The 135,283-nt window shown below is 35.7% G+C and overlaps 15 protein-coding genes, 2 long non-coding RNA genes and 3 pseudogenes across 24 annotated transcripts; 9 read left to right on the forward strand and 11 right to left on the reverse strand.

Annotated features, from left to right (window-relative positions):
* Window positions 1-281: 281 nt before the first annotated feature.
* On the reverse strand, window positions 282-2,687 carry LOC147474286 (actin-like; annotated as a pseudogene). The gene is made up of 5 exons (XR_015210044.1): window positions 2,550-2,687; window positions 2,172-2,241; window positions 1,538-1,931; window positions 650-1,263; window positions 282-574 (listed from the first exon to the last, which is right to left on the reverse strand). The product of XR_015210044.1 is annotated as an actin-like (transcript).
* Window positions 2,688-7,171: 4,484 nt separating this feature from the next.
* On the forward strand, window positions 7,172-11,989 carry LOC147474287 (uncharacterized). 2 transcript variants are annotated; one of them, XM_086586469.1, is made up of 7 exons: window positions 7,218-7,434; window positions 8,119-8,148; window positions 9,401-9,493; window positions 10,071-10,200; window positions 10,748-11,042; window positions 11,201-11,255; window positions 11,518-11,989. In XM_086586469.1, exons 1-7 carry the CDS (start codon window positions 7,300-7,302, stop codon window positions 11,584-11,586), a joined length of 807 nt encoding a protein of 268 aa, XP_086442595.1. In that variant the 5' UTR covers window positions 7,218-7,299; the 3' UTR covers window positions 11,587-11,989. The 2 variants fall into 2 exon arrangements, with proteins under 2 accessions (XP_086442596.1, XP_086442595.1); XM_086586470.1 differs by lacking the exon at window positions 8,119-8,148 and having other exon boundaries at window positions 7,172-7,434.
* Window positions 11,990-12,267: 278 nt separating this feature from the next.
* On the reverse strand, window positions 12,268-14,112 carry LOC147474288 (Rhodanese/Cell cycle control phosphatase superfamily protein). Of its 2 annotated transcripts, none has more exons than XM_086586472.1 (6): window positions 13,953-14,112; window positions 13,422-13,654; window positions 13,193-13,343; window positions 12,895-12,980; window positions 12,689-12,793; window positions 12,268-12,597 (listed from the first exon to the last, which is right to left on the reverse strand). In XM_086586472.1, exons 1-6 carry the CDS (start codon window positions 13,991-13,993, stop codon window positions 12,527-12,529), a joined length of 687 nt encoding a protein of 228 aa, XP_086442598.1. In that variant the 5' UTR covers window positions 13,994-14,112; the 3' UTR covers window positions 12,268-12,526. The 2 variants fall into 2 exon arrangements, with proteins under 2 accessions (XP_086442598.1, XP_086442597.1); XM_086586471.1 differs by having other exon boundaries at window positions 12,689-12,796.
* Window positions 14,113-14,175: 63 nt separating this feature from the next.
* On the forward strand, window positions 14,176-17,106 carry UPM1 (urophorphyrin methylase 1). The gene is made up of 5 exons (XM_086586468.1): window positions 14,176-15,185; window positions 15,708-15,785; window positions 15,892-15,961; window positions 16,072-16,349; window positions 16,486-17,106. Exons 1-5 carry the CDS (start codon window positions 14,634-14,636, stop codon window positions 16,651-16,653), a joined length of 1,146 nt encoding a protein of 381 aa, XP_086442594.1. The 5' UTR covers window positions 14,176-14,633; the 3' UTR covers window positions 16,654-17,106.
* An 83-nt stretch (window positions 17,107-17,189) lies between these two features.
* LOC147474290 (pentatricopeptide repeat-containing protein At5g66520-like) lies at window positions 17,190-35,071 on the reverse strand. Its single transcript, XM_086586467.1, has 3 exons — window positions 34,231-35,071; window positions 31,686-34,146; window positions 17,190-17,257 (listed from the first exon to the last, which is right to left on the reverse strand). The coding sequence occupies exons 1-2, from the start codon at window positions 34,939-34,941 to the stop codon at window positions 32,947-32,949; spliced, it is 1,911 nt and encodes a 636-aa protein (XP_086442593.1). The 5' UTR covers window positions 34,942-35,071; the 3' UTR covers window positions 17,190-17,257; window positions 31,686-32,946.
* Window positions 35,072-38,658: 3,587 nt separating this feature from the next.
* On the forward strand, window positions 38,659-41,730 carry LOC147474291 (uncharacterized). Of its 2 annotated transcripts, XR_015210038.1 has the most exons (3): window positions 38,659-39,835; window positions 39,966-40,013; window positions 41,270-41,730. It is a non-coding gene; the product is annotated as an uncharacterized LOC147474291 (long non-coding RNA). The 2 variants fall into 2 exon arrangements; XR_015210037.1 differs by having other exon boundaries at window positions 39,966-41,730.
* Window positions 41,731-42,438: 708 nt separating this feature from the next.
* On the forward strand, window positions 42,439-43,226 carry LOC147474292 (uncharacterized). Its single transcript, XR_015210050.1, has 2 exons — window positions 42,439-42,529; window positions 42,629-43,226. It is a non-coding gene; the product is annotated as an uncharacterized LOC147474292 (long non-coding RNA).
* A 790-nt stretch (window positions 43,227-44,016) lies between these two features.
* On the reverse strand, window positions 44,017-45,219 carry OEP16-3 (Mitochondrial import inner membrane translocase subunit Tim17/Tim22/Tim23 family protein). The gene is given in 3 exon segments (XM_086586437.1): window positions 44,017-44,338; window positions 44,881-45,151; window positions 45,153-45,219. Coding segments are annotated over 3 exon segments (480 nt in total). The 5' UTR covers window positions 45,213-45,219; the 3' UTR covers window positions 44,017-44,189.
* Window positions 45,220-46,707: 1,488 nt separating this feature from the next.
* Window positions 46,708-48,476, forward strand: LOC147474294 (UDP-glycosyltransferase 92A1 pseudogene; annotated as a pseudogene). The gene has a single exon (XR_015210034.1). The product of XR_015210034.1 is annotated as a UDP-glycosyltransferase 92A1 pseudogene (transcript).
* A 38-nt stretch (window positions 48,477-48,514) lies between these two features.
* Window positions 48,515-54,827, reverse strand: ACDO1 (Protein kinase superfamily protein). The gene is made up of 14 exons (XM_086586398.1): window positions 54,358-54,827; window positions 54,052-54,258; window positions 53,673-53,762; window positions 53,376-53,522; window positions 52,931-53,095; window positions 52,558-52,698; window positions 52,155-52,334; window positions 51,343-51,538; window positions 50,816-50,943; window positions 50,331-50,402; window positions 49,405-49,517; window positions 49,166-49,313; window positions 48,977-49,046; window positions 48,515-48,868 (listed from the first exon to the last, which is right to left on the reverse strand). The coding sequence occupies exons 1-14, from the start codon at window positions 54,646-54,648 to the stop codon at window positions 48,804-48,806; spliced, it is 2,013 nt and encodes a 670-aa protein (XP_086442524.1). The 5' UTR covers window positions 54,649-54,827; the 3' UTR covers window positions 48,515-48,803.
* Window positions 54,828-55,949: 1,122 nt separating this feature from the next.
* ZIGA4 (ARF GAP-like zinc finger-containing protein ZIGA4) lies at window positions 55,950-63,489 on the reverse strand. The gene is made up of 11 exons (XM_086586436.1): window positions 63,287-63,489; window positions 63,147-63,208; window positions 62,611-62,698; window positions 62,463-62,524; window positions 62,271-62,367; window positions 61,712-62,143; window positions 58,543-59,153; window positions 58,268-58,430; window positions 57,250-57,379; window positions 57,115-57,160; window positions 55,950-56,252 (listed from the first exon to the last, which is right to left on the reverse strand). Exons 1-11 carry the CDS (start codon window positions 63,380-63,382, stop codon window positions 56,198-56,200), a joined length of 1,842 nt encoding a protein of 613 aa, XP_086442562.1. The 5' UTR covers window positions 63,383-63,489; the 3' UTR covers window positions 55,950-56,197.
* A 2,173-nt stretch (window positions 63,490-65,662) lies between these two features.
* On the reverse strand, window positions 65,663-66,814 carry LOC147474297 (large ribosomal subunit protein eL30-like; annotated as a pseudogene). Its single transcript, XR_015210040.1, has 4 exons — window positions 66,701-66,814; window positions 66,421-66,629; window positions 66,059-66,127; window positions 65,663-65,966 (listed from the first exon to the last, which is right to left on the reverse strand). The product of XR_015210040.1 is annotated as a large ribosomal subunit protein eL30-like (transcript).
* A 981-nt stretch (window positions 66,815-67,795) lies between these two features.
* LOC147474298 (uncharacterized) lies at window positions 67,796-69,627 on the forward strand. Its single transcript, XM_086586430.1, has 3 exons — window positions 67,796-68,097; window positions 68,210-68,537; window positions 69,166-69,627. The coding sequence occupies exons 1-3, from the start codon at window positions 67,950-67,952 to the stop codon at window positions 69,380-69,382; spliced, it is 693 nt and encodes a 230-aa protein (XP_086442556.1). The 5' UTR covers window positions 67,796-67,949; the 3' UTR covers window positions 69,383-69,627.
* A 346-nt stretch (window positions 69,628-69,973) lies between these two features.
* On the reverse strand, window positions 69,974-71,479 carry LOC147474299 (DUF309 domain protein). 2 transcript variants are annotated; one of them, XM_086586429.1, is made up of 3 exons: window positions 70,813-71,479; window positions 70,112-70,359; window positions 69,974-70,080 (listed from the first exon to the last, which is right to left on the reverse strand). In XM_086586429.1, the coding sequence occupies exons 1-2, from the start codon at window positions 71,345-71,347 to the stop codon at window positions 70,127-70,129; spliced, it is 768 nt and encodes a 255-aa protein (XP_086442555.1). In that variant the 5' UTR covers window positions 71,348-71,479; the 3' UTR covers window positions 69,974-70,080; window positions 70,112-70,126. The 2 variants fall into 2 exon arrangements, with proteins under 2 accessions (XP_086442555.1, XP_086442554.1); XM_086586428.1 differs by having other exon boundaries at window positions 69,974-70,359; window positions 70,813-71,477.
* Window positions 71,480-73,031: 1,552 nt separating this feature from the next.
* Window positions 73,032-80,128, reverse strand: LOC147474300 (bZIP transcription factor (DUF630 and DUF632)). Its single transcript, XM_086586383.1, is given in 8 exon segments — window positions 73,032-74,072; window positions 75,140-75,363; window positions 76,382-76,596; window positions 77,536-77,607; window positions 77,917-78,146; window positions 78,148-79,044; window positions 79,437-79,542; window positions 79,981-80,128. Coding segments are annotated over 6 exon segments (2,253 nt in total). The 5' UTR covers window positions 78,990-79,044; window positions 79,437-79,542; window positions 79,981-80,128; the 3' UTR covers window positions 73,032-73,402.
* A 1,760-nt stretch (window positions 80,129-81,888) lies between these two features.
* Window positions 81,889-84,937, forward strand: LOC147474301 (uncharacterized). The gene is given in 3 exon segments (XM_086586395.1): window positions 81,889-82,031; window positions 82,699-84,013; window positions 84,015-84,937. Coding segments are annotated over 2 exon segments (1,971 nt in total). The 5' UTR covers window positions 81,889-82,031; window positions 82,699-82,816; the 3' UTR covers window positions 84,789-84,937.
* Window positions 84,938-86,763: 1,826 nt separating this feature from the next.
* Window positions 86,764-88,604, reverse strand: HIT3 (HIS triad family protein 3). The gene is made up of 5 exons (XM_086586481.1): window positions 88,431-88,604; window positions 88,256-88,313; window positions 87,687-87,776; window positions 87,209-87,326; window positions 86,764-87,097 (listed from the first exon to the last, which is right to left on the reverse strand). Exons 1-5 carry the CDS (start codon window positions 88,583-88,585, stop codon window positions 87,030-87,032), a joined length of 489 nt encoding a protein of 162 aa, XP_086442607.1. The 5' UTR covers window positions 88,586-88,604; the 3' UTR covers window positions 86,764-87,029.
* Window positions 88,605-89,695: 1,091 nt separating this feature from the next.
* Window positions 89,696-94,842, reverse strand: LOC147474303 (uncharacterized). Its single transcript, XM_086586480.1, has 13 exons — window positions 94,489-94,842; window positions 94,331-94,404; window positions 94,161-94,244; window positions 93,912-93,992; window positions 93,242-93,322; window positions 92,904-92,996; window positions 92,335-92,514; window positions 92,135-92,202; window positions 91,912-91,963; window positions 91,539-91,592; window positions 91,362-91,451; window positions 90,588-90,654; window positions 89,696-90,139 (listed from the first exon to the last, which is right to left on the reverse strand). Exons 1-13 carry the CDS (start codon window positions 94,625-94,627, stop codon window positions 90,048-90,050), a joined length of 1,155 nt encoding a protein of 384 aa, XP_086442606.1. The 5' UTR covers window positions 94,628-94,842; the 3' UTR covers window positions 89,696-90,047.
* Window positions 94,843-98,208: 3,366 nt separating this feature from the next.
* Window positions 98,209-106,454, forward strand: SE (C2H2 zinc-finger protein SERRATE (SE)). Its single transcript, XM_086586382.1, is given in 14 exon segments — window positions 98,209-98,452; window positions 98,455-98,870; window positions 100,027-100,154; window positions 100,521-100,578; window positions 103,181-103,255; window positions 103,365-103,439; window positions 103,532-103,579; window positions 103,669-103,737; window positions 103,817-104,620; window positions 104,718-104,766; window positions 105,235-105,506; window positions 105,593-105,775; window positions 105,981-105,999; window positions 106,001-106,454. Coding segments are annotated over 14 exon segments (2,343 nt in total). The 5' UTR covers window positions 98,209-98,347; the 3' UTR covers window positions 106,043-106,454.
* Window positions 106,455-107,691: 1,237 nt separating this feature from the next.
* Window positions 107,692-108,443, forward strand: LOC147474305 (uncharacterized). Its single transcript, XM_086586413.1, has one exon. The coding sequence runs from the start codon at window positions 107,713-107,715 to the stop codon at window positions 108,298-108,300; it is 588 nt and encodes a 195-aa protein (XP_086442539.1). The 5' UTR covers window positions 107,692-107,712; the 3' UTR covers window positions 108,301-108,443.
* Window positions 108,444-135,283: the final 26,840 nt, after the last annotated feature.

The raw sequence follows: 135,283 nt of genomic DNA on the forward strand, positions 1-135,283 counted from the left end.
GCCTGTGTTTCCAGCTAAGCTGCACATCCATCAGCGCAACTCAAATTGCCTGATGACATATTCTGTATTCTGTACTTAAATAGTTAAATGTGTACAAAGACAATTTGGAAAGCTGTCATGATCATGGTTCGTAGTCTCGTAGGCCTGACAACAATTTTGTCACAACAACTACGCAAGACTGAGTATCATACCTGTCCATTTGTGTTATCATCCTTTCCTTCCACATTGTGTTTCTCGTAAAAATATCATATGGTTTGACATACAAGTTCCAAACTGTTATCTGGTGAAAGAAAAATGTGAATGAAATGATGGTTTAAACCAAACCAATTTGCGTACATGAGCTTCTGCAGAGAAATAATAATAGAAGAATTTGATTCCTGGGACCATAACCGTGTTTAAGAGGAAAAGGTAGAAAAAGAAAAAGGAAACTAAAACAAAAACAAACAAACAATTTTCCAGGACTAAGGAAGTTAAGTTGTCCTTCATCCATTTGCTACCGGTGCATCATTAGAAGCACTTCCTATGAACAATTGATGGCCCAGATTCATCATACTCGGCTTTTTGCAATCCACATCTGCAAGAAATTCAACATTTACTTGTAAAACACCGTCCACCAGTAGCTGTGATGTAAAAATGAAAGAGACAGTACCTGCTGGAAAGTGCTGAGAGATGCCAAAATAGAACCTCCAATCCACACGCTGTACTTCCTCTCAGGAGGAGCCACAACCTTGATCTTCATGCTGCTTGGAGCAAGGGCAGTAATCTCCTTGCTCATTCTGTCAGCAATGCCAGGGAACATAGTGGAGCCACCACTCAGGACAATATTACCATACAGATCCTTCCTGATATCAACATCACACTTCATGATAGAGTTGTAAGTAGTCTCGTGTATCCCAGAAGATTCCATACCGATCATAGATGGCTGGAAAAGAACCTCAGGGCACCGGAAACGCTCAGCTCCAATTGTAATCACCTGTCCATCAGGCAGCTCATAGCTCTTCTCCACAGATGAGCTAGTCTTGGAGGTTTCTAGCTCCTGCTCATAATCAAGAGCTATGTAGGATAGCTTCTCCTTCATGTCCCTCACAATTTCACGCTCAGCCGTAGTAGTAAAAGAATAACCACGCTCAGTCAGAATTTTCATCAGGGCATCTGTAAGATCACGACCTGCCAAGTCGAGACGCAAGATGGCATGTGGAAGAGCATAACCTTCATAAATGGGCACTGTGTGGCTCACACCATCCCCAGAGTCGAGAACAATACCTACAAGAGAAATAAATCATCCATATATACACACATACACGTTACAGTTCTCATTTATAAAGAAAGAATATGCAAACACAAATTTAACTAAATGGATCATCGCTGGTAAGGCAACGCCAATTCAAGCACACTCGAGCTTTTCCTGTTGGACCATGAGTAACTCTTACTTCAATCGTTTCCTTCTGAACTTCAGATCGATAACTAAGACATCACACTGCTAAACCAAAGACATAACATAGAGAGAACGGCACAAGCAATCGATTTAGTTGCTTACCAGTTGTCCGACCACTGGCATAAAGAGAAAGAACAGCCTGGATAGCAACATACATGGCAGGAGCATTGAAAGTTTCAAACATGATTTGGGTCATCTTTTCACGGTTAGCCTTGGGGTTAAGGGGTGCTTCAGTGAGAAGAACAGGATGCTCTTCAGGTGCCACACGAAGCTCGTTATAAAAGGTGTGATGCCAGATTTTCTCCATGTCGTCCCAGTTGCTTACAATCCCATGTTCAATAGGATATTTTAGTGTCAAAATACCACGCTTGGATTGAGCCTCGTCCCCGACATAAGCATCTTTCTGGCCCATACCAACCATCACACCAGTGTGGCGAGGGCGTCCAACGATGCTAGGAAAAACAGCCCTTGGAGCATCATCCCCAGCAAATCCAGCCTAAATCAAAGGTTCCAGCGAAACCGGTGTAAGATAAAATATTCAATGAAAAAATATCAAAAGAAAGACGTCCAGAAACCTTCCCAATCAAGAATAGGCCGAAACACATGTAGGTACAAATATTTGCAAAAAGCTAGCGAAAATAGGGGACTCCAATACCTCAGCTCTCCCCAAGAAAAATAATATAACAAACGATGTTCAGGAATGAGGACTATCTAATAAGCAACAATAGTCTTTTACCTTGACCATTCCTGTTCCATTGTCACAAACAAGAGGCTGAATGTCCTCGGCGTCTGCCATTTTCTATTGTCTGAAGAAAACAGGAAAACCAACTTCAGATATGAGAATCAGCAAATACTAAGGGACAAAGATACCACTTTGAGTTCACACAAACAAACAACCAGATACCACTTAGATAAGCCTGAGCAAAATAAGCATGACAATCCATAACCACATTAAAAGATGTCATATAGAATGATGGTAAATTCATTATCAAGATTAAAAAAGATCTATAATAATGAAATTCATACAGTATCACTGCAATAGCACATTAGCACCACATGAAACAATGCCAAATCAGATACATAAAAATTAATAATCTTAGCACAACCCCCACACCTGAAATCAAAAGATCTCCAAGAAAAACTAATGCCACAGACGAAGAAATGCAAATGTAGATAAATTTGTAACGAAATTCAATCTAAAGAGACATGAATTCATCCTGATCACCAAAGAGAATGCACAAACAAAACAAAAAATGAACGTTTTTCTTATAGAAATGTGTAGTGATCATAACATGCCTTTTATCAACAAAATGAGAAGAAAAAATAAACAAAAATTTACCTATGGAATGATATCAAAATATTGTGTGTACGTGAGTATCTAAGAAGAAGAAAATAAGAGAGAAGGAAATTGAAAAAACCGTTTTTCTTTCACTTTCTATTGTATTGTGAGTTTGAGAGGTATGCTCGGCCTTGTTTCTTAAAAAAAGGAATGAACAAAACTGAACCTCAAAACGAATTTCCTGGACTTGTCAAATTAAACCACAAACTCCACTCCAACAAATCTTGGCTGTCCAATCTCCAATCTTAATCTTAATATAGGATATGTTCATGTGTCAGAAATGTTATTAGTTAACAAAAAGCACACTTTTGTTTAGCTGACTTGCCATGCATTTCCAATTAGTACGTAGTGTACATTCATGATTCATTCATTGTGGAACTACATATATAAGTATAGAACAACAACTTCTAGAATTTGTACTGGTTCTGCATATTATCCACGCATAATCATTTGATCGTTGGTTATAGTTGTATGATAACTAAAAGTAAAACATACATCAGCAAAGTTTTCACAAGTCTCTCTTATTATTAATCCAAAAGGATTTGAGAATCTTTCTTAAACAAATCCTATCATATAGACACATGCTTTATTCTGTTTGAGAATCTAAATGTCCCTGGGATAAAATCCACAGATTTAAAACAATTAAGGCTGGTGTATAGCAAATGGCTATATGGCCTTGGGATGTCCATCTTGCCCGAAACCCGCCCAAAACCCAAACAAAATACCCACAGTGAACCCGACAAAACCCGAACCCAAACCCAAACCGAAATATATAGGATAGGGTTTGGTCACACTCTCTAAACCCAGACCGACCCGAGCTCGACCCGATAATTTAGCTCTAAACCCGTTAAAAGGGTTAAAAAATCCGAAACCGAACCCGGACTGAAATCGAACCCCAACTCCGGTTTCAATTGCATACTACTAATATCATATAAAAGAATGAGTTAGATAAATATTTGGATTATGATCTCATTCATATTTACAATGATGAGTTATTTAATATATTAGATTATGAAAAAATTTATGTCGGGATTTTCAATTTTTTCAATAATTGCACGATTCATATATCTATAGTTCATTCCGAGTTCATCTATTTTTAAATCATATCAAATAATTATGTCCGAGTATATGTGATAATTACTTCCAAATTCATTAGAAGTAGATAGCCGAAGAAGAAATAAAATATAGATATATATTTCAAATAAAGTTTTTTATTGTCTTATTTCTTCATTTATACTGGACTTTATCTTACCCGAAATCCGAACCCTAGCCCGAGAACCCAAAAGTCTTGTTTGGGCCGGGTCGGGAACCCATTTGGACATCCCTACCCCTTACGTGTGCATGAAAGTTGAACGATAAAAGACATTTCTAGCGGGCCTAGATTAACAACTGGCCCGGAACATTTGTTCATTATTAGAGGCCCGACCTCATTTTTCTTTAGACTATTTCCTCTTCTTCTGCTGCTCTGTTTCTTTTCTATGAAACAAACATGGCTACCTGTTTTATTAAAACAGCTATGCAACAAACATTGATGACTGCAGCGATGTGCATGCTTGCAAATGATTCATTTATTGACAACCAGACAGATTTGTTAGACCGTTCTTGGCATTCAATTCGAAATCTATTTTTCCTATTCATCATTTTGAGATTGCCTCCGAAGATAAACCGAAGTCATACTTCATTTTTAAAGCAATACAAGACAAGTATCACTTCAAGCAATTTATCTCCACACATAATCTCCAATTATCTTTAAGTACATGAAAAACCAACTTTTCTTTTTACTTCTTTTTTTGCCCTTACAAAATTATCTTTATATTTATTTTAGTCCAAAACCATTTAAGAGAGACAAATATGTTTTGAATGTTTAATGGATTAATGAGTTCAAATATCCAAACCCCAACCGCAATTAAAAACCCGTATATTTCTTTCACTCTCATTCAAACAAACGCGTCAACCTCAACCCGACTAAAACAAAAACAAAAACAAAAACAAAATCAAAAACTTGTGGTGCGATCTTTTGTAGTTTTCTCTACATAATAGTAGAATTATATAAACTTATAACATTATAGGATGTTAACAATTTGTTAAATTGTCGTAGACTTGTGGACTAGATGAAAAACAAAAAACAAAACATAACAAAATATGAAAGCTATAGACTAGAGTGTAGAGAATTTCCATAAGAAATTGTTTCTCATTGTCCCTGGGAAAGATAGGGCTAACTTGAGATATAGTTCATCTAAAAACAAAACAAAAAACAAAAAACAAAATCATAAAGGACTTGTGGTGCAGCTTGTTGCACGCTCTTTTAAAGATGCAGATCAAGTTATTTTCCATCAAAAACGTGTATGTTACATTTGGACCGTAGCGATTTGCCTTTCGGTGTTTACAAAAGACCCATCCTTGATCCTTTCCTGGGTCAGCCCATAACAAATCACGAACAAGACCCTGTTTTGGTACTTCTGTTGGTCTCTTCACGCACGCAATGTCATCTAAATTTGACAAATCTTTCGAGAGCCCACCATGAACACAGAAATATTGTCCCTGGATTACGGCAGCTAGCGGCAGTGTATCAAAGCTGGATTACGGCAGCTAGCGGTTTCTTGATGGGTCTCTTTATTCCATCAATGTCATCCAGATTGAGCAAATTCTTAGAAATCCCCCCGTGCACACATAATATCTTCCCATTGATGACTGCAGCGATGTGCATGCTTGCAAATGATTCATTTACTGACAACCAGATAGATTTGTTAGACCGTTCTTGGCATTCAATTCAAAACCATTTTTCCTATTCATCCTTTTGATTTCGTGATTGCCTCTGATTAGATAAACTGAGTCTGGATACTTCAGTTTAAAGCAATACAGTACAAGTACCACTTCAAGCGATTTATCTCCACAGTCTACATAATCTCCAATTATCTTTAAGTAGTGAAGTAGGTCGTCATATAAGCCAATTTTTCTTTACTTCTCTTTTTGCCCTTACAAAATTATCATTTATCATTTATTTTTAGTCCAAAACCATTAAAGAGGGACAAATATGTCTTTGAATATTTGATGGATTAATGAGAGTAAAACTCAGAGCTCAACCCAGAAAAACAAATAAAACAAAAAACAAAAAACAAAAAACAAAATCAGAAAGGACTTGTGGTGTAGCTTGTTGCACTCTCTTTTGTAGTTTTCTCTACATGATAGTAGAATTATATAAACTTATAATATTATAGGACGTTAACAATTTGTTAAATTGTCGTAGACTTGTGGACTAGATTATTTCAATTAATGGTTTAAGTTCTTAAGTAGTTAACTTCATCAGTCCATATTAAATTCTTAGAAGTCAACGCATTCTAGTTTTGTGAATTGAAATAAATGCATAATTTTTTTGTTATTTATTGTTTAGACCTGACAAAAAATATATATATAAAAAATTGTATACTTTTGTTTTTTGGGGGTGGAGTGGGGTGTGCATATAATCTCGCACCACGCTTAGAATCCTAGCTTCGTCTTTGGTCCTCCTTCGCCATGCAAGCTAACCTGTTACATCAAACATTCAATATTTTAACAAAATTTGTTAAAAGTATGAAGAAGTAGTAACCAAGAAGATGAAGAAGAAGTAGTATCCAAGATTTTTTTTTTTTTTTTTTTTTTTTTTTATTTTACAACAAAAGTAATTCAGAGAGGAGCACACTTAATTTGGATGGCTTCAAAGGTATGATGGCTATACCGAGTGTGCCGGTGATGAAGTTAATTGGCTTCAAAGAGAAGTTGTGAAAATGTTAAAACAGTTTATCATATCAACCGTCATTAAAATGAGCTGCAAGAGAAAATAAAAAAGAATTTTAAATGCACGTAGTTACTACATTTCAAGTTGAAACTTGAAATGAAGAACTAGACAAGTCAATAATTTATCTAATCCGCACTAGATTCTTTGTACAAGTGTCCACAATTGTTTTCCTTGAGTTATGAAGTGTTGTTTCTCCACCTTGCTAACGGCTAGTAACAAATTCAAAAAACCGTCACATTCAAACAACCAACAACTAGTTTCACTACTAGAATCATGCAAAACCATGACTCAAATCAATCAAATCCATGCCCAATTCTTCATTTATAGAAGTGGATAGTCGAAGAAGGAATAAAATGTAGATATATATTTCAAATAAAGTTTTTTATTGTCTTATTTCTTTATTTATACTGGACTTTATCTTACCCGAAATATAGAATTTGGTCACACTTCTCAACAAAATGCCCGACTCCAAACCCGACCTGCTGAAAACCGGTCCGGGTTCAGATAATCCGATACCCGTTTAAAACCCGAAAAATCTGGTTTGGGCCGGGTCGGGTACCCGTTTGAACATCCATACCCCTTACGTGTGCATGAAAGTTGAACGATAAAAGACATTTCTAGCGGGCCTAGATTAACAACTGGCCCAGAACATTTGTTCATAATTAGAGGCCTGGCCTCATTTCTCTTTAGACTATTTCCTCTTCTTCTTCTTCTGCTGCTGCTGCTCTGTTTCTTTTCTATGCAACAAACATGGCTACCTGTTTGATTAAAACAGCTTCAACGAGCAACAGTAGCCGTTTCGCTTCACACTACTTGTACATGAATGCTGCTCTTTTTCATTCAACTCCTGTTTGGGAACGAAGAAGGGGTACTTATTGGACTTCCGTGAGTTTTCTTCTTCTATCTCTATGTATGTTTTATTTCTACTTTGAATCTGTTTTTTCAATGGTTATTTTGCTCATATTGTATTGAAACACACTTAATTCATGAAAAAGATCGTTTTTTTTTGGTATTCAGTCTAGAAATAAAAACTAACTAGTGAGGCCCCAAATGTAATATAGATTTAGATTCACATTTACTGTTTTCTGACTTTAGGTTGAGTCTACAAAAGTAAATATTAATACTTTTGAGAACTTAGTATAAAGAAATAAAGAAAAAAAAAAAACCTTTGGTTGGTCTAGATAGATTGTTCTGTGAAGGAAAAGTAGTGTCACCTGTTCTGCATATGCATTCATAGGTTTTGAAAGGAATGCATATGTTATGCTTTTAAAAAACTATGAACTACATGTAAAGTTGTCATCTAGAGGGTTAGATATTTGGATATGTCTAAAAAGTCCCATACATGAGATATGCTAGTTTTGTCGGGTATTACTTTAGTACAAACAAGATGGTTGAGAACCCCGCCAGCATCAAAGAGTTACTGATCTCATTTAAAACAGGCTTGCCAATAAAAAAAAAAATGGTTGAGAACACACAATTGTTTAAAGTTGTATCAACAGAGAGTGGATCAGTGGGTACGTGTGTTTTATTAATAACCTTTTGTCATTTCTATTTCATTTGATTATGCAGGGTGGGGGTTCTTATAGAGGTTCATCAAAGGTAAAAAATAAAAATAAAAAATGGCTACAGATTGTTTCCAGTTGTAGCTTGAATTTGTCATAGGGAGTTTATGCTGTTTGTCTTTGAGATGATGACGATTTAGAATTTAGTTGTGCAAATGTACCATAGTGGGCAGGTCTCAGAAATCTTGGTCTGTACTGTTGTAAAGTTGGTAAATCTTTGTTTAACATTAGCACTTTGAGTTTTTAAGTCTCTCTACTGCCATAGTGTTATTTGAGAAGAACTCACTTGTCTAGTCCTGTATTAATTTATCTAGACAACCATGGGTAGACCCGAGGTCTTCTTTGACACTTGACTTATCTGACATGGATATGATTCCCAATTGTAAAACTGCATGGTACATCCTGTGGTTGACCGAATGGTGAAGACATAGTTTTATCTACTGTGTTCCTAAGGTGCAGGACATCACAGTCTCCCACCTTTCATCTTGAACGAAAGACATTTGCAGGAAGGGAAAAAAGACCTTTACATCTTGATTTGTTAGGAGCAAGGAATTGTATTTTTAGCATTTTTAATCTAGTGTTAATGGGATAACCAACTGGCTAAAAAAAAATGTACATTATTGTCCTTGTTCTAGTTATTTATTATTCTTCTTTAGTGATCCCAAAAAAATAAAAAATCATTAAAAAAATATGAGTTTCTTTTTCCCATATTTTTGGTACAGGATGTTAATTTTCCTTCTTTTTTATGTGTTTTGTTTTTCTTTTCCTTTCAAATGCATTGCTTTCTAAAATTAAACTAAGTCACATTGACATGGATACGCGAGTCGGATTCCGACATGGATACAGGGTGTTTGATATGGCCACCTATATGAAGTAGGACATGGGGACACAACTAATTGAAAAGAAAACTACAACTATTCTTTAGCTGCACAACTAATTCTTGGGCTCAAGACCTTACAAAGCGCCTCCTTACAAATAAATAACTGTGATTCTGGCATATCATTGAGTTGTAACTATGTTAATAGATTATTTTCTTAGTCTTTTAGGGTATAGAAGATTTGAAATTGTATGCACAATGTGTATGTGTGTCTATGTGCCCGACACATATTTCTTTAAGAATATGAAGTATCCATGTTGCTTCGAAATTAATTAGGCCTTGGCCAGGCAAGTGTTTCAAAGCTTTGTTTTGATTTCGATCAATTGTTCTTGTTCATTATACTAAATATTTCGCATCTTCTTAATACATCTGTCATTAAGGAATTCATGCTTTGGAGCTGTGTTGTTTTCAGAGAAATTATACTTTCTCAAGAAGGTCGAAAAAGATGCATGGAAAGCATACACTTTTGAGGAATCTCGATGACTTTGCCGAGTGCCTTTTTCAGGTTAGCATCTCTACTTGTTAATATTTCCCTTTTTTCGCCAAACATATTATATACAATTTTACATTTGTATTATATCTTTCTTCTAGTTGTTTCTCTAACTCTTTTTTTTTTTTTTTTCTTTTTTGCAATAGTTTGATCTTTTGTACTCTTAGCTAATAGAAAATTGTAGAATGTTAGGGCATCATTTTTCTGTCCAACTGAAATATGAAGCCTGAATCAAAACATCATCAGCCACAGCAGAACCCCTATCTACTTTGTGACACATTTTGATCGGAATGAGAGGCAAGTGTATATGGTTGAAATCAGGCAAACTATGCTCAATGGGGCAGCAGAAAGTTGGGCAATCAAGAACAAATTTTTATGGACCTTATCTGGTAGAGTTGATTAGTGGTTAGAGTAGGGATTAATATGATAATTTTGTGAGAGTCTTGTAGTTCCAATACGTGATAAACTAAGGAAAGCCTGTCGAGATTATTAAAACACTTGCAACATAGATTGGTAGATGGCCCTAGTTAGATGGAATACATGTTACATGAGGCTTTAACAAAGTTCTATGATCTCTTCCTTGAAACTGCAGAGCTGGGGGGATGATGACCCATTTTCGAGTAAAGGCAGTTCATCGTTCAGAGGACAAGATTGGTACAAGGGCAAGAAAGGCAGCAACTCTGGTTCACAGGGGACTCAATGGGGAAATTATAGGTCCAGAGGTAAATATGTTTTTATTTTAAGTCTGTATCTTTCATTTTTCCAAGAAACATTTCTATTTCTAATTGCCTTTTAAGGTTTTTTGTTATAACCCCATATTGTATGAAGGATTTTATGAAAGAAAAACCCCGAAGTAACAACCATCAGAAATGAACCCCTTCCCCGCCACCCCATTCCATCACAAAAATTTTAACGAAATGTTTGATATTATCAAAATACCAATGTTACCCTACTGTTTCATCTTCTTCTTTGTTCATCACATTTTAAAGAAAACAATTTTCATCTCAAAAAATATAATAAAAATAAAAATAACTGCCTTGCTAGTTTAATTGGTTAATTGGCTGGTTTTTACTGTGGTTAAATTGGTTAGAATTGATTGGTGCCCCTTACCATATGTGCATGAGCCTCCCCATACAAGTCAATTTGTCAATGCCATTCTTTATGGATTACCAGGCCAGACTTTTCTTGATTATGTTTACACTTGGGAGCTATTTTTCTTTATTTGCAATGCATCATATGCTTAGTTCCTTTTTAGTTCTTGCTCAACAGAAGGTTTCCACTTTTGCTATGGGGATGATGAAGATGTAGAGGACATATTTCGATCTGCATTTGTGGGGGATGGATATACCTATCGGTCGTCCTTTACTATTGATGACTCTTCTCACTGGAGTTCAAGCTATTCTACCAATCGTAAGAAGTCTCGGAATCAGAGATCCAGATATGAGGACGAGTATGACACTTATGAGGATTACAATTGCGATTCTGAATCCGACTCCAGTGCTGATAGACTTGCCCTTGGATTGAGTGCTTCTGGTCCTCTAAAACTTGATGATGTAAAAAACGCGTAAGTTTAGCCAAATTACTTTTCTTTGGGTGTTCACTGATTTGTAAACCTTAGTTGTTATGTGCTATAGAGATCCGTATTGTGGTATTGCCATCTAGATGTGCATTTGACACTGATGGAAGCCATTGTTAAATATGAATATGTATTTCTAATTTCAGATATCGAGCCTGTGCTTTGAAATATCATCCAGACCGCCATCAGGGTTCTTCCAAGGTACCTTTATATATGAGCTATTTTCAGGGTCATTTCTTTTCCTGCGGCTATCTCTTAATCTTCTTTTTTGCATATACAATATCACATAATTTGCTACAATGTTATATACATTTTCTTGCTAAGAAAGAAAGTTGTTACTTTACTTTTAGTGAACATAGCCAAAGGTCAATGATGCTCAAATTGTTTGTTCTAGTGTCATGTTCTTAATTAATGAGGGTATGCACATGCAACTGATAAACTAACTTCTTGGGGAAATCAACAGGCTAATGCAGAGGAAAAGTTCAAGCATTGCAGCGCGGCATATCAATCTTTATGTGACAAGCTGGAGTAAGCTTTCCTCAGAGCCAGGCTAGTGTGTGCAGAAGAATCATCTCCTTGATATGTGTCCATTCTGAATGTTTGGAGACAGCTTATGTAGCATTTGCGTGATGTTCACTGAATCAAGTTGCACGCTAATATCCTGTGGCTAAGCTGGAACACCTGGAAGAGGGAACCATGCTTGGAATGAAGATGTTGTTCCCAAGTGACGTGTATAAAATATCCGATTTCTTGGAAGCAAAATTTGATCCTTCGATATTTATTTGTATCATTCAATTTTAAACTTGAGAATGTACTCTGCTAATAACTATTACTTGAGAAACATAGGCCAGTTTAGAACCAGTAATTTATGCCAATAAAGGTATTTTGTAACTTTGTATTGGCAGTTATTTACTTAATATATCTTTCACAGGCAACTGTATCTTTGTAAGTTCTTTGATTCTCTTACTTGACATATACGGATCAATGTTAGTTGCCTTGGCAGGGATTAGTCAATTGTTTGGTTCGGCACAAATATCAGGTTTGCTTCATAGTACCCAATGGTGGTAACTGTAACCAAAGGGAATTGTATTAGAACTGTGTTAACTTTTTTGTATATTGGCCTGCAGGGCTTTCCTTTAATCTTCCAAATGTAAGGAATTTTTTGGAAACTCAACTCCCTGGTCAATGCTCTTCTGTATCTAACAACCATGAGTATTCAAACAGGTGGCTTCGCCTGAAAAGCAATATAATAATAGTTTGGTCTCTCTGATGTGTTCAATACTTCAGTATCAATATTACATATTTCCTTGAGCCTCTGATGTATTTCTCACCAACTATCTCTCAGAAAAGTCTATGGTTTCATACTTCCTGGAATGTTGGGTTGATCTTGTACAACTCGAAAAGCCATTACCACTGCCTTGAAGCAAAAGAAGCAACTGGGTTCATACACGATCTAATTTTGATTTTATGCTCTAGTTTCCAGGTACCATTTGAAGTATCTTCTCTGCTTGATCTGGGAAGAATGTTATGAAAAGATACGCACCTGCATATCGAATTAAGTCAGCAAGAGACCAACTGTCTACAAGATCTGAGCAATAAAGTGTATGCAATATTAGAAAAGGTAAACTACTTACAGATAAGTACAGTCCCAAGTGCAGCAGAAATCTTGCCTTGAACAGTCACAAGACCAGCTTTCCCAGCATTTTGCAGCTCAGTCGAACCAACTGTATCAAATGTTCCTGCTAAAGAACAGAAGGTCATACTTTTAGTTCTCACTATAAATAACGATGCCACAATACTTCACAAAACCAAAGAGGTCTTATATTAGGTGGCATATAACCTGGCTTTACTGATTGAAGTCCTGAGGTTATGCATGAAATATTTTCAAAGCCTGCTTCCTCTAGCTTATTAGCAGCTGCAGCAGATCTAGCTCACCCAAGAAAGAGGGAGGGGATCATTATATGTGAAGACCATCGCAATATTCGAGGAATTAAAAGGCGAGACAACGCTAGAAAGTTAGGTTATTATCACTGAATGAACACATGGATCTCCATTATAATGTAGATGGAGTGTAATTCCAGAAGTTTTTTTTATGGCTTAACAACTAACGTAACAAGGTTATTACATCTGGAACTCACCTTAAACCTTCTTGACAGACAAGTAACAATTTACTGTCTTGTGAAAACTGGGATTTAACCAATTTCAGAAAATCTGCATTTATCTTGGTGAATGGCAAACCAAAAAATAGCCCTGAAAAATTGTTGTGTACAGTTCTCTTTATAATTGTACCTGCACAAATTAATGAACAATCAGAAACTGAATCCAACTGAGATACATTAACACGTCGGTTACGCGTAAAAGTTGTACCTAAGTCATTGTCATTGTTCTCAATAAAGAGGGGAATGTGATGACAAGATTTTATATGTGCTCGTTCGTATTGTGATTTGTCGCGTACATCCAAAACTGCATACCCCTCAACAGCTATGAGTTCTTTTGCATCTTGTGAGTTCACAAAATTAACTTCTGCTCTAATTACCACACCTCTACTCCGAAGTGGTTTGTAGGGCATCCGGGTGCTCTCTAGTACCAACCAAGACGTCCTGCAAAGGCGAAGCTATACTAGTCATACAACTGAATCAGTTAAAAGAATGATCAGAGTTTATCAAATTAAGGCATTCAATCTTCCTTAGAAGTGAATGCTGACAATGTAGACCTTAATCCTGATGCGCTACAAAACCATTTGACATTAAAGATTCAACGTGTGTTACACCACTCTTAGTTAAAACTCGATTGTTTGCAAGAACTCATCGACTACTATTGCAAGAACTTGTACATTTTCCATGGTAGGCAATTAAATTATCATTGAGCAACTAACTTGTAATGAGCTGCAAAAATTACCTTGTACAAGAAATAGGAGTGCAGAAACCCAGTCCTGCCATCAAGTCACACTACTCCAACCAGTCTAAGCTTCAAAGTGTGCAAAATTTCATTATCTTCAAAGTACACACTCCTCTTCTCTTTCTCTTGCCAATCAAAACTGGCCCAGAGATTAAAGGAGTGAATGGTGTGCTGCCATGTGTCTATTTATATATATCTGCAACACAAAGATCAGTTCACTGCAGTAAATCGAGTACCACTCCCTTTTTTTCACTACATGCAACCAAGCTATCCTACAATTTACAAAATTTTGTTTACCAAAAGATTAATATTTTCAAAAATGGCATTTAGAATTGAAACAATCTTTATGGGTCAACTTATTTTTGGCTTGCAAGGAGTCAAAAATGGCTACTGAATTACAGACCAGATACATTGCCCCCTCTCATAATCAGAAAGCCACTTCCAACCATTTCCACCTTCTCATTCTCTCAAAAAGACAGCTTAAAACTAAGTATATAAGACAGGGGCAGCAACTAATGATTAATTGATTTGAGTTTGACACAAAAAGAATGAATCTTTTTTTGAATCAATACCACCCATCTCTCCCAACTCCTTATTCTCTCAAAAAGACAGCTTAAAACTGAGTATATAAGACAGGGGCAACAACTGATGATTAATTGATTTGAGTTTGACACAAAAAGAATGAATCTTTTTTTGAATCAATACCATCCATCTCTCACAACTCCTTATTCTTCTCCACACTGCTCCTCTAAAAAAACACACTTGCTTATTTCCTGCTCCTACTCTAACAAAACTGCTCCTTCTTCTTCACCCTTCACAGAAAAACATTCATTTGAGAGATACCAAAGAGATAGCTGGTTATACAACAACAATAACAGCACAACTACTTCTCAGTGTTTACTTCAAAGTGTTGATGATGATTGTAACACCATTAGAGAAAATGACATTGCTTTACAAGTACCTGAGCTGAAAAAGTTGCTTTCTGTGTTGAAAAGTAAGAGAGAGAATGAACAAGGTGGGAAGAGAGGGAATGGAGAGGTTGGGAATGTTTTTTTGGTTGGAACTGGACCTGGGGATCCAGAGCTATTGACATTGAAAGCTATGAGAGTTATTGAAAGTGCTGATCTTTTGTTGTATGATAGATTGGTGTCTAATGAAGTTTTGAATTTGGTTAGAGGTGATGCAAGGCTTTTGTATGTGGGCAAGACTGCTGGATATCATAGCAGAACTCAGGTTTGATACTAACTGATTCATTTTCTATAGTTTTGATTATTTGTGTGCTGATTATCTGTATTAATTGGAACCTGTGTGATTTTATTCGGTTTTAGAGTATTAGATAGAGAAATCAAAATGTTATGATTGATGAGTGGTGTGAATTAGAAGAACAGAATATTGAGTGAAACCATAATGCCTGAATGGTAATGATACTGGTTACATTTGGAAAATGAGAAACATAGAATGCGATTTGGCAAGAATAGAATCTCAAAACAAGATAAAGTAATAAGTGATTGAGATGACAGATAATGGAGTTTGTTGTGAATTAGCCTTTTGAAATGATAGGAATGATTATTTGCAAGTTGGGTTTGTTATGTTTCCCTTAGTTCTGTATTGTGTCTAGACATCTGTGGTGACCGATTTGACTGATTTCTTGGTTTTCAAAGGCCTCTTTCGAATAAGGGATGTAGTGGTGTGGTTTCGCAATTGAAGTTAGACAATCACTTATCTTTTGAAATTGAAATCACGCTTTTTGTTCAGGAGGAGATTCATGAGCTTCTCTTGAGTTTCGCAGAAGTTGGTGCCAGTGTTGTGAGACTGAAAGGAGGGGATCCACTGGTAAATTTATCCCATATTATTACTTGAGAAGTTGTACAAGTAGTTTGTGTAGACGGTGTATGTTTTTATTGTGAAATTTCTCTGAAAGCACCTTTCCATTTTTTAGGTATTTGGGAGAGGTGGAGAGGAGATGGAGTTCCTGCAACAACAAGGAATTCAAGTGAAAGTCGTACCAGGTATGATAGATTAAGAATGTCTTTCCGTCTCCAAATCTGAATTATTCTGTTCTCAAGCTGAACAGTGTCGAGTTTGTGCAAAAATGTGATCAGTGCGCACTATTATGCAGGCATCACTGCTGCTTCAGGAATAGCAGCGGAACTTGGAATACCATTGACTCATCGTGGTGTTTCAAATAGTGTTAGGTTTCTGACGGGGCATTCAAAGAAAGGAGGAACTGATCCTTTGTTTGTAGCAGAACACGCAGCTGACCCTGATTCAACTTTGGTTGTCTACATGGGCTTGTCTACTCTTCCAGCTCTTGCACTGAAGTTGATGCATAATGGTCTGCCATCTAATATCCCAGCTGCTGCTGTGGAGCGAGGGACAACTCCTCAGCAACGGATGGTAAGCAGATATTAGCAAACTATTTTTTCGAAAACTCGTTTCTGTTATTTTCTCTCATTTCCGTAAATGAAGAAGTTTGTGTATTATAATCATTAAAACTCTGACTCTTAAATGAGTGGTGTTTCATTTACTATAGGTGTTTGCCGAGCTCAAGGATCTAGTGGATGAAGTCACATCCACAGGTTTAATATCACCGACACTGATCATAATTGGGAAAGTTGTAGCACTCTCACCTTTCTGGCCACATTCTTCTAGAGAATCGACTCCAGTGCTTGAGACCAGACAATCCTTTCGAGGCATATAGGTGAAGTATTTATATTGGTCTTCATGGTATTGTTGAGAGTTTGATGGACAATCATTTTTTCATACTAAAAAGCATCTCGCTGGATGAAGTATTACGTAGTTCTGTAAGATCGAGAGGCACAAGTACTGTGGATAGAGTGAAGAAATAAGGTTTTGGATTCTTGTATAATGCTTCATAAGGTGAAAGGTGGACATCTCTCAAGCTCATTGATTTTGTAACTTGCGGATCCTACAGACATTAGACAAATGTAGCCAGAGAAATTATATCATTAAAAGTGGTTCCACATGAAGGGCTCAAAGGTGTTCGTTCCCCTTCAACATGTATACTCGGATCTTGATCTTTCTTTTTGTTTTTCAATATGATCAAAAGTGGTGCCAATAATATCAATTTATATCTTCTAATTTGTCGACGTTATATAAGGTTTATGTTCCTGAAAAATATTTGATACAAAAAGCATTTATATTTTGTTCTCAATAATATGAATAAGGACAGTATAGCAGCATGCCAGCATCTGTTCTCTGGATGTATACATAAAGTTGCACTGTAACTGAAAATGTGAAATGCTTTCCCATATTATTGATCCAACTGCTTGCTGGAAATGCAGCTTATATAAACAAGGGTGCTGTATTGGGCGCCACTGAGATTAGATCGGGCAGCCTCCAGCCCAGCCCAAACAACAAAGTCCAAGCAAGAAAGCCCAGTACACCCCCCACCAAATCGCAAACCGGAAAAACCTGTGTTTTCGGTCATCTCTCTCGGTCATCTCTCTGCCAAAACCCTTCGGCAAATTATCGCCAAACCTAACCAAAAAAAATCAAAATCCAAGCAATCCAATTGAAGCCGTGTTTATCGCCAACAGCAAGAAAGCCGTGTTTATCGCCAACAGCTTCCCCTTCATCAAACTCAAGTTTATCGCCAACAGCTTGCCCTTGATTTGCGTTTCAATCTTCTTCATCCTGATTCAGGTATCTTCTTCTCTGATTTAGCATGATATTAAAGATACAAATCAAATATTGTGTTTTTTTTGTTTTTAAAAGGATCGAATATTGTGTTTTTACTTTTAACGAATGCGCAGTATCGAATATTGTGTTTTAACGAATGTGTTTTTAAAAGATACCATAATCCTCGATAGTAGTTGATCGACTTGCTCTGATGATATCTTTCTTATGGTATAATAACCAAATAACGGAAATAATGGAGTTGTTTCTCACAATTCTGATCAGTAGTCCATGATGTATGAATTCGTAACAATGGTAAACACCCCGATTTTGCTGTCTCTGTGAATCTATTAGCAGCCATGGATGATCTTTGTATACATTTTTATCGTTTATTAGCAGCCATGGATGATCATTTTTATCATTTTTATCGACAGAGCTGTCTCTGTGAATCTAAGTATGTTTCAACTTTCATGGCATTGGTGGAAGATGGATGGAAATCACTTTTCTTTCTCTCATAATTAGAACATGGAAATCACCTAGGCTTTAATCGGTATTGCCTCCTTTCCTTTTCGCTGCCTTGTAGGCTCTGACAAGACCTAGACTCGGTTACTCCTCTATTTGTTAATTTCCGTCCTCAGTGTGAAGTCTTGGGTTGAAAGTGCGTACCCTTTGTTTACATGCGTAGTTTCGAACCAAAGCGTGCGATTGCCTTGGTTTGATTGTGCTATCAGTTTTTTCTTAAGTACTCCTTTCTTCGTGAAGTGGAACTAGATTTGATTTGGTTGTTTCATTATCCTTTCTCCAAGTCTCGCGCTTTGAAGTCGCCCTTTCCCTATGGTCAAGCAGTTTCACACCTTGGACTCTTTATTTCGGTTTGAAGTGTAACGCTCTTCGACGTCGGGCGCATCTCCTTTTCTTCTTTCTTGGTGAACCGTACTAGTCTTATCTTTGATTTGGTTTCGTCCCTGCTCATCTCAACCTGACTGCTGACTGGCTGCCTTTACCTTCTAGCCTGGGTGAGCACCTTTTCTGGCATATTCTACTGAGGTAGCTTGACTATCGACCGATGCCATCTTGCCGTTACGTTCTTTAGGAGAGTTTACTAGCCCTAAACCAACGGCTTGCAGCACCCTTACTAGTCATTGTCTTATAAGGCTTTCTTGCTTCCTGGCTTGACTCTGATCTTAATTGCATTACCCTTGCTTCTATACTAGAAAGTCAACAACAAATCGCTACCTTTCCTCTGCTACACACCTGAAACGTTTGAACTGGAGTTCTCGCTCCTAGGCAAGTACCGTAGGAGAAAGCCTATTACAGAAGTATGAAAGGGCGGGAGATATCTTGAATACTGAAATCGATTAACTGCCTGCCTATTACCTCTGTGCTTATAGGATGCCTTGCTTTCCTATCCCTTCGCTTGCTTCCTTCTAAGGCTCGAACTACAACAAGAGTCCGAGCTCCTGTTCTTGCATATGAGCGCTCGCTAGCATTCCTCTGTGCTATAGTTTCATTCAAGTCGATATTGTACTTTACTTTAAAGAGATCCGTAGGCGAAAGCTAGTCTCCTAAACGAAGCTTCGGGAACTCGCAGTCTTACCTTTATGACTTCCCTTGAACTTCTCCTTAATGCACTTGCAGTTGAGTAAGGTGAGTGCAGCGATGTCCCTCCTTGCTAGAGGGAGGAGCGCAACGTCTTCTTTTCTCTCCCTTAAAGCCCTTTATGGATTTCGAGTCGGGAATAGAGCAGTGGCTTATTCGGCGCTATATCACAATTAATTAATTCTCGGGCATAGCTGTTCACGAAACGTGGCATGGGACATCTGTCGGCGGCGGGAGTCTTACATCCGAGCGAGAGTTCAGACCAATCCCTTCCTAACTCTGCTCTAGCTCTAGGAAAGATCATCGAACTCATTGGATTGGTATCTGGATTTGATGAGGGTTGAAATTGAAGTTGGTTCAAAAAAGCTATAATACCGGACTAGTGAAGGTTGCCATTAGTCGGGAATGAGCGAGAAGAGAGGGCTTCAAGCCTAGAAAAGTCGGCGAATCCGCTTTTAAATAGAGCATGCAAGAAGCAAGAAGCTGTCCAGAGTAGAGTTAGGGGAAAGCGAGCTTAGTCCAGTTACAGGTAAGCTCATGAATGCCTTATTAGAGTGAAGACCTCTTTCAAGTGAGTGAAGTTAGATGAGGGGAATGCTCTAGGTAACCAGTCAGTCGACAGGGGTGTTACCCCCCTAAACCACTAAAAAAAGTCTTCCATTAGCATCACTATCATGTAAGCAAATCCATTGACAAGCGTCATAGGTAGATCAACTCTATGCCTTCTTGCTTTAGGATTAGGAAAGGTAAACTGTAGTTTTATTGAAAGGTAGGCATTAACTCTAGCCTTCCCACTCTATCCGCTTCAACACTAGCACCGGAAATAATCCATCATGTATGGTTTAACCCTCGTGCTTAACAATAGCTAGTCCTACCTCCGGTCCAGTATAGCATATCCGCTTAAACTCTAGGACTTCCCTTCCCACCATAGAGAGAAAAAGTCAATGTTTGCTTTTAGCCCTTCCCTTAAGCGGTTCCGCCCTAGCAGTTGTTATAAGACTTGCATCTAAAGCAAAAGGGATTGGGGCTCTTTTGTCGTTTTAATATGCTTAAGACTCCCATGTTGCTAAACCATGGATTTAACAAACAAAAACAAACTCTTTCCCCTTTACTTTACATTGATAGGGGCAGAGCATATAAAACAATTGAAGCTTCTGAAACTAAGGAGAAATGGGCTAGAGATGCGAACTAAGACTCTATTTTTCTTAGATCCGCAGTTCTGACTCTAACACCGATATGTGACCTGATGAGGGGTTAGCTTCCTTCCTTTGGATTAAGGAAGAGGATAGAAGAAGGGATGGAGTTACGCAAGGAAATACATAGTAGTTTACGAGGTTCGTTCAGAAGCAAGAGATAAAGCCAGTCAGAGTAAGTCTCTAGCTGCTTAATTAGATTTTCAATGGGATGGATAGGGTTACAGAAGTATTACCCATACCCTCATGAAACAACTATAGCCTCTTCAATGGAACCAGAAGTAGTAGAAGAAGGAGCGGCCAGAGAAGCTGCTTGAGTTAGCAAGGTTACGGTGAGCTAACCAACCTATAAATAGATAGAGATAGTTAGCTTCGGTTATTGAGTCAGGACGTGGTTGAACTAGTTGGGGAAACCACAAAAAAATATCAGATCTTCTGAGCTTGAAAAGAAACTTAATCTATGTGAGTCTTCCTTTAGCTCCGATAACTTACATCTTATTGAACTGGTTGCTCTTGTTGTTGCGAATCAACCTTCAAACACTGGTTATTGAATGAAGGATGTAACCGAACAACTCCGATGATCCGATGGGAGCCGACGAGAAGAACAGGACTTCTTACCCGAAGGGTCACATATAGGAGTGTTATTCAGTTGAAGAGGCTACCTCTGTTTTTATATGATATCGCAGATGAGATGGGAGAGGCTTACTGAATAAATATAGGTTTAGATAACACGTAAAGAGCTGCTAACATCGGACTAGTCCTAGTCCGAAGCTAACTTTTCTCTCTTCCCTCCGAGTAAGGGGGCGCGGTGGGCGATCGTAGGGGCGTAGAGAAGAGCACTACCTTTAGAGAACTGCAAGCTAGTTAAGGAAGTTAATGTAAGTCCTAAACTAAAAGAAGGAAATACATTCTATCCTAACCTGTCCTTACTTGGTATAAACCTAGAAAGAGGATAGACGTAGTCTAGCTCTCAAACAAGTCCAGGTTGTTTGAACAATCTGTATTGTGTAGGAATTGATAGGTTTAAGGCTGTTAATGGATAAAGGGAAACTGCTTGCTAATTAAGATCATTATATGTAATTTGTAACATGTTATTATGGATTGAACATTTTGTATTTTATTGATCCAAAAAGAAAGAATGACTATGAGTATTAGTGTTTCTGTACATTCTTAATTAGTGTTTCTGTACATCCAAAAAGAAAGAATGACTATTAGTGTTTCTGTACATTCTTTTACTCACCTTTCATACTGCTTATGTTCTTGAGTCTTGACTAATGAGTAATGACCTTGATCACATGCGAACTTTTACGAAGTACTTGCTTAAGGTCCGGATCTGAGGGAACAAAACCGAAGCGGTAAAGCATTATAGGTGAGAAGCTTTCTTTGGTTTTCAAACTTCTTGAATGTATGTTATCAAGGTGGTTTTTGGGTGGTTTCCCTATGCTTGACGAGGGGCGAGTCAAGTTCATTTTGTTAATGAGAGAGTCCAGGTTATTTTGTTGTAATACTTGATGTACATAAATGACTCGGTTCATACGTAAAACAGCCTTGTATATATATACATTTTGCAATCGCGTGTAAAAGTTAGGTTATATGTACATATGGTTGTTGGAAGGATGTTATTATTGATTTCCGTGTTATGACGGTTTTAAGTATACCTAAATGTTGACCAAACAAAGGAAACTCGCCCAAAATTCTATAGAATTTGGATAGCGTAACACCTCATTCTATTTCTTCATATATACTTGAGTTATCATAGCAAGCTTATAAGTCTATTAGTTTTACGAATCGGATGATCTCTTTTTCTAGTGGTTTTCTTTGTACATTGTTTATTTAAATATGGTTTACTAATACTTGTTTTATTTTTCTTTGTAGCGATGGGTCCTCGATCAAAGAATGTGAAGAATGTAGCGAAAACTACATTAAAGGGTGTTAAGAAATTGTTTGGTGGCGGTTCCTCTAGCGGTGATGCAGTTGGAAGAAAAAAAAACATAGAGGACGGCTTAACCAAGATCGCCGCGTAGGGGACCATTTGGAAAAGGAGGTTCTTGAGGTTCCCGAGGTTGATTAAGTTTAGTGAAGATAGTGTAGATAGTGTAGATAGTGATACTAATGTAGGTTTAGATGTAGGTTTAGATGTAGGTTTAGATGTAGGTTTAGATGTAGGTTTAGACAAAGGGAAGAGAGATAGTAGTAGAGAGAGAGTGAGAGTGAGGAGGAGAGTGAGGAGGAGAGTGAGGAGGAGGATGAAAGGGGATGATGATGTTGAAGAATATATGTGGTAGAAGACGCATTACCACCAGGTGGAAGAAGCACCTCCCAGATTGGATTTCGTAAGAAAATCCAATGATGATTTGGAGTTTCAAAGAGGTGTGTATGGGGAGGCCCGTATGAGTCGAGTTGTTGTATGACTATGCGGTGCATGTCGCCGCGATGTTTGGGAGAGAAGGGTAATATTTTGTTTTTCTTGTGTACTTTGATTTTCTTTTTATAAAATCTTTTGTTTCGCTCATATATATCTAATGCGTGCTCGGTTGTTTTGAGAGGATCGGGCGTTGAAGTGTGTTTCACACTTAGCAAAGTTATCCCAATGGAATTTCAAAATGAATGTGAAAGGTCTCCGAGATTTGCCGCGGCGGTTGAGAAGGATTTGGGTTGTTTGATCTCGTGGAAGGTTATCACGAGCATATGGATCCACCATTGATCTCGGCGTTTGTGGAGAGATGGCATCCCGGAGACCAACACCTTCCATATGCGGTTAGGGGAGATGATCGTGACTTTGGACGATGTTGTCCAAATCACGGAGTCACAAGATTAGAGGAAGAGCGGTCTGAGGGACAATGGTGAAACGTCATGTTAATCGATAAATCTCTTACATCTTGGTGCAGGGCTTCCTATTGATTTGATTAGGGCGAGATGGAAGCTAGCGGGTTCACTTCAAAAGTAAGGCTAGAATTCATCCTAAGCATTTTGCTACAAGATTCATGATAGCCCTATATGTGACGGCTTGAATGTGGTAGAGAAGGCCTCGAAGTTTCCGGGATGTTCAACCCGACCGTTAGAGCTTTTATTCGCTTTTCTTTGGATGTGCCGCTTTTAATTGACAAGTCCGGGACCGGAGTGCCTATATGTTATCCGAGGCCGTTGTTGAAATTCAAATGAGATAGAAGAGTATGCATGGGGTGCGGCAATTTTGGCGTTTTTATATAGAGGTCTCTCGGTCGCCACATGTCGGCGTGGTGAAAGGGAGTTACGGCTATATGACTCTTCTACGTAAAAACTTGAGTATTTTAGAGTTTATTTTTTTTAATGTTAATTTTATTACTCTATCAATATGTTAACTATTTGTGTATATCTAGGCATGGATCTATGAGTATTTTCCCAGTATTCGCGGATGGCCCAAACTTCAACTATATCTCGCCTCCGACCCGCGTGCTCATAGACACATCCCGGTCGCTCCCACACTATTACGACAATAACGTATGCATTGCGGTTTTATCGGCGATAATTGATGATTTGAATGAGTTCAATGTAAGTATTAAATTCAATGACAATTTGGTATTTAAGTTTCTTTATATTTATTTTTAGTAATTGATCATTAGAGTTGTTAATGACACATTTGATTTTGTTTCGGGTTGTTTGGCATCCCTACAAAAATATCGAGATACAAACCCGATCGATGACATTGCATTTTTGAGGGATTGCTATGTTTTTTCAACATTGTCGAGCTTTTACTGTTGTCGCAAGGGTGGCGTCGGTTAGGTCCGGGTCACGTGCAACTTGTACCTAAAGATCCTCCAATGCCAAATTGGAGAACAAGGACTGGGGCGGGGCGTGGGTATGAGGTGAAATTTGACCCATATTGGGCCACTTTATCGAGTCGTGGCGTAATCACGTGATCCAACTCTGCAACCGAGGACCTATTTCATCTTATCCATGGGAGTGTCATCAAAACTACATGACTTGGTATGCGAGAAATTCTCATGTAGTTTTGGTGAACCCCGAAACTTCTTCCGATTCATCCCTCCCCGGAGACACCGCCCTAACCGTTCACCGATTGTAAGTATTGTGATTTTTAATTGAGTTTTCTCTAACCGTGACTTTTGCATTCGATTGGTAACTTATCTTGATTTTTCTTTTTTTCAATGAACCATCGCCATCGATGAAACCAAATCGTTTGCTAGAGAGGTCCGCAATTGGTCGGGAATGATATGCCGAGGAAGCAAGGTCCTCCTTCAAGCAGCGCACAACTTGACTAGGTGCAAAGTACATTGGTGAAGCTATAGTTGATTTGTTTCAGTTTAGGGTTTGTAGAATGTGTTTGTAACTTTGTAGTTTAGTTTGATGGATGTAATTCATACATTGATGGATATGATGTTTGCATGAATGTTTGAATGGAATTTAATGTTTAGGGTTTAGGGTTTAATGTTTGAATGTAATTTGTTTCAGTTTAGGGTTTAATGTATGAATGGAATTTTATGTATGGATGAATGTTTGATATCTGATGAATATGGAATTTGATATATGGAATTTTATGTATTGATGTATGGTTTAATGTTTGAATGTTTGATATCTGATGAAAAGTGGAATTTGATGAATATGAAAGTGTTGTAAAAACAAAACGAATTTTGAAATTTTTTTCTTCCAAACGACCCAGCCACATCGTTTGGCATAAAGGCCAAACGACCTCAGCAGATCGTTTGGCCTTCATATCAAACGACCACGGCAGATCGTTCTCTTTAAATGTCAAACGACCCAGCCATGTCGTTTGGCCTTTATACCAAACGATGTGGTCATGTCGTTTGGTCTAAAGGCCAAACGACATGGCCACATCGTTTGGTATAAAGGCCAAACGACATGGCCACATCGTTTGGTCTAAAGGCCAAACGACATGGCTGGGTCGTTTTGTATTAAAGCCAAACGACTTCACCGTGTAGTTTCGGTCATTATTTGTCGACATACGAACGTTATTTCAAATCATTCGATTACGGTCCGAATCAACTAGTCGATCACTCGATTGCCATCCGAATCAACTTAGTCGATCATTCGATTTCAAAATCACTCGATTGACGTCCGAATCATCTTAGTCGATCGCTCTATTTCCAAATCACTCGATTGCCGTCCGAATCAACTTAATCGATCACTTGATTTCCAAATCAAATCAAATAAAAGCCCTAACATTATTTCCAAATAACAATAAAATAAAATAAAATTACATTTGTTCCAAATTACATCAAAATATCAAATTACATCAATATATCACTTAGTCGATCGCTCGATTTCAAAATTTGCCGTCCGAATCAACTTAGTCGATTACTCGATTTCCAAATCAAATCAAATAAAAGCCCTAACATTGATAACATAAAAATCAAATCAAATTACACTTGTTCCAAATTACATCAAAATACAAATTACATCAAAATATCATATCGACAACATACAAACAACTTAGTCGATAACATGTACTGTTGGGTCTTCAACGAGCTCATTTTCCCATATTAAATTGGGAATGTTCAATGCCATAAATTGCAATTGCCTTACTGTCAAGGCCAAATTCCAACTTTCAAAGAATATCATATCGAGCTCTAAGCCATTGGCGACATCGAGGAACCTGACAATCTTCAACAAGTTCAACATTGACAAAATGATTTCCACCAACATGTGCGCTACCCAACACTTGGGTCACTCTCTCGAGGATTTGCTTGGGTTCACGGCATGAGAAGGAAGCACCGACGAGCTCCTAAATGCATAAGGACAACATTAAATCTTGAAGCAAATAAGTATCCAAAGAAAAGGCATGCTCATCCACTTATTTAAGGGTCGCGTAACCTTCTTCATGTAGGATTTCCTTCATCGAATAAAAAACCTCACTTTGATTGTACAAAGTACAATAAAGGGGAGGTTGTCGAAGCTCTTCGTATAACTCCCTTCTCATCCGCGGGCCATTCTTCTTGACTTCTTCCTAATGCAATGCGAAAAGCTCTATAACCGCAGTTTGCCATCGCCAACGGGTCATGGACTCTAACAATGTATTTATGCATTTCTTCGGGAATATCCAACCCGTAATCCTTAGGACCTTTCGCCTTTCCAAAGTCTAAGCCATCTCTCACATTTAAATGGTGTGGTTTTGGAGAAGGCTTATTTCGTGGTGTGGTTGTTTTGGTGTTTTGGGAGAAGGTTTATTTCTTGGTGTGGTTGTTTTTGGTGTTTTGGAGAAGGCTTATTTGTTGGTGTGGTGTGGATGTTTTGGGTTGGTAGTTTTGGAGAAGACTTCTTTCTTGGTGTAGTGTGGGTGTTTTGGATGGGCGTGTAGTGTTTGGTTGTGTGAGACCCACTCTTCATGGTCACGTTGAGAATGTTCAAAATGAGATGGATCTCGCTTTGAAGAGTTATCATCTCGGTTTGAAGCTTTCTGCAGCCTACCTTTCGGCCGACCTTTGGTTTTGCTTCCTCACAAAGCGGTACTAGCCATGTACTTTCTCGGTACGGCAATCTCCATAAGCTTCCTAATCATAACCCTCTCTCTTCTTCAAAACCATTGCAAACCTATTCATGAACAAGTCCATCGAAGGTGCAACATCGGGACCAACACCCACTCGACACATTGGGAGAAGCGCATAATGTTTTCCAAAAGGGGTCGATAGCGCACAAAGGGATGGACCGCTCTTGCTCTTCAAACTCAATTAATTCATGAGCACATGGCGGTCCATGACTCGTCGCAAATAAATAGCACCAACACATTATCTCTCCATCTTTAACACGCTTTTACGCGGTATCTATTTCTTCAAATAACAAGTCTAAACACTTGCGTGAGACAAGGCCTCGAAGTTCACGAAACAAAGGAATCCGGTGGTGGTGCCGAAGTTACAATCATACTTCTCTCGAAGGTAGCTCTAATCTCGGACATCCGGATCTCTAGAATCGGGTGGATTAAGCTAAACATACTCAAAAAATCATGACGGTTTGCATTTCCTAGTACACGCTTCACCGAGCATGAGACCCTTCAACTCTATTGGTCGTTGTACTCCCCAAAGTGAATGTGTTGGTCGGTCCAACAACATACGAATCGATCCCCTGTGAGGAAACCAAGTATCTCGCAAAATAACAAACAAAATTGAGTACTTCAACCCTCGTAATATTTTTCCAAAGCATCCCATCTACGCTTTTGAAAATAACCTCGCTCTTCGATTTGACTACTGTTGTTCCACCTAAAACCGGCCTTCTACAAGTTACGTAGTTGGAAAAAAATATCGTAACATTTTGAAAGGGACGACGCGTGCGATATGCCATCTACATAGATGCTTGTGCGTTAGGAAAAACTCTGTCACGGCACTCATCGGGCTAAGTCCCCGCCGACACGACATTCTGGATGGGCTTATGTCACCAAGCAAACCACTAAAAAATGATGCGGGGGCCCACTCATAGTCGATTTGTTCGTGATCAAGCAAAGACTGACACACGGTGAAAGATTTCCACGTTGAAGTCACCCCTACAAACTGTACGAAAGGCCACCGATACCTGTTAGTTTTGTAGGTAGCGTCTAACATGAAAACTGTTGGAAAAGTCCGAGCCAACTTAACACCTTCTGGATGGGCCCATAACAATCCCGTTATCTCCTCGGTATTCTCATCCTGTCTCAACTCCTCAAAATAATGTTCTTTTGCTAACAACTCACGCAATCTCTGTAATTGTGTGAGACCGTTCATATCCAATTTCCTCACCTTCTGCCTTGCAGTGTAGACTTGGGATATACTAGAGATGTTATCATGATACCTATTCTTGATGGAATCCAATATTTGTTTAGGTTTTATTCCACACTTACTCATCTCTGACAAATACTTCGACTCGAACGGTTAGTCGAAAGTAGCAAATGCATGTCCTTCAAGGGTCTTCGCCAATGGATGGTTGTGAACACCATTAAGAATCGACAATTTTCCAACTATCGACCAGTCTTGCGTTGGAAAATACCTTTTAACTTAAATGGACATCCCGATTTCTTGGTTCCCCGACCTTCTCTTATTAGCCTTCTTCGCCTTTCCTTCTTGTGTGACCGATACACACCCGAGCACTCGCAAGCCAAATTCAATCTTGCTACTCGGTTTCCTTTGGCACACTCCGACTTTGCAATGACCACAACAACATTAACTTGTCTTCCTCTAGCGGTTGCCCAATCGATTGCCTCGCTACGTGTATGAAAGACCTAAACACATAAAAAACAACAACTATTATTAATACACTAATAAAAATATATTTAGAAAATTTAAAAAAAAAATGAAATCAATGCCTACTCATACCTCTTCTGTAGTAAAAATTTCTGTTGTATCACTTAAAATCGGTTGACAATCCACATCATTCGAGTTTGCAGAAGATCGGTTCCCGGATAGCGGCAAAGAATTCTACATATAGAAGAATAAAACAAGAGTCTCAAACAATGCATTTAGTTTCAAACGACCCAGCCATGTAGTTTCATCAAGAGTCCAAACGACCCGGCCATGTAGTTCTATAGTGTAATGAAACGACCTGGCCATGTAGTTCTATAGTGTAATGAAACGACCCAGCCATGTCGTTCCGTAGTGTTCTCAAACTACACCGCCATGTCGTTCCGTAGTGTTCTCAAACTACACCGCCATGTCGTTCCGTAGTGTTCTCAAACTACAGGCCCATGTCGTTTGATAGTGTTCCCAAACGACCCAGCCATGTCGTTTGGGCTCGGGTTTTGCATTCATTCATTTTGCATCCATTCATTCATTCATTCAATCAATCAAGTGTTTTGTATTCATTTTAATCAAGTGTTACCTCATTATTTAGGTTTGCATTTTGTCGTCGACGATTTCTCGGAATTTCATTTGCTTCCGCCTTGTCCATCTTCAAATTCTTCACCTTGACCTTCAACATTTTGTTCCACTTCTTCACTTTCAACATATCTTCTATTTTCTCCTTCTCTAATTTGTTGTTCTTCTCTAATTTGTTGTTGTACATCAAACATTACCTCAAATACTTCTTCTTCATCTTCATGTTCCATTTAGAAAAAGTTGAGTGTGTAGAAACTTGAGTATGTAGAGAAACTTGAGTATGTAGAAAACTTGAATTATCTATGTAAACCCTAAACTCTAAACCGAGTGAATGAAGATTCTATATATATTTGAAATTTTGATATATTTCGAATAATTGAGTGAAATATATTTGTAAACCCCCCAAACTAGTTTATTATTTACAATTGAATAAAAAAAATGGAAAATAACAAGTTTAGATATAAAACAGATTATTATTTTAGATTTCGATAATTTAGTGAAATATGTTTGAAATTAAATTTTTTTTTATGTCGGTACGAAATTTGTAAACCCTAAACCCTAAACCCAAACCCCAAACCCCAAACCCCCAAACTAGATTATGATTCAAAATTTGAAAAAGAAAATAATAAATAATAAGTTTATAAATAAAACAAATTATTATTTTGAATAATTAAGTAAAATTTGTTAGCACGAAATTTGTAAACAACTCTAAACCCTAAACCCTAAATCTCAACCTAGTGTATGATTCACAATTTTAAAAATAAAATAAAAAATAACAAATTTAGATATAAAACATATTATTATTTAAAATAATTAAGTGAAATATGTTGGTACGAAATTTCTAAACCTTGAACTCTGAACTCTAAACCCCAAACTAGTTTATGATTCACAATTGAAAAATAATAATAATAACAAGTTTAGATATAAAACAAATTATTATTTTAGATTTTATAACATGTTTGATTACATGTTTTAACTTGGTTATAAAGATACTATGTCATAACAGATAAAGAGTGTAGAGTGCATGTAGTTTTATTGATGTAATTGTGTTGTTTCTAACCCAATTTTTTAAATCGGATTTCAATTTTTCTAATTCAATTGAAATCGTTTGAGTGCATTTGGAATCGTTTGAGTGCATTTGGAATCGTTTGAGTGCGTGTCCACGTCGTTTGAGAGTGTACACTCAAACACGTGACCAAGTCGTTTGAGTGTACACTCAGACGACATGACCATGTCGTTTGAGTGTTACTTTGAGTTTGAGTTACACTCAAACTAGATGGCCAAGTCGTTTGAGTGTATACTCAAACGATATGGACAAGTCGTTTGAGTGTTACTCACACTAACACTGAAACTACGCGGCCATGTGGTTTGAGTGTACACTCAAACTACGCGGTCATGTAGTTTGAGTGTACACTCAAACTACGCGGTCATGTAGTTTGAGTGTACACTCAAACGACATGACCGTGTAGTTTGAGTGTACACTCAAACGGCATGGCCGCGTAGTTTGAGTGTTAGTATGAGTAACATTGAAACTACGCGGCCATGTAGTTTGAGTGTACACTCAAACGACTTGGTCATGTAGTTTGAGTGCACACTCAAACGACATGGCGCCAGCGTAGTTTCAATGTTACTCATACTAACACTCAAACTACGCGGCCATGCCGTTTTTGAGTGTACACTCAAACTACGCGGTCATGTAGTTTGAGTGTACACTCAAACGACATGACCGTGTAGTTTGAGTGTACACTCAAACGGCATGGCCGCGTAGTTTGAGTGTTAGTATGAGTAACATTGAAACTACGCCATGTGTAGTTTGAGTGTACACTCAAACGACTTGGTCATGTAGTTTGAGTGCACACTCAAACGACATGGCCGCGTAGTTTCAGTGTACACTCAAACTACATGGCCGCGTAGTTTGAGTGTACACTCAAACGACATGGCCGCGTAGTTTGAGTGTTAGTGTGAGTAACACTGAAACTACGCGGCCATGTAGTTTGAGTGTACACTCAAACGACTTGGTCATGTAGTTTGAGTGCACACTCAAACGACATGGCCGCGTAGTTTCAGTGTACACTCAAACTACATGGCCGCGTAGTTTGAGTGTACACTCAAACTACATGGCCGCGTAGTTTCAGTGTTAGTGTGAGTAACACTCAAACGACTTGGTCATGTCGTCTGAGTGTACACTCAAACGACTTGGCGAAGTCGTTTCTGTTTTCACTTAAACGACATGGTCATGTCGTTTCTGTTTACACTCAAACGACACGACCATGTCGTTTGAGTGTAAACAGAAACGACTTCGCCAAGTCGTTTGAGTGTACACTCAGACGACATGGTCGTGTCGTTTGAGTGTAAACAGAAACGACCCGGAGGGTTCGTTTTGGCAATACCGGTTGAATTGGTTGCTGGGCTTGGGCTTTATGGCAAATTTGTAATATGGCAAATTTGTAAAATTTCTTTTTTTTTGAGGGGTTGCCCAATCCAATTTGATGAGTGCCCAATGGAATCACCTATAAACAATTTGATCTATGTGCAACAATAGCACTCAATTGTGCATGCAAAGTTTTAGTAAAAGGTCAAGAAACTCAAGATACAGAAGCACTAAAATACAGAGAAGGTTCAGCACTTGGTGAATAAGTGATGTCTTCAGCCAGATGGGCCATCCACCAGTCCCTATGCAGCAGCAGTCTTTACAGTAACACAATCCTTCTCTGCACAGATGCGCTAACATAGATTGGTATCCTGTGTATGTTGAACAACCCAAATGCAAATGCTAACTTCTCCGGTTCTCCCCGTAACTTGACAAAGCTGTATCTTTAACTCCCTCTTCATAGATGCCAAATAAGACCTCTGTTTCAGGCACATATCCCTCCATTTCAGTATGCAGATATGCTTTGTCCAAGGATGGCAATCCCATTTAATTTAATGGAGGTGCAACCTAGTGTCATCTTTAATTTCTTACTGCTTTACTTTCAATCCATTCCCCAAAGGAGAATGCATGTTAGCTAGGAGGACATGACAACTGATTTCTTTAGGATCTTTACTCTCTGATTACTTCTCCTATTCTTTCCCCCATTTCTGATTTTATGTATCTTAATAACTTCAACAAGCCTCAAATGTTGTTCCCAGCACGACCACAAGATCCACCATTCAACCATTGGGTATATTTCCAGCTCACCACCATAAGAAGCTGTCATCTTCACCTTCCTACAAGGACACAGCACAACCACAAGATCCACCATGTAACCATTGCGTAAATTTCCAGCTCACCACCATAGAAAGCAATAATCCCTTATTGTAATTACCTTCTTTGTCAGTATATAGATGAACACATCTACCTTAATCTAATGCCAAGAAAAAGACATGCCAAGGGCTCACCAGAGTAAACTCATTTGGAGGACGCCAGTCATACCACTGACATATCGTTAAGGAGCTGGATAGCCTCCAACATTTGCTCCACTTGCGACATCTCAAGAGCATATTGTTGGTATCATTGTTTCCAGAGTGCTCTTCAACATTATAAGCAATACATCTAATTGCTAATTGCTGGAAATGTACTCCATCTGTGAGATTGACCTTGGTTTATAGCACCGAAGCTTTACAGCCAAAGGCCTCATGGCCACCTCCAACCTCACTCTCCATTGGAATATGGACACTGGTTCAGACTTCAGAGGTGTCAAATTATTGGCATCTCGACTTCATTGGTTGGAGAAGTTGGTGACAAATTCGCATCTTGAAATGAGCAAGTAACAGGACAACAGGACTTCCTGTCTACCAGTAGTCCTTACAAGAACACTGTCCATCTCTGACATGGTGAAACCTTAGCCGGTCCCTAACAATAATCTCTCGATTGTAAACTTTGGAGATGAACTTTGTTGCTTCATGGCAATCACAGCATACCCGCAAGTTCTTCATTATACGAATTGGTGTTCCAGGTGCAGTGTTGATCAACCCAAATGCAATTGCTAACTTCTCGCTGTGCCTTGATAAAGCCGTTTCTTTATCTTCCTCATCAGAAATGTCAAGTAAGACTTCTCCTATTTCTGGGACATACCCAACAATCTTCAACTTGACTGTCATTTCATCTAAGAACGAATAAATCTGCTCTGTTTGTGGATGGGAACGATCTCCAACGAGAAATTGATGGACCATTCCATTTAACTCAATGGAGGTGCAACCAGGGGTCTTCTTCACGCCTCCTAGTTCAACTTTCTCTCTAAGTACCTTTGCTTCGGTCCACCTCCCAGAGGCAGAGTACATGTTAGCCAGTAGGACATTACATCCTACATTACTAGGATCTAATTCGCTGATTATTTTTCCAATTCTTTCTCCCATTTCTGTATCTCGATGGATTCGACAAGCTCCAAGTAATGCTCCCCATATTATAGCGTCTGGAGCTACAGGCATAGTCAGTATCATGTCTTCTGCTTCCTTCAAGAACCCAGCACGACCCAGAAGATCCACCATACAACCATAATGCTCTATTTTTGGCTCAACCCCAAAAGAGGTCTTCATTGATTTGAAATAGTGTTTTCCCTCCTCAACCAATTTGCCATGGCTACAAGCATTTAAGAGAGATACAAATGTTATTTTGTTCGGAGCTATGTGTAACATCGTCCTCATCCGTTCAAAGAGATCAATTGCTTCCTTAGACCGTCCATGCATAGCAAACCCACCAATCATGGCGTTCCAAGGCCAGAGTGCTTGCTTACAACTGTCTGGACTGTTAAAAACTTTATATGCAAATTTTATCTCTCCGCACTTTGCATACATGTCAATCAGACTAGCAAGCAATTGGCCCCTCAATTTGATTCCTTCTCTGTCAATATACACATGAATCCACTTTCCTTGTTCTAATGTCAACAGATTAGCACATGCAGCAAGAGCACTAACAAGGGTAAACTCATTTGGAGGAGGTCCACTGTGCAACATGTCATGAAACAGCTCAATCGCCTCCATGAAGCAACCAACCTAAACAACACAAATAAAGTTTTCAAAGAGTTAATTACAATCATCACTAAAAAAAATAAGGTGACAATTACTTCAAAACTTTACTTGAACATAACCAGCCATCATTGTACTCCAAGAGACAACATCCCTTTCCTCCCTATCCTGCATTTCATCAAACAAAACTCTAGCCTCGCAAATATCGCCAACTCCCACATACCCGCCAATCATCGAATTCCAAGAGCACAAATCCCTACTAGTAATATTACTAGTCCCATCAAACACTTTCCTTGCAAAACCAACCAACCCGAACTCCGCATACATTTTAATCATAACATTCACAACAAACACATTGCTGTCCAACCCGAGTTTAACCGCGTGGGCGCAAACTTGTTCCCCTTCCAAAATCCTCAATCCACAAGAACAAGCCTTTAGTACAAAAACGAACGTGTATCGGTTCAGAACAACACTCGAATCACGTACCGCTGATCGAAAAACTAAAAGTGAACCTGGAGAGAAATGGGCATTGGGTATATGAGCTTTGATCATGGTGTTGTAGATGAAAATATCTGGACAGGGGAATTGAACAAACACATTGTGGGCGTAAGTGAGAGTTGATTCTGTGAGGAGTTTTAAGAGCTTGGTTGTGGGGATTGGGTGGTGAATGAGGCCAGTGGTGATGAGTTGGGCATGGATTTGATTGATTTGAGTCATGGTTTTGCATGGTTCTAGTAGTGAAACTAGTTGTTGGTTGTTTGAATGTGAGGGTTTTTTGAATTTGTTACTAGCCGTTAGCAAGGTGGAGAAGCAACGCTTCATAACTCAAGGAAAACAATTGTGTAACAGTTACTAGTATACTGCTAACCAGTGGGGGCGTGAGCGGAGAGGGAGATATTGAGAGTGCGTGGAGAGAGAGAGGTACGAAGAGAATAGAAAAGATGAAGAAAGAAAGACAGAGTAAAACCAACCAAACACTTTTTTGTCCGCGTATTTTCTTCTGCCCAGAAGGTTCGCTCCGCTCACTTGATTATATACTAGAATTACTGTATAGCAGTGGGGAAGTGAGCGTAGCAAGGATAGGAAATGAGAAGAGGAGAAAGATTAAGGAGGGAGATGAAGAAAAGGGCGGAGAACAAAGAGAGTGAGAGGAGGAAGATAAAAGAGAGAAACTATAAGGGGGGCACTGACAGACAGCAGCCAAGAGTCATTTTACACCCTCTCCAAACAAAACGAAAAAAATAGGATGTAAGGTTTTTGGCTTCATGGGCAAGTGAAAGTTGAAACTGAGCTTGCGTGTTTTGTGAGGAAAGAATAAGAAACTTGGAAAGTTATGCCGCACTAAGTTAAGAAACCTTAGATGTTTAACCATGCTTTCAACCTTATGGTGCTTCAGAATCTTCTATATACCCTTCAACAGCAGGTAGCCACTATTTAGAGGGCCAGCATACATGCACAGCATTAAGTTCACCTAGGCAGTCTTTACGTATATATCTAGAGTTCTAGATACGAATTTAACTTAGATTTTTAATTTCTAGGAGTGCTTCTAGTGTCAACGAATGCTTGTATCAAGTAAACGACATAGAGTTAGCTCTTCATTTTTGTAAGATGATCTCAAACACATTGTGGGCGTAAGTGAGAGAAGAGAAAGTTGATTCTATGAGGAGTTTTAAGAGCTTGGTTGTGGGGATTGGGCGGTGAATGAGGCCAGTGGACAGTGGTGATGAGTTGGGCATGTATTTGATTGATTTGATTCTTTTCATGTTGTTTTAGATGAATTATCACTCCATTTTGTTTGGCTGCAGTAAAGAATATAGTGCTTACTCATAGTTGGATTAGATGAATTATTGACTTATCTAGTTCTTCATTTCAAGTTTCAACTTGAAATGTAGTAACTACGTGCATTCAGAATTCTTTTTTATTTTCTCTTGCAGCTCATTTTAATGACTGTTGATGAAATACAATGTTAATATTTTCACGACTTCTCTTTCAGTGGCAGCCAAAAATTGAGGAGTATGCCTAGATCTTCAAGATCAAGAGGGAGGTCCAGATCACTTGATATGCGGTACTGTTCTCCTCACGTATATTCAGAATCCTTTTTATTCCTCTCTTGCAGCTCATTTTAATGACTGTTGATATGATAAACTGTTTTAACATTTTCACAACTTCTATTTTCAGTGACAGGCAGAAATTGAGGAGTATACCTAGATCTTCAAGATCAAGAGGGAGGTCCAGATCTCCTGATAGGCAGTACTGTTCTCCTCCTCGTATCAAGCGTTCCGCACAAAGCCTTTGTCACCCTTAAGGCGGACATCAACTCTTGACCCCTCTCCTCCGAGGCGTAGATCACCAAGTCCAAGGCAACGGAGGTCTACCTATATAGACAGATGTAGGTCACCATCTCCTGCAAGCCGTGAATCTCATCCCCAACATCACAAGTCACGAAGTCCATACAAGCATAGACCCCCTTCCCCCTTCCCCCAGGAGGAGGTTCTAAGCGGGGTGCGAGATTATATGCACACCCCACCCCACCCCCAAAAAAACAAAAGTATACAATTTTTTATTTATTTATTTTTTTTGTCAGGTCTAAACAATAAATATCAAAAAAATTATATATTTATTTCAATTCACAAAACTAGAGTGCATTGACTTCTAAGAATTTAATATGGACTGATAAAGTTAACCACTTAAGAACTTAAATCATTAATTGATACTACTATATATATATATACATAATCTAGTCCACAAGTCTACGACAATTCAACAAATTGTTAATGTCCTATAATGTTATAAGTCTATATAATTCTACTATCATGTAGAGAAAACTACAAAAGAGCGTGCAACAAGCTACACCACAAGTCCTTTCTGATTTTGTTTTTTTGTTTTTTGTTTTTTGTTTTTTGTTTTTTGTTTTTAGATGAACTATATCTTTAGCCATATCTTTCCCAGGGACAATGAGAAGCAATTTCTTATGGAAATTCTCTACACTCTAGTCTATAACTTTCATATTTTTGTTATGTCTTGTTAAAGTAATCTTATAAATATCTTAGTTTATAGTCTATCTTGTATCAAAAGATAGTTTTTTGAGTGTTTGATATATATTAATGCATATTGAACATCTCCAAAATAGAGAAAATATAGTCCACAATTTTTCTTATCTGCCATGTTAAAACAAGGCCTAACTCCGGTTCGATAGAGCTCCCTATTCCAGTTCGCCGAAAGGAACGTGGGTCGAGGTGCACATCTTCAGAGAGGAGACAATCATCTCCTAGACCGCACAAGGAGAGTGGAAGATCAAGGAGGTATTATGTATATATGTATATATCTACTATATGTATATATATATCTACATAATCTAGTCCACAAGTCTACGACAATTCAACAAATTATTAACGTCCTATAATGTTATAAGTCAGTTTTTCTGCTTAGAGGTAATCATGAGTGCAGTAGAATAAATAAGTACTATGGTTTTAGCAAGGAGTGCAAAAGGCGTTCAGACGAATCGGTTTGGAAGTCAATCAATGGGTGCTTTGATACGCTGCCGCTAGCTGCCGTAATCCAGGGACAATATTTTTGTGTTCATGGTGGGCTCTCGAAAGATTTGTCTAATCTGGATGACATTGTGTGCGTGAAGAGACCAACAGAAGTACCAAAACAGGGTCTTGTGCGTGACTTGTTATGGGAAAGGATCCATGATGGGTCTTTTGTAAACACCGAAAGGCAAATCGTTACAGTCCAGATGTAACATACACTTTTTTGATGGAAAATAAATTGATCTGCATCTTCAAAAGAGCGTGCAACAAGCTGCACCACAAGTCCTTTCTGATTTTGATTTTTGTTTTTTGTTTTTTGTTTTGTTTTGCTTTTTTAGATGAACTATATCTCAAGGAGAGTCACAAGTCTTTTTTGTTTTTTGTTTTTTGTTTTTTGTTTTGTTTTGCTTTTTTAGATTAACTATATCTCAAGGAGAGTGGAAGATCAAGGAAGTATTATGTATATATGTATATATCTACTATATGTATATATATATCTACATAATCTATATGTAGATATATATATATCTACATAATCTATATATATGTAGATATATATATATCTACATAATCTATAAGTACTATGGTTTTAGCAAGGAGTGCAAAAGGCGTTCAGACGAATTGGTCTGGAAGTCAATCAATGGGTGCTTTGATACACTGCCGCTAATCTAGGGACAATATTTTTGTGTTCATGGTGGGCTCTCGAAAGAATTGTCTAATCTGGATGACATTGCGTGCGTGAAGAGACCAACAGAAGTAACAAAACAGGGTCTTGTGCGTGACTTGTTATGGGCTGACCCAGGAAAGGATCCAGGATGGGTCTTTTGTAAACATCGAAAGGCAAATCGCTGCGGTCCAGATGTAACATACACTTTTTTGATGGAAAATAAATTGATCTGCATCTTCAAAAGAGCGTGCAACAAACTGCACCACAAGTCATTTCTAATTTTGTTTTTTGTTTTTTGTTTTTTGTTTTTTGTTTTTTGTTTTGTTTTGTTTTGTTTTTTTAGATAAATTATATCTCAAGTTAGCCCTATCTTTCCCAGGGACAATGAGAAACAATTTCTTATGAAAATTCTCTACACTCTAGTCTATAGCTTTCATATTTTTGTTATGTCTTGTTAAATTAATCTTATAAAGATCTTAGTTTATAGTCTATCAAAAGATAGTTTTTTGAGTGTTTGATATATATTAATACATATTGAACATCTCCAAAACAGAGAAAATATAGTCCACAATTTTTCTTATCTGCCATGTAATCAAAGAGTATGTCTGAAAATAATTAGTTTAGTTTCTTATCAAAGTCATATTGGAAACTAATAGAGGTATATTTGTATTGTTGTGTTGAAACAAATTAGTTCAGTTGATTTCTGTTCAAAGTCATATTTGAAAGTTATATATATGTATTGTTGACTTGTTGTGTTGATGCTTTTATGAAGTATAACTCTTTAGTATCATGGTATACGTGTTAATGTGTACCACTATGATCTATGTTATCTTTCTTTTGCTTAGTACATCAATAAAACGAAATAAAATCAAGACAAAAAAGAGTTAGGCCTTGTTTTAAGTAATATCACTGCGTAGTGTTCTCCAAATTTTAAAGTATAAAGAAATTGTTAACTGTGACAGATTGCTCAGTATTCATGAATGGCTTGTGTATCTGTGTTGTCTTAGAATTTATACTTATATATTGTATATCCTAAGATAATAACAAGTAGGACTACAATCTTTTCTTAGAATGCATAAAGATCACTGTTTGACCCCCTTAAGAAGAATAGTCAAACTCATGATATGGGATCAAGGAGGTATTATGATAATGGTTGTCTTTCTTGTTTTGTGTGGTTGAATTGATATACATTCTTTGTGAGGGGGGGAGGGGAATACAAAAATTGCATTTTATTAAGTTTGGTTGCTTTGTTGATTAAAGAAGACAACATATCTGATCTTTCGTTTTTTTTTCAATTTTTGTGTCTTTCTTTTGTCTTGGAAGGTCCAAAATAGCAGTGTTATATTGTCTTTGTGCTTTTTGATCATATTGCAAATATTTGATATGGATTAGTCTAAGAGTATAGTGTCTTCTTATATAGACAAACAATTGGTAACATCCAATATCTTCTTCCTCTTATTTTTTTTAGGAAGTCTAGATTTCCTTATTCATGAAAGCACTCCCCTTCAGCTGAAAGGTACCGTCTCTCTCTCTGTCTCCTCTAACCATTCATTTCTCATTCTTGTCTTCCTAATAGTTTAGATGAACTATCTCTCAAATTAGCCATATTGGTAACATCCAATACATACTTCCTCTTATTTTCTCAGGAAGTCTAGATCTCTAGATTCAGGAAAGCACTCCCCTTCTGCTGAAAGGTACCGTCTCACTCTCTCTGTCGCCTCTAACAATTCATTTCTCATTCTTGCCATCCTAACATATTAGATGAACTATCTCTCAAGTTAGCCATATCTCTCCCAGGGACAATGAGAAACAATTTCTTACGGAAATTCTAGTCTATAGCTGTCATATTTTTGTTATGTCTTGTTACAGTAATCTTATAAATATCTTAGTTTCTAGTCTATCTTGTATCATAAGATAGTTTTTTTGAGTGTTTGATTTATATTAATCCATATTAAACATCTCCAAAACAGAGAAAATATAATCTACAACTTTTAATATCTGCCATGTAATCAAAGAGTATGTATGAAAATAATTAGTTTAGTTTCTGATCAAAGTCATATTGGAAATAATAGAGGTATATTTGTACTGTTGTGTTTAAATAAATTTGTTCAGTTGATTTCTGTTCAAAGTCATATTTGAAACTTATATATATGTACCTGTTGTGTAGATGCTTTTATGAAATCTTTAGTATCATGGTATACATGTTAATGTGTGCCACTATGATCTATATTCTCTTTCTTTTGCTTAATACATCAATAAAACGTAATAAAATCAAGACAAAAAGTAGTTAGAATTGTTTTGAGTAATACAGATGCAAAACAAGGTCTTTAACAAGATTTTGATTGGTCTATCATATAGTGTAGATAAGTGATATTATCTACTTCTAGATAGTTTAGTATCGGTGTCTGCCCGGCCCGGCCCAGCCCATCCAAGGTATTTGGGCTTTGGGCTTCAGCCTTAGTGAATATCTATATGGTATATATGCTGACAGACCCACATAAATAATGTTTAGTCACTACGTGTTCCTTCATACAAACTTCGTGGTGTTTCGCGCAAATCTCATGATATAACTTGGTTTTTACTTCTTACTCGTAGTTAAATGTTTATATAAAGTGCCACCATTGTTTATTTGAAACCTGAAGTTAACTTATGTACTCTCTTTTTATATTTTCGGTTAAAGACTCGTTATCTCTAGTATTTGATACCCGTTGTGTATATATTTAGCATTTAATACATGAGACATTGGAGGTTACCAAATTATACCATAAACCAAAAGATGTCAAAATTCCCACAAAAAAAAAATATTGTTGTTGACCAATCAAACTCCTTTTTATTTAAAATCAAACTCTCAAGGAGCTGCCGAAGATCACAGATTTACTCCCTGAGAGGAATAGTCTAACTCATGATTGGTCTGAAAGGGTGCTTCTGGGACAATAAGTTTCTTGTACAGGACTAATCAAAGAAGATCTCCTGCTCAGATTCTTGAGAGGGAGGAGGTGAGTTATCTGACCACCAATCTGATATTCAGCCACGTATATATTTGAGCTCGCCTCGAAGGGAAGCGAAGGCTGATAAGTCCTTGTAAAGATACAAGATGGTCTGATCAAATTATTCTTATTTTTGCTACATGTCCCAGGAAAACTTCATACAGATTTAGAAGATCTCCTGCTTAGAGTCATTGTTTTTTGTCAGTCGCACATAGTGTGAATATATGCCTCAGAGACACTACAACTTCATACATATTTAGAATCAGTTTTGTTGTCAGCAGCCCGTGGTGTGAATATATGCCACAGAGACGACATATACAGCTCAAATACTTCAAAAGTGTAAATTGTATCTTTTAGTAGATATGAAAATTCAATTGACGTTAACAAATCTTTGTAGTCACCCATGTGGATGCCTTTTAATTTAGATGCCAGTGTTTTCCTTTTTGAAGGTATATGAACTGAATATCATTCTTTGAATTTGCCAGGTACTGATACAGTGCTAAGCTATCCCCTATAAGTAAAAATCTGATATGACTGTTGATTTGTTTAGAAAATGCATCAGAATCCATTCCGTTCACAATCCAATCAATTTACACCGTAAGACCAAGTGCAATTTGTAGCCTCCATGCTAGTCTGACAATAATTACTCACTCAGCCAACTTTTGTTTGAGCCTTTGCTTTTAACATAATATCCACACCGTGTAGCCAGCTTTTTAAGTGTTGAGTGAAAAGAAAAGCGTTCTAGATTGTGTTTGTAGTTGGAGCCGAAAAATTGTGACGGCATTGGTTCCGTGTATGAAGAATCCATCAAATGATAATTTTTTAACACAAAAAAAAAAAAGCATTCACTGAAGTGCAGCGCAATGTCGCATATTATTAGGCTCCGTATTTGAGGCACCAAAGTGAATTAAATCTTTTCTACTAACTTGTTGTTTATTCGACCTTACGGTTATGGCACTTAAATGGTTGAATATCTTATATCTGTTCGAATCATACATATGTGGTGTTTCTCCCTGAAATTCTTATTATATTGTTTCTACGTAGAGAAAGGTTTACGTATTTGACATCTCAGAAGAAGTAGACGTTAATGTTATTTTATTTCTTAACCAAGTACACAAGCTCAACAATATTAAAACAAGATTACAAGAACGTGAGCTCCATCAGACCTCACGAGAAAACCAAGCCTCAACTTCAGCAGCTATGCATTTTCGGCTCAATCCAAGGTACCAGTCGTTCAAAGCTTCTATCTTCTAAATAGAAGATTACGGGACGCTTTGATACTATGGGCATCATAACCAAAATATATGCAATTCGATTTGCAGCAGCCAGGGAAGTCCGACGTTAAGACAGACATCGTTCTGAGTATGATTTATGAATTGCCATAACTACATAATCAGATGTTGATGCTGGGTTGGCAGACAAAATAATTTTGCTGATTCTTGAAGACCATGATTCAGATGATGTTGGCAAACGGAACTCGTTATTCACAGCCAAGAATGGATTAACCAGACGAACTGAAGTTGCACATTTATTGCCCTGCGCCTCTTCAATAGCAAGTCATCCTTGACTTGAACCAATGCAGTGGCTCTTACGTGGTAAATGAATCTTCAAATCGCAAACCTTTCTCCTTTTGTAGAAAAATGGTTGTACAGACTTAATTTTTCTTTCCCAATTGGTGGAAGCTGGGGCAGTAGATGATGATAGAGACGAATATGGCAGTGATAGGCACGCTGCCATGTGTGGCAAACAGCCCCAACCCGAATGAGATCATAGATGGAGGTCAACTTATTGAGTATCACCTCTAGAAGATCCTCTGGGAGCTCCCACCAATTGGGAATGGCTTGTGTCTCAGTTACAACTGCTACAACAATCGACTACAATTTTTTCTTATTGGTGAAATATGGACTCTCCTTCCACGACTGTCTTCTTCTTAGTATACATTTTTAGAATTCCGATATCTCAATTCGAATTCTATGCAAATTAAGCTTACCGCCCTCCATGACAAACCGTCCGTCCGTCCACGCCGTCCTGAGTATATATTTGATTAACTGTATTTTTTCCCTTTTGTGATTCTAATATGGAGCTATCTTTCTTTCAAGCAATTTTCAGCATGCGTGTCTAACGAAGAGCTCCCAATAACTTAGTGTAATAAGTGTATCCTCTATCCACCTCGTGTGAAGTGTGAACTATAACTAGGAAGTGGGAAAGCTCAAGTTAGGACTCTAACGGAACACTAAAGTTGAAATCATTAGGAGTATTGTCTAACTTTTGAGCCTTTCGAGTCCAAACTACTCGGCACTCGCCCTTTTCTTAGTAGAGATGGACGGTCGTTTAAACTAAAATGTCAATGCATCTAGATGATTAACAAGGCTCATCTAGACGCCATTAAAAATACCACCTGTAAGCAGAACAGAGCTAAGGAAACAAAATAAATTGACAGTAAGCATTCAAAACCTTCGAAAGTTTGCATTTTTCATGCATGACATACATAAAAACTAGCTTTCAATGCAAGCCCATTTCAGTTAATTAGGCATGCTCCCGAATCGCTGAAGGTGCAAACTTTGGTATAATAAATCTTACAGAGTTGTGGGGGCAGCGTATCCACACTTTCCATGAAAACGTTGGGGGCAAAGCAGGGACGTACACTTGTTAAAAGTTCCAAACAAACAACAAAACCATGCGAACCCTAACACCCTAGAAAGAGTATCTGTTGTAAGCATTAAAAAGAACACAGTACTTTTATTTACGTCACTTTCGAACTCTGAAAACAGAAAGAAAAAGAAATAACAAGGAAAATAGTCCGGATACAAGAAGTCAAGTTCTACCCAATGGTTCCAAGGTTCCACCTCAACCCGAAACTTCTTGTCAAGCCAGAAAAGACATCTAATCGAGAGAAGATGGCCTCTTCTTGGTGGTCAAAGCAGAGTACTCCTTACCAGTTTCAACTCTAGTTTTCTGACCACCTATATCTAAAACAGCAGAAGTGAACGCCAAAGCAGCTCCTGCAGAAAGAGCTGTGGGAATGCTCCTTGCTGTAGAATTAACAGTGTGTCAACAAACAATTCTACGCAAACAATAGGAAAAAATACTGATTGAAGAGAAAAAGTGTCAATATGTACGTACAGTAACTTTCCATATTCACCAGTATATTAAAGGAAAAACCTTACTTGACTAGACTGACAAATGAATGAATTTGAATCAGTTATTTCTCACCAGAATCCAGTTAGTTGCTTGGACTAAACTATCTATAGCCTAAGACAAGTCCAAACACTTGTATTTGTCAGCATCAAAGCTGATAATGGTCCAATTTGGCACTAGTCCACCAATAGTCGATTTTCTTTGCTCTTCTTTTGGTTCTATTTATTTCATACATAATATGCATTTCTGTCTTGAACAAATGCCTTAAACCTTAACAAACCCTAAGCTAGATATTGTCTAGAGATTATCAGCATAAACAGAGTGGAGATAGAAAAACTCCCATTGTACTGAATAGACAATTACCAAAACACTGATTTCAATCAGTACTGATATGTGTCATTAGATAATAGTGATTCATAAAGCCAAACAGCCATACCTTGTAAACCCAAGACAATTGCCCCAGCAGCAAAACCACCAACTGCACCATTGACAAAGTCCCTCTTTACCCTATAGTGCTGCACAAGCTGCTCCACTCCAATGAAAACTCCACCAATGGCAGCAAATGTCAGCCCATGGTTACCCATAAGCTTCAAGGTCTTTATAAGACCCGGAAGAGCGACACTTCTCTCAACACGAGGCACATCTAACCAAGTGGCAACAACTGTACCCCAAATAGACCCTGCAACTAAACCTGTAGTAGCACCCTTGAATGGTTTTCATGACTGGGGTATCATAGTCCTCCAAATACCTTAGCTCTGAAGGGTCCATGGTTTGTATAACTAGGAACCATCAAAGATAAACCATATCAAGGCACAAGATTTGCATACCATATAAGCAGATAGCCATCAGAAAGCAAACCAAAAAAACTTATAGTGAAATCCAAAGGATAAGATTTCTGGAGTCGAATTCCAGCTCTTGACTATAAATGCCAGGAATTTTACACATAAAAGTTCAATTCAAGCAAACAAATAGGCTATTTTGTTCCTGGACAAGAGGAACAACTACATTTCCAAAAGAAGATTAAACACACACTCCATAGTCCATACAAAAATGCCCGAACCAATTGATTTCGATTCTAAAAGTATATCAACAGTTTGATAAACAAGCATTTATAAGAAAACTATCATAATATATTGTCAAATCTTTGGGGGTATTTGTATTGAGTATCTAAGAAATGTGAATGGGGATTAAGCCCAAACATTAACATTATGAAAGTTCCAAAATTTAAGTTACAACAGCGTTTGATTTGCAGATAAAACAACTAGGAGATCTCTAAAATAATGTTTCAATCAGCTTACCTTAGCTTCGTTGGGTTGACGCGATTGAAGATGATGATGATTAGCTTTCTCCTGAACTCGCTTTTCTATCGAAATATACCCATTCGTATCGGCTGATTTTTTTTTAATTTACCGAAATGTCTGGAATTTCAACAATTAATATCCACACTCGATATATATATTATCAGGGTCGCGTGCTTAATAAATTAGTATGGTCTCATTCATTGTAAGAAAATAAAAAAAATCAACACATCAAAAAATTTGCAGCATTTTGCTTAATGGCATGGCATATAGGAAACACTTCCAAACTAAAGGAGGGGTTTCTCCATAAATGAGAGATAACTTAGTCACTAGCTAACTCACTGTAGATTAGTAGTCTAGCCAATTGTTATTACAAACTTGGACAAACACTTGCATGGGGTATAAGAGCAAGTCCAATAGAGAGCTGTTAAAAGGTGTTACATAGGCTTTTTAATTTGTCCAGCCAAATTTGGCACCCCAAAATCAAAAAACCAATCCAATCGCGTTTTCTGTTTTGAAGTGTTAAATGATACGGACGACATAGTTTCTGCGGTCCGTCCATTATTTTGTAACTTAAGTTGAAATTTTTTTAGACGGACGGCACAGTTTCTCCCGTCCATCGAAATACTATGTCGTACGTCTCCGAACTTATCTTAACTTTGGCTTGGTTTTTAACTTCTTCCAAATTTAAGACCCTTTTAGCCGTCCTATTGGAATGACATTTTTGTGCTATATTTGCTTTTATCAGCCCATATATCCCCATTAGACTTGCACTAAAGAGATATGAGATTGAAGAAGCTTTAATGTACAAATTATATTGCTTTTACCACCAATATATGTGTCCTTTAGTGAGTGGTGTGTAATACTGTAATGTAAGTATGTAACTATGAAGCTGCTGGTATTCCTCTAAATTAATTAAAAAGAAGATAAGAGGCTGACTGGGTTTACTTAATGAAGGCAGACAATGCTAAAGTACACAATGCCAAAAGAGATTAGACCACCACAGCTGGAGAATACTCATAAAAAAACTAACAAACCGTCGTATTAGACACATCGATTATAGAATACAAGTGTGTAATGGAGAAAGGTAGGAAGATGAGTGAGAGTGGTTGTGCCAGAAATGTAGTGCTCTTCCCATTCATGGCACAAGGCCATCTGAATCCATTCCTTGATCTAGCACGACTTCTAGCCTCTCGAATTCCTTCACTCACCATCACTATAGTAAGCACTCCAGCAAACGTCCTCAGTTTACGCCCACGCTTTAGCTCTTACCCAACCATTCGTTTCCAAGAGTTGTCCTTCCAACTCTCATCTCATCACTCTTCACTTCCTCAAAATGCTCAAAACACTGATGCTCTCTCCAACCTATTGGCAATTGGTCAATTCTATCACGCTGCTGAATCACTTCTTGAGCCTTCTTTTCGACGTCTGATGTCTCAAATGAAAGAATCCAATGATGGAATACCTCCTGTATGTGTCATCTCTGATATGTTCTAGGGTTTTAGTGTTGAGGTTGCACATACCTTTGGTTCTCGACATGTTCCTTTCTATACCTCTGGTCCTTACGCAATGTCCATTTACAACTCCATCTGGACTCATTTTCCTCATTTGGCCAATGAAGACAACGTCATCGCACTCCCTGATCTCCCACATATCACAATCCACCGAAACCAGCTTTCCAACAACATGAAAGCTGCTGATCCAACTAACCCATCGTCTCTCTTTGCCAAAAGACAAGCTGAATACTGCAGTAGAGCAGATGGAAGTCTTTGGAACACAGTTGAAGTGCTTGAGAAATCAAGCTTGGATGATTGGGGGAAGTCAACTGGGAAACGTGTTTGGGCAATAGGACCTCTGCTTCCTAGCTCAACTCAAGAGTATGAGCGAGGAGGGAAGAATCCTGGAGTTTCACCACAGACGTGCATTGACTGGCTTGACGAACACGCCCCCCGTTCGGTTCTCTTTGTGTCGTTTGGTTCGCAGAACAGCATTCCTTGTGCTCAAATGATGGAACTGGCTAAAGGGTTGGAGCAGAGTGGGAAGCCTTTCATTTGGGTACTTCGAAACCCAACTGGATTCGATGTTAATGAAGAATTCAAACCTGAATGGTTGCCTGAAGGTTTCAGAGATCGAATTACAGAAAGCAAAATGGGGCTAGTAGTGCGCAACTGGGCGCCCCAAATGCAGATCCTTTCGCACAGATCAGTCGGTGCATTTTTGAGTCATTGTGGATGGAATTCAGTGTTGGAAAGTTTGAGCAGAGGAGTACCAATCATTGGGTGGCCACTCGGGTCAGAGCAGCACTACAATTCAAAGCTGTTGGAAGAAGAGTTGGGCGTATGTGTTGAAGTCGGGAGAGGTGTTGATGCGGAGATGGACAGTGGGGAAATAGCGATGAAGGTGAACGAAGTGTTGGATGGCGAGAAAGGGAAGGAAATGAGGAGAAGGGCTGAAGCTCTGGGTGTGGAGATGAAGAAAGCTGTTGAAACAGATGCAGAGGTGAAAGGCTCGTCTTTGAGAGCTTTGGATGACTTTGTTGACACGCTACTGAAGTGGGGCGAAAAGTGAGTAGTGGTTCCTCAGAGAATCACACAGCTTCTGAGTAATAGAGTCCTTGCTCCTGTTGTAGTAAACAAATAATAGAGCTTATAGCAACGAGCAACACTAGCATTATAGTTGCAATAATTTCTAGATGGGCTAATAAATGTGAATCCAGACACAATATTCTCTAGAATTTGATTTGTGTGAACCGACTACTATTAACTACCTAAATTGAAAAGCTAAGAAAAACATCCCTTTATAAATATTTTCTGATCCTTCCCGGTCTCCAGGATACAACATCTCTTTACAAAATGTTTACAATTGGTACAGTAAAGAATTTTTCTTCCTTTTCTTTTGTATATCACAACTTTTCTTTTTACACAATACTGTGAACTGAGCTCAATATTACAACAATTTGATCTCATTTCATTGCAAGTGGTTATAACAACATTAGTATTACAAAAAAAAAATGTATTATACACCTTTGCTAGGGCCGCATAGCTACTTCTCAAAACTCCAGTCATCTATCCGCTAAAATAGAATCACTCCATGAAAGCATGATGTCTCGTGTAACAGCCGGTAAGTCTGCAAAATGGAGCATACGTATCAACCATCAGTGAAACTTACACACCTTGTGTGTGGGGCCTGTGTGTAGCGGGAGAACTGAATAGAATGTTACAAGAATATTATTACCTCGCGCCATTCCCAAAGCTACAGAAGGCACATCTATGTCATCTTGAACAAGCCGATATACATCCACAAGCTACAAAAGATCAAAGACATCTTAACAATTTCAGTAACCTGACAAGTGCAAGTTTAAGCATTCCACTTTTTTTTTAACTCATTTGCTTCACAAGTTCAATTCCTGAAGATATTACCAACCTCTTGAATGTGAAGCTTAGAGTCTTCAGTTAAAGCTAAAATAAGCTGCCTACGAATTCCTTCATCAACTATGAAAAGGCGAGCTCCATCCTTGAGGGTGTCAGTGAGGTCTAATTTTTTCTCAAATTGCCAATTTCTTGTATTTTGCCTGGCCAGAAGAAAGCAAAGAAGAATAGTTGTTCAGAAAACCTCATAAAAAATGGAAGACCATATCTGAGAGAGTGGGTCAGTGCACAGACTTGTCATTCACTTGCAATGCAGGGTTGCTTCTCATCTTTGACACATTTTCCTTTGCTAGAACTATGAGGTTCTCTAGACGTTTCCACTGAAAAACTCCATCCTTGAAAAGAACCTGAAACATACACCAACCTTTGTCACACACGATAAATAAAGATATAGACATTGAGGACTAGGCATACATATCGAACAAAAACAGTAAAACTATTGATTCTTTCACAGAAAATTATGTATCAATGTCACAGTATGCAGTATACTAGTATCTTAGATTTTGCCTTTGAAGTAGTACGTGCAGCAATTTCATAACCTGAAGGTATACTAGTGCAAGACAGACTAATTCTCAAGAGCCACTAACATTCTGAAATTACATAAAGGAACAAATGCTGAAAATTAGCGTAATAAGTTGGATCTATAGGAAAATGCACCTAGGGAAAAAAAATCTAAAACCCAACTCATGAAAATCATATACCATGAAGAGAACTTATCTATATGTTACACTTATTCTCACGATTGTCAAAGGAATAGTCTACTAAGTGATACCAATTCACTCTTATATGGTCCCTGTTCCTGTGTCCGAATATGTAGATTTAAACATTCCTGATTTCTGCACCTGCAATTAAATGGTGCTATTCTAACGTGGTTACCACTAATTATTGGTAGCAAAAGCAACACAAATTTGTCATAATCACTATAACTTATAAGTGACCATTCCTTTGCTCGATACCATAAAAATATGGGCTGCAAATTTAACCATCCAACCCGTACATTTGGAAATCAAGTATCCATGTTACAAGATATGCAGTTAAAATGTTAAATTAAAGCACAGATGATAATAGATAATAGAGTGAAGCAGAGTCTCTAAACAAAGTGATCAGTACCACTTCTCTAAAATGAGCAATAATTCTGAAAGCACTGACTTGAACCTGACCTGTATCAAACGCTCACGTAGAGCAGGGTTAGGATCCGTTAGAAGACGCTTCGCGACATATGGGTAGGCAACCTACATAGATCAATTACAATCAATAAACAAATGAAGTATAGAGTCGGTGTTGATTGGCAATGTTGCAAAAATAGAAATGTCTCCAACGTTCAAGAATCATCCTTTTAAATTCAGATAATAATGTCTACACCGATAAGAGTGTCCTTTCTTAGGATTTTCTTTATCTCAGTTTGGAGGCTTTGATCCTCACCCGGAAGGCCAGAACTAAGAATAACATACTTCAACTTCTCATTCCACTCTTTCGTGCTTCTCTATGATATATGCATTTTACAAAATTTGAAAGCTGTTCTTTTTTAGCTTTTTGTGTCCAAAGTTTAAACGGGAAATTTATTATGTTAAAGAAGAAATGCCTTTTATATGTCAGTAAAATAATACACTCTTTTTCTTAATGACAACAAGAAGTTCTTCCTTACCTCAAGAAATTTAAAATCTGGCTTCAACGTGAAGCAGATGCCTTCTTGGGTCAATAAGGATCGGATAACCAGCGAAAACCTCTCTGGTATACGGATTGGGTACTGGTAGACCAATTGATTAAACTTTCCTGTAGTATGTTAAGCATAAAACTTCTCTATCAACATAGAACATTTACGGATTTTCTGATGGTAAACATCTTAGATAAATATGTGATCATTAAGTACCAATCACACCAACCAAAATAAATAAGCACTTAAAAATGAACTGAGATAATGCAATCATGAGAATGGCAGGAGCAGAATAATTGTTTGAGCAATTTTATGGAATTTATTTTCAAAAGACTATTTACCAATCCATCTGGTCAGAGCTCGACGGTCAAGGAAATAAGGCAATAGCTTCAAATATAGGGAGGGGCACCAAATTTGCCTCTTAGATTGGGAAACGAGTCATATTATGATTATGTTGGCTCATGTAGGTGTATGCAAGTTTATTATTCAACTAGCAGAGAAAGTGACATAAAGTTTACCGGTAACACTCCTGAAATTAAAATCTGCTAGTCCTTTCCCAGATGAGTTCTGCCAGATTGCCTCTAAAGCCGGAATAATGGGAGCTACATCTGTTCCACTAGCAAGGAAGCCAAGCCTGGTGAAATCATTTGCCATCTCAGCGTAATCCTCATTTACGGCATGAACAACAGCATCAATCAGAATCTGCTTATTTTGCTGCAAAAAGATAACAATAAAAGGAAACAGATATTCCGATGAGAGTGAATGAAGGCCCAACAGGAAGCTGATTCTTTGGAAGTAAACCATTTCTGATGTCTAAAAAAGAAAACGAAAACAAATCTTCCATTAGGTTTTGTGCTAGAAAATCCTTGTTATCTTCTTTTGGATTAGAGTCAACTGACAAACACTACTCTACTGGCAAAGCGGTCAGGCAGGGCGAGAAATGCACAGAGTAGTATGTAGATTCTCCAAACATAATATATATACCGCATCAAGTCCCACCCCCCACATAGTGATTCTATCAATAATGCATGCAGGTATCTCAATCAAGAATTATTTTGTTTCTGTTCATCCTACGGAAGATCTTCTTGCTTTCTAGACTATGACCACCTCTTAAAAAATATTTTACACTAATAGCTCTATCAAAATAGGCATTGTCGCAGCTGTTCTTGTCTCCTCACAAAATGACTTAGTGTGACAACCTTCACAAAGAAGTCTACCATGCTTATAGAGAAGGTTTTCAACTTATCAACTTGATCCCCTAAAAAGAGTTAACCCTATCTGTGGTACTAGACCTTCTAATTTGAGAGAAAACCCTGAAGAATTTTAGTACCTGACTAAGCACGGCAACATTCCCAAAGTCAACATATGCAATGCGTCCATCACGCATGGCAAAAATATTTCCAGGATGTGGATCTCCATGGAACAAGCCAAATTCTAGCAATTGTCTCAAAGCGGCACTCACTCCAACTGTCAAAAATCCATTTACATCAAGGCCTGCTTCTTTAATAGCCTGAGGTACAGAATTATAAGTTACATGTCATGTAATGTACAAGTTCCATATAAAAGATTAATACTGTTTTGTGATGGTGAAGTCTTTTCCTTGGTAATGAACCTACCTCCGAACGATGGCAGAAGAAGAAAAAGTAGAAAGAAGAAATGAAGAAAAGACATAACAAGTTTAAGTAAAATTAGTCAAATACTCTATGTGGCATTATATATATTGGTGCCCCAACCTGTGGATTAGTGCAACGAATTCCATCAATCCATTCCATCACTAATACACGTGCACCTGAGAGCTGTTTATATACTTGAGGAATCTTCACAGTAGGATCGTTTTTGAAGTTCTCCAGAAAGTCTTCAATATTCCTAGCCTCCTGAGCAACAGAAATAACAACAGAGCATATACAATCAAAGACTGTAAGAAGCAAGATATCAAAATATTAGTATCACATCTAATTGGTTGAAACTGGGAACATTTACACAAAATATCGAAAGCACAGGAGTCATAAATCTGGCACGATGGTCCAATTTCATCTCTATTTTTTATCACTCAGTAGCATACCATACATCTAGTGACTTCAAAATAGTGGGAAGCTTCCAAGTTACCAGAGTGTAGTCAAGCTCCTCCAAAAGCTTCTCCCCAAACTCGTCAACTATAAGCTCCGCATTGCAGCCTAATTTTTGCAAACTAAAACCATTCAAGAATGAAGCCAGAGTTCTGAAGAGGAAAAGATCACGATAGATTATTGGTTCTATCTGGGGTCTTTGCACCTATAAATCAGCAATATGATAAATCCATATTAGAGGGTTAACTGTAGAAGCAAAATAGATATTGTGGACGGAAGTTTACAATATGATTCACCGTATGCATCCTATCATGACCTTCGAGAAGATAGTAGCAACTGTAGCATTGAGATAGATAGACTTATTAATGCTTATGTTGAAAGTTGAAACCAAGCTACCATTTTCTTCTTTTTTGTCTCACTTGTATAGGAATGCTATATGCAAGTTTAATAAAGGTTCGACGACCACTATATAGAGCTCACTTAACCTTAATAGCAACATCCTCTCCAGTGTCAAGTAGGGTAGCACGGTAGACTTGACCTAAACTAGCAGCTGCTATCGTCTGTGCTGATATTTTGCTGAAAACTGCTTCAAGGGGTTTCCCCAATTCCTCTTCTATGATAGTAAAGGCAACCTACATAGAATTCGTCAAAACAAATCATATATGAGTAAACAGAAATGGAGGAACATCATCTTGAAGAATGCATCTTGCACAAAAAGAGTTCTCTCTTTCCCTCTCTAGTATTGCAGCCCGATATAAATTACTTTATGTATTCATTCTTACCTGATTAGGGAAGGGAGGAACATCATCCTGAAGAATGCAGAGTTCATTCATATAATCTTCCCTGATAATGTCGGGCCTATTTGCCAGAACCTGTTAGTAGTAGACAGCAAGGAAGGTATCAATTAGCAACGTAGTGTGATCTTTTCACTTAAAAGTATAGATGTCAGTACTTTTCTTCTTCTGGTAAGTGTAAATACTTAGTATTCGAAACACAGTCCCTTTCAATGTAAATGTAATCAGATGTCAGCACTAAAATTATTTGAAACGAGGTGTTCCTAGACGTATTGAAATACAATCATAGGGACTTACCATCAAATAAGTTACAACCAACATATAAGAACTACTAAGCAGCAAAACAAAGAGTGATTGAGATATAAACCTGCCCGGCTTTAATGAATGACGGTCCCAAATCACACAAAAGATTCCTGAGCTGTCTCGCCCGATAAGGAACCACTTCTTCATCCCTCCCAACCAAGAAATCATACACAAGAACAGACCAATAAAAACCCAATTTCCAAACAATCTCAACACCACGACCAAGTAACTCCATTATAGCACCTCTAGATTCCAAAACCTTACTCCTAACCTAAAACAACCAACAATTACACCACTTCAAAACTAACATAAACATAAACATAAACATAAACATAAACATAAACACACTTAGACAAGTAGAATTAGTTACCATCTCCGGTGTGTACTTGCGAAAGGGTACACAAACGCCACGCTCAATATCAAGTTGCTCCATTGCTGAGCTGGAAGTAGACAATACTCCATTATCTCCTTCCCCACCACCCCCTCGTTTCTGTAACAGTTTTCGTGGTGGAGAAGAAGTAGAAGCCAAATTCGAGACGCGAAGAAAGGGTAATACTTTCTTATTCTTCGTTCTAGAAATAAAAACACCATATTTAAATTGTGTGAAGTTGAAATGAGCGTTCTTTACTGAATTTAGGAAAGAGCAATTACAGATTTCCATTTTGAAGCAGTGGAAGATTGTTTTTAAGTGTTGATAGTAGAAAGTGTTTGTTGAAATGGTTGAATGAAGTTGGAAGAAGAAGAGAAGTGGGGAGTTTTAACAAGTTTTGACAAGTGGAAGAACAGCATCCACGGACAAGTTCTACTTTGAGGTGCTGTTTAACTTATCTGTCATTGCCTACTTATCCTTAAAAACAACTACTTATCTTAGTACTTACTAATATAATGTTTGTGTACCACCACTGATTCCAATCCATTATTACATAGATACAGATACTATCAATTTCAGATAACAGTTTATTTTGCAGACTCAAATTTTGCAGACTCAAACCACTCAATGCCAGTTTCATTTTGAGGATTTTGGTACATTTCTTGGTATATTATTTGTATGCCAGTTTTATTTTGAAACTTAAAATCGGATTTATAAGTTTTGGATTAAACTAATTTTTTGTAGATATGATCTCTAAACTATTCTAAACATTGTCACAAATAATCAAAAAAAATTCAAACTTGCTAAATGTAGTTAACAATTTACAAAATTTGGCTAATTGTAGACAGTTCATTTTCACAATTTTTTATACTATATTTGGTAAATTTAGAAATTTGTGGGTTTTTTTTATTATTTGTGACAATGTTTTATCCATAGTACAAAATATCATGATATAGGTATTTATCGATATTCAATTTATGTATATGTGAATATATCTTTCTCTCTTTAAATATTTGACATTGTTTTACAAATATCGTAGATATATCCAAAATATCGAAAATATTGTAATATTGTGGATATATCATGATTATTATTTATATTTATTTGAAATATAATGGTAAATATTAAATAAAATTGTTATATACACAAAATATCGCAAAAATATCCTAAATTTTCAAAAATATTTTTATAGTCTATATCTTAAACATAATATTTATATATTTTTGGTTTGAAATCTGGATAGATATCCCCAAATATCGTGATATATTGAGATATTTTGTACTATGGTTTTATCTACAAAAAAAAATTAGTTTAATCCAAAACTTATAAATGTTCTAAAGATTTTGAGTTTGTTTATTAAGATAAAATATGTCCCTCGAACCCCTCCCTTATTTGTAGTGGAAGTTTGGAACTGTGTATGAGATTCGATTCTATAACTCAAATACAGAATACAGTTGGTGGTGTTTCGCTTTCATTGAGAAATCTCATTTAGAGATACTATATTGGGGTCATCTTGGAAAATGTAATGGCCTTGAAGGAATAAGAAAAAAAAATGTATGCTTGCTATTGGTACCAGAAGCAAAATTACAATATCATCTGCAAATAATGTTCCACTAACTTATCATTCATAAAATTTAGATACATAACCAAGTCCCAATTATCTTCCACTGCAGCACGGAAATAGGGAAAACATGATTTTCGGAACTGTTTTATATTGCATAAAGAATACAAACAAGAATGAAAACCAAAAACCTTTTCACTCTCACTACGCCCCTAGTAACAGGAAGTCATGGTCAGCTTCGACCAAGAACAATTTTATGTTTACGTCTGCTCAGCTCAGTCAGGCAAAAGGGTTCCCACCAAGAGATGCAACAGAACCTTGTGAAGAAATATTCCTGCCAATCAAGAATTAGAAATTTTAACCCTCCAAGTGAAGCTAAATATACTTAAAAAAGAACTCTAACAAAAGATAAAAATTTATCCAGAAGCCTTGCGTAAAAAGTAAAGCCATTATCGAGTATAACTATTCAGACTCAGCTATATTTATGTACAATGTGAAAGCAGTACTTCGGTGGGGATGCCCCACTTGGGCCATAGTTACTAATGCATCGTAAAGCAAACTTCCGGACAATAAATATTCATATAAATTTAATTCCGCCATAAAGGATGTCACAGTATGCGACAAATTTATAAAGGGTTTAAAAAACAATATAGGAAAAAGCAACACATATTAAAATTCAAAATTTCAACAATTATGCTAATGTGAATTATAGTTGATCCAAAAAACCTCCTAGAAGGGAAGAGCTATATGAGAGGGACATGCAAGTTCTCTTTCCCCATCTTCCTCCCACCCACTCCAATCTTTCTTTATTGCGCACCACTTTCACCTGTTGGTAATCCATCCCCAATAAGAATAAGAGATTTGCAACTTGGCCAATTCGTCTGTACATAATACTTACCAGGACAGGACTATGTGGTACGTGACACGATATTTCTTATGTACATGGTAGCGTGAGGGCAGGCTGAGTCAGGAGTTTGGTTTGGTACTATTATTGGTTCGTTCTTGCACTATACATAATTAACAAGCATCTGTGGAACGTATTATTCATACTTGAAAAACATAAAATTTTGAAGAACACGAAGAGATAAATTACTAGAATAATACTTGATGCATTTCAATTTGAAGTTGTAATATTTTTCCGTGTTGCAATTTACAATCGCAAATCACCGTAAAGATGTTGAACAGAAGCCACTTACGGGAATTGAGGAGTTGGTGCTTCTCCTGTCATGTAAGCCAAGCCTCCTATAAAGAGTTGAACCCAAATAAAAAAAAAGACGAAAAAGCTGGGGTAAATTAAATTAATCTACAGTAAGATCAACTGCAAAACTGACCTTGTGGTGCAGCTTGAACATATGGTGGAATTGTATTTGAAGGGAACCACGGCTGATTAAAGTCTTCTATATAAGAAGGTGGCAACTGCGACTCTGGCAGAGCTGCTTGCAGCGAATTCATGTTTAACAACTGCAATTGAAACTTATCAGATGGCCACTGGTACTAAAGAAAATCACAACTAAAAATGCAGACAACTTCTCCTATTTTGCATGGTGCTGTATTCAAGAATAAACAATTTAAGGAAACCTCTTTTGCGAAAGGAAAATTGCTTTTTCCGAGGGTATATGGGATGTGTCATTTCCACAGTTCAACATTTCGAAATGCATGAAATTCCGACAGCTTGGAAAACCAAAATTCCGTTCGGAATGGAACTCCGTGCAATGGTTCGAAATATGCAAGCTTCAAAGTGTTGAACTTAGATTTTTAAAAGTCACTCCTCACTGTTGATATCCATCTAATGGTTGCAACAGCTCCACATATCTAAGCCCCTTATGTTGGTCATCTCCTGCCTCCCTCCTTCTCAAATTTCTGCTGACTCCTTCTCCCTCATGTTCCTTCTTTGATAAATCGTTTTCAGTCACCACAATTTGAAGATATTATTTCTCAAAAAACAGTGAGGAGAAGCAAATCCAAGCATCTAATGTTGTTCGTCATCGTAAAAGGGTCTATATTTGAGATCGCCATTAATGGCTAATGCTAATGCCTTCAATTGATGATTAATGACTATTAATTAGAATTTTTGGCAATAAACCTTAATTTTCATTTTCGGTTTTCTGGTTGGGTTTCCATTTCGATGCCGTTTCAGTTTTCTGAAAAACCGAAATATCCATCGCAATTCCGACATTCCGTTCGAAATCGCAAACGATGGTCATTACCACATAATATCAATTCAGACCATTTTTTAAATTTATAACCTCGTCAAACATTGTATTTGAGTTCTACAATGAAAACTCATATGACAGATTAAAACCATTAAATTCAGTTTCAAATACTTTATCAGAAGCAGACGCAACATACCACACTGTTCGGTTCCAAATCAGAATCATATGGAAGATCAAATGGATTTGTAGATTTCTGGTCAGTAGCGATTGATGGTAGTCCAGCCTGTATAAAATGAAGATGTATATATGTAAGCATATATGTTATTATTTGTTTAAAATGGAAAAGAAGTAAACGGCAACTAAACCAAGGTGGCCAACTATTTAAAGAGAAATAAATGACCAAAACAACCTATTTCACCACATTCAATAAAATGGGACAGCCTACTTAAAGCAAACGTAAAAATTTCTTACCGTAGTGCTTGTTGGCCCACTAAAACCTGCACTTCATGCAGGCTCCCATGCCATTGATTGTCCACTGATGGAAAAGGCCCAGGAGATGTGTAATTGACTGATGGCCACTGCATGCTTGAATCCATGGAAGAAACTACATCAGCAGATGGAATATGGGTATGAGGTACGTATTTAGTTGCAATGGTAGATGTCTCCTGCTGAGGCAAGTCAAATGTCGCCCATCCTTTATTATCTGGTAAAAGGCCTGCCTGTGGTTTTTGTTCTAAAGAGGCTGCTACCAAGTTCTGGTGGGTGATATCAGCAAAAAAATCTATAGATGGAACCATTGTCGTATTTTCTGTATAGTGATCTTGAGATGGAGCAGAAGAAGTCGTAGGCTTCTCAAACAAATCAATGGATGAAGCACCAGATTTTTGTAAAAATTCCACACTAAAAAGATCTATCTCAACAGCACTAGCAGAAACAGAAGAACTTTGTTTGGAGGAAACAGGAGTCATTCTGCCCAGTTGAGTCCCAGCAGATTGTGCGGGTTCTGAGACAACATCGACTAAACTCCCCGAAGTCACTGAGTTGCTATCGAAGGATCCAAAGCTGCCTGAAGATACCGTTCTCTGGGAAAAACATTCAATTGTCAGTCAAAAATCAAGTAAAAGCAATATCGAAAAGGAATACATAAAACATACTCAGAAGAGTACATCTATAACAGTACATCGGATAGCTCTTTTACCAGTTCTTCCATTATTAGTATTCCGTCCCCAATTTCACAGCATGGCCAAGTCAGCTCTCATTGACTCCATTACATCCGTTTGTTGCATGTATACAATGTCAAATCTACCCCTCCACAGGTAAAATGACCAAAATACCCATTGACCCTCCCAAGACCAAATTCAATCCATTTGCCACGTGGCATCATCAGATTCACTTAATCCAATGACCACAATTATTTTTCCTAAATGGCACCCACTCCCTTGGCCCTTGCCAACCTAAAATGACCAAACTACCCTCACTCATGTCATCACAGTGGATAAGCCACATGTCAAGCCACCTGTTAAACAACTTGTGAAACCAGTACAAGCAAGACCAAAGTTCAAGGTAGTCAGGGTACCTGACTGCTAGACATGGATGTAGCTGACTACTAAACTTGACAATTTTAGCATGCAATTTTGGAAGTTAGTATTTTAGAAGCATTTAGGATTACTTTTGGAAGACAGTTCTAAATTTGTAATGTTCTACTTGCAAATTTTGTAATGTTCTAAAACTGATTTGGAAATGTAGTGCAAAAATGGAAAAGTGTTATTGTCATTTCTAAATTGACTCTTCTAAATTTGGAAGACAATCTTGGTTGGTTATTTATTTTTTCATGCATTATATATTTGTGTTATTTACTTTCTGTTTTTAGACTAACTGTTTAGACTATTCCCTAGTATGCCTAGGGAGTCAATGCCTCGTGAATGATCACAACATCTTCTTCATTTCCTATAAAATCAAACCACCCCCTCTCCCAAACACGTCTCACATCACACTTTACTCCCATCTCTTTACTCACACCAGTGGTGGAGGGACTGGTGTTGGTTGTGGTTGTGGTTGTGGTTGTGGTGTTGCTGGTGGTGGAGGAGGAAATGATTTCAAACCGAACCCCTCGGCTGGTGGTGGAGGAGCAAACCCAGGTGGAGGATATGCATCTGCTGCCACAGCACATAGACCTGTCAACTCTATAAAACACAAATTTCCACATTCCTTGCAGACCTTCAAACTCAACTTGCCATCATTTTCCATCATCTCTAGAAACACCCTCTTATCATTTCTATCTTTCAACAAGCTCTTGATTTGATCAAAAGATTCATGGATTTGTTTCTTGTCAAGTTGAATTTTGGCCATTGTTCCCGTAGTCATGATTTCCTATTTTTTATTTTCAGAAATGAGAAGTGAGTAAAGAGATGAGTGATTAGATGAGAGTAAAGTGATGTGAGATGTGTTGGAGAGAGGGGGTGGTTTGATTTTATAGGAAATGAAGAAGATGTTGTGATCATTCAAGAGGCATTGACTCCCTAGGCATACTAGGGAATAGTCTAAACAGTTAGTCTAAAAACAGAAAGTAAATAACACAAATAAATAATGCAAGAAAAAATAAATAAGCAACCAAAATTGTCTTCCAAATTTAGAAGACTCAATTTAGAAATGACAATAACACTTTACAATTTTTGCACTATATTTCCAAATCAGTTTTAGAACATGACAAAATATGAAATTTTGCAAGTAGAACATTACAAATTTAGAACTGTCTTCCAAAAGTAATTCCACATGCTTCTAAAATACTAACTTCCAAAATTGCATGCCAAAATTGTAAGTCTAGTAGTCAGGTACATCCAAGTCTAGCAGTCAGGTACTTTGACGACCTTGAACTTTAGTCTTGCTTGTACTGGTTTCACAAGTTGTTTAACAGGTGGCTTGACATGTGGCTTATCCACTGTGATGACACGTGGCAATGTGTGGGAACATGAGTGAGGGTAGTTTGGTCATTTTAGGTTGGCAGGGGTAGTGGGTGTCATTTAGGAAAAATAATTGTGGTCATTGGATTAAGTGGATCTGATGATGCCACATGACAAATGGATTGAATTTGGTCTTGGGAGGGTCAATGGGTATTTTGTGGAGGGGTAGATTTGAAATTGCACATGCACCAAATGGATGTAACAGAGTCAATGAGAGCTGACTTGGTCATGTTGTGACGGAACACTAAAAAACTGTTTTACTAAAAGACATCAAGCATCAACTGTAACATGAATCACTAATGTGGTTTCACTAATCTGTTGATTCCCACCCAAGTGAGAACCTTCACCGCGTATAAGTAGACCCAATCAAATCTTAATTAAACTTCACAATCACACTCTCTTGTGCATACAAGTTCCACAACAATGCCACAGCCCGTAAATAATCAATACTGAACTCCATTTAAATTTTGTACACGATGGCAGTGAAATTGACACGTTTTATACTTTTATGGCATAGAAAACCTCCTTCTAGGAACCCATCCACTGATCCACTTGTGGGCCTATCTCTTGTAGATGTACTAGTATAATGTGGAAACTGACACAAGTGGTCTTTCAACAGCTAACTTGAATTTGATTAAAAACATAATCTTCAATATGGCATAGGTGCATAGCAACTTTACCTGCGTATGTCTGACCCCACTTGAATCGCCCTTGGCAATATTAAGGTCTGAATATGCACCCATTGTTTGCGGATGTTTGTCTTCAACTAAGATATCCTTTACAGGATACTGAGAGGTGCTGCTAAGCTTGCTCTGAAAATTAGGTGATTGATTATCAGATCTGAAAGGGTCACTTGTGCTAGACACAGAGAACTCTGAAACTCTGGAATCAGAGCCCTCATTAGCAAATCTCTCCTCATGCAAACGTCCAGGACTATACACAAAGCTGGAGATCTTCCCTTCATAACCTCGATCAGAGCCAGGCTTTCGACTAAGCACACCGACTTGTTTACCATACTTCCGATCTTCATATTGATATTCATAAGGCGGACTTTGTGAATACGAATGATACGAACTGGCACGTCTAGTTTCATCATCAAGGCTCCTTATGCTCTGAGAGAAAAATACAATTTTCGTTAGACGACACTCTTGCTTCTACTTAATCATTTAAAAGTGAAATATTTGAATATTAAACAATGTCTAAGAAAAGGAGACCAAACATATTAGTTGACTTATTTACCTGCAAGTCTCTTGGGGGCTTATCAGAGGTCTTTCCTCCAGCATATTTCCTATCCACGTAGGTATTTTTTATGAACTCGCGCACCCTATCGACATTGCTGCAAAATGATACATTTTAAGAAAAAGATTCTCGTGTGCTGTTTGCAAAATTTAGAATAAAAAATCACCAGACCAAAAACAAGTGTATTCCAACCTGCTATCAGGTAATCTCTGTCGTTGGAGGTCCCAATCTTTCAAAAACAGTTCCCTTGCACGCTGAAGAGCGTAAATGTCGAATAAGCAAGAGAACAAGCAAAATGTAAACACCTCAAAATAGAATCTAGACTCAACAACTACTATACCTGATTACCACCTCTTTGGAGAGCTTCAACTTCTTGAGGTGTAAACTTTGCCATAGATACAGACTTTACACGATGAGTGAATTCACGACTGCAGAGCAAAAGATACAGTATAAATTAACTCATAATTGCTTAACAACAAACTCCCAACAGAGACAGAGACAAGTCAGTAAGAAATTCCACAAACTTACATACAGAGTGAAGATTCAAATCAACGACTAAAAAATCAACGAGGCTTACACCTCATGGCTTGCCTCGCACAAGGTTTTCTCAATGCACTGGGCCTATATAAAAGGCATAATAAATCACGATGCATATGACACATCAATTGACGTTTTCTCAAAGAACCCGTGTCCCCTATGCCTTCTTAAGTTCTAAACACATCAACAATGCAATAGCATCCTAGTAAAGGCGCGTCAATATGGACATATCTGAGAGTTCAATTGTTCAAAATGGTATCTTTTTGTGTATGTAAATGGGATTTGACCAATAATACCTCTACCACAACAGTAACATGACGATTAAATGTAAATACTCACTGAATTCCACTGCAAGTTGTACAGACAAAGGTCCAAAAATTGGTGCACACGTACCCTGGTCCCTGCAAATTTCAATCTTAAGCAAAAAAACAATATATTTATTCAAAATAAAGTAAATTTAGAAAAAGTATGAAAGATACCAGGCTGTTGCAATTCATGCATCTTCGATTGGGTGGAAGCTTCATCAAACCCCGTATGATTTTCTCATTTCTCTCTTCCTCCTTTTTACTACTCATTTTGCTTTTCTACTAATTGAATCAAAAATAGAGATCAAAACAAGAAAACACCTCTCTCTCTCTCTCTCTCTCTCTCGCTCTCTCTCTCTCGCTCTCAGAGTGCAACTGCAACGGACTAGTTTTGAAAAACAAAGGAAAAGAGGGCGTGTCTTGTTTTTGGGTTTTGTTTTGTGTTCTTCCAGTAACAGCCAGTGGGCCCTGGACTCGTTTTGGGGTCGGCTCGAGCTCGCTCATTTAAAAATATGAGCACGTTTTAAAGCTCGAGCTTGAAATCAACTACTCGTATTTTAGATAATTTTGTTAAAATATAGAATAATTATTATAATAGTGTGTTGAATTATAATAGTTTATCACATATTAATTGCAACAATAATGTGTTCACTTTATAATACTTTTTAGATAGAGATTTATTGTTATTTCAGTAAATTGTAATCACACTATCGTTTATCGTGAGATTGTCTTTGCATATTATTTTGATATTTAGTAAGTATTATATATCTATTTTTGCTCACTTAATCTATAATATATTCAAATTAAAATTTATGCACAAAACAAATCAAATCAATATTAAAAACTTGTGATGGAATTCGAACATATAGTTCTGAACCGTCAAGATCCAGACTCGAGAGCTATTCGGATACTCGACTCGACTCGCTAGATGACCAGCCCAATAGCAGAGTCCCAAAACTGAGTTGGCGTTACACCAAAATTTCGATACACTGATATTTTAGGAGACGTATATTTTGATCTGATGTTTTGAATAAATTCGGTCAAAGGTCAAAAATGAAGGAAATAGTCAAATTCAGGTCCAAATTAAGTGTGTATTGGTTTGCTGATATTTTGAGCAATCCACATCGCAGATGTGTATGTCGATTTGAGTATACCCACTTGTCTTGAGTGTATATGGCCAGGCAACCCGCAAATATATTGACAATTTGTCAAAAGAGATTTTTATTTGGCCACAGTTTGTATCGAAATGGACTTTGTGATATGATGGTTACTGTCTTATTTGAGAAGCAGGCAAACAATTAAGAGAAAGGTGAGCTAGTGAACACGTTTTTTTTTTAGGACCCATAAGTTCTGAAAGGTTTGCGTGGCTGGATTCTTCAATTTAGTGAACCACTACAGGTCTACAGCTACGAATAGTGCTACCTGCTTAGTGCTTATGGTTCTATTGTTCTATTATAGGATCATGACACTGAATTATAGTTCTCTTAGAGCATTCCCAATGCAACCAATTCTTATTCACATCTTAGTAAACTCTATTTTTCCTCTTTTCCACCATTTTGGTGTAAAGCAAAGTGAAATTGCTCAATGCAAAGGTAACTATTATTTTCAAACGGGATGTTTAATTATGTCTGAATGTAAAAATCGAAAAAATACACCAAACAAAATGAAACATCCCGTCTAAAGTTTAAAAAAAAAATCGAAAAAACAAGCGAGACGGAATGTTTCATTCCGTCCAAAAAAATTTAAAAAAACACACGAGACTGAATAAAATATCCCGTCCGAAATTCCCAACTCAATTACTATTTCAGTTGAAGGTTTCACTCTCGTTTTGATTTGAGAAAATAGTCACCTTGATATTTACATTTGCATTGGGCAAAGGTTTTTGACTATTTGGAGGTAAATATTGTCACATCCCCTTGATATTCATCTGCATTGTGAATGTTCTTATAAGACTAAGAGCATCTCTAGGTAGCTTTATATTTGGTCGCATCCTTCAAATTTGAAGGAATGCGTCAGAATTTGTCGAAATTCCATCTCTAGGTAGTAGCAAATCCGATCGCATCACCTGCTTGTTCACCGAATTAAAATGTTAATGATTTCATAATAAAACAATTTGGATCGCGAATCGATTAATGATTTGGCGACATTAGAATGTCGCCGCGCCATTCAAATGTCGCCCAATTTTTTTACTTTGACCAAAAGGAATCACCACTAACAAAACCAAGAGAATTTTGAAATTTGGATCTTCGCTTGGTTCCAAATTAATGTCGCTACGAGTTTTTTTTTACCTTTTTAATTTGGTCTAGCCACCATAATAGTGGGAATGTCGCGTGAGTTTTTTCCAACTTGGGGCATTGGTAATGTCGAAAACCAACTTACAATGATCAATGTATAAGACTATTCCAAATTTTGAAGTGACAAGTTTGTTGCTACCTAGAATTATCGAAATTTGCGAATACTTTTTCTTCAAATATGAAAAGTATGCTACCACCACCTAGAGATGCTCTAATACTGCTACTTGCTTATCAAAATAAACAATGAAGCCAAAAACATCACCAAGTCATAACAGATTACTCCATGAAATTGCAGTAAAAGCAACAGACAACCACCATCACTTTGAAGCAAACTAAAACCATCTTGAACATAATTCTGTTACTAATAGATGTCTTCTTGTCAGAACCGTACACAACCAAAACTTCATACATAGCATATCTACTACCTAAATTCACTCTGACAAACAAATACTGAAATAAACCACTCTGATGAAAGAAAACCAAAACAAGGAGTTGATGTAATTAATCGTCTCTTATCTTTCACTGATCACCTGGGAGGGTTTTAATGATATCGGAATCACCTATAGATAGCAAACATGTATTCTCAGAACATAAGAAACCAGATAAACGATTCTTTTCAGAAAATAAATATTACGATATCAGCACAACCAACCTGGGTCAACTATACTGAGACAGCACACTCTATAGTATTTCCCGCAAGCAGTTCCAAGATCCACATTGTCTGATGCATAAAAACAGAAGTACGACATCACTACCACTTCAAAATCCCCGTCAAACTTTTAATCTAAAGATATCAGATAGTGAAGTGACACCTCTAGAATGTTCTTAGGATATAGAGAACCTTTCTAGATATGGAATATACGAGTATCTTCTGCACTGACTAAGAAATAACACAGGTCAAAATACATCCTACACTGGGATGAAAACCAGTGTGCATGTGTGAATTTTGTGTTTGTATGAGTATATACTTTGATAGGTAACCCGAAGATGTGTTAACGATTCGGACAAACTTACTGCCGCTGAAGTGATGCACCCCGACTTTAGCCAACATTGCATAGTACTCAATCTCAGATTTCCGAAGTGGGGGACAGTTATTGAGAATGCATCTACTACGTACCCTTGGAGGTTCTAAGAGATTTGAGAACAGTTTTATATCCAAGGGTATACTTGCCACTCTTCATAACAAGAGCCAATCGATTGTTAATGCTCTCATGAGTCTTCTTCTGCAGAATAAAAATAACATTTCAGTTTTTTTAAACAATTCGAATAAAATGCAAAATAGTGTAACGCTTACTGTCTTCTTAGCTGCCACCATATCTACTGCCCACTTTGACTTCAACCAGCCAGCAGCAAAAACCTTAGATTCAGAGACGATTGCCCAGAATCTATATATATAATACTAGTAATTAACCAAGCCATGAAGCCATGAAATTTAACCAAGCCATGAAATTAAGCCCAACAAAAGTCAAGTCCATGTGGCCAATGTTGATTTAAAAAAAAGTTGCAACCAAAGCCCAGTCAAAAGAAACCCAATCAAATTGCAACCAAAGTCCAGTTTCAAAAAAGCCCATCGAGTTCCAACAAAAGCCCAATCGCACTTGTTGACCACTCTAATTAGATAATTATATTAGAATCTTATATTTACATATTTAGAGCATCTCTAGGTGGTAGTATCACCTCCAAATTTGTTTCCAAAATTCAAATTTTTGTGAAAAACCAATTCTAGGTGGAAGCAAATCTGGTAGTATCACCTGTCTAGCTGTATTTGCGGATGTAAATTTTCGATTTTGGATGCGGATGCAACGCGACAGTGGTAATATTGCGCGCCATTACAAATATCGTGTGAGTTTTTTTTTCAATTTAGCGACATTCGTTTTTTTTTTGTCGTGTGGGTTTTTTTTTTTTACCTTTTTTCAACTTGGAGGCGACATCAACTTGGAGAATTGGTCAAATTTTGAGAAAAATTTTGTCACAAATCTTGATGCGGTCACCACCTAGAGATGCTCTTACTCTTGTTAAATATAACAAATTAGTGAAATTACACATAAGATCATTGTGAAGGACGGACATCACAAATGACGCACGGGATGAAATTTGTGGCCACCTAGAGTTATTCAAATTTTGAGAAAATTTTTGTCAAATTTCGGAGGCAAATCTACAAGTGATGTAGGCACCACCTAGAGATGCTATTACCCTTGTTAAATACAACAAATTAGTGAAATTACACATAAGATCAGAAAAAAGAGTTTTCTTTTACAGAGTAAAGATGATAGTAGTTTGTTAGTCTGCACGTGCGGGACAAGTGTTGTCACCAAAATATCATTACTGTCTGATATTTCAACCAAATATCAGAGTATAACGTACCGATATGTTACTGAACCGGTAGCGGGAAGTGACACAAAGAAACAGAGAAACGAGTCTTCATCTCATTTTGGCATTCTATTATTTTTTTCACACTCCACCTCTACCTTTGAAGTTTGAACCACACCACCCAATTCATTCAATCGATTAATTAGAGAGTTTTCTGGAATTTGATTGATGAAATGGAGAGTTTTAGCGCGAAAGATGTATCAACAATAGGTGGAATTGCAACGGTTTCGCTTCTACATTCTTTTATTCCGACACATTGGTTGCCTTTTTCCATTGTTGGTCGTGCTCAAAAATGGACTCTTTCTAGAACTCTTCTCGTTAGTAAGCATTTTTCTCAGATCTCAAAGGAGCTAATTGTAGATCTATATATGCTTTTCATATTTTGAGGCATGATTTATAACCTGGCCAATTTGTAATTCATGAATTTGTGCAGCTGCTTTTGGTGCTGTTTTGCATGTCATTTCAACTTCACTTCTTGGCATAGCAGCAATTACAATGGCAAACACCATTGCTGGGGAGGAAACAGTGCATAAACTTGCTTCGTTGTTGCTCATAATACTTGGGGCTGGTTATGTTATACTATATTTGTCTGGTAAAGGTGGTCACAGTCATTCTCACAACCACCCTATGGAGAAAATGGCTGTTGCTGGCCTTGTCCTAGTTCCTGCACTGTCTCCTTGTGCAACAACGCTTCCAGTATTTCTTGCTGTTGGAAACTCCTCCTCTATGATGGTTCTTGCAATTATAGTGCTCCTATTCAGGTAATTGTAGATCAGTTTTTTTTTGTTTTTTTGTTTATGTTTACTTTTGTATTTTTTATTTGACCCAAAATGCAAGAATAAATGAGCCATCTTTTAATTTGTGTCATATTGAAGCTTCAGATGGTGTTATTTACTGTTCAAATGAAGTAGTGTCGATTTTGAGGCGCAAGCTTATAAATTATAAGTACACACAAAATATCAAGTAACTTTTAATGGTCTAAGCTACGGAGTGCTCTGACGGTCTTCTTTTATCCTTGGTTTATTAATTTGAGTTCGTTTTTGTGGTACTGTTTCTTTCGTTGTCTGTATTTTCTATTTTTAATTGATTCCTCTCATTAACTTAGTTTCTAGAGAAACATTTAAAGGAAACGCAAAAGAATTGTAGCACAATATGTTGAACAGGGTATGAATTCCATACCTTGGCCGCCCTCAGTGTAATGTACTTGGCAATCATACCTACTTCTAAGAAAAATCACGTTGTGGCAAAATATATCTTGTCTTTTCAACTCTTAAAGCTTTCGTAGTAGAGAACATCTTTGAGTTTAGGATTCTTATGTAGATAATTATAATCAGCTCAGTTGATGTCTTCTAAATAATGTGTTACTGACAATGATGTAAATATCTGTAGCACCATAACTGTGATGACATCACTGGTGGCTCTCTCATTCTATGGAGCAAGCCAGCTCAAGTTTCACTGGGTGGAGCGCAACGATAAACTTCTGGTAGGGTCAGTGCTGTGTCTTGTCGGAGTGTTGACACTTCTCTTTCATGATCATGACCATGATACCGACGTTCATTCTGTTGCTGGTGTGGAGCATTTGAATAGGAAGCTGATTGGCCTGTGAGATCTTTACACTTTCTAGTCTTAATCCTTTGTAATAGAAGAATTTGTGAGTTTACAAGTTATCAGTCCAATTACAGTGACAGTATCACGAGAGAGAATGCCGACTCGTGTGAGTTGTTGTTTAGCAATGAAGTGTTTACTGTAGTTTGGTAGGTGATATGTCCTGAGCTTGTAAAGCACCTGGGGTTTATATCAGTATTGGCAGCAGACGAGTTACTTTAATGAGAAATGCATATTGCCAAGTGATGCTCAATTTCTTTAGCATCTTTGTAAGTGCACGAAATCTCTGTTTGCTGGTATCAAATGAAGCAGCAATTCGCATACTTCTTGTTAGTATTCTTCAGAATATGAACCTTCTGCTGTGCTTCTATATGTCATCAACCTTCTCGAGGACGCTCTGCTAGGGTAGTAAAACCCAGCATCACAATCTTCTTTAAAAGTAACTATTAGTCTATTACCAGCCCTACGGTATTGCCCAGCAAGGATTGATTGACAACAATAGATAATTAGAGACTCAATAAGCTTAAGAAGAAGGATTTCAATTAGCCTATAATTGGGAAACCTTTGTATAGACGTATAGTGACTGATGGACTGGTAAAACTTATTTGTGCTTCGTGGTGTATTTTCAATTCAAAATCAAACTATCTAGATTTTTCGTCATGCGAATGAAAAATATACAATATAGCTAGAATGGTACAAGTACTATATCGAATCTTTATACACACGAGATGTCACCAAGGTTAAGTTAGTTATACTCGCAGGCTACTAGATGTTCTTCTGTAGCATGAAGAGTGGGAACCTTCACTCTTGTAGGTGTGGGTTTATCAGAGCTGTAGGAACCTTCAGGAAAGAAAACTATGTAAGAAATGCCATCAATGTCGCTTTCTAGATGATATAGTCTCTGCCCAGCAGCAAAGGACCCAAGTAGTTGGTATGATCGTTCTGATCCATCCATCATGAGGCATAAATCTTCTGTACCTGTCCATTCTAGAAAGTGAGACGCAGATTTAAGATCAATGATGCATCATAGTTGAAAAATGTTAGCGACGGGTTCGTATTGACCTCCTCTTTAGGAAATCATGCTGACAAAAAAATTGTCATCGTGCTAAACTGCTCCTGGGGCACACATAACTACATTTATCCAAGCATGCATCCACAGTTAATGTCTTCAGTCAGACCAAGCATTTCAAGTACCATGTTACTATATACTGATGTACAAAGCCCAGTTATGTGTTCACAGAACAACAGTTCGTTATGAAGGTGATGTTGGACAAGCAATTTGATAACACGATAATAAGCATAAATTAGCAGTTAAAACTCACTTGTGGATATGTAATGCTAGAAATGTAGATATGTAAACAGTTATTCTACGCAGTTGTGGACTTATAGCTAATTAATAATACGGTTGGAAGAAGTTATAAGTCGACTCACAAGCAGCAAGTTCCAATTGAGTTTGATAAATGAAATCCAAAGAAGCAGAAACCTCTTTCTGAAATTGATAAAATGGTCCACTCTCAAAATTCATCTTCTTGAGCTTGCATAAACCTTCCCCAAGTTCCATCATTGCACCACGGTGATTTTGTCCAAAAAGGTGGTAAAATCCCACTGCACACTGTAAAATGCCATGCAGTAATGTTCTTTTAGGCTCTTCAGCTTTGTTCCAAAGACTTTCAAGAAAGTCATGGCATGTATGATAGTCTCTAGTATTGAAGAGCAAAACAGCTTCATCAAAACTGCAATCCTCAGCGTCATCATTGCCTTCTTCAAAGAAATCTTCTTTTGAGAAGCGATAGAAAAGGCGAAAATCTAGTTTATCTAAGTTGTATGGTTTGAGTTGATAAGAGCTGTTATGAAGGTTCCGAGGTGTAGACTTGGAGACTTGTTGAAGTTGAAGAGGGAAGTTGAATCGAAGTAGTGGAGGAAATGCTGAGTGAAGTTGTTGGAGAATGATTGAAGTACCCGCCATATGTTGCAGAAGAGGGAGAAAATTAATCAGACGATTTTATAATCCATAACAGCCACTTGATCCTTGTGCTTGAAGAGTGGCTTTCATAATTTGGTGTTAGTCCATTGTCAAATGGCTGCTTTGTATTTTATTTTATCCAACTAACGTGAGCCACAAGCACATTAAGACAACTCTAGCTTCGAAAAAGGGTCATGAAAATAAACTCTTGTTGCAAAACAAATGTAGCATCCCACGCACCCAGCTGGTTAGGACTTTGGACTCCTGGAACGCACCAGCACACGCTTCCCCTTCGGACTAGGGACCCTAGGTACTGGGGGAATGCTGGTTGAGTGCCTAGCCTCCATTCTATGTGCTGGTTTCAAGTTTCAACACCCAGGCTTTATAACCCACTAGCAATCTGCCCTGTAATTCGTGTTTAATACTCTGAAGCATTTTGAACTTTCGTATCATTGCAAAATACTTCAACTAACATCTTTTAGTGACATCCGTATAGAATATGAATGGTAATTACAGGCAACATTGCAGGCAGGTGTGGCCTAGCTATTGAGATGAACAACGCTCCTTAGCATGAGTACATGTTTGTCATCCACTAAGGCCATACAAATTGAAGCAACTGTTTGCAGGCGGTCTCTGAATAATTAGTGTAAATGTGTAATACATGGGTAGAGCCTGGAGTCTAGACTTCTTTTCAGTGCATTGAATCCCTACCCTACGGCCATTTCCCCAGGAGTGCAGCATTGCAAATTGTCCCCACAAAAGTAAATCGCTTATATGGATTGGCACTTAATCAGTTAATCTTCCGTCAAACACTAAAACAAAATTTCTAACCTCGCCTAATACACCTTACAGAAATTTTCGATAAATGGCTTGCCTATATTGGCGAGTTTTTAGAATGAGTTGCTCATTTAGGTATACCGTCCTCCCATAATTCACAAGTTTGAGTTTATAACTATTTAGTACCACGAATTTTTTCCTAAATGGTACCCGAATTTTTTTTTCTAGTTATTAGTACCACATATTTTCAATTTGCTTCAATTTAGTATCTCAATTCACTTATTGTCTCAATTTGTTTGATTTTCATAACTACAAACTCATCTATTTAGTACCACGAACTGCCAGCCATCGATGGTATGTTCTCCATTTATAACTAACTAATGGGAACAATGTCTATAGGCCACACCACACACCAAACTTTTACGTTCTCCATTTATAACTAACTAATCGGAACAATGTCAATAGGCCACACCACACACCCAACTTTTTACCCCTACTTTAATAGTACTAGCCTTGAGGACGTGGTTCCACGTAGGTACCTCTCTCTCTTTTCTTTGATATTAAGAAAAACCAACAACAACAAATCACAAAAATAGGTACGGTCTCTCTCTCTTCTTTAATAGTAAAGAAAAACATAAAACAAAAAAGACAAAAGACAAAATAAGGCGATTGTATAACCGTATAACAGAAGGAAAACCGGTTCAAATGGCTAAAGTATGAGGTGATAGAACCGATACACAGCTTAAATGGCTAACTCATGTAGTAGAGATATATGGACTAAATATTTACAAACATTTGTTGCACCAAATATGCGCTTCTAGACTACGGGCATACTCTACAGAACAACAACCAAGCAATGAACTGCCTTTTAGTGGCTTGATTCCAAAGCACCAGCACATTGCATCATTCGTTTGTATAAATAAAAATGTTTATAATCATGATTACATCAATTCAATATAGAACAAGAGTGGCACATTCAGGGTAACTGGAAGTGATTCTACCCGACTAATATGATTTACATCTTTCACATATCCTTACACTTTCATTTGAAACAACTAGGAAATGATTTGCAGCTAAGCCTACAACCACTCTTCTGTACCTCTTTTCAACATATTTGCCTATTAAATATTTCCAGCCTCGCAATTATTAACATGTATACGTCCAATCCGATTACCTCTTATTCACCCTGTGAACATTCCATCAGGTACGCTTCATTATTTCTGCACAAACCACTTGGTTGATGATAAGAATACTGTAGTGTCTTGTATTATGCACATGATTTCAGAATGTCTTGTTTTTTGCTCTTTCCTTGGCTTTTTCAATGGCATCCTCAAGTTCTCTGTACATATTTGCTGAAAACGATGCGAAACTCCTCAAGCCACTGAGAAAACCCAGCAAGCCTACTTGAAAACGATCAAAACCTGAATCCCAGTCCTCTACCACCCTTCTTGGAGTACTAGTTGCTACATTGTAATTAGAGGCCGTTGATAGTGATGAGGCCAAATTCTTCACCCTCTTACCCAGTTGCTTCTCCTGTCTTGGTAAGAATTGAGTGGTCTCAACTGCCAAGGCCTTTATAGAATCTGCTACTTCTTTGGACGGTAAAGCGTCGAGTTTATCTAGCCAATCACCGCAAGTGACAAATATGGGTGGGCCCAGATTTCGCAAGGGCGTATCTGGCACCCTCCTTTTCCTTCTCGATTTCTGTCGTTGAAGAGAGACACATTTGTGGAGCCATTCATTTATGGAACGCACGTAGGATTTCTGTGCAATGATCCATTTTGTGAAGCTTGATGAAAAAGAGCTCAACTCATATTCCAGATGGATAGTAGCCTGCCGATGTGATTCTGATTGAATGGATATCTTGGTGCTCCCATTGACATATGCTACCTTGATGATGTTGAATTGAAGTTTGTGGCATTCGAACATCGCTTCCCACATTCTACTCAACCTGCGATCAGTAAAAGTATGAGGTTACCTTGCTGACAGATTGAAAAGGAAGTGAAGCAGTTGAATTAATCAGACACTCAAACCCCTACCTACCTTTTTTTTTTTTTTTTTTTTTTTTTTTACATGCATATATCTATAAGCCCATGAGCGACTGAAAATCTGAAATTAGGAAAACCAAAACCAAACAGGATAATAATTGGAATGGAAATGTTCGACATGGCAAACATTAGATAAATAGAGATCAAAGTGGAGCTGGGATATTGTGCATTTGGGTGATATGGAACAGGGACACAAGTGGCAACTGCCCAATGGCATCTGCAAGTTATTTCATACATGCCAGCATAGCAAATAAAAAAAAAGGACCTGACTCCGCCCTTTCCAATTAAGTTAAATCAGCTTTGACCAGTTAATATCTTAAACTGTGTCCCTTTCATAACAAAAACAATTTATGCACTACAGAAAATTCAAGATGATGTGAACAGAAGGATAAAGAAAATGATACATTTGTCTGTATACATAGAATCAGGATGTACTGACACCAAGTGAGATGCACATGTGGGTCCACATAGAAAGAACTGTTGATGATTACTTACAACAACAAAAAATAAATAAATAAAAATAAAGGTAAAAAGATGCAGAGTTATGGGATTTTTCCAGGCCTTGATTCATTTGAGCTATGACACCAACTTGGTTTGCTTAGATAACAGAAAATGTTGCTGCTAAACACAGTAGATTCGAAATAGTATCTATAGTAGTAAGAGACATAGAGGATGAAAAATGATTTGGATATTTACTAATTACACAATGCCACAAATGCATTGAGATGAAAAATCATAAGATATAATTTTGACTCTCCTATTTGCTTTATAGCTGAGTGTTGTTTAAGGACCTCTACAAGACCCATTCGGACTGGGCATATATTTTTACATTCTGTTGTAAGGATATTTTATTCAGGACAAAACCTGGATATTGTGTTAGAGTCATATCCCGCAACTTATGGCAATTAATCATCCCCTTGATGTGCTGTCTATGTATCAAGCAGAAATTGAAAGGATTCGAAAATTATACCCTTCAATAAGCTCCTCGAGTTGTGGCTGGAGCTCTTTGTCCCTTATTTCTTCAATCGTCTTTGATATTGAGTCAATTCTTTGTATTGCAACTCTAATTCTTGAGTACAAATCCTTGACGGCTGCACGAGTTTTATCAATCTTGTGGGGACTTTCACCTTTGGAATCTTGTTCTCTTAGCAGTCTACACTTAAAGTCATACTCCTTTCTGATAATCGCACTATCCTGAAAACAAGAAAGCTCAAATGTGTTATGACCAGTGAAAAAGTATTCTCTGGTCAAACATAAAATAATAATAAACCAATATTTGTGCAGAAGGATGTGTCAATTGTAATATAAATAAGTTTCAGTTGTCAGGCATGTGCCAATTGCATCCATAAAAATGATTATAGACTACTATTAAGTCCCTCCTACTTCTTGTGTTTAATAAAGAAACACCCAGTGACCCACATATCTTAAGGAGTTACACCCAATTAGACATACTTTGTGTTCTATAGCAGTACAACAATCTTCATACATTTTTGTGTTCGCTTTAGAAAGAGAAACTATTTGGAAAAAGTCATCTGAGATTCCACCTATGTCTTCTATATACAGTCGTCTCATTTATCAGAAAAAATGAGAAGTGACGACTCAAAGTTAAATAACTAATTTACAAAGTTATCCTAATATCAAAAGGGAGGGGTTCTAGGGATATATTACAAAAACACGTAAACAAACTCATGATTGTTACGGCATTTTTAAGTTTTTGATTTGGCTAATCTTTTGTACATATGATCTTCCAACTACTCTAAACATTGTCACAAAAATTTATTCAAATCTGAAACTTGTAACCCCATCAAATGTAGTCACCAAATTAAAAAAATTGTCTAATTGTGGACAATTCATTTTCACCATTTTTTATACTATATTTGGCAAGTTTAGAAATTTTTGATTATTTGTGACAATCTTTAGAATAGTTAGGAGATCATATCTACAAAAAATTAGTCTAATCTAAAACTTATAAATGCCCTAACGATTTTGAGTTTGTTTGTGTGTTTTTATAAGATATGCCCTAGAACCCCTAAATTAGATACATACTCTAGAGATATAGTACCTCATTCACCTTGGAGACAAGCTCGCTAGTGCATCGCACCAGTTTACGTTTGTCATAAAACTTCATTCTTTCTTATAAAAGTTGACTTTTTGGTATTGAGAAAGATTTTTGACAAAATTACTAATGAGGTAAAGCTAATTAAGTTTTTACCTTTACTTCGTCATAAAGCTTTCTCTCCCATGCATATAAGCGATCTAAGGTTGAGGCGTGACTGCCTGAGTTCATGCAGAAAGTTTCAAAGGTACTAGTGCTGATGTCCTCAGTATCGTCCTTTGGAGTAGAACCAAGAGGATATCTGGATGAGGAAGAACGAGATGACGCTGTCCTATGCCAAGTTAAGTACTTTATTGCAGTTGGAGAAGGCTCTAAGGAAACATAAACAAGAATTAGTTGAATCACGGTAACTCCAACAATGCAGATGAACTAAAATTACTTATATTATGATTTCTCAACCTAGATGAAAATTCACTATTTGACAGGAATTGCAAGGCGAAGGTACAAAATTTTCACAGAAATAATAGAAAGGGAGCATTGAAAATTTGAAAGACATTCATAGTGATTCATTTAACAACCTTGTACAGTTTCAATCTCATTGCCTATGCACCTCATAGTTAGTAGGAAGAATTAACTACGTCAGCACATGAATAGGAGTTACGAGTTATCATGTCCAAGTAACTACAGTTACACAGATTGCTTAGTCAGGTGATGAATAAGAAGTAACATATGAGAATAGTGTGAGTATGGAACTATTTTGTAGAGATACGAGAAGAATTAGTTCAATGTTTGACAATTAGCTGCTCGCATTTGCAATTGTGTACTGCAAAAAACTGTATTGAATTGCCTCTATGCTTTTAGTCCGAACTCATTAATGCTGGATTGTTGGCTTACCTAATTAGTTAATTAACTTCAAACAAGACCAAGAGTACATTTCAAGTATGAGCATCACTTACATAGATCAAGAAATAGTGCTTTCTCTTAGGGTTGAACACAGAAAATTACAAGGAAAATAGCAAGGATTGAATAGCACAGAGGACAAATATATAATGATAACCTAATTTCATATATTTCTTTTGATTCATATTCAAAATTTTCAATACTTCACAAAACTTATTATTTCTTACATTGGATATTAAGGAATTCCAACCCATGACCACATGTCAATATGGGTACACCAAGGATATAGTCAAAGATGTGGTGGTTACACTTAACACCATATCCTTGTCGAAGGATTCACCCATTCAGTCATTTACACTCGTGAGATACAGATAGATCCAAATTTGTAACAAGTTGGGGGGTTGACTTACCTTCTGGTGCTTGAGTTGGATCTTCACCACACGAAAAGCATGAATTGATAAACGTAGATGTCATTGATCCCCCTGTAGTATCAAAGTTGCTCTTATTAGAAAACCAAGACAAAAATTTGAGAAGAGATTTATACCAGGTCTTAATTTGTTTTAAACAAGTTCAAATTCTAGTTCAAAATACCAAGTACACTAAAGTCTATTTTATGCCAATTTAACTGTGGCATCAAATGTGAAGAACACTTTTATTTTGATTTGAAATTTCAAGCTGTGCCTAATCACACGGAAATCCAAAATGTTTCTCTATGAATTGGGATTTGAATAACATAAAATGCTTATAGGAGAAGCTCTGCTGAATAAAAATAATGAAGTAAGATGTTGGACCTTCTTTCCCAGGTAATATCGGACGAAAATGCAATTTATTTGCTTCAAGCATTCTTGGAACTTCTTTCCCAGCTTCAGAGGCTTTTAGAAAGAGATGTTCAACTTCTTTTATGCTTGAGAAGATGTCTTTTGGTGGAACTTTATTTGGAGAACCAATTTCCTCCTCAGTTTCTTCCTTTACAGAAGTGGGCGCAACTACAGATTCCGTTCTTATTGGCTTTGGCTTAGGGATTGCTTTTCTCTCCATTGGTATCTGAAGCTATATTTGCAGATGGTGTAGTAGAAGGCGCATTAGTAGGATATGGATCCAATATCCTGCGGTTCTCAAACTTTTGAACAAGATTTTCTGCATTTGGTTCCTCAAACTCGTCTTCAGACTCCTCAGAATCTACAGCTCCAATAAAAGCAACCTTCTCCTCTTCCAAGTCGGGAATTCCCTCCTCTTCTTTAAGTCGTCTTATATCATCTGCATTTTCCATTGCATGATATAACTCACTCCCTTCTTGAAAAGAAAACTGGCTTTCTAGTGGGTGAAGACCAAAATAATCCCAAGGTGGATTCTCTGGAGGGAAGTGAATATCATCAGATTGTGTGCTTTTTGGCCTCTCAATGGATCGAGGTGTTTCATTCCGGGGAGTACTTGAATTGGACCTTAAATTCCCGCTTGAAGGAAAAGGCCTCTCTTCGACTGAAGTGGAAAAACTCACATCGGTCTTCATATGGTGTGCTTGAAACCGGCCAGAGTTTGGAGGAGAAGCAGTCAACGAAAAGGTTTCAGCTGCATCCACGTGCTGTGACAAAGAAGATGAGGAGAGTTGAGAAAGAGGCTTGATGGTCAATGCAAGCGGCTCAGGGATTGCAGTTGTGGAAGTATACAGAGAAGACTCAAAAGTAGCTTCGGGTTCAGCAAACTTCCTTAGTGCAGTCCCAATACTTTTAAGAGATTGAATGTATGTAAAATGCGCAGCTGCAACTGAACATCTTCCATCGAGTGCCTGTCTAACAAATTTCTTTCTTTCACGGCATAGCTGTAAAGCCTTATCGTCTTCTAGTGTAGAGCTTGAGACACCCATTTCTAAGAACCCTGATTGAGATCCTTCCAGCCAAAGGTCCTGCTTATTATTCTTCCTGACAATGAAGAAGGTTTCATAAGTAACCATATAGAACCAAATAATAGTCTGTATCTGAACTTCAGAACTAAAGTTTTTTCAAATGGTATGATGAATTGATGATTCCGAAGAAATGAACTAGTCAGGTAAGGAACCAAACCGACAAATCCCCACTGCATTAATTTTTGAGAGTATATTGACAAATTGCAATATCATTTGTAGTTGAATACAGTTTGCCAAAAACCAAACAATAGAAAAAGTCTTATAACAAACACTACCGAGATTCTGATTTTCCTCTTCCATCTATTACCCACGAACAATAATAAGCTAAAACACTGTTTTGAAATCGATTTAACAAGTATTGTGAAATTCACTTGTAAAATAAATAATAAAAACTATTTCATACATTACCTTTCTGCCTTATTTTAGGAATCCGAATGAACAAGAAAATCCCATTTCAAGCGTTCCCAGACCACACTGAGATATATCAACCTCCATTTGTAGTCTCCAGATGTAACTGATCAACAAAAGGCCAAAATTTGTGAGGAATTCAAACAAAAAAAGCAACCCGAAATCCCAAACCATGCAAATTAGTAAGCAATCCCAGAGTCTCAAACTATCAAATTAAGCTTCTTATCATGATAAAAACCAATCACAAAAAATAACACTTCCATGTCCTTTCAACACTTATTATATGCAAAATTCTTATTAAAATTCAGATGCAGTAGCTCCCTTTATTCACAACTTGTATACATATTAACATCATCAAAAAGGCCCCAAAGGAATAATTCAATCTGATCTCAAGGAAACAAAAAATAAACAATCTTTATGAGGAATTCAACAAAACTAGACCACTCCCAAGTCTCAAAAACACGAAAGAAGTATAATTATGAAGAATTTAAGAAGCCCAAGACATAAAAGTGAAAAGCAAAGTCATCATGTGGTAAAAAACTACCTGGCTTAGCTTGGTGACCAAATCAAGAAGCTGTTGTAGTGATGTGATGAAGTAGTAGTAGTAGTAGCAGTAGTAACTAGTCCAGTTTCTAGTAGAAGCAAGTATAGAAAGTGTACAGGTAGTAAAGTTGATGATGATAAATGATATAATCATTCTCTTTCTATTCTCACCATTGCTTTTTTATTATTATTACAGGTGGAAATAAAACTTTGCATTGGCTGTCATTTGGCAGTTTCGTTTTCATGGCATTTGATGAACTGTTGTTGAGTTGCCAAAGTTAACTTTTTCCAAACTTTCAATAGAATATGGTTTTTTGGCCGTTCCTCTTTACGTGTCTTTGCATACATTTTCTCTCCTCTTTCCTTTTTCCTTTTTAATGTTTAGACAAAAACTGTTTGCGGTTCTCGTGTCTTCTGTGTTGGATATGCATGAAAAAAAAACCAACTAGATTGCGCACTAATGTTTGCCACTATGGTGGATTTACACGTCTAAGGCTAGATATCACGATAATTCTTATTTAATGGTGCGTCAAAACGCTAACTCGGTATAAGTTTACCTATATATAGCGTCAATTTTAACGAGATAGAGTCTACACGTCAGTATGAGTAGCACGTAGAACAGTAGAAGGAATCTAAGCCACACGGCATAGTGTGTGGTGGCTAGACATTTTTTTTTACTGGCGGTTGTGAAAAAAACCATTGGCTTTGGAAACGCTAACCTGCTAACTCTATACACTATACTATTGTGATTTGGCGGGACGACACACCAAACTATTGGACTTAGGTGTTGTTTGTTTTTCTGAGCCTATGAATGCTGAATGACTCATCCTCTGAATGTTAAATGTTGATTGTTGAATTATAAAAAACATATTTGTTTTCTGTTAGAATAACTTGGCTCTGAAGGCTGAATATAAATCATTCGGACAATTTTACTCGTGCTATCTATTTTAAACACTAACTTGATTTCTTGTTAAACAAAATATATATTATATTTGAGGAGAAGAGATGGATTATCGAAAAAAATAAATGATAAATAAATTTATTTAAAATATGTTTTCACAAATATATTTTAACGGTTTATTTTCATATTTTGTTTATTTTTAGAATATATATATGTAATTATATTTTTAACAAAATGGATATCATTCACCTAAAAAAAATGAAAAAACATGTGACGCCAACATCAAATTTTGAATAACCTATTTTGAAGCCATAAAAGTGAAGGTAGGAAAGTAGATGGGTTATTGAGATTAGGTTATTAAGAAAGAGCAAGAAGAGACTTTTTTGTTTCAAGTATTAGAATTCAGCATTCACAAGAAATTTTGGTGCTGAATGCTAAAAGTACCACTGAATGCTTAAACTACTTAAAAAACAAACAAGTTTTGAGCCTCTGAATGCTGAATTCAAAAAAACAAACAACCCCTTAGCCTAACAAATTAACAAAAAAATTATACTTCTTATATATCGGTCTAATGTATTCGTAAGGGTGGAATTTGAGTCGAGCGGTTTAGGCTCAGCTCGAACTCATTAATCAAGTGAGCGGAGTGAACGATCTTAGCAGAAAGGGGATATGCGACAAAACCCAAATTGATTGGTTTTTGTCTGTCTATCCTCACCTATCTCCCTCTCTCTCTTCTCCACCCTCCGCTCACGCTCCCATTGCCTTAGCAGTTATCTAGTTTAATAAATGAGCGAAAGCTTGAGCTTATATTATAGCCCATGCTTAATGAAGCTATGCTCGATAAGCGAATTACTCGGGCTCGTTTATATATTATATGAGCCAAACTTGAGTTTTTTTTTCCAAAGCGGGCTCTCGTAAGTGAGTGGTGCACCAAACCAAGGACGCCCTAAAAATAGAAAAAGGCCCAAAATGAGAATAAAAAGGCAACTCCGCCCACATAACTCCACAGAAACCCTAAACACAAACACCTCTCTCTCCTCCTCCTCCTCCTCCTCCTAAATATCTAAATATATCAATAAATATATAATAACTAACTTAACTCATCTCTCCTGGGTTTCTCACTTCTCCTCAATCTCTTTCATCTTTATCAGGTAACCCATCTTTTTTTATACTCCCTACAAGCTACTATTCAACTTGTTAGATTAAAGATTGTATTTTTAACTTGATTGGGTCTTGTTTATTTCATTGGATTGATTTATATGTGGATGTTGTTTTTTTTTTATGAAAAAAGGTTGATCATGTTACTGCTTTTTTAAGTGTTTGTTTGATAATTGAGCTTGTAAAAGTTGATGTGATTGCATTCATAGAAATCTAAGTTGCAAAACAATTTGCTTAACATATTATTTTTGGTCAAGTTTGTCAAGCCTTCTTTTGTGGACCAAGTACTGATGATATTATTATCTGTTCTAACCTTGTCCATTTGAAATCTGTACATGATGCACTCTTTTATAGAACATATTTACTTGTGGTCATTCCTCTGTAATTTCAGTTGTTTTCAAGTCTTGGATTAAATTCCAGAAATATGATTAAAACTTATCTTAGGCATGCATTGCTGTTTGAAGTGAAATTAATCGTGTCTTGCGTCTAAAAGGTGTTTAGTAAGGTGGATTGTGACAATCTAAAATCTGGGGGTTGAATAACTGGTTTTTTTTAATAATGTAAAAACTCAGAAATTTGAATATAGAGGAAAGGGTCTTGTACTAGAATGTGTTGGGTATATTTGTATTCACTTGTAAACCAAGTTCCAATCTGATGCAGTTTTAAAGCTGGAGTCAATTTGGTATTCACTGAACTGGAGTAGAACTGCTAAATTTGGGCAGAATTTTGAAGACTTGGGCTATTCAAACTGTGATTACTGAATCAGTCTGCAAATACAATGTCTCGTCTACTGAGACTTCGGCTTATTTCTTACTCAAAGGAGCTTGTAGATGGACAGCCTTTATATGTTTCATCGAATTGTCTTCCAGTCAAGGCTGCAAATTATGAACCAGCAGGGCACGTGTTCCACTCGGTAGCACTTAAACTTTGCGGATATTGCAGTGATGAAGATGTAGAGACTGAAAACAAGAATCTGCCTAATGACAAGGGTCAGTCATATATGGCATCACCAGATTCATATAGCAGCAAAGGAAAAAAGAAATCTGGGGCTGAAGGCCAGCAACAAGACCATTATGCTTTGTTGGGTCTGGGGCATCTACGATTTCTTGCTACTGAGGATCAGATACGGAAAAGCTACCGAGAGACTGCCTTAAAGCATCACCCTGACAAACAGGCTGCCTTTCTGCTCTCTGAAGTAAGTGAAAAGGCAAAGGAGGCAAAAAAAGAAGAAATAGAGAACAATTTCAAATCCATTCAAGAAGCCTATGAAATTCTAATGGATCCTGTGAAGAGAAGGATATATGATTCTACTGACGAATTTGATGATGAAATTCCTACTGACTGTGCTCCAAAGGATTTCTACAAGGTATTTGGTCCAGCTTTTATGAGGAATGCTCGGTGGTCAGCTAACCAACCAATTCCTTCATTGGGGGAAGAAAATACTACACTGGAAGAGGTTGATACTTTCTATAATTTTTGGTATAGCTTTAAAAGCTGGAGAGAGTTTCCTCATGCTGACGATTTTGATCTTGAGCAAGCTGAATCTCGTGATCACAAGAGATGGATGGAGAGGCAGAATGCCAAGCTTAGAGAGAAGGCTAGAAAGGAAGAGTATGCACGTATACGTTCTCTAGTTGACAATGCTTATAAGAGGGATCCAAGAATTTTGAAGAGAAAAGAAGAGGAGAAAGCTGAGAAACAGAGGAGAAAGCAGTCTAAGTACCTGGTTAAAAAGTTGCAAGAGGAAGAGGCCGCTAGGCTTGCTGAAGAGGAGAAGCAGCGGAAAGAAGAGGAAGACAGGCTGGCTGCTGAAGCTGCACAGAAGATGAAGAAGGTAAAGGAGAAAGAGAAGAAGCTCTTGCGTAAGGAGCGAAGCCGTTTGCGAACACTCTCAGCACCTCTTGTAGTCAAACACCTACTTAATCTAACAGAAGATGATGTCGAGAGTTTGTGTATGTCTCTTGACATGGATCGGTTTGAAGAGTCTGTGTGATGAGGTTGAGCGCAAAGAAGGGACAGGAAGGGCCGAACTTCTCAAGCATGCTTTGGGAGGCAATATTGACTCCAATGGGAACAAGACAGAAGAAAATAACCACAGGAGTCAGATTGACTCTGCTGTTGCTAATGGAAGTGGCCCTAGTTTGCAGACCAAGCCAGAAAATCCATTTTCCAGTTATGAGAAGAAAGATAAACCTTGGAACAAAGAAGAAATCGAGATGTTGAGAAAAGGGATGCTGAAATATCCGAAGGGAACATCTCGTAGATGGGAGGTTATCTCAGAGTTCATTGGTACAGGAAGATCTGTGGAAGAGATACTTAAAGCAACCAAAACTGTTCTACTCCAGAAGCCAGACTCTGCCAAAGCTTTTGACTCGTTCCTTGAAAAGAGAAAACCTGCACCAACCATTGCTTCCCCACTTACATCCAGGCAGGAAACAGAAGGTATAGTGAGCCCTGGGGATAAACCTGAAGCCGATTCTAAAGTGGTAGATACCAAGCAGCCATCAGGCAGTGCTGGGTCTGACCAGAATCCCGAAACTACAGTTACTTCAAATGGTGTTTCTGAGCAAGATGTATGGTCTGCTGTTCAAGAAAGAGCACTGGTTCAGGCTCTCAAAACATTTCCCAAGGAAGCTAGTCAACGTTGGGAACGAGTTGCTGCGTCAGTTCCAGGGAAGACTGTGAATCAGTGCAAGAAGAAGTTTACTTCGCTGAAGGAGAGCTTCAGAAACAAGAAAAGTGTGGATTAGATGATTTGTTGTCCAGTATAATATTTTCAAGCTGGACTAAAGCTTCTCAGAGGTTGTTACTGGATATTGACGAAATGGGGTTTCATATCTTCTTTGAAGATATAGCTAGCTCAAATGATACGATACCGAGGCAAGGGAGTACTTTTTTCTGCAGCGGCTTTTATTATTACATACTGTTTACATGACTATATAATTCTTGAAGGTGAGGTTTTGTTCTGAGAGATTTTCATCAAATACCAGCTCTTGAGATGGTTGCTCCCCGGTAGAAGTTCCAATCAATCATGAGATGTTATCACACAGACGCACGAAGCATCATGGCTTGCTGCTCTCTCACCTTTTTATTTATTTTATTTATTTCGTTAGTGAGGACTTAATTCCAGTCCCCTGAGATTTTGCATCCTTGGTTGGGGAAATGTAGAAAATGGGAAGTTGTATGACATGGATGACAATCTTGATAAGTTATTTAATTTAATCAGTAGTGAAGAATAGTTGTTTTCTCCTGGCGAGTTTTTTTATTTTCCTGGATAACTCATGATAATGCATTTACATTGTCAACTGAACACTGGGGAAGGAGTAAATCAACTGAGGAGGTTTGCCCATTCAACACCCACATGCAATGCCCATTGCATGTGTACATTGCTATTTGCTAAACATAAAACACAAAAAACAGAAGAAAGATTTGTCAAATGTTTTTAATTGGCTAGAGACGTGTTAGACTTGGTCCATAAAAGTGGCAGTGCTGTGTGTGGGGACTGGGGAGGGTGGCGGTTTTAATAGTCTCATGGCATTAGGCCATTAGGGCCAGCCGGACAGACAAACATGCCTCGTTATTCATTGGAATCTTTGTCAACCAAGATCAGCTTATACTTCCGCACATACTACAAAATATCGCGGTTCTTATTGTCCTTCAACCAATAACAGTAATTAGCAACAAAGTAACTTTCCAAAAAAAAATAGCAACGAAGTTGACGATGAAATGCGCAAAGTGGAAGTCCTCCATTTTGGTTAACAAATTCCTTATTCCATATAAAACATGCAAATTAGGTACAAATTCCCGGTCACTAATTTGGGCTTAGATGTCATAAATCACGAATTTTGGTACATATTAAGACAATTGAAATGGTGAACTTTAGACAAGTGGTCAAGTAGAACATCAACCCGGTTATCATCAGATGCAATTGAGATGGTGACACATAGACGACGTCTAGTTTCCCCCAGAAAATTTTGGTATGAAACTTGCGCACTGTCGTATTATCTTGACAAGCGCTGACACGGACTAAACTATCATTAGCTTGTGTCTGCATCAAAGCTATGTCCTGGTACTGGATTGGAGATTCCCTCTTAGGCTCTTACTGCGCAAACAAATTTCAGGATGTCATTCACAGTAAATCGATCTTCCTTTTTTCAGGGTACAACTTGAAGCTAATCAAAGCTTACATGCTGAGATGAGTTTCAGGGAGCCTCGACCCTGAAGTAGTTCCCACGCACTCAAGAGCAAATCTACAAGACCCATTTGAAGGTTTCTTTTACCATTTTCCAGATGCATTTGATTTGCTAAGTACAGTAATTGAAGCAACCATGGCCATGGCTGCTAAACTTTATCTGAGAAAAGACCATTCTGTGGACAACATTATTTAATCGTGTCATCTTGATTCCAGTATTCGGGACATATACAATATTCGCCCCAACATTTACCCATGGGCCATGGATTGCACTCCAAGTTTTAACACTATCTGGTGTCACCCAAGTTTGAAGAAGATGGTCACTTAAAAGATACACTGACAAGGTCAAGTTCCACAATCATGGTTAACTGGCAGAGGACTGAATGGATGCATAAGCACTTGACATGGTATCTCAAATTTAGCATGTAAAATAATCAGCAAGTAATAAAGGTGTAAACTGCCTTAAGCTCAGACTACACTGGCAGGCTGAAACTTATATAGGATTAGCCTTCAATCACCCTGAAGTCTGAAGATCTAGAAGACATTCCTTTATATTATTTATTACTAAACACCGCTCAAAATCAAGAGTTGACTGGTACCCATATATCGCAACTAACACTGCTTTAAACTTCCCTACAATTTTCGCAATTAAGACGAGGCCAAAAGGAGCATCCCCACACGCAAATTACATTTTTATATGCCCCTAATACCAACAGGGTTTAGGATTTTCAAAGAACTTATTATTAGTAGAAGTCTGGAATATAGTCCATCTTAACCTCAAAGTTCATGAGCATCAACTTTAGCCAGGAGGCCACTTCATTTTTCGCCCCCCTAGAAGGTGGATGTGAAGATGATAGACAGACTGACCTGAAACAAACATTCAGAACTGAATTAAAAAATTGGCAGAAAACACATAAAAGCTACTCGATTCAATTCCTTGACAAAAAAATGAGAAACTGAAGACAAAATAATACGTACATCCATCGGGCCCGTCATTGATGACAATCCTGAATCCATCTTCAAGCCCTTCCTGTTTAGCAATGAGCTTTGCAGTATACAACAAGTGGCCAAGAATCTCGGAATGCCTCTCCTCTGCCTGAAAGATAAAGATCAAACATTCTAATATCAGTACATGCGCATTCATGGTTTCAAGTATGGAAGAAGAAACGCAAGGAAAGAGACCTCTGAAAATACAAGGTCCATATTAAGAAAACTTGACTTCTGTGTTGTCAACAACTTCGTGAAAATCTTATCACGGAATCATTTTATGAACATGAGTAGCCTGAAATCCCATGTGCTCCTTTTAGTTTTAGATTATGTCCAATTAAATAATGTTATAAAAGGCATCATCGCTACCTTATTTTTAGAAACAATAAGATTTTTTGTTTACTCTAAATATCTATGTTATGATACCAGGAGATGTCATAGAAAAAGCTAAAGAGCGTAAACTATATACCTTTGAGAGACCAGTTAACCCATCCCTAACTTTCGGAATAATTAGGATATGAGTGGGAGCTTGGGGATTTATATCCCTGAATGCAAAGACCTGTTGAAAGCAAATGACAATAAGAATGTTAGTAATACCATAAAGAGAGAGGGCGGGCATTTTACACATATAATAGAACGCATAAATTTCATTTCCACCAAAATTATCAAAGGAATATATACACAACTTAAACCGGGTCATTAAGCATAGGAGGAATATATAATAGAATAAAGGGTGCGTCATACACAAATCATCTATCATGGATAATTACATTTTTCAAACTCTAATACTGAAAAAGAAACACGTAAGAGCATTATTCGGATAGACTCATCATAATTTTCCCCTCAAGTCTTGTTAACTTGTAATGTCCGGTGATCTTATGAGGATAAAATTTTATTCACAGTTATCTTACATCTACTGTTCGTTGCTAATGAGAGTCGTGAAATTTTTTGTCTCTTCTGAAACAGTTATGCACAATTACCATACACAGGCAGAAACCTTTAGTAAGAAAGTATGTCGAGAAGAAAATAAAATGATACCTTATCATCCTCAAAAACCACATTAGCAGGAATCTCTTTCCTCATAATTTTGTCAAATCTGTAAATAATGTATGCTAGAGTTATGGTAAAATGTTATTCAACAATTATTAGATACAACATCTAACATTGAACATCACAATAAGAAAAAGAAAAAGAAGAAAGAAGAAAGCTTTACACTGTGGGAGTATTCTCAGCAGGAAGTGAAGCAGCTGTAGCTGCAGCAGCTTCTTCTTCAGAAGCCATTGGTGAAGAAGAAGACAAATGACTGCTTATAACCCTAACTCTACTCTTGTTATCCTGCTGCTGAGAACTAGCCATTTTATTCTCCATTTTCTATCATTGGATGTTTCTTGTGATTAGGGGTGTTAATGGGTCGGTTCTTACCGGTTTCGGTTTCGGTTCTGGGTCTATTTTTAGCGGTTTTATCAGATTCGGTTTTTTTTGGGTTTTTTCTTATATTTTGAAAACCCAGATATATACCCATTAATTAAGTCGGTTCCAATTTCGGTTCTTTATTGGGTTATATATTTTTATTGCTAAAATTATTTTTTTTAGTTATATAACCGATATAAAAGTTGGTTTACGGCAACTATAACATTTGTCATCGATATTTTTGTCTTCTCATAAGAAGTAATGGTCCTAAATTCAATAATAATATTTGAAAGTTATCTAAAAATTTTAAATACATTCTCATACATTATATGTATTTGTATATTTTTACGTAATGCGTCATATATAGAATAAATACCACATGTACCACAATTGTTAGTTAGCATTACACGTATTCGTTATCTAATATATATACATGTAATATATCAAACGCATTACGTTCATGCATTAGTTAATATAGAGGCGGTTGCATAAGTTAATTCATAGTATACGACTATAATTATAGGCGTGACACCGTAAACATTATTATTAATATTTATAATACACATATTTAATGTAATATTATAAAAGATGTATTTAATAACACACATTCATTATTATGTTAAATGTTATATATATTTAGTATAATTTTACACCTAACAAATATAGACTATATATAATGCTATTTATAATAATAATGTTTGGGTTTGTTTTTATTTAGTGTAATATAATACTAAATTCTATATATCAAAATCAAACTAATCGGTTCCGGTTTTGGTTCGAATATCTATCGGTTTTTTACTATTCGGTTCTTTATCAGGTCGGTTCTTAAAAACCCACTTTAAATTAATATAATATTTTAAGACCCAGACCCGCTATAAATGATTCCGGTTCCAGTTCGGATAATTGAGTACCATGCACACCCTACTTGTGATAGGAAAATGGTGTTATATAGATTTGAAAAGACTAGGTCGCTTGGGCCGGGCCATAGTACCTGCGAAGCTCCGACTTGTTACTTGAGAAAACGGCATCGAATAGGATTGCACACTTTAACTGAACGAGACTTGGGTGGAAATGAAAACAATTTCACGTCCAAGAATAAAGAAAATTGGTAATTTGGTGTTACAGTTAAAGAATATGATACAGATGGAACATTTCTGGCTTTCTGCGTCATAACTATAATAATTTTAACCCTTTGATGATTGTATAGGAAACAATATGAAAGAAAAAGTATCTGCAGCGATCATAAAAATGAGAAAACTTCTCTTTGAAGTTTTGGTAGCTGAGTTGATAGAGGAACTGTTACACACCAACGGCAAGCTTGTTTGTCTGAATTGCTGCTCTCATTCATCTGACTAGACCAGCCACCAGTCATCTTGATCATATCCAGAAAGGCCATGTTCTGTCCCAACTCCCAACTGGATTATCTAAACTTTCCAATCTCCATCTTCTTCTTGATTGCACGTTGACCATGATATACGAAAGCATCAATAATCCCAGAAATCGTGAAAACACCTAGAAGTCCCAGAAATATGAGAATGGTTAGACTTGTCAGTTATGCATTTTCCAATTTACTTTTTCCCTATATTTATTCTTGCTTTCCAACCTTGAACTATCTATATGCATATGCCAAGAGATGCAGACCTGACTACAGTTATCATAGCTAACCTTCTAGTTCATGTGACAAGTTAATCAGATGATCGCAAACCAGCATACATAAGATGGTTTGAAGTGGCTGTGAACCAACCAACTAGGTTCATTTTAGCCTTAGGGGGGTAGGGTATGGGCAAAGAGGGGATCAAGCAGAAACTGATCCAAGCTAGGATTACTTAAACAGTTAAACTGGTTTCTAATAGTGCTGATTTTCAAGTACTAAGCCATACTACTTTTTCCATAACGTATGCCCCTAACTGAATTTAAACTAAAAAAAGATGCAAAATGTGAAGTGACCATTTAGTTTTACCTCCAACAATCGCGCAGACATTTGTCAAGAAGTGCAGCAGTGGCACTGTTTCCTCACTGAAGCTCACCTGCAATTTTGCCAAAAAAAAAAATAATTTGCACAGATAACAAAAACTCACACTCAAATAATCATCTGAGTGTTCACTACACACTCACAGGATCGCGTTATGCATAACTAGAAAATACAAAACTCAAAATTCAATTCAACAGGCGTGCCAGGCCTAGGTCAGGTTCAGATTCCACCGAAAAAGTGTTTCGATAGTTTGTTAGGATTGGAAAGAGAACCTCGTGGCAAAGACGGGCACAGGTAGTCAGAGAACCAGCGGGCCAGCTTTGACATATGCAACAAGAACGATTACATACAATCTGTCAAGCATTAAGCATAAAGCAGGAAACATGACTTCTAACAAGTTCCAGGAGTATGGCATTCTTGGTATTAAATTTTGTTGAATTGTCAAATAAAGCAATTGTTTAATATTAGAAACCAAGTCAATACTAGATACCAAGTCAGTACTAGAAATCAAGTCAGAACTGAAAATGAGAAACATAAAATAGATGCAGCAATAGATACCGAGTTATAGGATACATTAAATGGGATATCAGAATACTATTTTTAGGCTTCCGAACATACGTCAACATAAACGATGCTACTAAAATATAATATTGCAAAACCTAGTTTGAACATTTCTGTCAAAACCTTGTAGAGTCTCAGAACCTTGAGAAAATATGCTTAGTACTTGCCTTGACTCTGAAAGGCAGCTTTCAATTCACTCACCTTAATTGGAGAGAAGTCGTAAAAGAAGAAAACTCCAGGAATAGACTGAGTATAAACCTCCTGGCTTCTAAAATGTTCGGTCACAGAAAACTGCATGGACATACACGGAGGTAGTTTCACCTTAAAATAGAACGTTAATTGAGATGAAACTAGCTTATTAAAGTGTAAACACTATACCTGGTTGGAATTTATTTTCCGACGTCTTATGTCTGTGTAGATTGTTGGGACAACCTGCACCAATTAGAAAAACATCAGTGCATTGGTGAATATATATGAGACCTAGGCAATGGAAAAGCAACAATGTCTCTGATCTTTGCACGACATCGAAGTCACCTCAAAGAGTTATCAAAGAATGAAAATAAAAGTACATATCAAACAACCCAACTACAAATTCACTGTAGAAACCTCACGTAAAGTTCTGAATAATAACAGTAGATGTAATACCAGTAGTAATATTATAATAATACATCATGTCGTTGACTAAAATATCTGAAGTGATAATGGCATATTCAGCCACAAGAAAACAAATTCGAACATACGATATAGTTACCTTAATAAAATATTGGTACATTCCAGAAGATTCTTGCTGCGTCCACTGTACACTGAATATTTTTTTCCCAAATACTAAAAGAAATTAGATCTTCGTTTTCAAGAGTGAGTGGTTTGTAAAGGTAAAAGTACAAACAGGATTCAAGTAAAGTAAGTTACAAAGTACAATCTACTAAATCTAGTAATTGACTAAGTTAGATATTTGAGGAATCCAATAATCTTACCCATCAAGCGGATTCACCACACCGGGGAACTTTTGACCAAATGATAGTTTGTTTATTCGGTGGCTTATCTGGTGCATAGCAAGGCAGAAAATCAATTTATGCTCTACTGCATTATTATACAACCTACAGATAATGAAGCTCGTTTCACACGGTAATGTGTATTTCACAAATTGAACCTTCATCTTCAATCACCCACTCACATTAGATTTTTCTGTTTGAAGTGCCATTAGATCAAAGAGGTGAATATTGGATTGAAAAAAATGTTTTGCAGGAGCAAAATGAAAACTGCCAGCCACTTTATTAACTTCCAAAAATCCTTCAATGCTGCATCCTTCACCGTCTTCCTCTTTAACTCTATCAATGAATCCCTCTCTTTTGCACTGAAAGAAAGCAACATGAACTATTACCCGCTGGACAACAAAAATAGACAACTGAAAGTATACCTAAATTTGAATGACAAATAACAAAGTAATGTTGACATTCTAAAATTCAAGACAAGATATACCCAAATATTTTGTATGAAACCACAGAGGTAGATAGATTATAATAGAAAAGCACGGTTAAGTAAATCAATACTCTAAATTTGAAGGCCTGTATCTTTCAGAAATCAAGTAAATAATGAATAATGTTCAGAAAGAGATGGCTGTGGGACGTGGGTCCCATATCAGAATCTAACCATATCTTAAAACTAACCATCTAAAGGATAAATAGAAACAAATATAGGTACACACACACACACACACACAGATAAAATGGATTCTTTATAGACCTGATCAATCATATCAGGATTTGTAATTGCCCATCCTTTCTTTCTGTATGCTTCACGAACTTCTTCACATGAGTTACAACACTCATCATCTGCCTGCAACAAAGAAAGACAATGTGAATTATAACTTTGATATGAGCACAAGATAAACTCGCTACCATAGACGTGACATCCAGAGAGATGGAGAAACGTGTTAAACTGTTAATAGGCTTTGTCTAGTGCATAATATGATTCTTCCAGGGTTGAGATTACAAAATTTGAGTGTTGACTAATGGGATATAGGATGTATACAACAAAATTTTATGTGAAACACTAAAGGAATTGTTCAAGGCAATATTTACCACTTCTGCTCCAAAACAAGAGCCGCAGTAAGTCTCATTGTGGTCAAGCCTTCCTCCATGCTTCTGTAACGGTCTTTCAATCTGAAAAAAGACATAAAGGACATAAAATATATGACAATAAAAGGAATACATGAACCTACATCTAGAATATGTGCTCCAACATGCTCCCAGTATTGTTCCTCTATCTGACTTACAGTGTAAGTGATAAACTTATGACACTTGTGACTGATCTTTCATTCAGCGTTTACCGTTCCTCTATCCATTCTACACTATTAATTTTTCACTGAGTGAGAAGGCAAACCTAGTAAGAGCACGCCTAACTAAAGTAAAGAGCTTCAAAGTCTAGATGGGTAACCAGTATTCTTCACTTTAAAAAAATTCTTCTCAAATGGGTAAAGTTCCTTAAGTTCTTCTTTTCTACTGTTACTATTACTAGGAAAATGCAATCATACTTACAAACTAAACAATTGCTAAGCTCAAGAGCTCAACTAAATCTAAATAGGTTAACAGTGCCAAACAGCAAGCATTACATATAATGCACAATATTGGATTTCTATCCAAAAAAAACGTAGTCAATTGGTATGAAATAAACAAACAGAACATGCTCCATAATTTCAATAGGTTAAGAGTCCCAAACAACAACTATAAACGTGGATGCTCAGTCACACACCTTGGGTCCACCGATTCCATCTGACCTCGAATCAATAACATTACCAAGATTATCAATCCTTTTCTTCGTTATATCATGTCTCTACAATAAGAAGAAAAAACAAACACTTAGAAACAATACATAATCCTTTGGATGATGATACCAGAGGTCTGGGGTTCGAACCCCGCCAGCATCAAAGAGTTACTGATCTCATTTAAAACAGGCTTGCCAATCAAAAAAAAAAAAAAAAACAATGCCGAAATCTCATACTATATCATAGTGTTGCTCTCCACTAATATCCATAGCATCAATACTAAGAACAGAACACGCAAGATGCGGGAAAGTCACATCAAACTGCAAAATCAGTCAAACCAATCAAACACACATAATAAAACATAATAAAATAAAATAAAATAAAAAAAATGGGAAATGTGACTAACATTAACTCGAAGCTTTTCTCCTCTAGAAGTATCTACATTCAACGTAGTTTCAGTAACAGTGTGAAGATACAAACCTGCAGAAATTGAAAAGAAGAGATTAAAACGTAACGGAAAAATATGAGCGTAAGAAATAACGGATCGAGATTCGAGAGAGTTACTGAATTCGGAAAAGAAGAGGAGGAGAATTGAGATGGAAGAAACGATGGTTATGAGACCACCGGATAATGTTCTGTTGTAGAAATCCTCGTTTATTTTTGGATACGCGTCTAGATTCCGTAACTTGTTTAGAATCTCCATCTCTCTCTCTCTCTCTCTCTCTCTCTCTCTCTCTCTCTCTTTTTGTGTTTTAGAATAGCAGCTGCGCGCCTGCTGTTCCGGAGTGGTCTAGTTTTTCAGTGTCAAAAAAAAATAATTGTGTGGAATTACTGAGAAGTCTACGGGGATTAGGTAGGAGTTTGTAAACAGTCACCACAACTACCTTTTACTGTGAATGCTAATTTCTAGTTAATTTTATTCAACTTCATTAATGTTATTATTTTTATAAAATATATTTACATTTATGTATACATGTTGGGATGATACTCATTTTTTCGGTAAATTTTTAAAAAATTGTAACAATTCATATGGCAATTATTCGCCTAAAATTTGGAAATTTTCAACAATAATACTTTTAAATATTCGGTCAAATAAAACGCTCAAAATACGATATATGTGTTTTAAATGGGTATAATACGAATGCATTCCTTTAAAATTCGGTTATATATTTTACATTTAAAACTTTGATATATAAGTATATAACTTTTTATTTTTATTTTTTACAATTTTATTCATGAACAAATAATACAAATGTCAAAATTTTGGTTCTATTTACTATTACTAACACATTTATTTTTGGTTCCAACTAAGGCCCGACCCTTTTATTTTTTTTAATTTCAAATATATGGACATTATAATTCGGCAATTATAAACCCGGCCCAACCAATTCGCGAATTAAACCGTATTATTCAAAAATTCACCGGATTATTCGTTTTATTCACCAAACCTTATAATTCACGAATAATTCGGCGGATTACTAGCTATGGATAGCATCCAAAAGGTTATTGGAATGATACTCATACCACATAATAATATGGTTTAAACAATTTTTATTTTGTTTCTATATTAGTCTCGTTTACTTTTTTACATATAAAAGTTATTTTTTTTCAAATGAAAAAGCAAATAGGTATATGTTTTTCATATGAACAATTGGCATCATGTTTTTTCACGTGGATTTTTTTTGGATGTGTACGTATCCATAAACATCTACTCTTTAATTCATGTTAGCAACTTGATAATTACTCGGATGTAGAGGGCAAAATGAGATAGTTAGCATCATTGTAACAAACATCTAAAATAATAGGTGATTTAGGAGATAGAAAACATTATTTATGATAAAAACAATTAACATTAGTGGATTAGGTGTTTGTTATGTTTCTCTATAATGAGAACACTAAAAGAGATTGGAGCACTTTGAGAAACTCAACAAGATTTGAGATAATATATATTTAATCTCTATTATTATGATTTTTTTAGTTATTGATTTGTTTGGTAATATTTTTATTATTATTATTTTATTTATAATTTATTTTTGTATAACATAAATCGTGTAATTAAAATCGTCTGACTCATTAGGTTTGCAATGCGGTTTTAAATTAAATTATAAGTTTTTAATTTTTTAAGTTTTTATAATATTGAATTCCAATCAAGTAAATCATCGCCCTCGTTCATAGGCAAAAAATGAACAAATTATTTGTTGTATTTGGAAGTAAAATTCATTCATAACAAATAGTCCATAAGTGTAATAAGACTTGCATGTTCTACGTAGATGTTATTTAATTTAACACGTAAACTTGCATAAAATCACACTAACACGTTTAAAAACATATAGACAATGTCATTGAGTTATTGTAGTGATTATGAAAAAAATATTGAGATTTATGACAAATAATAAAAAAAAACATTAATACGAATTGAATAATGACAAATAAGTGTAAGTGATCATATATTTTAGGAGTGGGGATATATTTTGCCACAAAATGACATTTCTTTGAATACAATTGAAACTTATGAACATACAAATCACAATGAGATGGTGGAGATGGCACATGTAGTTTGATTAGAGAATATCATATGATTATTAGATTTGTGAGAATTCCAATGTTATATATATGTAGTCATAAAATTGTTTTGATATATCATTGGTGTATATCGAAGTTTCAAAGGAGACGAGACTTTCCAAAGTGCAATTTTGATCCATAATCTTGAAATCTTAATTTAAAAAATAAAAAATATTTAGTGTTGTAGATATATGCGAGTCGTGGCTGATGGCATTTCATTACATGGACGGAAAAACACAATAAAAATAGTACAACAAACTAGCACAACGTTCGTAACTAGCAGAGGATACTCTAAAAATGTTGAGTGAATCAAACTCCTTGTTATACAAAAATTCTGCCATTAGATTCTCTATTATATAAACTAATTCACCTTGTTGGTTTGAACCATTATCAACTTTCTTAAAACAAATACTACAAATCATTTACCCCAATTTGAATGAGACTAATAAATGTTATTTATACATTCATTTTGTTTGTTCTCGGTGATCTTCTTGAATTGTTCATTTTGAGTGAATTTATTTGTTTACAATAAAATCTTTGTGCAAGTTGTACACTTTCAATTTGTACATGGTATATAGTCCAATGTATTTATACGGGACTACTTTCCGGCGCATGACCACAATCTATAGGTTTTATCAACAACTCGAAATGGCTAAATTTTGTGTTTGTTTGAGATTAAGGGCAGCCATGTAAAATGTGAATACATTACTTTGAGCCCCCTAATTGGTTTTATGAGTATTTGATAGTCGGTCCTTATAAACTAGGGGTGACAATGGGTTGTGTTGGGTCGGTTTTGGTGTCGTGTCATACTCGGGTCACATGTTAGGAGAGCAAATCCAAACCTGAACCAATTACTAATCGTGTCAAGTTTGTCAAACCCAAACCCAACCCGCATATGTAACGGATTACCCAACAGGCGACTCGCTAAGCCAACGGGTCAATTTCGGATCGGGTTAACAGATAACCCGTAAGTTTATTTATTATTTTTTTTTTGGATAAAGAATATATATTAATCTAAATAATAGAATAACTTGCAAAAGTGCATAGAGTTGTTGAAACATATATGCTGAATGCTTGAACAAAACAAGTAAATCAAGGTAAGGGATTTGAGGAATAAACTAAGTAAACAAAAAAAGAAAAGATGAATTACAAGAAATCAAAGTAAAGTGTCAGAGGAATTTGGACAGTAACTTAAGGAGAATTGGGTTGAATACTTGAATGTTAATGTGATCATATTTTTATTGAATAAATCTATAATATTCTATATGCTGGATTCCCGACTGATCCTTCTCTTGTTAGTATTTTTTTTTAGGTAATTGGAATTATGAGATTTAATAAAATACGGAAATATATATGTTTAAGGACTTAAAACAGGAATACAACATTGATGACCACCCATTAGACACAGGAACTAAAACATACTAACGGGTTACCCGAGTTAACACGTGTGACCCTAACCCAATCCATTTATTTGACATGTTTAACGGGTCAACTTTTAAATGACCCAAAAACTTTTTTTTCCAACCCAAACCCATTAATTTTGTATCGGATTTGTATCGGGTTAGTGGGTAGTGTACAAAACTGCCACCCCTACTATAAATTATAAACGACCTATCAAGTATCAACACACGGACATCTAACTTGGACCACACAGAGGAATTTGGAAACTTAAAAAAAGAGGCTTCCCACAAAACTTTGATATGAAATAGAAAAATATAAAGAGGAGCAGCGGTTAAAATCTGAAATAAAAGATTTTTTGTTCCCACACGCCACGACGACCAACCCACCCAAAATTGTAATAATTACGAATTCTAGGGTTTTGATTTTTGAATTAGGGTTTTGAGGATTTGAGATTTGTTCAATGGCGGAAGTGATGAACATGCCGAGTGAATCAATAGATCGAAGAAGAGAAAGAAAAGAGAAATCAATCGATCCTGATTTACCCCCACCAACACTAGCACCTCCCCACCACAACAATCTCAATCTTCTAGAAGAAGAGAACGAGATTCAAGAGAGAGAAGAGCTGGAGACGATATTGATATAGATAATAATAATAATAATCGTCCTCCTCCTCCTATTCGTAATAATAATAATCGCGGTGGTGGTGGAGGAGATTATAATAATAATAATAATAATAATAATAATAATAATAATAATCGAGGAGGATCTCCACCACCGCCACCGAGGGATAGAGATAGGGATAGAGATAGAGATAGAGATAGGGATTATAAGAGGAGACTTAGTCCTAGTCCTCCTCCTTATCGCGACAGGAGACATTCACCACCTCCGTTTAAGCGTTCGCGGAGAGATGATGGGTATGATGGCAGACGACGTAGCCCTAGAGGTGGTGGTGGTGGTGGTGGTTTTGGACCTGATGATAGAAGGTGAGATCGTTGTTTATTTATATTCATTTATTGATTTGTTGTGTGTTTTCTCATTATTGAAAATTGTTACATTTTAATGACTGTTCAAACTTTAAATAGAGTTCAGTGTTCATTTCATGTACCAGTGATACCAATGAGGCGAAATGTTAATAGATTAGATGTTGTTTCGACTTTGTTTTTTGTTTTCTTTGTTGTGTGAGTTTGTGTTTTATTGTTCGACCAGCTGAATGTGGGATTTTGGGCTATGATACAAGACTGACTATTAATTAGGATAATTGTTTTTCATGAAATGAGGATTAAAAGCTTCCTAACTTGTTTAGAGGGAAAGGCATGGTACATGGGCGAGAAACATGCCCTGAAACTTTTGAAGCAGATGACAAACAAGTTCACTAACCCATGAAAAATCATAATATTTCCGTTACATGACATAAATGATAACTATGGCCTTAGAAGCAGATGGGAAATGATTCTGGAATGACCCCCCTGAACAAATCACCAAGTTTTGACAGAAGTCAATGAAAGCATTCAGGCACCTATGGCCTGAATGCTTGAGGGGAACCTTGTTTCTAATGCATGCCTTTTTTTTTTTTAGTCTTACATTTTATCATCTAGTAGTTTGCAATTGTTTGAGTATGAACAATGTATGAAGTATGTATCAATTTCAAACTTAAAAGCTCTCTTTGTTTTTCATCCTCTAGGTTTTCTTTTTGCTACCTTTCTCGGTTTCCCACATGAGAAGAATTCAAAGAAGAATTTTGTTATTTCACTGGTCACATCTTCTTTTGTACCATTTACTGTATTATGTACCCCACCCCAACAAAAAAAAAAAAAAATCTTAAATTGCTTTGTGTGTTAAGAGGGGAGATATTACTTTTAGATGTTGTGTTGCCTTTGTTTTTTGTTTTCTTTTGCCACACCATCTTCTATACCATTTAATGTTGTATGTACAAAGATACAAGTAGTAGAAAAGAAAGTGATGGTAAACCATCTCTTCGCCTCCCAGTCTTTATTCTGGTTCTTTTTGTTTGGACAGTGACCGAAGAACTTATGTTTTACTTCATTTAGTTTACATTTACACAGTTGCTCTGTGGGATTTTTATGACCGTTTATCTTCATGGATCGTGTTTCAGTACTATAATAATATTGTTCAATCCAGGTTTGGTTATGATTATCCTGGAGGTTATGAACGTGGTGGCATGGGAGGCAGATCTGGTTATGCTGAGGAAAGGCCTCATGGTCGTTATATGAATCGCCCATCTGGGGGTTATCAGAGTGGTCCTTCGGGTAATTACTCTCTTACCTTTCATGAAAAAATAAAATCCACTCACATGTCTATAAACCAGTTGTTCTTCTTGAGTCTAAGCATAACACCTCTCCCCCCCCCCCCGGTTCTGTAACTCTAACAGAAATTAAGTTGAATAAGATATGTATTTAGATAGCTGAGAAAGCATCACAGTTAGCGGTGAATGTGGTTGTGTTTCGATAGGAGTGGTAGAAGCCTAAGATGCAGTAAAATTGAATGATCTCCTCATAGATTAATTTATATTTATTGTACACCCACACATTTTCATACAGGTGTTTACAGTCTATGGATGTAAGTTAGTTTGTTTGCGATTTTGGTTTAGCGTATTTTTTGTTTGCTTTTTACAGATTGGGATTCAGGCCGTGCAGCTCATAATGATGCTCCTGATACAGGCAATTTGCCAAGGTTAGAAACATGTCCATATCTAAAGCACTCATTTATTTCCAGACTTATTTTTTCATTGCAGGGCTATATAGAACTTTCATTATTGTTGATTTAGTTAACTCTCCAATGTGCCGTGATAGTTACTGGTTTTATGTTACTTTTACTTTTTGGGTTCAACTCAAAGAGCTTTCAAAGATCAATGGTTAGTGTTTCAAAAATTTTGGAGGCCTGTGCCACAAGGCTTCTTGCAGGGTGAATATATTACGAAAAGTCATTTTCCTCAGGCTTTACTGGAAGAGAGTCTACATAGAGAAATAGTAGCTGACTTTATTCCAAAACCTTATTGGGAGTTATCTTTTCTTTATGTCTTGTAGGAGTATGACATGCTAGTCCGTTGTATTTTATTTTTGCTACCTTAATACCTTTGGTGTTGGTGTTGGTGTTGGTGGTTATTGAGGTGGTGTTTGTACAGTATATTGGTGGAAGTGGTAAAGTATATGGTGATGGTAGTGGACTAGTGGTGGGAGTGGTTAATCTGGTGGCGGTGCTGGTAATATGGTTGTAGTGGTGGTGGTGCAAGTGATTAAGTGCTTGTTATGGTGTCGGTAGTGGACTAGTGGTAGGAGTGGTTAAGCGGTGGTGTTAATAATGTTGTTGGCAGTAATTATGGCGGTATTGTTGCTGGTGGTTGTGGCAACAGTAGTTATGTTGAGAGAAATGAGAGATATTGGTGCAGAAGTGCACACTTAATTTTTGGGAAAATCAATATTCTGAAGGAAAGACCTCCCCCCTTCTTGTTTTTGAGATCTCTAATTTAACAAGTACTTAATTTCTTTAAGGGTGGTAATATATTTACCAGTCACCTATAAATTCACCCCTAAAAAATGGGCAAGACCAATTTTACCCCATTGCAGTCCCCACCATCAGCAACGTCACCCCCCTCTTTTGACAGGTGAAGGCTAGACTAAGATAAGAGCGGTCTTGACCGTTGCAATGTGTACCTTCTGTACACGGTGTACAAAAGGTCAAGGTTATTGGAATTTATTTTTAATATTTTTTCAACATCCTTAATAACTAACCTCTATTTACGTAAAGAAAGAGGGAAAGGAGGAAATCGATTAAAATGCACGAGTTGGTATTTTCTTTTGACGTCCAATTTTCATGATTTGGCATCAAAACAAATAAAGGGGAAAAGTAAAAGAGGATTATACTTTCGATTTACTTTTGGCACCAATATATGCTCTGAGGTGCACTATGTGAACATCAATTTTATTTTAGAGATGGTCGCCTTTGGTACTTTTGTAGTAAATTTAATTCAGTAGCGCCTAAATAAGATAAGAAAAATAGGGCTATAAGTAGGCCGTTTGCTATTGCTGTAATGGCTGCTCGTCTTTTTACGGTTTGCTTTGCTATCACTCCTATGTAATGGTCGGCTGGGAAATGCTTCGGCCCACAGACTAGAAGCTTTGCTAAGGTGTTTCTTTTTTTATCGTTCCCTTTTCCCCGGTGAAGCTGGTTATCGAACCCAAAGCCTTGGGCCCAACTTCTTAACTCTTGACCAATAGGCCACTGGACACGTTCATTTAATATTTTATTGTTTTTTATTGCCTACTCATGATATGAGATAAGGTGTATTAAATATGGTCTGAAAGACATTCTAATCAGCTTACTATTTCAAAATCTGTTTCCAACATTTCAAGGTTGTCCTGGAAAAGAAGTTGTATGAAAGAGAAGGTGTATTATATATGGTTGATGACTTGTGGAATTCATGTCATTTAAATACAAACGTAGCAATTAAGGTAGCATTATAATCAGGACTGCTAATACCACTTCTAACTTCTGTAAGTGGCAGCTAGAGGAATCTATTTCTTCTGTAATTGGCTAACCCAGGTTTGGCAATATTTCTGCCAAGCATGAAATACAACTTTAAGCTGGACTTCTTGTTGGCTTGAAAAGATTGCTGCCTTAAAACCTTTGAGATATTTGCATCCCAAGCACATTGGGGTCTACAAAGAACTTAAGATAGTGTGTAATTATTTGGAATAATTGGGATGTGTGTGGAACAAAACACTTTTGGTTTGTGATTTGTTTTTGTGAAACTCCTTATGGGCTTTCGGCCTACTCAGAGCACACGGTTTATTCTAATTTAGTGTACTTATTTTGTTTATATTATTTTGCTCATGCTACTGACCATTTCCATTGTAAGATATGTGATGGGTCAATATTGTACATTTATACTTTTTTAGACTGCTAGCAAGTAGGAGCCACCAAATATATATACAGACCTTCTTTAAAAAGTAGCTACTTAAGTTAACTTAAAATAAGTACGTAGGTAAAACTTCACTTAGAAAATGAATTCAACCCTACTGTTTTATATATATATATATAAATAATAGCCACCAATGTGAGAGACCTTTAGAAAAATGACATGACCAATTTGGTTGTCCATCCAAATTAAACAATAAAAAGATTAAACAAGATATGCAGTTGATCATTTTAGTTTGAATTCATCTCTGAGTGGTTGTATTTTTTTGGTGTTTTTTCTACTTTCGTTGATATGTATCAAACTATCAATCTTTGAATATTGTTGCAGCATAATGATTTGGTGATGAAAATGTTTCAGGGAGGGATTAATGTCATACAAGCAATTTATTCAGGAGCTGGAAGATGATATTCTGCCAGCTGAGGCTGAGCGCAGGTATTTAACAAGTCATTGTCATATGGCAACAAGATAGCATGTGACTTTTTAGCTAATTTATTTTGTTTTATATATCTCTGTATGATTAACATTGTTAATGTTCTTGTAGGTATCAAGAATACAGATCAGAGTATATCACAACTCAAAAACGCGCTTACTTTGATACTCATAAAGATGAAGAATGGTACAAACTGTTATGTTGTAATTCATCTTTCATATGCATTTTGGTAGTCTGCATTTTTTTCCGGTCATAACTGGGTGCTCTATTTGATGTAGGCTCAGAGACAAATATCATCCCACCAATTTATTAACAGTCATAGAAAGGTGAGGTCAACCAATTTATAACTGTTAGTCTCTCTACCTCTCTTTGCTGAGTTTCTCTCTCTGAGCACTACCTGGATCATTATTTTTAGGAGGAATGAACATGCTAGGAATATTGCAAAGGACTTTTTACTGGATTTGCAGAGTGGGACACTGGATATGTAAGATCTTCTCCTTCAGACTTGTTTACTTTTGCGTCCCCCAAAGTGCTGTGAATTACATTCCAATTTTAATGTGCAGAGGTCCAGGTGTTAATCCTCCAGCATCAGGTAAATCAGGGCAGGCAAGTGATCCCAACTCTGAAGATGAAGTAGATGTTGGCGGCAAGAGAAGGAGACATAGAGGATCTGTTAAAGAAAATGATCTTATTTTAGCAGCTCCCAAGGCTCACCCAATCAGCTCAGAACCAAGACGTATACATGCTGACATTGAACAATCTCAGGCCCTTGTACGGAAACTTGACAAAGAAAAAGGGATCGAGGATAACATTTTGTGCAGTATGGATCATGATAAAATGGACAATGGTAGATCTCATGGTGGTTCAACGGGTCCATTAATAATGATACGTGGTCTGACCACTGTTAAGGGTCTTGAAGGCATTGAGCTACTGGATACACTTGCTACATATCTATGGCGAATCCATGGTTTGGATTACTATGGCATGATTGAGACAAATGAAGCTAAAGGTCTTCGGCATGTGAGGATAGAGAGCAAGAACTATGATGAGACAAATACTACTGGGGTTGACTGGGAGAAGAAGCTTGATTCCTTTTGGCAAGGGAGGTTGCGGGGACAGGATCCATTGGAAATAATGACAGCGAAGGAGAAGATAGACGCAGCTGCTCATGAAGTGTTGGATCCTTACGTTAGGAAAATAAGGGATGAGAAGTATGGCTGGAAGTATGGCTGTGGAGCTAAAGGTTGCACAAAGCTATTTCACGCTGCTGAGTTTGTGTATAAGCATTTGAGACTGAAACATCCTGAACTGGTGATGGAGCTAACAGTGAAATTACGCGAGGATCTCTATTTCCAAAACTACATGAAGTATGTATGGGTACCTGTAGCAACTTCTATCTAGTTATATGAATTAGGATCACTTCTTCTTATCCTGTTATCTTATCAGTTTAAACTTTTACTGCAGTGATGCAGATTCACCTGGCGGGACACCCATCATGCAGCAACCTCTTCCGGTATAGTTTTTTAGACCAATAACACATGCAGCTACCTCTTTCGTATACAGAAGTGTGCCCACCCCAATAAACCCGTCAGCTCCCCTAGTTATCAATGTGCTATATGCTTGCTATTATATGATCGTTCACGCAACCAGTTAAACACCCAAACAAACGGTGGTGGGGGTGGGGGGTTGTACTACCTGTATAAGTATGGAGATTCAAATATCGATTAGTGACACACCAAAATTACTATGTTGACCATATGACGATATTTCCGTTTTTGTCTGTTATTTCATTGATTTTGCCTTCAGCCCATGCTTGCTTTAATTATTTGTTTGACAAATTTGCATTGAGTCCTACCTATTCTATTCTGATGAATTATGCGAATTTCTAACTTCATTTAAGGCGTAAAAAATTGATGGCTGAAATGCAATGCAAGTATAGTTGCAGTCGGATATTTTGTTCTAATTATGTATGCCTTTGCAGAAAGAAAAGCCACAAAGGCGTAGACCTATCATGGAAAACAGATTGAGGGATGATCGTGGCAACCGAAGAGAGCATGAAAGGGTTGATCGCATTGATAATGACAATTCACCTTCACGTCCACCCAATACTTCCAACACTGATGACCCAGAAGGCCGTAAGCCAGATGAACCAATGTACGATGGTTATGGTGGACAAGGCATGCGTGCCGCTCCCGCGTTTCCTTCAGATATACCCCCTCCTCCGCCAGTGTTGATGCCTGTACCTGGTGCCGGGTAGGTCTTCATCTACATTCTCCATAGACTTCGTTATCTGGTACATTGCTTATGGCTGAAATCTTTGGTTGGGAACTTTAATGCAGCCCATTGGGACCTTTTGTTCCTGCCCCACCTGAAGTTGCAATGAGAATGCTGAGGGAGCAGGGCGGGCCTTCTCCTTATGAAGGCGGTGTTAGGAAAATGAGGAATGGCCCTATGGTGAGTGGGCCAGGGCCAATGCTTGCTGTATCTCCCGCTTTTCGACAGGATCCCAGACGCATAAGAAGGTATTTATTGTTCCCAAGAGTTTTACGTGGTTGACTAATCTGACAGCAGGTGCCTTCTCTCCATTGCTGATGGTTGTGAATAGTTGATATGCATATAGATTTGATGTCTTTTTCAAGGGATTGCAACATAATCGTGTGTATCTGCACTTGTATTTGACTGTGTGCCTATTGTATGGGATACTTACTGAATTTTATACGGTTGCAGTTATCAAGACCTTGATGCCCCCTGAAGACGAAGTCACTGTGATAGACTACCGGAGTTTATAAATTCGTGGACTGGTCATATGAGAAGAAAATCTTGAATCCACCATTTTTGGGAAGCATCTGATCCTAGAAGGGGACACCTTATATACAGTAGTCGGATATGTGAAGATTATCTGCTGATGGTACTGTTTGGTTTCCAGGGACATTTTCTATTTGCTAAATGATATCCTGGTTTGAGAGTGTGTTGGGGACGCTGAGAAGCTTGCAAATAACTATTATTGTTTTGGCTTCACCTGCAATTAATACCCCTCGAGTACTGTTCTTGTCTACATCCATGGGTTTGGAGTTTGGGGGAGGCTAGATTTGTGGGTTGTTGCGGTTTCATTATAACATTGCTGTTGGATTGCTTTTTGAATCTTTGTTAGTGGACTTGATGAACTAGCATTTATATAATTATTCGATTTCAGGCTCCAAAGAACATCGTCGCACTTTAGTGGGATAAAATCATAAACTCTCCACCCGTCGTAGTCCTGAGCTTATGACCTCACTTGAGGGGATTTTGATTAAATTGGATTTGGCTAATTTGGTTTTGTACTTCTCTAGTCTTCAACACAGGACTAATACTATTTCATGACCAAGCACAAAGGAACTTATGTTAATGTCACATCAACCGTGCTATGAAACTGTCCCTGCAGGTACCAAATGGTGCATTTTACACTGATGCACATTTTCGCTGCTTAGTGAATCACCCTCTTTTCAATCTTTATTCCCACAGCTTTTTCAACCATTTACAACCGAATTGGTGTAGCTAACTTCTTCATTTGAAAGACCTGAAATAAAGTTGGTTGGAATTCTGTGATAGTGACAATCTAGTCCAAGAGAATATCAAAAGGGAAAGTGATGTATACCAATCTTCAGAGTGATTGAACAGATCTCTAGTACAAACTAAAGTTAGTTGATGTCAGTGATAACACAGCTTAACCCGATCGTTGTTCTGTATTTCTTTTTAACTATATAGGTCTCCTTTCTTCCTTGCGGGCCACGGATATATTTACATTATCTTACTTGGGAAAATTTGATAAAACAACTACGAAAATGACCTAGTCTTAGTTGGTGAAAATGATTTCAAAGATCTCTACCTTGTGAGATTGAAGATGCAGCAGTTGGATTTGATACTGCCTTAGGTAAATAATTTACAAATTGACTTTTAGAAGATGTCATTTCAGAACAAACAACACGGGAGATTAATAAATATTAAGTTCACTGTCTAATTTTTCCACGAATTCAGCTTCTTGCATCCAAATTAGGGATGGGAGCAGTTGGATTAGCCAAAAAGTGATGTCTAAGCCTTTCTGGACAAAAAATTATCCATAATCAGTGTAAGTTTTAAGTATTTATAAATTGTAGGAAATTCTCAATTGAATCCATGTATCTTATCCTAATCTAACCAGCTAACAAACTGATTAAAAGTTCTATCTTGAACAGGTCAAAGATGGGCCTCACACATCTAACCTAAACATGGCCCTACTTTGGTTAAATTCACAGGATTCTTTAGCTCATCTTAGGTCGCTACCAAAAAAAGGAAATTATTAGAAAAAGTGGCATCTCTAAGTACCTTTGTCCAAATTTAAAATGATGGCAATTTTGATATTTAGTTTAAAATCAGAGGGAAATAGAAATGTTACTCCTTTATAAGGGAACTTGGACAAAACCTTGCACTCCCCAACCAAAAAATGGTTGGGCCATTCCAGTTGAAATCCCTACACTCTCTTCATGTTTTTACTATGAAGTCTCCATTCTACAACCCAACACACTCCATGAAAATTAAAACACTGGTACATTCTTTTCAGCATATGTGGCAAGTACTAAGAGCACTAACCAAAGTGAAGTCTATGTTCATGCAACTACTTGACAAGAACAAAGACAACAAAACTTACTTAGACACCATCAAGAAGAGGAAAAAGAAGAAGAGCAAGAAGCTTTTTAGCTCAATCATTATGCATTATAACTGGTGCTCCTCCAATGTGATCCCCATGCCTCAGCCAGTTGTTGACGAGGTCTACACTAGACACGAGTACTTTGATTCAACTTGGAACACAATCGTCCCAGCTGAAGACTACTATCAAGATGAATTAAGTTCACAACTATCTGGGTACCTCAAGTGGCTTGAAGAAAAGGTTCCAGAGAATTCTATAGATGGAGATCTTTATGAGATTGATAGGCTTGCCGACAAGTTCATTGCAAACTGTCATGAGAAATTCAGATTGGAGAAGCAAGAGTCTTATAGGAGATACCAAGAAATGCTGGCTAGGAGCATGTGAGATATCTTGTTTTTCCTTTAATGTTGTGTTGCATTTTAGAGGACTAGAATTAGTGAGTTAGAGCTTTTCAGCCACTTCTTTAAATGTGAGTCCTGGAGAATCATAAGTCACTTCTCATGATGGAAAGTTTCAGTTTCTGCTTTCCTCTTCCGATCTCCTTGCCTTTCTTTCTTTCTATCTTTCTTTCTTTCAAACTTCCATTTATTAATCTGAGTGCAACAGAGCAAGTTTTATAAGATTGGAAAATGATTGACAATTCTAAGCACAAGGCCAACCATTACATGGACTTTAATTTGTATCATACGACAAAAGATTGACTTATTAATATATTGATCGAGTAAGACTGAACTGAAATTATTGGAAATGCATGTAATGCGCAAGTATGTATATATACACATTAATTTGCTTTGCTTGTATGGATTTATAATTGATATAATCCACAAGAGATTTGGGTTATGTTTTATCAGCTAAATTAAATGTTTGCTCTACAAGAATTTGAGATTTCAAAAAGATCGAGCAAGGATTGAAAAAGGAAAAGGGAAATCAAACGACCAGAGCCCCACCTAATAGAATTGTTTGGGATTCAAAAGTGAAATTAAAGAAATCATTTTATCGACTAATAGTGGTCAAAGTGCCATGACGCCATGAAACATTAAAAGTTACCTAAGTATGATCACGCGTACATCAAACTAACTGCCTCTATAGGCCATGTTCGATTTACCAGGTGCACTCCACGTCTCCACGTGAGCAAAGAGTGTTGCATGAACGTAATGCAACCTGACAACCTCCCTAGTGAGGACGCACAAGGCACAACCGTTGATCCAAAGGCTAGCTTGCATTGTGTGTACACCACCTGTTACAGAATCGTAATTAACCTTGGTCCGTTTTTCAGTTAGGTTAATGATCCGTGACTACGACTCGGTTTGTTATGAGGTGTTTATTATGTTGTTTGTGGTATTAATCTTGGTACATCCAAATATTTTCAAATGTGTAGGCTATGTGGGAATTTGTAGACATTTTATTTTGAAGTGGTACTATAAGTTGTTGTAAGTGTGGCCTATGTTCAAAACTTGCATGTTCAATATTTACACTCTAGGTATTATCGAAGGCACGTAGTGCTATTGAAGTTATTTCTGAAACAGTATTTAAATTAATCGAAGAAAATAAAAAAAATAAAATAGTAGTAAAATTAGGATAAGTCAAATCTTTTTATTCTAGTTATTGGTTTTAAGCCCGTGTCTCTCAACTTCTCAAGTCGATAGCTAGCAATACTAATATGTATCTACGGAGGCCCTAACAACAAAATTAAGTACACTATACGTTTTTGTTCCAAATAGTAGTAAAATTAGGATAAGTCAAATATTTGTATTCTAGTTATTGGTTTTAATCCCCGTGTCTCTCAACTTCTAAAGTCGATAGCTAGCAATACTAATCTGTATCTACGGAGACCCTAACAACAACAAAAAAAAGTACACTACACGTTTTTGTCAACACACAATAAGTTACCAACTATATCCATAATTAAACTAAACAACTGCCAAACATTAACATGTTTCTTCTTGATGTCGTGAGAATCAAGTATTTTGGTCTACCAAAAAAAAAAAAAAAATCAAATATATGAATTAGAAGAATGCCTTCCAAGAGTGGGTGAGATTTCACCAGCAATGCGATGTTACATGACTTTGATAAAATTCAATATATACAATCCTTAATTATGCTTCCACTTATAATACTACTAGCTTAAGTTTATAGATTGCCTCAATTACAATGCACGTTGGGCCATCAAAAGTGAAGCTTTGTTGGAACAATGTTGTACCGAGCTCTCCATGTCAATCAGCAGATATTATATGGTAATATCTTGTAACTAATCCATAGCGTTGACCATTCATATAGCCATGCCTGAAGATTAAGAAAGCCATTTATAATGAGAATGCTTAAATGTATGCTGTAGATAGACTTCTGTTAAATAATATAATACCTTAGCGAAAGTAATTGCATTTTCTTTTGAATTGGGTAAACTTTTGAATCTAGATATTATAGACATGATTGCGAAACCCACATATAAAAACCTAAAAGAAAACCTCACACAACTAAGCCAGGGTTTTGAATTAAGCCAAATAGCTTTAAGGTTGCTCCGAATGGTATGCTTTGAAAGCTGAGTGAGTTCGTGGAACTACTTGTTTTTTTTTTTTTTTTTTTTTTTTATATACTCTTCAAATAAAAGAAAATGTTTTTGTTTTCCCAGAACATATAAAAGAAATGTGATTTCTATATTGAAATTTTATGTGAATAACTTTGCCAATAAAGAAGACAAAGTACTTAAATAAAACTTACAGTAAAACTTGTTTCCAAACTTCTAATTCAACGGGAATCGAAGGAAAGTCGAAGGAAAGAGGTTAGGCAAGAAATAAGGTGATCTGAGAGAGATTAGGTAATGACTAATTTATACATTGTTGTAAGGTTTGGCATATGTTCAGAACTTGCATGTTCAATATTTACACTCTAGGTATTACCGAAGGCACGAAGTGCTGTTGATGTTATTTCTGGAACAGTATTTAAATTGATCGAAGAAAATAAAAAAAATAAAATATTAGTAAAATTAGGATAAGTCAAATATTTTTATTCTAGTTATTGGTTTTAATCCCCATGTCTCTCAACTTCTAAATTCGATAGCTAGCAATACTAATATGTATCAACGGAGACCCTAACAACAAAATTAAGTACACTACACGTTTTGGTCCACCCACAATAAGTTTCCAACTTTAACCTTAATTAAACTAAACAACTGCCAAACATTAACATGTTTATTCTTGATGTCGTGAGAATCAAGTATTTTGGTCTACCAAAAAAAATATCAAATATGTGAATTAGAAGGTGGCCTTCCAAGAGTGGGTGAGATTTCACCAGTAATGCGATGTTACATGGCCTTGATAAAATTCAATATATAAAATCCTTAATTATGCTCTCACTTATAATAATACTTGCTCAAGTTCATAGATTGCCTCAATTACAATGCACGTTGGGCCATCAAAAGAGAAGCTTCGCTAGAACAATGTTGTACCGAGCTCTCCATGTCAATCAGCAAATAGTATATGGTAATATCTTGTAACTAATCCATAGCGTTGACCATTCATATAGCAATGCCTGAAGGTTAAGAAAACCATTTATAATGAGAATGCTTAAATATATACTCAAGATAGACTTATTGTTAAATAATATAATATCTTAGCGAAAGTAATTGCATTTTCTTTTGAATTGGGTAAACTTTTGAATCTAGATATTATAGACATGACTGCAAAACCCACATATAAAAACCTAAAACAAAAAACCTACATAACTAAGCCAGGGTCTGAAATTAAGCCAAATAGCTTTAAGGTTGCTCCAAATGGTATGCTTTGAAAGCTAAGCGGGTTCGTGGAACAACTTGTGTTTTTTTTTTTTTTTTTTTATATACTCTTCGAATAAAAGAAAATGTTTTTGTTTTTCTAGAACATATAAAAGAAATGTGATTTCTATATTGAAATTTTATGTGAATAACTTAGCGAAATAAAGAAGACAAAGTACTTAAATAAAACTTACAGTAAAACTTGTTTCCAAACTTCTAATTCAACGAGAATCGAAGGAAAGAGATTAGGCAGGAAATAAGGTGATCTGAGAGAGATTAGGCAATGATTAATTTATATGTTGTTGTATGTGTGGCTTATGTTCAGAACTTGCATGTTCAATATTTTCACTCTAGGTATTACTGAAGGCATGAAGTGCTATTGAAGTTATTTCTAAAACTTTATTTAAATTGATCGAAGAAAATAAGAAAAATAAAATAGTAGTAAAATTAGGATAATTCAAATATTTTTATTCTAATTACTGGTTTTAATCCCCGTGTCTCTAAACTTCTAAAGTCGATAGCTAGCAATAATAATCTGTATCTACGGAGACCCTAACAAAAAAAAAAAAGTACACTAAAGGTTTTTGTCAACACACAATAAGTTACCAACTATATCCATAATTAAACTAAACAATCTGCCAAACATTAACATGTTTCTTCTTGATGTCGTGAGAATAAAGTATTTTGGTCTACCAAAAAAAAAAATCAAATATATGAATTAGAAGGAGGCCTTCCAAGAGTGGGTGAGATTTCACCAGCAATTCGATGTTACATGGCTTTGATAAAATTCAATATATACAATCCTTAATTATGCTCTCACTTATAGTACTATTTGCTCAAGTTTATAGATTGCCTCAATTACAATGCACGTTGGGCTATCAAAAGTGAAGCTTTGCTGGAACAATGTTGTACCGAGCTCTCCATGTCAATCAACAGATATTATATGGTAATTTCATGTAAGTAATCCATAGCGTTGACCATTCATATAGCCATGCCTGAAGGTTAAGAAAGCCATTTATAATGAGAATGCTTAAATGTATAATAAAGATAGACTTATTGTTAAATAATATAATACCTTAGTGAAAGTAATTGCATTTTCTTGTGAATTGGGTAAAATTTTGAATCTAGATATTATAGACGTGACTGCAAAATCCACATATCAAAACCTAAAAGAAAAAGCCCACACAACTAAGCTAGGGTATTGAATTAAGCCAAATAGCTTTAAGGTTGCTCCGAATGTTATGCTTTAAAAGCTGAGCGAGTTCGTGGAAATTCTTGAGGTTTTATTTATTTTTTTTTTTTTTTTTTAATTTTTTTTTTTAGTATATAATCTACGAATAAAAGATTTTTTTTTTAGTATATTCTTTTCGAATAAAAGAAAATGTTTTTTTTCCTAGAACATATAAAAAAAATGTGATTTATATATTGAAATTTTATGTGAACAACTTAGCCAAATAAAGAAGACAAAGTACTTAAATAAAACTTACAGTAAAACTTGTTTCCAAACTTCTAATTCAACGGGAATCGAAGGAAAGTCGAAGGAAAGAGATTAGGCAAGTAATAAGGTGATCTGAGAGTGCTTAGGCAAGATTAATTTATACGCTGTTGTATGTTTGGCCTATGTTAAGAAATTGCATGTTCAATATTTACACTCTAGGTATTACCGAAGGCACGAAGTGCTATTGTAGTTATATCTGAAACAGTAATTAAATTGATCGAAGAAAACAAAAAAAATAAAATATTAGTAAAATTAGGATAAGTCAAATATTTTTATTCTAGTAATTAGTTTTAATCCCCATGTCTCTCAACTTCTACAGTCGATAGTTAGCAATACTAATATGTATCTACGGAGACCCTAACAACAAAATTAAGTACACTACACATTTTTGTCCACACACAATAAGTTACCAACTTTAACTTTAATTAAAATAAACAACTGCCAAACATTAGCATGTTTCTTCTTGATCTCGTGAGAATCAAGTATTTTCGTCTACCAAAAAAAAAAAAAAAAAAAAAAATATGTGAATTAGAAGGTGGCCTTCCAAGAGTGGGTGAGATTTCACCAGTAATGCGATGTTACGTGGCTTTGATAAAATTCAATATATAAAACCCTTAATTATGCTCTCACTTATAATACTACTTGCTCAAGTTTATAGATTGCCTCAATTAAAATGCACGTTGGGGCATCAAAAGTGAAGCTTTACTGGAACAATGTTGTACCGAGCACTCCATGTCAATCAGTAGATATTATATGGTAATATCTTGTAACTAATCCATAGCGTTGACCATTTATCCATAGCGTTGACCATTTATATAGCCATGCCTGAAGATTAAGAAAGCCATTTAGAATGAGAATGCTTAAATGTATACTCAAGATAGACTTATTGTTAAATAATATAATACCTTAGATAAAGTAATTGCATTTTCTTTTGAATTGTGTAAACTTTTGAATCTAGATATTATCGACATGACTGCAAAACCCACAAATAAAAACCTAAAAGAAAAAACCCACACAAGGAGGCCAGGGTTTTGAATTAAGCCAAATAGCTTTAAGGTTGCTCCGAATGGTATGCTTTGAAAGCTGAGCAAGTTCGTGGAACAACTTGTGTATGTATGTGTGTGTGTGTGTGTGTGGTGATTTTATTTTTATTTTATTATTTTTTTTTTGTAGTATATAATCTACGAATAAAATATTTTTTTTTTGTATATACTCTTCGAATAAAAGAAAATGTTTTTGTTTTCCTAGAACATATAAAAGAAATATGATTTCTATATTGAAATTTTATGGGAAAAGCTTTGCCAATAAAAAAGACAAAGTACTTAAATAAAACTTACAGTAAAACTTGTTTCCAAACTTCTAATTCAACGGGAATCGTAGGAAAGTCGAACGAAAGAGGTTAGGCAAGAAATAAGGTGATCAGAGAAAGATTAGGCAATGATTAATTTATACGTTGTTCTATGTTTGGCATATGTTCAGAACTTGCATGTTCAATATTTACACTCTAGGTATTACCGAAGGCACGAAGTGCTGTTGATGTTATTTCTGGAACAGTATTTAAATTAATCGAGGAAAAAAATATATTAGTAAAATTAGGATAAGTAAAATATTTTTATTCTAGTTATTGGTTTTAATCCCCGTGTCTCTCAACTTCTAAAGTCGGTAGCTAGCAATACTATTCTGTATCTACGGAGACCCTAACAACAAAATTAAGTACACTAGACGTTTTTGTCCACACACAATAAGTTACAAAGTTTAACATTAATTAAACTAAATAACTGCCAAACATTAACATGTTTCTTCTTGATCATATTGTGAGAATCAAGTATTGTGGTCTACCAAAAAGAAAATCAAATATGTGAATTAGAAGGAGGCCTTCCAAGAGTGGGTGAGATTTCACCAGCAATGCGATGTTACATGGCTTTGATAAAATTCAATATATAAAACCCTTAATCATGCCCTCACTTATAATACTACTTGCTAAAGTTCATAGACTGCCTCAATTACAATGCACGTTTGGCCATCAATAGTGAAGCTTCGCTGGAACAATGTTGTACCGAGCTCTCCATGTCAATCATCAAATAGTATATGGTAATATCTTGTAACTAATCCATAGCGTTGACCATTCATATGGCCATGCCTTTAAGAAAGCCATTTATAATGAGAATGCTTAAATGTATACTAAAGATAGACTTATTGTTAAATAATATAATACCTTAGCGAAAGTAATTGCATTTTCTTGTGAATTGGGTAAAATTTTGAATCTAGATATTATAGACATGACTGCAAAATCCACATATCAAAACCTAAAAGAAAAATCCCACACAAGTAAGCTAGGGTATTGAATTAGGATAAGTAAAATATTTTTATTCTAGTTATTGGTTTTAATCCCCGTGTCTCTCAACTTCTAAAGTCGGTAGCTAGCAATACTATTCGGTATCTACGGAGACCCTAACAACAAAATTAAGTACACTAGACGTTTTTGTCCACACATAATAAGTTACAAAGTTTAACCTTAATTAAACTAAACAACTGCCAAACATTAACATATTTTTCTTCTTGATGTCGTGAGAATCAAGTATTTTGGATTTCCAAAAAAAAAAAAAAAATATGTTAATTAGAAGGAGGCCTTCCAAGAGTGGGTGAGATTTCACCAACAATGCGATGTTACATGGCTTTGATAAAATTCAATATATAAAATCCTTAATTATGCCCTCACTTATAATACTGCTTGCTCAAGTTCATAGATTGCCTCAATGACAATGCATGTTAGGCCATCAAAAGTGAAGCTTCGCTGGAACAATGTTTTACCGAGCTCTCCATGTCAATCATCAAATAGTATATGGTAATATCTTGTAACTAATCCATAGCGTTGACCATTCATATAACAATGCCTGAAGGTTAAGAAGACCATTTATAATGAGAATGCTTAAATGTATACTCAAGATAGACTTACTGTTAAATAACATAATACCTTAGCGAAAGTAATTGCATTTTCTTTTGAATTGGGTAAACTTTTGAATCTAGATATTATTGACATGACTGCAAAATCCACATATCAAAACCTAAAAGAAAAAACCCACACAACTAAGGCAGGGTTTTGAATTAGGCCAAATAGCTTGAAGGTTGCTCCGAATGGTATGCTTTAAAAGCTGAGCAAGTTCGTGGAAATTCTTAAGGGTTTTTTTTTTTTTTTTTTTTTTTTTTTTTTTTTTTTTTTTTTTTGTATATTCTCTTCGAATAAAAAAAAATGTTTTTTTTTCCCAAGAACATATAAAAAAAATTTGATTTCTATATTGAATTTTTATGTGAATAACTTAGCCAAATAAAGAAGACAAAATATTTAAATAAAACTTACAGTAAAACTTGTTTCCAAACTTCTAATTCAACGGGAATCGAAGGAAAGTCGAAGGAAAGAGGTTAGGCAAGAAATAAGGTGATCTGAGAGAGGTTAGGCAATGATTAATTTATATGTTGTTGTATGTTTGGCTTATGTTCAGAACTTGCATGTTCAATATTTACACTCTAGGTATTACCGAAGGCACGAAGTGCTATTGAAGTTATTTCTGAAACATTGTTTAAATTGATCGAAGAAAAAAAAATAAAATATTAGTAAAATTAGGATAAGTCAAATATTTTTATTCTAGTTATTGGTTTTAATCTCCGCGTCTCTCAACTTCTAAAGTCATTAGCTAGCAATACTAATATGTATCTACGGAGAACCTAACAACAAAATTAAGTACACTACACATTTTTGTCCACACACAATAAGTTACCAACTTTAACTTTAATTAAACTAAACAACTGCCAAACATTAACATGTTTCTTCTTGATCTCGTGAGAATCAAGTATTTTGGTCTACTAAAAAAAAAAATCAAATATGTGAATTAGAAGGTGGCCTTCCAAGAGTGGGTGAGATTTCACCAGTAATGCAATGTTACATGGCTTTGATAAAATTCACTATATACAATCCTTAATTATGCTCCCACTTATAATACTACTTGCTCAAGTTTATAGATTGCCTCAATTACAATGCACACTGGGCCATCAAAAGTGAAGCTTCGCTGGAACAAAGTTGTACTGAGCTCTCCATGTCAATCATCAAATAGTATATGGTAATATCTTGTAACTAATCCATAGCGTTAAACATTCATATAGTTATGCCTGAAGGTTAAGAAAGCCCTTTATAATGGGAATGCTTAAATGTATACTAAAGATAGACTTATTGTTAAATAATATAATACCTTAGCAAAAGTAATTGCATTTTCTTGTGAATTGGTTAAAATTTTGAATCTTGATATTATAGACATGATTGCAAAACCCACATATAAAAACTTAAAAGAAAAAATCCACACAACTAAGTCAGGGTTTTGAATTAAGCCAAATAGCGTTAAGGTTGCTCCGAATGGTATGCTTTGAAAGCTGAGCGAGTTCGTGGAACTAATTGTGTGTGTGTGTGTGTGTGTGTGTGTTTTTTTTTTTTTTTTTTTTGAGATACTCTTTTTTAAAAGAAAATGTTTTTGTTTTCCTAGAACATATAAAAGAAATGCGATTTCTATACTGTAATTTTTTGTGAACAACTTAGCCAAATAAAGAAGACAAAGTACTTAAATAAAACTTACAGTAAAGCTTGTTTCAAAACTTCTAATTCAACGGGAATCGAAGGAAAGTCGAAGGAAAGAGGTTAGGCAAGAAATAAGGTGATCTGAGAGAGATTAGGCAATAATTAATTTATACGTTGTTGTATGTGTGACCTATTTTCAGAACTTGTATGTTCAATATTTACACTCTTGGTATTACCGAAGGAACGAAGTGCTATTGAAGTTATTTCTGAAACTATATTTAAATTGATCGAAGAAAATAAAAAAAAATAAACTAGTAGTAAAATTAGGATAATTCAAATATTTTTATTCTAATTATTGGTTTTAAGCCCCGTGTATCTCAACTTCTAAAGTCGATAGCAAGCAATACTAATCTGTATCTACGGAGACCCTAACAAAAAAAAAAAAAAGTACACTTCACGTTTTTGTCAGCACACAATAAGTTACCAACTATATCCATAATTAAACTAAACAACTGTCAAACATTAACATGTTTCTTCTTGATGTCGTGACAATCAAGTATTTTGGTCTACCAAAAAAAAATCAAATATATGAATTATAAGGAGGGCTTCCAAGAGTGGGTGAGATTTCACCAGCAATACGATGTTATATGGCTTTGATAAAATTCAATATATAGAATCCTTAATTATGCTCCCATTTATAATACTACTTGCTCAAGTTTATAGATTGCCCCGATTACAATGCAAGTTGGGCCATCAAAAGTGAAGCTTCGCTGGAACAATGTTGTACCGATCTCTCCATGTCAATCAGCAAATAGTATATGGTAATATCATGTAACTAATCCATAGCGTCGACGATTCATGTAGCAATGCCTGAAGGTTAGGAAAACTATTTATAATGAGAATGCTTAAATGTATACTCAAGATAGACTTATTGTTAAATAATATAATACCTTCGCGAAAATAATTGAATTTTCTTTTGAATTGGGTAAACTTTTGAATCTAGATATTATAGACATGACTGCAACCCACATATAAAAACCTAAAAGAAAAAACCCACACAACTAAGCCAGGGTTTTGAATTGAGCTAAATAGCTTTAAGGTTGCTCCGAATGGTATGCTTTGAAAGCTGAGCAAGTTCGTGGAACTACTTGGGTTTTTATTTATTTATTTTTTTTATATTTTTTTTGAATATAATATACGAATAAAAGATTTTTTTTTTGGATATACTCTTCTATTAAAAGAAAATGTTTTTGTTTTTCCAGAACATATAAAAAAAATGTGATTTCTATATTGAAATTTTTTGTGAATAACTTTGCCAATAAAGAACACAAAGTATTTAAATAAAACTTACAGTAAAATTTGTTTCCAAACTTCTAATTCAACGGGAATCGAAGTAAAGTCGAAGGAAAGAGGTTAGGCAAGAAATAAGGTGATCTGAGAGAGATTAGGCAATGGTTAATTTATACGTTGTTGTATGTTTGGCATATGTTCAGAACTTGAATGTTCAATATTTACACTCTAGGTATTACCGAAGGCACGGAGTGCTGTTGATGTTATATCTGGAACTGTATTTAAACTGATTGAAGAAAATAAAAAAAATAAAATATTAGTAAAATTAGGATAAGTCAAATATTTTTATTCTAGTTATTGGTTTTAATCCCTGTGTCTCTCAACTTCTAAAGTCCATAGCTAGCAATAATATTCTGTATCTACGGAGAACCTAACAACAAAATTAAGTACACTACACGTTTTTGTCTACAGACAATAAGTTACAAACTTTAACCTTAATTAAACTAAACAACTGCCAAACATTAACACATTTCTTCTTGATGTCGTGAGAATCAACTATTTTGGATTTCCAAAAAAAAAATCAAATATGTTAATTAGAAGGAGGCCTTCCAAGAGTGGGTGAGATTTCACCAGCAATGCGATGTTACGTGACTTTGATAAAATTCAATATATAAAATCCTTAATTATGTTCTCACTTATAATACTACTTGCTCAAGTTCATAGATTGCCTCAATGACAATGCACGTTGGGCCATCAAAAGTGAAGCTTCGCTGGAACAATGTTTTACCGAGCTCTCCATGTCAATCATCAATTAGTATATGGTAATATCTTGTAACTAATCCATAGTGTTGACCATTCATATAACAATGCTTGAAGGTTAAGAAGACCATTTATAATGAGAATGCTTAAATGTATACTCAAGATAGACTTACTGTTAAATAACATAATACCTTAGCGAAAGTAATTGCATTTTCTTTTGAATTGGGTAAACTTTTGAATCTAGATATTATTGACATGACTGCAAAATACACATATGAAAACCTAAAAAAAAACCTACACAACTAAGCCAGGGTTTTGAATTAAGCCAAATAGCGTTAAGGTTGCTCCGAATGGTATGCTTTGAAAGCTGAGCGAGTTCGTGGAACTAAATGTGTGTGTGTGTGTGTGTGTTTTTTTTTTTTTTTTTTTTTTTTTTTTTTTTTTTTTTTGTTTTGTAGTATATAATATACGAATAGAAGATTTTTTTTATTTTATTTTTTATTTTTTTTGTAGTATATACTCTTCGATTAAAAGAAAATATTATTGTTTTCCCAAAACATATAAAAGAAATGCGATTTCTATATTGAAATTTTTTGTGAACAAGTTAGCCAAATAAAGAAGACAAAGTACTTAATTAAAACTTACAGTAAAAGTTGTTTCTAAACTTCTAATTCAACGGGAATCGAAGGAAAGAGGTTAGGCAAGAAATAAGGTGATCTGAGAGAGATTAGGCAATGATTAATTTATACGTTGTTGTATGTGTGGCCTATTTACAGAACTTGCATGTTCAATATTTACACTCTTGGTATTACCGAAGGCACGAAGTGCTATTGAAGTTATTTCTGAAATTGTATTTAAATTGATCGAAGAAAATATAAAAAAATAAACTAGTAGTAAAATTAGGATAATTCAAATATTTTTATTGTAGTTATTGGTTTTAATCCCCGTGTCTCTCAACTTCTAAAGTCGATAGCAAGCAATACTAATTTGTATCTACGGAGACCCTAACAACAACAAAAAAAGTACATTTCACGTTTTTGCCAACACACAACAAGTTACCAACTATATCCATAATTAAACTAAACAACTGTCAAACATTAACATGTTTCTTCTTGATGTCATGAGAATCAAGTATTTTGGTTTACCAAAAATAACATCAAATATATGAATTAGAATGAGGGCTTCCAAGAGTGGGTGAGATTTCACCAGCCATGCGATGTTACATGGCTTTGATAAAATTCACTATATACAATCCTTAATTATGCCCCCACTAATAATACTACTTGCTCAAGTTTATAGATTGCCTCAATTTCAATGCACGCTGGGCCATCAAAAGTGAAACTTTGCTAGAACAATGTTGTACCGAGCTCTCCATGTCAATAAGCAGATATTATATGGTAATATCTTGTAACTAATCACGTTGACCATTCATATAGCCATGCATGAAGGTTAAGAAAGCCATTTATAATTTGAATGCTTAAATGTATACTCAAGATAGACTTATTATTAAATAATATAATACCTTAACGAAAGTAATTGCATTTTCTTTTGAATTGGGTAAACTTTTGAATCTAGATATTATGGACATGACTGCAGAACCCACATATAAAAACGTAAAAGAAAAAACCCACAAAACTAAGCCAGGGTTTTGAATTAAGCCAAATAGCTTTAAGGTTGCTCCGAATGGTATGCTTTGAAAGTTGAGCGAGTTCGTGGAAATTCTTGAGGTTTTTTTAATTTTTTTTTTTGTAGTATATAATTTACGAATAAAAGATTTTTTTTTGGTAGTATATTCTCTTCGTATTAAAGAAAATGTTTTTTTTTGCCATGAACATATTAAAAAAATGTGATTTCTATATTGAAATTTTATGTGAACAACTTAGCCAAATAAAGAAGACAAAGTACTTAAATAAAACTTACAGTTAAACTTGTTTCCAAACTTCTAATTCAACGGGAATCGAAGGAAAGTTGAAGGAAAGAGGTTAGGCATGAAATATGATGATCTGAGAGAGGTTAGGCAATGATTAATTTATACGTTGTTCTATGTTTGGCCTATGTTCAGAACTTGCATGTTCAATATTTACACTCTAGGTATTACTGAAGGCACGAAGTGCTATTGAAGTTATTTTTGAATCAGTATTTAAATTGATCGAAGAAAAAAATAAAAATAAAATATTAGTAAAATTAGGATAAGTCAAATATCTTTATTCTAGTAATTGGTTTTATTCCCCGTGTCTCTCAACTTCTACAGACGATAGCTAGCAATACTAATATGTATCTACGGAGACCCAAACAACAAAATTAAGTACACTACACATTTTTGTCAACACACAATAAGTTACCAACTTTAACTTTAATTAAACTAAACAACTGCCAAACATTAACATGTTTCTTCTTGATCTCGTGAGAATCAAGTATTTTGGTCTATCAAAAAAAAAAAATCAAATATGTGAATTAGTAGGTGGCCTTCCAAGAGTGGGTGAGATTTCACCAGTAATGCAATGTTACATGGCTTTGATAAAATTCAATATATAAAATCCTTAATTATGCTCTAACTTATAATACTACTTTCTCAAGTTTATAGATTGCCTCAATTAAAATGCACGTTGGGACATCAAAAGTGAAGCTTTGCAGGAATAATGTTGTACCAAGCTCTCCATGTCAATCAGCAGATATTTTATGGTAATATCTTGTAACTAATCCATAGCGTTGACCATTAATATAGCCATGCCTGAAGGTTAAGAAAGCCATTTATAATTTGAATGCTTAAATGTATACTCAAGATAGACTTATTGTTAAATAATATAATACCTTAGCGAAAGTAATTGCATTTCCTTGTGAACTGGGAATTTTTTTGAATCTAGATATTATAGACATGACTGCAAAATCCACATATCAAAGCCGAAAAGAAAAAACCCACAAAACTAAGCCAGGGTTTTGAATTAAGACAAATAGCTTTAAGGTTGCTCCGAATGGTATGCTTTGGAAGCAAGTTCGTGAACAACTTGGAAATTCTTGAGTTTTTTTTTTTTTTTTTTTTTTTATTATTTTTTTTTTGTAGTATATAATCTACTTAATAAAAGATTTTTTTTTTGTATATATTCTCTTCAATAAAAAGAAGATGTTTTTTTTTTTGAACATATTAAAAAATGTGATTTCTATATTGAAATTTTTTGTGAACAACTTAGCCAAAAAAAAAGACAAAGTACTTAAATAAAACTTACAATTAAACTTGTTTCCAAACTTCTAATTCAACGGGAATCGAAGGAAAGTTGAAGGAAAGAGGTTAGGCAAGAAATATGAGGATCTGAGAGAGGTTAGGCAATGATTAATTTATACGTTGTTCTATGTTTGGCCTATGTTCAGAACTTGCATGTTCAATATTTACACTTTAGGTATTACGGAAGGCACGAAGTGCTATTGAAGTTATTTTTGAAACAGTATTTAAATTGATCGAAGAAAGCAAAAAAAATAAAATATTAGTAAAATTAGGATATGTCAAATATTTTTATTCTAGTAATTGGTTTTATGCCCCGTGTCTCTCAACTTCTACAGTCGATAGCTAGCAATACTAATATGTATCTACGGAGACCCTAACAACAAAATTAAGTACACTACACATTTTTGTCCACACACAATACGTTACCAACTTTAACTTTAATTAAACTAAACAACTGCCAAACATTAACATGTTTCTTCTTGATCTCGTGAGAATCAAGTATTTTGGTCTACCAAAAAAAAAAAATCAAATATGTGAATTAGTAGGTGGCCTTCCAAGAGTGGGTGGGATTTCACTAGTAATGCAATGTTACATGGCTTTGATAAAATTCAATATATAAAATCCTTAATTATGCTCCCACTTATAATACTACTTGCTCAAGTTTATAGATTGCCTCAATTACAATGCACGTTGGGCCATCAAAAGTGAAGCTTTGCTGGAACAATGTTGTACCGAGCTCTCCATGTCAATCAGCAGATATTATATGGTAATATCTTGTAACTTATCTATAGCGTTGACCATTCATATAGCCATGCCTGAAGATTAAGAAAGCCATTTATAATGAGAATGCTTAAATGTATACTCAAGATAGACTTATTGTTAAATAATATAATACCTTTGTGAAAGTAATTGCATTTTCTTGTGAATTGGGTAAAATTTTGAATCTAGATATTATAGACATGACTGCAAAATCCACATATCAAAGCCGAAAAGAAAAAACCCACAAAACTAAGCCAGGGTTTTGAATTAAGCCAAATAGCTTTATGGTCGCTCCGAATGGTATGCTTTGGAAGCTGAGCGAGTTCGTGGAAATTCTTGAGGTTTTTTTTTTTTTTTTTTTTTTTAAATTTTTTTTGTAGTATATAATCTACGAATAAAAGATTTTTTTTTTGTCGTATATTCTCTTCGTATTAAAGAAAATGTTTTTTTTTGCCATGAACATATTAGAAAAATGTGATTTCTATATTGAAATTTTATGTGAACAACTTAGCCAAGAAAAGAAGACAAAGTACTTAAATAAAACTTACCGTTAAACTTGTTTCCAAACTTCTAATTCAACGGGAATCGAAGGAAAGTTGAAGAAAAGAAGTTAGGCAAGAAATATGATGATCTGAGAGAGGTTAGGCAATGATTAATTTATACGTTGTTCTATGTTTGGCCTATGTTCAGAACTTGCATGTTCAATATTTACACTCTAGGTATTACCGAATGCACGAATTGCTATTGAAGTTATTTTTGAAACAGTATTTAAATTGATCGAAGAAAACAAAAAAAATAAAATATTAGTAAAATTAGGATAAGTCAAATATTTTTATTCTAGTAATTGGTTTAATGCCCCGTGTCTCTCAACTTCTACAGTTGATAGCTAGCAATAGTAATATGTATCTACGGAGACCGTAACAACAAAATTAAGTACACTACACATTTTTGTCCACACACAATAAGTTACCAACTTTAACTTTAATTAAACTAAACAACTGCCAAACATTAACATGTTTCTTCTTGATCTCGTGAGAATCAAGTATTTTGGTCTACCAAAAAAAAAATCAAATATGTGGATTAGTAAGTGGCCTTCCAAGAGTGGGTGAGATTTCACCAGCAATGCAATGTTACATGGCTTTGATAAAATTCAATATATAAAATCCCTAATTATGCTCCCACTTATAATACTACTTGCTCAAGTTTATAGATTGCCTCAATTACAATGCATGTTAGGGCCATCAAAAGTGAAGCTTTCTTTGGAACAATGTTGTACCGAAACTCTCCATGTCAATCAGCAGATATTATATGGTAATATCTTGTAACTAATCCATAGCGTTGACCATTCATATAGCCATGCCTGAAGATTAAGAAAGCCATTTATAATGAGAATGCTTAAATGTATACTCAAGATAGACTTATTGGTAAATAATATAATACCTTAGCGAAAGTAATTGCATTTTCTTGTGAATTGGGTAAAATTTTGAATCTAGATATTATAGACATGACTACAAAATCCACATATCAAAACCTTAAAGAACGAACCCACACAACTAAGCCAGGGTTTTGAATTAAGCCAAATAGCTTTAAGTTTGCTCCGAACGGTATGCCTTGAAAGTCGAGCGAGTTCGTAGAAATTATTGAGGGTTTTTTTCTTAACAAAAAAATGTTTGTTTGTTTGTTTGTTTGTTTGTTTTTTTTTTTTATTTATTTATTTTTTATTTATTTATTTTTTTTTTTTTTTGTAAGAACATATAAAAAAAAAGTTTTTTATATTGTTGTTGTTGTTGTTGTATATTCTCTTTGAATAAAAAGAAAAAGTTTTTTTTTTAAACATATAAAAAAACTTGTGAAACTTCTATATTGAAATTTTATAAAATTCAATATATAAAATCCTTAATTATGCTCCCACTTATAATACTACTTGCTCAAGTTTATAGATTGCCTCAACTACAATGCACGATGGGCCATCAAAAGTGAAGCTTTGCTAGAACAATATTTACACTCTCCATGTCAATCATTTTTTTATTATATGGTAATATCTTGTAACTAATCCATAGCATTGATCATTCATCTATCCATGCCTAAAGGTTAAGAAAGCCATTTATAATAAGAATGCTTAAATGTATACTCTAGATAGACTTATTGTTAAATAATATAATACCTTAGCGAAAGTGATTGCATTTTCTTGTTAATCGGGTAAAATTTTGAATCTAGATATTATAGACATGACTGCAAAATCCACATATCAAAACTTAAAAGAAAAAACCAACAAAACTAAGCCAGGGTTTTGAATTAAGCCAAATAGCTTTAAGGTTGCTCCGAATGGCATACATTAAAAGCTGAGCGAGTTCGTGGAAATTTTTGAGGGTTTTCTTTTGGAATTTTTGTTGAATTTTTTTTTGTAGTATATAATCTACGAATAAAAGATTTTTTTTTAAATTTTTTGTAGTATATTCTCTTCGTATTAAAGAAAATGTTTTTTTTATCCATGAACATATAAAAAAAAATGTGATTTCTATATTGAAATTTTATGTGAACAACTTAGCCAAATAAAGAAGACAAAGTAGCTAAATAAAACTTACAAGCTCAACTTTTTTCAAAACTTCTACTTCAACGGAATCGAAGGGAAAGGGCCAAGGAAAGAGGTTCTTTGGAAGAAATATGATGATCCGAGAGAGGTTAGGCAATGATTAATTTATATGTTGTTGTATGTTTGGCCTATGTTCATAACTTGCATGTTCAATATTTACACTCTAGGTATTACCGAAACCCATTTATATTGAAGTTATTTAAAACAAGTATTTAAATTGATCAAGAAAAAAAAAAAATAAAATAATAGTAAAATTAGGATAAGTCAAATATTTTTATTCTAGTTATTGGTTTTAAGTCCCGTCTCTCTAACTTCTAAACATGACTAGCAATACTAATATGTATCTACTAAAAACAACAAAATTAAGTACACTATAATGTTTTTGTCCACACACAAATAAGTTACAAAGTTTAACCTTAATTAAACTAAACAACCGCCAAACATTAACTTGTTTCTTCTTGATGTCGTTTTTTCAAGTATTTTAGTCTACCAAAAAAAAAATCAAATATTGAATTAGAAGGAGGCCTTCCAAGAGTGGGTGAGATTTACAAAAAAATGTGATTTTATGTGGCTTTGATAAAATTCAATATATAAAATCCTTAATTATGCTCTCACTTATAATACTACTTGCTCAAGTTTATAGACTGCCTCAATAACAATGCACGTTGGGCCATCAAAAGTGAAGCTTCGCTGGAACAATGTTGTACCGAGCTCTCCATGTCAATCATCAAATAGTATATGGTAATATCTTGTAACTAATCCATAGCGTTGACCATTCATATATCCATGCCTGAAGGTTAAGAAAGCCATTTATATTGAGAATGCTTAAATGTATACTAAAGATAGACTTATTGTTAAATAATATAATACCTTAGCAAAAGTAATTGCATTTTCTTGTGAATTGGGTAAAATTTTGAATCTAGATATTATAGACATGATTGCAAAACCCACATATAAAAACTTAAAAGAAAAAACCCACACAACTAAGCCAGGGTTTTGAATTAAGCCAAATAAGCTTTAAGGTTGCTCAATGGTATGCTTTGAAAGTTTGAGCAAGTTCTTGGAACTAATTGTGTTTTTTTTTTTTTTGTTTTTTTTTTTTTTTTTTTTTTGAATATTTTTAATAATTTTTATATATATATATATATATATAATAAATATATTTTTTTTATTTATATTTTTTTTATATACTCTTTTTTTAAAAGAAAATGTTTTTGTTTTCCTAGAACATATAAAAGAAATGCGATTTCTATATTGAAATTTTTTGTGAACAACTTAGCCAAATAAAAAAGACAAAGTACTTAAATAAAACTTACAGTAAAAGTTTTTTCCAAACGTCTAATTCAATGGGAATCGAAGGAAAGTCGAAGGAAAGAGGTTAGGCAAGAAATAAGGTGATCTGAGAGAGATTAGGCAATGATTAATTTATACGTTGTTGTATGTTTGGCATATGTTCAGAACTTGAATGTTCAATATTTACAATCTAGGTATTACCGAAGGCACGAAGTGTTGTTGATGTTATATCTGGAACAGTATTTAAATTGATTGAAGAAAATATAAAAAATAAAATATTAGTAAAATTAGGATAAGTCAAATATTTTTATTCTAGTTATTGGTTTTAAGCCCCATGTCTCTCAACTTCTAAAGTCGATAGCTAGCAATAATATTATGTATCTACGGAGACCCTAACAACAAAATTAAATACACTACACATTTTTGTCCACACACAATAAGTTACAAACTTTAACCTTAATTAAACTAAACAACTGCCAAACATTAACATATTTCTTCTTGATGTCGTGAGAATCAAGTATTTTGGATTAGCAAAAAAAAAAATCAAATATGTGAATTAGAAGGAGGCCATCCAAGAGTGGGTGAGATTTCACTAGCAATGCGATGTTACATGGCTTTGATAAAATTCAATATATAAAATCCTTAATTATGCTCTCACTTATAATACTACTTGCTCAAGTTCATAGATTGCCTCAATGACAATGCACGTTGGGCCATCAAAAGTGAAGCTTCGCTGGAACAATGTTTTACCGAGCTCTCCATGTCAATCATCAAATAGTATATGGTAATATCTTGTAACTAATCCATAGCGTTGACCATTCATATAACAATGCCTGAAGGTTAAGAAAACCATTTATAATGAGAATGCTTAAATGTATACTAAATATAGACTTACTGTTAAATAACATAATAGCTTAGCGAAAGTAATTGCATTTTCTTTTGAATTGGGTAAACTTTTGAATCTAGATATTATAGACATGACTGCAAAATCCACATATCAAAACCTATAAGAAAAAACCCACACAACTTAGCAAGGGTTTTGAATTAAGCCAAATAGTTTTAAGGTTGCTCCGAATGGTATGCTTTAAAACTGAGCAAGTTCGTGGAAATTTTTTTTTTTTTTTTTTTTATATATCTAATCTTAATAAAAGATTTTTTTTTTGTAGTATATTCTATTCGAATAAAAAAAAATGTTTTTTTTCCCAAAACATATAAAAAAAATTTGATTTCTATATTGAAATTTTATGTGAATAACTTAGCCAAATAAAGAAGACAAAATATTTAAATAAAACTTACAGTAAAACTTGTTTCCAAACTTCTAATTCAACGGGAATCGAAGGAAAGTCGAAGGAAAGATGTTAGGCAATGATTAATTTATATGTTGTTGTATGTTTGGCTTATGTTCAGAACTTGCATGTTCAATATTTACACTCTAGGTATTACCGAAGGCACGAAATGTTATTGAACTTATTTCTGAAACAGTATTTAAATTGATCGAAGAAAACAAAAAAAAAATATTAGTAAAATTAGGATAAGTCAAATATTTTTATTCTAGTTATTGGTTTTAATCTCCGTGTCTCTCAACTTCTAAAGTCGATAGCTAGCAATACTAATATGTATCTACGGAGACCCTAACAACAAAATTAAGTACACTACACTTTTTTGTCCACACCCAATAAGAAAGCCATTTATAATGAGAATGCTTAAATGTATACTCATGATAGACTTATTGTCAAATAATATAATACCTCAGTGAAAGTAATTGCATTTTCTTGTGAATTGGGTAAAATTTTGAATCTAGATATTATAGACATGACTGCAAAACCCACATATCAAAACCTAAAAGAAAAAACCCGCACAACTAAGCCAGGGTTTTGAAATAAACCAAATTGCTTTAAGGTTGCTTCGAATGGTATGCTTTGAAACCTGAGCGAGTTCGTGGAACTTCTTGAAGTTTTTTTTATTTTTTTTTTTTATTTTTTTGTAGTATATATTCTTCGAATAAAAGAAAATGTTTTTGTTTTCCCAGAACATATAAAAGAAATATGATTTCTATATTGAAATTTTATGTGAATAACTTAGCCAAATAAAAAAGACAAAGTACTTAAATAAAAATTACAGTAAAACTTGTTTCCAAACTTCTAATTCAACGGGAATCGAAGAAAAGTCGAAGGAAAGATGTTAGGCAAGAAATAAGGTGATCTGAGAGAGATTAGGCAATGATTAATTTATATGTTGTTATACGTGTGGCCTATGTTCAGAACTTGCATGCTATTGAAGTTATTTCTGAAACGGTATTTAAATTGATCGAAGAAAATAAAAAAAAAATAAAATAGTAGTAAAATTAGGATAATTCAAATATTTTTATTCTAGTTATTGGTTTTAATCCCCGTGTCTCTCAACTTCTAAAGTCAATAGCAAGCAATACTAATCTATATCTGCGGAGACCCTAATAACAAAAAAAAAGTACACTACACGTTTTTGTCAACACACAATAAGTTACCAACTATATCCATAATTAAACTAAACAACTGCCAAACATTAAAATATTTCTTCTTGATGTTGTGAAAATCAAGTATTTTGGTCTACCAAGAAAATATCAAATATATGAATTAGAAGGAGGCCTTCCAAGAGTGGGTGAGATTTCACCAGCAATGCGATGATACATGGCTTTGATAAAATTCAATATATACAATCCTTAAATATGCTCTCACTTATAATACTACTTTCTCAAGTTTATAGATTGCCTCAATTACAGTGCACATTGGGCCATCAAAAGTGAAGTTTTGCTGGAACAATGTTGTACCGAGCTCTCCATGTCAATCAGCAGATATTATATGGTAATATCTTGTAACTAATCTATAGCATTGACTATTCATATAGCCATGCACTGAAGGTTAAGAAAGCCATTTATAATGAGAATGCTTAAATGTTTACTCAAGATAGACTTATTGTTAAATAATATAATACCTTAGTGAAAGTAATTGCATTTTCTTGTGAATTGGGTAAAATTTTCAATCTAGATATTATAGACATGACTACAAAATGCACATATCAAAACCTAAAAGAAAAACCAAAAACCAAGCAATTAAGCAAATAGCTTTAAGGTTAGGGTTTTTTGAATTAAGCCAAAAATTTTGAGCTTTTTTTTTTTTTTTTTTTTTTTTTAGGTTTTATTAATAATGATATGCTTTGAAAGCGTGCAACAAGCTGCAAGAAGTCCTTTCTGAATAGCAAAACCTATCCTCCTAAAAACAAACTTTTTTTTTTTTTTTTTTTTTTTTTGAATTTTTTTTGTTTTTTGTCATTATATAATCTATGAATAAAAGCCTCCTCGTGTTTCTCAATTTTCCCTACCGCTGCTTTTATTAATTTTTTTTTTTTTTTTTTTTTTTTGTAGTATATTCTCTTCAAATAAAAGAAAATGTTTTTTTTTCCAAGAACATATAAAAAAAAAATGTGATTTTTTTTTTTTTGTATATTGAAATTTTATTTCTATATTGAAATTTTATGTGAACAACTTAGCCAAATAAAGAAGACAAAGTACTTAAATAAAACTTACAGTAAAACTTGTTTCCAAACTTCTAATTCAACGGGAATCGAAAGAAAGTTGAAGAAAAGAGGTTAGGCAAGAAATAAGGTGATCTGAGAGAGGTTTGGCAATGATTAATTTATACATTGTTGTATGTTTGGCCTATGTTCAGAACTTGCATGTTCGATATTTACACTCTAGGTATTACCAAAGGCACGAAGTGATATTGAAGTTATTTATGAAACAACATTTAAATTGATCGAAGAAAACAAAAAAAATAAAATATTAGTAAAATTAGGATAAGTCAATTTTTTTTATTCTAGTTATTGGTTTTAAGCCCTGTGTCTTTCAACTTCTAAAGTCGATAGCTAGCAATACTAATATGTATCTACGGAGACCCTAACAACAAAATTAAGTACACTACACGTTTTTGTCCACACACAATAAGTTACCAACTTTAACCTTAATTAAACTAAACAACTGCCAAACATTAACATATTTTTTCTTGATGTCGTGAGAATCAAGTATTTTGGTCTACCAAAAAAAAAAAAAAAAATCAAATATGTGAATTAGAAGGTGGCCTTCCAAGAGTGGGTGAGATTTCACCAGTAATGCGATGTTACATGGCTTTGATAAAATTCAATATATAAAATCCTTAATTATGCTATCACTTATAATACTACTTGCTCAAGTTCATAGATTGCCTCAATTACAATGCACGTTGGGCAATCAAAAGTGAAGCTTTGCTGGAACAATGTTGTACCGAGCTCTCCATGTCAATCAGCAAATAGTATATGGTAATATCTTGTAACTAATCCATAACGTTGACCATTCATATAACAATGCCTGAAGATTAAGAAAACAATTTATAATGAGAATGCTTAAATATATACTAAAGATAGACTTATTGTTAAAAAATATAATACCTTAGCGAAAGTAATTGCATTTTCTTTTGAATTGGGTAAACTTTTGAATCTAGATATTATAGACATGACTGCAAAACCCACATATAAAAACCTAAAAGAAAAAACCCACACAACTAAGACAGGGTTTTAAAATAAGTCAAATAGCTTTAAGGTTGCTCCGAATGGTATGCTTTAAAAGTTGAGCAAGTTTGTGGAACTACTTGTGTTTTTTTTTTGTAGTATATTCTCTTCGAATAAAAGAAAATGTTTTTGTTTTCCCAGAACATATAAAAGAAATGTGATTTCTATATTGAAATTTTATGTGAATAACTTAGCCAAATAAAGAAGACAAAGTACTTAAATAAAACTTACAGTAAAACTTGTTTCCAAACTTCTAATTCAACGGGAATCGAAGGAAAGTCGAAGGAAAGAGGTTAGGCAAGAAATAAGGTGATCTGAGAGAGATTAGACAATGATTAATTTATACGTTGTTGTATGTGTGGCCTATGTTCAGAACTTGCATGTTCAATATTTACACTCTAGGTATTACCGAAGGCACGAAGTGCTATTGAAGTTATTTCTGAAACTGTATTTAAATTGATCGAAGAAAATAAAAAAAATAAAATAGTAGTAAAATTAGGATAATTCAAATATTTTTATTCTAGTTATTGGTTTTAATCCCCATGTCTCTCAACTTCTAAAGTCGATAGCAAGCAATACTAATATGTATCTACGGAGACCCTAACAACAACAAAAAAAGTACACTACACGTTTTTGTCAACACACAATAAGTTACCAACTATATCCATAATTAAACTAAACAACTGTCAAACATTAACATGTTTCTTCTTGATGTCGTGAGAATCAAGTATTTTGGTCTACCAAAAAAAAATCAAATATATGAATTAGAAGGAGGCCTTCCAAGAGTGGGTGAGATTTCACCAACAATGCGATGATACATTGCTTTGATAAAATTCAATATATACAATCCTTACTTATGCTCTCACTTATAATACTACTTGCTCAAGTTCATAGATTGCCTCAATTACAATGCACGTTAGGCCATCAAAAGTGAAGCTTCGTTGGAACAATGTTGTACCGAGCTCTCCATGTCGATCAACAAATAGTATATGGTAATATCTTTTAACTAATCCATAGCGTTGACCATTCATATAGCAATGCCTGAAGGTTAAGAAAATCATTATCATTTAAAGTATCTAGCCGTTTTGCTTTGGCAGAACTTAAACCCCAATAACAAAATGGTAACGGAAATTTATAGTGTAAATTTATATTAAATCCACAAGGGTCAAAAAACATTTTCATTTAAAACTTTTTAATTTTAATAAATAACACCCGCAACTACGAAAATTAAATTTGAAGTTCTTATTTAAAAGAGAACTGCTTCAGTGGTTCTTGTCTCTTGGGTAGTTAAAAGGTGGCTCGAGAAATAAAACATTTGCATGTGGTACGTTGAATGACTAATTAAGTTGTGGAAAAATATTTAGTAACATTTAACTCACTAACAACATACTTTAATTTTCATTGAGAATATTCTCAAAGGGGTTTCAAAACAATCTTTGTCGTACACATATTTTTAGCTTATCCCAAAACAATCATAATGCAGATCCTTGAGCGATCCCGACCACAATTTGTCTTCCCATTTTGTTTTGTTATAATAGATACTCAACCAAATCTTCATTTTTCTTAGGATATTTTGCTTTCAAAAATTCATTTAAGTCGACTAGCTTGCTAGAAATTATCATCAGTAATCCAGTATAAAACCTGGTTATATATACAACGGGGGTCATCAAAAACTTATATATACTGTCAACAAATCTTCATTTCCACGATAATGATGATGATAATGATATCCTCTCCGTTACCAACTCTTCGAGGACAAATTATTCGACTAGTACTTAACCGTCATGCTTTAGTAAAGGTACGAAAACATCCCCACTTTCAGGCACATTCAGTACAAAACTACAAATACCATCAACCTCGTTTGTTAGAAAAACAAGCAACCGCTTAGGGCCCGCAGCCTAAGATTATTGCAAAAAAAACCCACTATTGTTTTTCATTTATTTTAATCTTTTAGATAAACTTTTTTACATTAGAAAATTAGAAATTAGAAAATCGCCATTAAACCCCTTCGTTTCCCTCGAGTTTGCACTTTCTCTAATAAATAGATAGTCATGCCTCCATAACTAATTAAATTTCTTCAGCACCTTATGACAAATTATCAAATGTGAGGCATTGAAACAACACTTCAATCTTATCTCTATAATTCTTTTGCCTTATTTGGTTTTTCTATATTATTTAATTTGGTGTAGTTATATTCTCTCTCTCTCATGTAAGTGTAGGACATTTTTTATTCTTCCAGTCTTCCTCACAACACCAAAGCACTCCTATATGTTTATGTTTATGTTTTACTTTATATTTTTGTTATTTTTATCAATATATATATAAAGTTTGTGAGGACACTATTCAAGAAAAAAAAGAAAAAAAAGATTATGATTAATTTTTACAATAATAATTATTATGTTCTAAATTTTTTATTAAATAACCTAAGGGTTTACATTCATATGAAATAACTTAAACAAATCTATAAGATGTAACAATTTTAGTGGAACTTTGCTTATCCCACTAAACGGCTTTCATATTTAGATATATGAGATTCGTTATGTCCACATCCTAACAGCTGCATTAGAAAAAAGCTTTACGGACGATTCCTACTTTCTAAAGTCGGGTTGCATCACACTAACAACCATGCACAAAAACAATGCCAATCCCCTCAGCATATGTGACCTTTGAGTTGCTATGTTTTCATCATACAGACTCTCAATAGGTAGTCAGACTGCTCTTATAGGTCTGGTTACTTGCAAATGTGCAACAGGCCAAGATAATCACTCAAGAACAAACTGAAAAGTACAAATCCAGTGGTTTCTGGAAGCAACCCTCCTCTTTAATCACAAGCCATTTTTCTTAGCTAGTTGGTACCGATCAGTCAAAAATACTTTTTTTCTCAGAAAGGATTTTGGGACATCTCTGCCCTTTATTTATCTCATTTCTCTTTATTCCAAGCTTCTTTTAGTGCTTTTATTGGAGATAAAATGAAGCTTTGGCAGAACTATGTCGGATTCCTTTGGTCTATTTCGTTGGGATTCTTTGCTGAAATCATAGAGTAG

Source organism: Coptis chinensis, unplaced genomic scaffold (assembly GCF_015680905.1).
Source record: "Coptis chinensis isolate HL-2020 unplaced genomic scaffold, ASM1568090v1 utg1029_pilon_pilon, whole genome shotgun sequence".
In the NCBI taxonomy this organism is placed as follows: Eukaryota; Viridiplantae; Streptophyta; class Magnoliopsida; order Ranunculales; family Ranunculaceae; genus Coptis; species Coptis chinensis.

Excerpts from the sequence above, each read along its gene's own strand:
- ACDO1 (XM_086586398.1), bottom strand. The coding sequence starts at position 54,648 with ATGGAAATCTGTAATTGCTCTTTCCTAAATTCAGTAAAGAACGCTCAT. Across the intron at positions 53,523-53,672 it reads TTCCTCCCTTCCCTAATCAG|GTTGCCTTTACTATCATAGA; the intron begins GTAAGAATGAAT and ends AATTCTATGTAG. Across the intron at positions 52,699-52,930 it reads AGGAGCTTGACTACACTCTG|GAGGCTAGGAATATTGAAGA; the intron begins GTAACTTGGAAG and ends TCTGTTGCTCAG.
- LOC147474299 (XM_086586429.1), bottom strand. The coding sequence starts at position 71,347 with ATGGCGGGTACTTCAATCATTCTCCAACAACTTCACTCAGCATTTCCT. Across the intron at positions 70,360-70,812 it reads TCAATTGGAACTTGCTGCTT|GTACAGAAGATTTATGCCTC; the intron begins GTGAGTCGACTT and ends TAGAATGGACAG.
- LOC147474298 (XM_086586430.1), top strand. The coding sequence starts at position 67,950 with ATGGAGAGTTTTAGCGCGAAAGATGTATCAACAATAGGTGGAATTGCA. Across the intron at positions 68,098-68,209 it reads TTCTAGAACTCTTCTCGTTA|CTGCTTTTGGTGCTGTTTTG; the intron begins GTAAGCATTTTT and ends GAATTTGTGCAG. Across the intron at positions 68,538-69,165 it reads ATTATAGTGCTCCTATTCAG|CACCATAACTGTGATGACAT; the intron begins GTAATTGTAGAT and ends AAATATCTGTAG.
- LOC147474290 (XM_086586467.1), bottom strand. The coding sequence starts at position 34,941 with ATGAAGCGTTGCTTCTCCACCTTGCTAACGGCTAGTAACAAATTCAAA. Across the intron at positions 34,147-34,230 it reads TGATGGCTGGTTATGTTCAA|GTTGGTTGCTTCATGGAGGC; the intron begins GTAAAGTTTTGA and ends TGTGTTGTTTAG.
- LOC147474288 (XM_086586471.1), bottom strand. The coding sequence starts at position 13,993 with ATGGCAGGACTGGGTTTCTGCACTCCTATTTCTTGTACAAG. Across the intron at positions 12,797-12,894 it reads ACTTCAATCAGTAAAGCCAG|CAGGAACATTTGATACAGTT; the intron begins GTTATATGCCAC and ends TCTGTTCTTTAG. Across the intron at positions 12,598-12,688 it reads ACTTGGGACTGTACTTATCT|GTGCGTATCTTTTCATAACA; the intron begins GTAAGTAGTTTA and ends TTCGATATGCAG.
- UPM1 (XM_086586468.1), top strand. The coding sequence starts at position 14,634 with ATGAATCTTTTTTTGAATCAATACCATCCATCTCTCACAACTCCTTAT. Across the intron at positions 15,786-15,891 it reads TGAAAGGAGGGGATCCACTG|GTATTTGGGAGAGGTGGAGA; the intron begins GTAAATTTATCC and ends TCCATTTTTTAG. Across the intron at positions 16,350-16,485 it reads CAACTCCTCAGCAACGGATG|GTGTTTGCCGAGCTCAAGGA; the intron begins GTAAGCAGATAT and ends CATTTACTATAG.
- LOC147474287 (XM_086586469.1), top strand. The coding sequence starts at position 7,300 with ATGGCTACCTGTTTGATTAAAACAGCTTCAACGAGCAACAGTAGCCGT. Across the intron at positions 9,494-10,070 it reads TTGCCGAGTGCCTTTTTCAG|AGCTGGGGGGATGATGACCC; the intron begins GTTAGCATCTCT and ends TTGAAACTGCAG. Across the intron at positions 10,201-10,747 it reads GGGAAATTATAGGTCCAGAG|AAGGTTTCCACTTTTGCTAT; the intron begins GTAAATATGTTT and ends CTTGCTCAACAG.
- ZIGA4 (XM_086586436.1), bottom strand. The coding sequence starts at position 63,382 with ATGAGTAGTAAAAAGGAGGAAGAGAGAAATGAGAAAATCATACGGGGT. Across the intron at positions 62,525-62,610 it reads TCCAAAGAGGTGGTAATCAG|CGTGCAAGGGAACTGTTTTT; the intron begins GTATAGTAGTTG and ends TACGCTCTTCAG. Across the intron at positions 62,144-62,270 it reads AGCCCCCAAGAGACTTGCAG|AGCATAAGGAGCCTTGATGA; the intron begins GTAAATAAGTCA and ends TTTTTCTCTCAG.
- HIT3 (XM_086586481.1), bottom strand. The coding sequence starts at position 88,585 with ATGGAGAATAAAATGGCTAGTTCTCAGCAGCAGGATAACAAGAGTAGA. Across the intron at positions 87,777-88,255 it reads TGGTTTTTGAGGATGATAAG|GTCTTTGCATTCAGGGATAT; the intron begins GTATCATTTTAT and ends TGCTTTCAACAG. Across the intron at positions 87,327-87,686 it reads GGTTAACTGGTCTCTCAAAG|GCAGAGGAGAGGCATTCCGA; the intron begins GTATATAGTTTA and ends TTTATCTTTCAG.
- LOC147474305 (XM_086586413.1), top strand. The coding sequence starts at position 107,713 with ATGGTTGGGCCATTCCAGTTGAAATCCCTACACTCTCTTCATGTTTTT.
- LOC147474303 (XM_086586480.1), bottom strand. The coding sequence starts at position 94,627 with ATGGAGATTCTAAACAAGTTACGGAATCTAGACGCGTATCCAAAAATA. Across the intron at positions 93,323-93,911 it reads ATGGAATCGGTGGACCCAAG|ATTGAAAGACCGTTACAGAA; the intron begins GTGTGTGACTGA and ends GTCTTTTTTCAG. Across the intron at positions 91,964-92,134 it reads GTGGTGAATCCGCTTGATGG|TGTACAGTGGACGCAGCAAG; the intron begins GTAAGATTATTG and ends AAAAATATTCAG.